The following is a 144,179-nucleotide window of genomic DNA, read 5'->3' on the forward strand; positions in this document are numbered from 1 at the left end:
GGAAATACTCTTAGTCCATGCTGTGCATTTATTGTGCATGAAGATACTTTTGAGAATCAAAGTAGATCTAATGGGATCTTGTTCACTCACTGTCCCTGTGGGATAAGTACCTTTGTTTTTGTTACCCCCTTCTGTTTTCTTCCTTTACCCCTCCTCTCCCAAAGTCAGTGCTGGGTACACTTCCACAGGTACTAGCAAGCCTCTGGCACCTCACCCCAGTGACCGTTCTTCATGTATGAACTTGGACTGTGAGCATTGGCGGGCAATTCATCCATGGGGGGGAATTATAGCTAACTCAGTCCTGTACTCATTTCATTTCTACATATGCACTGTCTCCATTAAACAAGCTCCTTGTTGAGTTGCTGGTGTTTGGATTCAATATATTCAATATATAGTGTTTGCTGTGCCAAGCGGAGTTGGCACAGGCGCTATACAGACAGTGCAGCACATAAAGATATTGATCAGAACAGAATGCTGTTGGTCAGTAATAATAATTAATATTGACATATTATTAACTGGTTGGTCTCCCATGGTAATGTTCATCGACGAGATCTTTAAAATGTTATTGGTTTTTCTTCTATTCTTTCTACTGTCATCTTTTTCTCTCTCTCTCTCTCTATGGTGCTCACAATTTCACTTCTTGTCATCTACTTGTCTCTGACACTTCTTCTCATTCTTCCTCTTTCCCTCTTTTTGTCAGAAAAACAGCTGAAGTTTCCCATTTAGATGAATGACTCTTGCTATGTTATAGTTAGTGTTGCCATAACAATTATTCTGAGGGTTTTTTTTCTGGCAAATATGCACACATATCCAAAAAGGTTACTTTACCTGATCGTTTTCCTGGAGGCTTGTCCTACTAGTTGTGCCATGGAGTTTGCTATCAATTGAGTCATCTGGAGAACTCATAATTTTCTTTTTTTTTTGCTTTTCTGTGTGGGAAACAAAAGTCCTGGGGTTGGGCTACGGCCTGCACTCAATTATGTTGATGAATGAGATAGACTGTCCAATCCATCACTGTCTTCTCTCGTCACTTGTCAGGACGCTGACATTCCCCAAAGGTTAACTGATATTTTTTCTCTGATTGTCATTACTATTTGCCACTTGGCACAAAAATACTTTAAAGAATTTGAAATGACCACAACCTCTAATCACCACCTCTCTATTCCTTTCACCAAACTCCTGCTCAGCTTTTTAATATGCTGCAGCAATGTCATAAAGGAAGAGGGATATCAGACAGTGAGAGGGTAACTATTCCCAATAACAAAGCTTTTAAAAATCTGGTAGAAGGTTCATGGATTTTTCTTGATCTCCTCACCATAATTTCAGGGGAAATCTTCCAGAAATGGCATAAAAGGCCGGTTCCCTGAGGGTTTCCACTGAAGAAAGAAAGGAACTTGCATTTATATAGTGCCTTTCACAACACAAAGTGCTTCTCAATCAATGAAGTACTTTTTGAAATGTAGTCACTGTTGTAATGTGGGAAACGCAGCAGCCAATTTGCACACAGCAAGATCCCATAAACAGCAATGTGATGATGACCAAATAATCTGTTTTAGTGATTATGGTTGAGGGATAAATGTTGGCCAGGACACCGGGGAGAACTCCATTGCTTTTCTTTGAAATAATGCCATGGGATCTTTTACATCTACCCTGAGAGGGCAGACAGGGCCTCGGTTTAACGTCTCATCTGAAAGGTGGCACCTCGGCCTGTGCAGCTCTCCCTCAGTATTGCACAGGAGTGTCAGCCTGGATTATATGCTCAAGTCTTTGAAGTGGGACTTGAACCCACAACCTACTGAACAGACCTTTGTGTGTCCCTTTGATTATTGAAGGACAACCAGTCTTTGGTTTGCCCTGAAAATTGTTATGCTTCACTGGGACAAAACCGTTGGCATCTCCGAACAGTCTGTTGTAAACATTGCCGTTACTGTTATCTTACATTTCACACTACTCAATTCAGTGTGAAGCGTTTTTTTTAAGAATCGAACACATGAACCTAGAGTCAACTCACAAGTGAGAAAGTAACAATACAACACAGGCATAGAAATCAATGGATAGTATTCAGCCAATATTATCTGAAATGAGATTGAGTGAAAACAATATTTGGAAGCTGCATGAAATAGAAAAAGTTATTGCAGATAGTTATAGAAAAGAATGAATGTATTTCAGTGTATATCAGCATGCAGTGCCAAGATGTGTATTACAAATGGACTGACATTCCATTCTACCACAGTATGACAATGCAGAGGGAGACTGGGTGGTACAGTTGGCTTTTCACCTTAGAAACCTGGGTTTAAGTCCAACCCAGACAGATGGGATGAAAGATTTCTCTATCTGTTGGCTTTATGGGTGTGAAATAAGTTGGAGCAGTCTTAGTATTGTTCCTTGTGAGTAATGGTCTGTACCTCAAAACTGCCCCATAAATTAGGGCAATCTGAGTTGAATCCGGCCCAGACTGCTGGGATGAAAGTCTCCTCTGTACTGGTTGTATGGTTCCGATGTGAAATGCAGTGAGTTGTCAAAGCACAGTTCTTCATGGGCGCTGACCCACAACATAAAACGGCCCCTGATTCAGAGCTAATTGGTGCTAAATGGGCCATCTCACTCGGAGCGGGCAGGTGACTAGTGTGGGAAATGGATCACGTCATGCTAGTGCTTTTCTAATGAGAAAGTTACGACGTGTTATTAGTGTAGAAGGAGTTGAACTGTCACTGTCTGATGTGAGTGCATTTGTAGTTGACAATGGTTGCCTCAGATTGGAAAATCCCCAGCACTGATATCCCTAACCTGGATGAGGTATCTCTAAAAATATTTAGGAGTGCTACAACTGTACTCAGTAGATGAAGAAAATACAAACAATGCTCAAATTTTAAAACCTTCCCAATCTTCATAGATATCAATGTACGAAATAACAAACCGAAAACACTGATAAAACCAGATCCCCGGCGGGTTATTGGCCCAGAAATTACTGGAAAAATAACAGCGAATTCACGGCGCCCACCATTATTAATGCTTAAAAACCGCAGCAATTTGTGGTGAGGCAGAGGTAAGCCATGAGTTGCGAATCGTTAGCCTCGCAAAAAAGGGCGCTCACCGTCAACTTCCCCCCATGAGTGTCAAGCAATGCTGGATTTGCACCGTAAATACGAATGAATCTCACCAGACATTTAAGGCCGAAATTTGATAAGGGAAGGACACTGTTAATGGGATAATTTATGGTCCTGACATGAAACTCAAACTTGGAGGCTCAGAAAGGGAATAATTGAAACTGGAATCTCACTCCTGCAGGTAGTAAATTATTCCTAAAGGTTTTTTAAATTATAAATGAAACATGTTTTCTTACTTTTCCTTTGTCTTTGCTGTCTCAATCCAATCTTTCTTTCCCTCTTTCTGTATCTAATTTAACTCTTCTACACTCTATTTCCTTCTCTGTTGTTCGCTCTGTTTCTTTATCCTTACATTTCATTGCTTAGGGAGATAGGCAATTCATTGGACCCGAATTTCATGTCCCAAATGCCTTGCTGCCCTCGCATTTCCAGCGCAAAAATAATACGATCTAAAGGCTGAGAAAAATATTCAATTCACAGCGTCTGGGCCATTGTTTTTCCGGCGTTTGTAATCTGGATTTAGTTGCTCACAGAGGGGAGTCTCACGGCAGAAAAGTCGGCTTTGGCAAGGCTAATGGAGGAGCTGCGCAAACCGTCCAGCAATTTGCAGAGAATCGGAACTCACAGCTTATCTCTTTTACGCCGCAAATTGCTGGAATCTTTTTTTTTTACGAATTAACAATGGCGAGCGCCGTTTATGTGTCATTACCATCCCAGCAATTTCTGGCTGAGCGTACTAGTTGAGCATGATGGATGGTGAATAGTGAGATAGGCGAGTCAGCAGCGGATTACCATTCAAATCGAACGCACTTTGTCACTTTCATTGCTGGGAGCTGCTCTCCATTCATCCATCAGAGGCAGCATCTCCCCTCCCCTCCCCTCCCTCCTCCTCCCGTCAGGGCTGCAGTGTGTGTGAGGTGGGGAGGATTAATAACCTGAGCTCAGTACCGCCCGTCTTCCTTCCTTCTTTAATTCCAAGGTCTGTTGCTTTGGGAAGATGCAATCGAATGCACTGGGATCGTCTGTTCGCAGCCTGGGTTAATAATAGCGAGCGTGGGCTGGGGTTGTCAGCCAGTGCGATCAGCTGCTATCTTTCTTTCTCTCTCTCTCTCTCTCTCTCTTCAGCCTGGCTTGGATCAGCGACTCCGCTGCTTCCACCAGCCGGGTTTTACTCCCCTCAGCCTGCATTTGGGATCCCCCACAGCCATTGGAGAGAAGATAAGGAGCACAATGGAAGGCGTTTCAACCTAACACACCTCTACTGTGTGTGTGTGTGTTTATTTATTTTTTGGAACACGCTCTTGTAACGACTGACGTGTAAGTTGGACGATTTTATTTCTGAGCAAAGAAAGTAGCCCAGATCTGAAAGCACTTTGTCCAGACATGCGTTTCGCTGTCATTTTTTTTGCAGATATATTTAGTGTAATTGCCGCTGTTTGTGCCCATATTAGGGGAAATTCTGTGGCAGATGGGATCGCGGCCACAAACAGGAGTGTCAAAATCGACCGAGTGAGAGTTGGCACCAGCCCTCGAGTGTGTGTGTATGTGTGAAACGAGAGAAATCGGGCACTTGCTTATTGTGGGAGCCAGTCCCGTTCTGCGCTGTACAGACTGGTATTGTCTAACAATTTGTTAATTTAACAATCGGCAGAGAGGCCATTGTGAGGGAAGTGGGTTTTCTACAAAGTTTTTATTCACTTGTGAGTCTGTAATTCTTAGTAATATTTTACCATAGGGGATCGCTGTGATCATTTTTATACCGACGTGTATTTGCAAAGTAAGAGTTCAAATGCTGAAATGATCTGAAAAATTAAGCAGTGGGAGTTTTTTGTTTTACACGTATTTGTATTTGTTTTGTGCACTCTTTACCTGCCTCTTCTCCCCCCAGATTAGATGCCATCCCCCTGTGACTATCCTATTGTGTCTGATACTGACCCACCCACTGCCGGGAATCAGATCAGGTGGTTTAGGTGGCTGGACTGTGTAGACTGCAGGCAAAGAGAGAGATGCTGGCGGTGGATAGTCAGGGTTCCCAGAAACTAAAATATGTTTATGGTCCAAAGTCAATCAAATACTGGCCCCAAACCAGCCCAATATTATGTCGCCTACTCAGCTCCAAAAGAGCCCACTAAACACGGTATTTCCAAGTTTCTTGGTATATTTTTTATGTTAAGATCTCAGCAATACATATACACAAACTACGGGGAGCAGACTGGCCAGTTCGTGGGTTTGAAACTGAGAAAAGGTCTTCAAAGGAACAACGTGTTTTGCAGGTTTAGGCCACTATTAAAGCTACATAGATATTTTAATTCAAGACACAATCCCTGTTATAGTTTATACTATAAATCAATAAACCTCTGCATTAAAACATTAAATATTTAACGTATCTCAATTCTGACGACAGTTCCGTAAGGACAATATACAGCCAAAGAACTTGTGTACAAAAAATGAAAAGAAAATGTCCTTTTTATATTAAATGAAGTATTCGGCATCTCTGGAGAAACAGGTCCTCAGACTCTCACTGTTCCTCAGGAGTCCTACCACCGGAAGATATTACAGATAAGCAGCATTTAAAAAGGAACAGAACAAAGGGGAAGGGGGAAGACAACACAAGCACACATAGAGAAGAAGAAATAGAAATGATGTGGAGATGCCGGTGATGGACTGGGGTTGACAATTGTAAACAATTTTACAACACCAAGTTATAGTCCAGCAATTTTATTTTAAATTCACAAGCTTTCGGAGGCTACCTCCTTCCTCAGGTGAACGATGTGGAAATGAAATCCTCGAAATGAAATCGCATTTATAATGTGATATTGGCAGGAGACAAAAAGATGCATATTGAACAACATCGAATTAATCATTACTTTGCTTTTATATAGCGTCTTTCATGATCTCAGGACATCCCAAAGTGCTTTACAGCCAGTTAAATACTTTTGAAGTGTAGTCACTGTTGTAATGCAGGAAACATGGCAGCCAATCTGCACACAGCAAGATCCCACAAACAGCAATGTGATGATGACCAGATAATCTGTTTTAGTGATGTTGGTTGAGGGATAAATATTGCCCAGGACACTGGGGAGAACTCCCCTGCTCTTCTTTGAAATGGTGCCATGGGATCTTTCATGCCCACCTGAGAGGGCAGATAGGGCTTTGGTTTAATGTCACATCTGAAAATTGGCACCTCCGACAGTGCAGCACTCCTTCAGTACTGCACTGGAGCATCAGCCTAGACTTTGAACTTGAACCCATCTTGGCAGAGAATGGTGCACGGTTACAGGGGAGCGCAAGGAAAATTACTTGTTTTAAAGAAGTTGGGACTGTTTTAAAATGTCTTATTTGTGCTTTTAGAAATGTCTCTCCCCAGCAGCATTTCGTCTCCTTCCCCTTCATACTTAATGTGCCAAATTGAAACTGTTTGGATGCACTTGGGGTCAAGGCTCCTCTAAGCATCTTCACTGGTAAAAGATTTGCAAATGATTTTTCATTGTGACTTAATCTGTAGGTGTGATTGATAGTTTTGCTGTTCTTAATTACTTTATAATCACACTGTGCTGAATTACAATAGCAACACCACTGGATTTGGGTGGGAGGGGGGAAGGGAGGGAAGAGACAAAGAAGTATAGAGAGAGAGAGAGAGATATGGGGACACACAGTGGTGGCTTAGGTAGGATTCTTTTTCAGTTGTCGGGGGGGGGGGTGGGGGGAGATGGGAGGATGTTTGGATATGAGCTTGCTAGACAGAATGTGGGGAACTTACTAGAATCTGTCATTGGGGATAGAATGGCTGAGCACTTGAGCAAATATAAGGTGATCAGAGAGAGAGGATTTGTTAAAGGTAAGTCATGTCTGACTAATCTAGTTGAATTTTTTGAGGAGGTCACCATAAGACAGACAAGGGAGTGTCTATGGATGTTAACTATATGGACTTCCAGAAGGCATCCGGCAAAGTTCTGCACAAAAGATTATTGGCAAAAATGAGAGTGCACAGAGTTGGAGTTAACTTTTTGAATTGGGCTGGAAATTGGTTGGATGGTAGGAGACAGAGAGTGGGGATAAAGGGTAGGTACTCAGATTGGCAGGATGTGACAAGTGGTGTTCCCAGGGATCTGTTCTGGGGCCTCAACTTTTCACCATATTTATTAATGACTTGGATGAAGGAATAGAGAGTTGTATATCCAAGTTTGCTCATAACACTCAATTTTACAAGGACAGTAAGTGGTGCAGATGGGAGCAGGAAGCTGCAAAGGGACATGGACAGATTAAGTGAGTGGGTAAAACTATGGCAGATGGAGTTTAATATGGGCAAGTGTGAAGTCATCCACTTTGGAACTAAAAAAGATAATTTGGAGTATTTTCTAAATGGTGAGAAACTAGGAACTGTGGAGGAGCCAAGGGATTTGGGAACCCAAGTACACAAATCAGGTACAAAAAGCAATCAAAAAGGCTATCGGAATGTTAGCCTTTATCTCAACGGGGCTGGATTACAAAGGGGGGGAAGTTACGCTTCTGTTGTATAGAGCCTTGGTCAGACCCGATCTGGAGTACTGCATTCAGTTTTGGGCAATGTATCTCGGGAAGGATATATTGGCCTAAGAGGGGGTGCAGTGCAGATTCACCAGAATGTAATTAGCTGGTTAAATTATGAGGACAGGTTGCATAAACTTGGGTTGTATTCCGTTGAATATAGAAGATTGAGGAGTTTAAAATGTTAAGAGGATTCCATAGGGTAGGTGAGGCGAAACTATTTCCTCTGATGGAGGAATCAAGAACGAGGGACGTAATCATAAAATTAGAGGGAAGAAGGGAAATCAGGAAACCCTTTTTCACACAAAGGGTAGTAGAAATATGTAGTTCTTTCCCCCAAAAGGCTGTGGATGCTGGGACAATTGGAGCTTTCAAGACTGATATCGATAGATCTTTGTTAGGTAAGGGTATCAAAGGATATCGAGCTAAGGGAAGTAAATAGACTTGAGGTACAGATCAGCCATGGTATCATAGGATGGTTACAGCACAGAAGGAGGCCATTAGGCCCATCGCGCCTGTGCCGGTTCTTTGTAAGAGCAATCCAGCTAGTCCTATTCACCCATTCTTTCCCCATAGCTCTGAAAAATTTTTTCCTTCAAGTATTTATCCAATTCCTTTTTGAAAGCCACGATTGAATCTGCTTCCACCACCCTTTCAGGCAGTGTATTCCAGACCATAACTACTCGCTGTGTAAAATAAGTTTTTCCTCATGTCTCCCTTTATCCTTTTGCCAATCACTTTAAATTTGTGTCCTCTGGTTTTCGACCCTTCCGCTAATGGGAACAGTTTCTCTTTATTTACTTTATCTAAACCCTTCATGATTTTGAACACTTCTATCAAATCTCCTCTTAACCTTCTCTGCTCCAAGGAGAACAACCCCACCCGCTCCAGTCTATCCACGTAACTGAAACATCCCTGGAACCATTCTAGTAAATCTTTTATGCACCCTCTCTAAGGCCCTCACATCCTTCCTAAAGTGCGGTGCTCAGAATTGGACACAATACTCCAGTTGTGGCCAAACCAGTGTTTTATAAAGGGTCAACATAACTTCCTTGCTTTTGTACTCTATACCTCTATTTATAAAGCCCAGGATCCCGTATGCTTTTTTAACCCCTTTCTCAACCTGTCCTACCACCTTCAAAGATTTGTGCACATAGAATCATAGAATGGTTACAGCATGGAAGGAGGCCTTTCGACCTGTCGAGCTCATGCCGGCAATATACCCCCAGGTCTCTCTGTTCCTGCACCCCCTTTAGAATTGTACCATTTAGTTTATATTGCCTCTCCTCATTCTTCCTGCCAAAATGTATCACTGATATTCAATGCTGAATACCGGTTTGAGAGCACACCTAGAAGATTCCTCTTCCTACCCTTTCAGATGGCCACCCACTTGCTATCCTGAACTCTCTGTGACTGCGGGGTGACCACCTCCTGGAACGTACGGTCCAGGAAACCTTCAGCCTCCCTTATGCTCTGCAGTGATTCCAGCCGCCCCTCAAGCTCAGAAACCCTCAGCTTGAGCTCGAGCGATTGGAGGCATTTCCTGCACATTTGGCCCTCCAGGACACATGAAGCGTCCTGAAGTTCCCACATGGCACAGGAATTCCAGGCAATTGGTCTCAGCTGCCCGTCCATTATATTTAGAAACCTTTTCTAAATTCCCTTTTAGATACTCTTATTAATTTACTTACTGTTTAATTAACCCCGATTAACCTGTTGGCCAGGGGTTGCAGTAACCTGAGACATCAGCTGCTGACACACAGGCAAGAACAACTTTTTATTCCGGGTCTCTCAGAGCTCCTCCTCTCTGTTCACTGTGACGTCACTCTGATATCACTCTCTCTGTTCTTAGTAAATGGGGAAAGGGTCTCCTCCCCCGGTGCTCAGCACCACTTCCCTCCACTCCACTCCACTCCTGTACTGATACCCGGGGCTCCTCCCCCGGTGCTCAGCACCACTTCCCTCCTCTCCACTCCACTCCACTGTAGTACTGATACCCGGGGCTCCTCCCCCAGTGCTCAGCACCACTTCCCTCCTCTCCACTCCGCTCCCACTTTTGTACTGATACCCGGGGCTCCTCCCCCAGTGCTCAGCACCACTTCCCTCCTCTCCACTCCGCTCCCACTTTTGTACTGATACCCGGGGCTCCTCCCCCAGTGCTCAGCACCACTTCTCTCGACTAAATTATCTATTTATTTATTTATAGATAATTACCTTTTAAACTTTTTTTTCGCTTTAAAAAATTCCTTCTCCCTCTACATCTAATTCCCACTCTCACCAAATTCTCCCGTTTTCACTCGGTTCATGATTCGCGATGCCCGCTCTGTGTTTCAGCCCTCTTTGAGCTTCAGTCATGATCTAATCACACTTCACCTGACGAAGGAGAAAGCCTCCGAAAGCTTGTGATTTTCAAATAAAACTGTTGGACTATAACCTGGTGTTGTAAGATACCTTACATTTGTCCACCCCAATCCATCACCGGCATCTCCACATAATTGAATGGCGGAACAGGCTCGAGGGGTTGAATGGCCTTCTCCTGTTCCTATGTTCAAACAAAACTACTTCAAAAGGTTTATTTTTCAAATAGAATTTCACAATAAGGTTCAAATAGAAACATTCTTACTTCCATTAATCTAACATTTCAAATAAAGCAAATGAAAAGAAATGACAATCTTGTCGGACAAAAACTCTAAAGTATGAAGTCCGGGCGCTGGTCACATGCTGCTGGTCTATCAATAACTTTTCTACTATTCACTTGCTACATTTAAAATCGCAAGCCCAACTAACCAGTTTATTGCAGGTCGGATTGCAGAACTGAGTACTTCTGAAAGACCGTCCATTGTTTCTGTGTTTCTATCAAGACACGTTCTTTCAAAAGATAAAAAAAATCATAGGAATTCCGGTGGCTGTTTGAACACTCTGAACGTTCCCCCCTCCTCTCCACCCATGCCATTGAGACACAGAGATGGAAATGGTCTGTGCAGAATAACACTGTTGCCATACTTGCCGAATTTGGGGCAGGGCAAGGGGGAGAACAAGAAAGAGATCCACGCACTGCATGAAAAGGAGAGAGAGACCAAAATAAAATTAGTTTGCAGAACAGCAGCTTCACCTTGGGAAGATGGGGGGAGAAACCGAGAGATAGAGATAGAATGCAAGGGCAGAGATGAAAATGACAGTGGATTGAAATGGCTGGACAAGCCTAACACCAAGTTTTCCACCAGAGTCAGGATGTGTCTCAGACCAATTTTCCTCTAATTAATCCAAGAATTTTACAGAAAATATATCTTATGACTGAAACGATAGAGCAAAATGATACTTTGTGCATTGTAGTAAAGCAGCATGTCCTCCAAATTACTACGAGCAATTCTACAGGAGATCTTCTAGTAAGTTTTTCAAATGTCTCTAATTACAGTCATCATTCTTTATTGTGGTGGGTGAGATTCATTTATCTTTCTTCCTTCCCTCTCTAAATGGGTGCCATTTAGTATCCCTGGCTAAACAGGTAGTTAACCAGCTCCCTGGCCCCGCTCTGAAACGAAGAGATCAGTGAGGACTCTCTCCTCCAGTCTTCCTCTTTTTCCCATTAGGGAAGCTCCATTTCTATTTGGTGCCTTTCCACAGGGACACAGTTGAGAACAGTAACTCACTGCATGGGTAGGCATCAATTGATGTCGTAGCATTGTGGTGTCTGTTGGAGCTTAAATGGGATGCACCATCAAACTGTGCCAGATCGTGGATATATAAAATAAATGGGTCCCTTGACCAATCTCTTTGGCTAATAGTGAGCAGTTGACCATTCTATTTGTCACTTTCTGTCAATGTTATTGGCTGCAGCTAATCATGTGATTGTTTTGCATTTGACTGACCGGGCTCTGGACAAATGATAGTAAGGGCAGGTCAGGTGGGGGCAAGGGTTTAACAAATGATAGTAAGGGCAGGTCAGGTGGGGGCAATGGTTTCACAATTGATAGTAAGGGCAGGTCAGGTGGGGGCAAGGGTTTAACAAATGATAGTAAGGGCAGGTCAGGTGGGGGCAAGGGTTTAACAAATGATAGTAAGGGCAGGTCAGGTGGGGGCAAGGGTTTAACAAATGATAGTAAGAGCAGGTCAGGTGGGGGCAAGGGTTTAACAAATGATAGTAAGGGCAGGTCAGGTGGGGGCAATGGTTTCACAATTGATAGTAAGGGCAGGTCAGGTGGGGGCAAGGGTTTAACAAATGATAGTAAGGGCAGGTCAGGTGGGGGCAAGGGTTTAACAAATGATAGTAAGGGCAGGTCAGGTGGGGGCAAGGGTTTAACAAATGATAGTAAGGGCAGGTCAGGTGGGGGCAAGGGTTTAACAAATGATAGTAAGGGCAGGTCAGGTGGGGGCAATGGTTTCACAATTGATAGTAAAGGCAGGTCAGGTGGGGGCAATGGTTTGGCAGGTTTCTTTCTATACAGTAATCGTTCACTGGCTTTTGGCAACCAGGTGACTGTTTCTCTTGGAACTGCTGCTCGTTGGTTCTCACTGCTATGATTGATCCTTGGACACAATGGGGTAAATTTTTAACCCCATGAATGGGTGGATTGGGAGCAGGGGGGCAGTAAAAATTTTAAAAATCTAAAACCCAATCCCTACCCGCCTCTAACCCACCCACTTCCGGTTTTACCAGAGGCAGGTCGTGGGGTGGGTGACCAACCCGCTCTTAGGAGGCAGGTTGGTCAGTGAAAGCTTTTAAGGAGGCAGCAGGCCTCCATTTTGACAGCTTTTTTATTTTTAACTCCTGGGGGCTGGGTTTCCCTTCAGGAATTCCCCCCACTCAGCCTCCCCCTCCCCCCTTCCCGGCTCCTGGTTAAAATTTACCCCAATATATCTGCCATTGGCCCTTGGTAACCATGTGATTGTCATTTCTTGTTACAAAGTGACATCTTGGAGCAGGTTGTATTACCAGAGATATCATACATATTGAGAGGGATGGGCTTAACACTTTCCTCCCAATTATTATAAAAATATATGCAGTACTGGCAGGTGAGCAATAAAATGGCAGGAAATTATATACAGCATATATGTATCTAACAATATACAGTGTCCAAGTGGAACACCATGAAAGATCAACCATTAATTAAAAAAACCCCTGTTTTTAATAATCAATATTTGTTCCCTTCTTGTCAGGCTGTTGCCCTAACCCTGGCTCCATGCCACGTTCTCCAACCTGACAAAGTGGGTAAGTGATTCCCCCACCCCCCCCCCGACATCAAACCACTGCGGTTTCCATTCTTAAAGTGGACCTGGAATAGGCAGACTGGCCCATTTCCCCCTCCCCTGCTCTCCGACTCCCCTTAATGATATTGACTGTTTATTATGAACTTGTTACCTAAGCGGTGATAGTGTTTATGAGGGGAGGTTGATGAAAGAAAGAAAGAAAGACTTCCAAATGCAAACTCCTCAGTTGGGCAAACACGCTGTTTTTTTAAAAAATAGTGAAAATAAATGTAAAAACAAATGAGAGAAGTTAATAAAGGCCGCAGTGAGTTTATTTGTTGCATTACAGATGTTGATGTGTTGTAGAGGAATGAGAGGCTTAGGGCAATGGGTAGCATGACTAGAAATAGAGACTTTCTACAGTCAGATCAAGGATGTGGGGATCTCAGCAAAACAGCGGAAACAAGAACAAACATAATGGAACCAAAGAGATAACAGAACCCTTCTTATGACTGTTAAAGATAGACGTATTGTGATTGAGACGATCACGAGGCATTGGAAAAGCAGAAAATTATTCACGGCAGCAGCCGCAAGCAAGGCTGCCCAGCTCCATCTTCTTCAATTGTACAAGAGTGGGACAAGTATGAGGCAGAGAGGCTGTGACTAAGTGTAATATCAGACCGATCAGCTGAGCAACCATATAAGGAGAAGGAAGGGAACCTGTAAAAAGGAATAAAAAACAACATTGGGCCTGATCTTGCTGGAGCGGAGCATCTCGCGGTGTACACCGTTAATTAGACTTTTTCCTGCAATAATAATGACGTGTCATTAACACCCCGTTATTTTTCCAGTAAGATCCGTCCCATTAAATTTTTTTTTTTAAAAAAGAGCAGGAATTTTTAAATAGTTGTAGGAACTTCTGACGACAATTTGGGGGCAGAGTGATGGTATGGTGATAAGTACCAAGTCCAATGGAGTGTGCCATGGACAAGGTTAAGGCCCAGAATCGTCTACATGGGGAGTTACTGCTCTCAACTATATCACTGAGTGAGCATTGCCAGCTTTCCCCTACAGAAATAACTGCTCATTCTCCCGCCCCTATTATTCACACCTGGCCAGTTACTTTCTACCGATGATCCCGACAGCCTTGTGTTCTATTGACTATTTCCTCAGATCTGTGTTATCTCTGTAACCTTCAATCACATTCCTAATCCGGAAATGTTTATATTTCTTGAAGCAAAAGCGTTCAATGAATTCCTAAGAGTCTGTTGCCCAGAACCACTACTTTGTGGGTGAGAAGAAATTCTGCCAATGTGTGCAACCCGAGGAAAAATTAAAACTCTCAGCTCACCCAATGTTTACTTAACAGCAATTAGACTTGATGGTCTTAAAGGGATGCCACTTCAACTTAGCAGTTCAATAATACATTGTGCATTAAACAGTATAACCCTCCTACCTTTTATAAAACAGCCTGTCATCCAATTTACTGTGAGCAACACTGCAGGAATCTGTTATTGAATATATCTGTCTATTACACGTTAAATATCTTGGGTATTTCTGCATCATCTACAATTGTCACACCTACTTACATCATGTGTTTCTGCCACACTAGAACTTAATTACTTATTTTACATACCTTCTAACAGTCCTTCTCACTCTCAGCTCCAAGATGGGTGACACTGTGGTACCACAGCATATACAAGTCCTTCTAATTTGAGTCTCCAAGATAGGTGGCGCCATGGTGCTGTATACGAGTCCTCCTAACCGGCATCTCCAAGGCAAGTGGCATATGCAACTATTTCTAATGTGTGCCTCCAAGGTAGGTGGCGCTGTGGTGGTATGACCCATTGCCACCGCATCTGAGGTTGACTCCATTTCACTGGGGCCAGGAACAGGTTTCAAGTTTCTCATGCACTTTTAAAAATGTTAAATGTCTTTTATATTTTTAGAGAGCTGAAAGCACCTAAGAAACTTAAAGCCTGTTCAACTGTTTTTTTGAGACTGTGGGACCGGAGTTCTCTATAAGGGTTTCCTGTTCCTGCTCTATATGGGAAGCCCCAATGCCACCTGAATCGGCCTCTCTGCTGGAACCCCGAACCCTCTCAGTCCCTGGGGCTCCTGCTCCCGCACTCAATATCCTGAGCCTCCAATGGTCGCTGCATCCCTTCCCTCCTCCAGGGACTCCAAGCACTGGCATCGTTCCTCATTTCTCGCTCCTGCCACATTTTACTGTTACTTTACTCCACTTCATTCCACAGCACATACCCAGACTTATCCAACAAAAAACCCTATCTCAGTGCCGCTCCCACACTCCAGGATTCCCTCCCTTTCCATCATATCCCCATCTGCAGTGCGGCTAGATCCCACAACCTTTCTCCCAGACCCTCACACCTAGCCCAGTGCTCCCACACTTCATGACCCAGGCTCCCAATACTCCTAGACCCGATCTTTCCGGTGCTACCACACCCCACAAGCCCCTGCCCCCCCCCCCCCCCCCCCCAGTACTCTCAGATCGGAACATTACATTCCAACGCCACTGTCACAGCACTCCCACTGCTGCACTCAGACTTGCCGTCCCCAGATGGCCTTTTGCCTGAAATTTAGAAACGGTTACAATTGCTCTTTGACTAACCTTGTGTATTTTACATGCAACTTCGAATGCCTGGAGTTGGCTGTTCAAACCACTGTCCCACAGGGAGTACTCAAGTTGTCTTAAAGAGACAAGCCGAGTATTCAGCTAAACATCACAACCACGCTCCCGACCACTACGGGAGCTCTGCACGTTTCTTTTGGGGGAAATAAAGCATGCAGTAATAGGAATAACAAAGAGAGAAGTGGTCATTATGATCGAACCTGCCCAGCAGGAAGACAGATGGGATCGGATGGGCTGCCCGATTTTTACTTTCCGTTGAAGCTGATGGCGGAAGATCCCATCCCATCAGGTTTTGTTTTAGCCATTGTAGTACCAGGTGTTTCGTTCATACTTAAACTCCAGATGGACTTAGGTCTTGGCCTTCATTACTTCCTCACTGAATTGTCGGTAGGCCTGCCAGAAGGCCGAACTGTGGAGACCCAGACAGTCCCATGGTTTCACCTGGGCCTCGGAGCTCTGATTGTATTTCCATCAAAGCGGCAGCAGTCCAGTTGAGAGAATGCCAAGAAACGATAGGAAAAAAAGGTTGGAACAGATGCTGCAGTGCTAAAGCCAGCGACGCCCACCCTCCCTCACACACAGACGCATGAGAAAAGAAGCAGATTTTAAATCGAGACCATTTGGACAGGAGTCAGATTCAATCTCCACACCTGGTATTGGAACATGTGTTCTGGCGCCCCAGTGATGGCCTCTTAATTGGTTTAGTGACGTTATACTGTGTCTGCCTCTCCACCTCTCTCTCCTCCTTTAAGTCGCTCCTTAAAACCTACCTCTTTGACCAAGTTTTTGTTCACCTGTTCTAATATCTCCTTACCTGGCTCAGTGTCAAATTTTGTTTAACGCTCCTGTGAAGCACCTGGGGGGGGGGGGGGCAGGGGCTTGTGGGGTGTGGTAGCACCGGAAAGATCGGGTCTAGGAGTATTGGGAGCCTGGGTCATGAAGTGTGGGAGCACTGGGCTAGGTGTGAGGGTCTGGGAGAAAGGTTGTGGGATCTAGCCGCACTGCAGATGGGGATATGATGGAAAGGGAGGGAATCCTAGAGTGTGGGAGCGGCACTGAGATAGGGTTTTTTGTTGGATAAGTCTGGGTATGTGCTGTGGAATGAAGTGGAGTAAAGTAACAGTAAAATGTGGCAGGAGCGAGAAATGAGGAACGATGCCAGTGCTTGTATAAATGCAAGTTGTTGTTGTAAAATAGAACAGGCAAGACACATGCATCCTGCATCAGGGAGTAAAACCGAGGACCTTACATCAGTGATCTACAAAATGTGGGGCCTATTGCTGAAGTGATGCTTGTAGAGAAATTAGCAGTCTCGACCAGGTGAAAGAATGACCGTTCGATAATTCTGTAAATATATATTATGAGGAGTTGACCTCCTGATATTTTAACGAGTTGATCTCTCATACTATTGGAGAATATGCTGTTCTGAATAAGGACAGGAGCGTTAAACCAAGTACTGTCAATAACCAATATATTATTCTGTTGCTAAGACGGAGCAGGCCATGAAATTCCACGGGTGGTGGGGTGGGGTGGTGTCCGTTCTCCCACTGTAACGTCCATGGAACCCCCGGGAAAGAGCCGTTTTGAGCCATTCACGTCGTTTCCGTGGGGCTGCTGCCAGTCTCCGGCCGAAGTTATGTAGTCCCGGCCGAATTTCAGGGCCGGCTGTGTTCACACTGACCTGTCCCTTTAAGACCCAAAAGGTTTAATTATTGTAAAAACCTCACCTTGAGATAATTTATAGAATGATTGCTGTTATACACGTCTTCAGGCCGATTAAGAGCCAATAACTGGCTTTCTGTCTCTCTTTGTAAGAATGTTCAGTTTTGATTGGTGAGTCATCCTGTCAAATGGTCGGTTTTCGCATCTAATTCATTGGCACTGATGCCAATTGTGTAGCACTCCTACTGTCACCATGTCACCAGAGATTGAACCTGCGGCCTTCCTGATCTCTGTGGCTCAATGACTCCTTGGGGATAAATTTAACTGTCGGAGGTGCCGTCTTTCGGATGAGATGTTAACCCAGGCCCCGTCTGCCCTCTCAGATGGAGGTAAAAGATCCCATGGCACTATTTTGAAGGAGAGCAGAGGAGTTCTCCCCAGTGTCTTGGCCAATATTTATTCCTCAACCAACATCACTGAAACAGATTATCTGGTCATTTATCTCATTGCTGTTTGTGGGACCTTGCTGTGTGCAAATTGGCTGCCATATTTCCTACATTACAATAGTGACTACACTTCAAAAGTACTTCATTGTGTAAGGTATTTGTTTTAACTCTCTTAACTCTTTACGGTAATCAGAGGTGAGACCAACCAAGAGTTTAAACTTTTCCAAAATAATGGTTTTATTAATATTAAAATACAACAGGTTTACAGATAGAGATGCATACAACCTTTAAGTCAGGGGTACAACTCAAAACTTAGAATGGCCGATTCTTCTGCATCGTGAACACTGAAAGGTTAATAATCCATCAACATCCTGAGTCATGCACTGCCTCTCTGCTTCACTTTAGAATTGTTATAAGCTGGATAGCCTTGTCTTCAGTTGCTTCCAAGCCTTTATTCACAGAGACTAACATTACACACACCACACCCTAGATAAGCCCTCTCATGTATGGATACAAGAGAGTCTGAATTGATACACACCACCTGAATACAATTAACACTAATTGATATAAATCACATGGATACAATTAACACGAACGGCTGCTCCTTGCTGACATGAACAAGTTTTGCAGTAACTTTCCTCGCCCTCTCTCCCATGGTTACACTGACTGATGTTTATGACGGTTTCCCACAGTCTCTTGAGACCTCCCTCATCTGCAGCCTTCCAGACAGTCTACATAACACTTTTTGAATATGGGCAACCTTCCCAGTATGCCTTTTTAAACAGTCAGTTTAACAGTTCTATTAACCAAACTCAGCTCCTTTAGCAGGTAATTAAACCAGGTAAAATCCAAAGATCCTCCAATTGGCTGTGAAGTGCTTTGGGACACCCTGAGGTCATGAAAGGTGCTGTATAAATACAAGTTCTTTGTTTGCATACACCACCTTGTCTGAGATTGAACCCGGGACCTTTCTGGCCTGTGTGGCCCAGTGACTCGCTGGGGATAATTTTAGCCTAACCCGCCCAGCGGGAATGAGTCGGACGCCTGTTTTATACCTTGCCCCCCACTCTTTTTTTCCCTCCCCCCACCACCATTTTACTCTCCTGTGACTTCAATGGATCGTAAAATCTGATGAAGTGTAAATTGGTCTTTAAAATGACCTCCTGCTCTGCGGGCCGTCGGGGGAAGCCCTTGTGTGTTATTTAAAAATTTAAATCTTGAATTCAGGCCTTGTGTCTAACTCCTTAAGAATGGCAAATCCCCTTCCTTGGACAGGAAGTGAGGTGTCAAATCCAAGTGGGAAGCTGACCTCAATCCCACAGAGGACCTGACGTCATTTCTTTTTTCTATTGTGCAGTACGGTAACTTGAGGCTAAAGTTCAGCTTCCCACGGCGCTGCTTCCGGGCTTCAGAGATGGTACTTGATCCAGGAGCACAGGCTTTGGCTGGGCCTCAGAAGAGCAAGAGGCCCGGCTCGACCAAAGCACTCAAGAAAGAGGCCGAGAAAAAGAGCGGTGAGAGGAACGGGATTCGTCCGCACAACAGCCTCGCTGCCACGCAGCCGGAGGCGCCTTTGAGAACTATATCGCAGGCCCCGGGGGCGCCCGGTTGTGGCTTGAAGGTCAGCAAGCCTCTCGGAGCTGGGCCGAGCTCCATCAGTAACGGACACTGCAGCTGGATGAGACGGAGCGAAAGCTCGTACAGCGTGAATAGCGCGGGTTCCACTCGGTCCCGGGGCCAGATCAGGAACGCCACCTCTCTCCCTCACATAGCCAGGTACAGCGCACGGGAGATGCCGCCCGTTAAAAGCCCGTGCCTCTTGGTGGCGCTGAGACCAATGAACGTCGACAAGGAGAAAGAGACATTTTTCCAGTCCAATTATGCCTACAATCCTCAGTTTGAGTATTCGGAGCCCCTCAGCAGCAGCATAATGAGCAAGTACAGCGTGGCCTCCGACCGTTTCATCGAGCAGGTGAGCACTTCCTCTTAAGTCGTTAGATTCTGCTACCTCCATGCGTTTGTTACCTCCAGACTCGACTATTCCAATGCCCTCCTGGCCGGCCTCCCACCTACCACCCCTCCATATACATCAGCTCATCCGAAACACTGCTGCCCATATCGTAACTCGCACCAAGTCCCGTTCTCCCATCACCTCTCTGCTCGCCGACCTACATTGGCTCCCGGTCCAGCAGCGACTCTGATTTAAAATTCTCATCCTTGTGTTCAAATCCCTCTGCGGCCTCGCCCCTCCCTATCTCTGTAACCTCCTCCAGCCCTACAACCCTCTGAGAACTCTGCGCTCCCCCAATTCTGGCCTCTTTCACATCTCCGATTTGCATCACACCACAAATGGCGGCCGTGCCTTCAGCTGCCTAGGTACCGAGTTCTGGAATTCCCTCTCTAAACCTCTCCGCCTCTCTACCTGTCTCTTCCCCCTTTTAAGATGCTCCTTAAAACGTACCTCTTTGACCAAGCTTTTGGTCACCTGTCCTAATATCTCCTTACGTGGCTCGGTGTCAAATTTTGTTTGGTCACTCCTGTGAAGCGCCTTGGGACGTTTTACTACGTTAAAGGCTCTATATAAATGCAAGTCGTGTTGTTGTTGTAATGGTGCACTAATCGTTACCTGTGTGGTGAACTGGACGGATGTCACAGTAAAATAAGCTCAGTGTAAATAATTCTGATGGCTCAGTGGGTAATTTGCACCATGTGGTGTGGTACTGGGTCATGCAGGCCAGGAAGGTGCCAGGTTTGATCCCTGTTCAGTGCTGAGTTAGCTGGTCTCAGCCTTGGGTGTTGGGGGCGGGGTGGAGGGGAGGTGGTGTGGAAGGAGGTTGAGGTTACAATTGGACTGTTAGTTTAGTGCAGCGACTGGCTGCGTGTTAGTTTAGTGCAGCGACTGGCTGCGTGTTAGTTTAGTGCAGCGACTGGCTGCGTGTTAGTTTAGTGCAGCGACTGGCTGCGTGTTAGTTTAGTGCAGCTACTGGCTGCGTGTTAGTTTAGTGCAGCGACTGGCTGCGTGTTGGTTTAGTGCAGCGACTGGCTGCGTGTTAGTTTAGTGCAGCGACTGGCTGCGTGTTAGTTTAGTGCAGCGACTGGCTGCGTGTTAGTTTAGTGCAGCTACTGGCTGCGTGTTAGTTTAGTGCAGCGACTGGCTGCGTGTTAGTTTAGTGCAGCGACTGGCTGCGTGTTAGTTTAGTGCAGCGACTGGCTGCGTGTTAGTTTAGTGCAGTGTCACATTTCTCCAATGTCTTACGACTCAGCTGCTGCTGTCGACTTTCTAACCTGTCTGAGTTGATCCACAGTTTCACATCTAATTCAATTTGAGGATTAATGCCAAATTGCACAAGGCAGAAAACTTTGTACTGACAGGAAAATTGGATTAACGACTTAAAGCTTATTGATAGTAGGTCGTGTTTAATGGAGTTTAGTTTTATGGCTTTAATTCTCTTTGAGCTGCCCTGATGGCTCAGTGGGTTTGATCAATGGGTAGCCGAGCCTGACAGTGCAGGAAAGTGCCACATTTGGCCTTTGGTCTGTGCCGAGTTTATTGAACTTGGCTGGGGTGCCAGTGGAGGGACTGCAAATGGTAGCAGTGCCCTTGGGTTGCCACCTTCAATTCTGTGTTTGTGTGTACATGTGCGTGCGTGTTTCTGACTGTCTATATATTTGTCTCTTACTGCATCTGTCCCTTACTGCATCTGTCCATCTCGCTCTCTCTGTCTCCGTCTCTATCTCTGTCTATCTGTTTCTCTCTCTCCATCTCTGCCCCTTGTCTCTCTCTCTCTCTTCCCCCATCTGTCTGTCTCGGTCTCTGTCTCCCTCTCTCTCTGCTTCAGATTTCCTGTCTGTCTATTTGCCTTTTTTTTTCTAAATACTGCAGATTTAGATGCAGTATATCTAGCTCTTTATTAGTGATCTGTGTTTATTCCTATCAAATGTTGTCCCATTTTTTGTATTAGTTTCTTGTATATTTGAAGACATTGAATTGCTTTCTAGTTGTAGCAAAAGTGTTTATTTGGACTCTTCGGGGGGAACTCTAACCTCCCAGGACGGGCAAGGGGTGAGGTGGGGAGAAGGGGGTTAAAATTTCAAAAATCGGAAACCCGACCCCAACCCTCCCACTTCCGGTTTTAACGGAGGCAGGTTGGGGGGTGCGCGACAAACCTGCTCTCCAGAGGCAGGTCAGTAATTTAAATATGTTAATGAGTTGCGGCCTCAAATTTTACCAGAGTTTTAGATTTAACGGCCATGGGTCGTGTTTCACAGGGATCAGGAAACCCGGCAGCTGAAGGAAGGCCAGAATTGCTGGATTCAGCAGGTAAGTGCCTTTCCAGCACTGCTTGTGGGCCAGGAGGAGCAGGAGTGCTTCCCCCGGCCCCCCCCCAGCAAACTTGCTGTGATTGCCCCCATCTCTCTCTCTCTCTCCGCTCCCCGGCTGCAGCCTGATGCCGCAGGCCTTCCTGCTCGACAGACAGCCAGCCTCTCAATCTGACCTGCTGCCAAGTGGGAAACGGAGAAAAAAAGTTTAAATGAGGTCCTGCCGTTAAATTCGGCCGACCCTCCACGTTACCCGCATTTCTGGGTTTGCAGGCCGCTATGACCCTCCTCGCTCCCTCCCCACCTCCCCATAAATATCTGGGCCTTCCTCTCTCTGTTTATGAACGATGAAATAACTTACATTTATATAGTGCCTTCTGTGACCTCAGGAGTTCCAAAGCGCTTTGGAAGTGTAGTCATTGTTGTAATGTAGAAAATATAGCAGCCAATTTGCTCACAGCAAGACCCCACAATCAGCTGAGATAGTGATCAGATAATCTGTTTTTAGTGATGTTGGTTAAACATTGGCCAGGACACTGGGGAGAACTCCCATGCTCTTCTTCAAAATAGTGCCATGGGACCTTTCACATCCACTTGAGAATGCAGACTGGACCTTGGTTTAACGTCTCATCCGAAAGTCGGCACCTCTGACAGTGCAGCACTCCCTCAGTACTGCACTGGAGTGTCAGCTTAGACTATTGCTGAAGTCTCTGGATGTGGAGATGCCGGTGATGGACTGGGGTTGACAATTGTAAACAATTTTACAACACCAAGTTATAGTCCAGCAATTTTATTTTAAATTCACAAGCTTTCGGAGGCTACCTCCTTCCTCAGGTGAACGATGTCCACATCGTTCACCTGAGGAAGGAGGTAGCCTCCGAAAGCTTATGAATTTAAAATAAAATTGCTGGACTATAACTTGGTGTTGTAAAATTGTTTACAGAAGTCTCTGGAGTGGGACTTGAACCATTGACTCAGAGGCAAGAGTGCTACTTGTTTATATGCATAATGAATGTGTTTAGGATTTTAATAGTGAACATCTTCCCACACCCCCAATGTTTGCACATGCGTATTTTGTCCAGCAGTGGTCGTTGAGCAAGAATCAGGAATAAAAACCTGGGCTGATTCTGTTCTCTTTCCCCTCCTGAGATTGTGGACACTGAGGCCATTATAGCACTCTCCGCTCAGCCCATGTTGATATCATCTACCTCTGCAAGGGACTGGGACCTTCTGGTCTTCATGGCTGTATGCCACAGCTTGGTTTGTACTTATTCATTGAGCTGGAGATAACCAAGGAGAAATGTTTAACAGCTTACTGATTCCTTGATGGACCCTATTCCCAGAAGAGTTCAGTAAGAATTTAGGGATCCGGCATCAGATAGCTAGAGACCCATACAAGTTCAGAGGAGAGACCAATAACCTTGGAAGATTCTGAACGAGACGCAGTGGAGTAACCACAATCCCATTCCCTTGTCTCTCTTCCAGGCTGTTCGGATCATGAAGAGTGTGGTGGAGATGTACGGCAACTATGAGAACTTTGAGGTGGCAACGGGTGGCGCTATGCTGTCAAAGAGTAAAATCTGGACCTGCATCAGGAGCTACATGCGGAAGGAGGGATGTTCTGGAGAGGTGAGGACAATGAAAAAGGGTGTGTGTGTGTGTGTGTGTGGCTTCGTCTAGAACCCCACAGCTGCTTTGCCTCTGCAAAGCAAAAAAGAGGAAGTTCCTTGTGAAGAGGGCTTCAAACTCTGCAGGGTACCTGTAGCACTTGTCTACAGCTTCCAGCAGCCATTACAGAGTCAGCATGGCAGAGGGAGTCTTGCCAGTCTCTTGGGCAAGAAGTGATTGGCAATGGAAGAGGGCGCGATGGAAATTGAGAGGGGAATCTAAAAAGTGAATGGACAGGCCTAAATTCCCACAACCCCATGAATTAGCAACGGAGTAAACAGAAAGACGCAGAGGCAACAACAAGAGTGTCCGAGAGCCATGCAGGCAGGGAGAGGGAGAGGGAACAGGAACAAGTGGAAGTTAAAGAGAAGGATGGAGAGAAGGACACAGAAAGAGGCTGTGCGGGAGGCCTGCAGAGAGACATAATGGCCGGGAAATTCTGCAGGGAGTTCTCCCGATCTCCTGCTGGAAATGTGCCGGGAGACCAGCAGAATTCCTGGAGAAATGGGCACAGACGGCTACTTTCAGCTCTTTCCGCAGTTACGGCAGGAGAACAGGCGAATAATTTATTACTTTAGTCTGAGAGTTGGCGCAGGGGATCAGCTGGTTACAGATCATGAGAGCTGTCTGTAGGGAAGCCTTGATTCGGGTACAGTGGCTGTCAGGATCAGCTTCACGAATGGGTCACTGAGGGGGATTTTTGTAGAGTGCATGAAATTTAATGGCTCAGTTATATTGTACCAGTATCGGCAGCACATTTAACAGCACTGCGAGCAATGAGCCATTGGTGATATTTATATCACTATGACTGAGTGAAATTACTCCATGAGTAAGTAACACTCGCTCCGAGCTCTCGTCACTCGTCTCAGGCCAGACACACTTCAGGTGAATGTCCCAGCAAATCATTCCAATCTGAGCCCCCAAAAATCCGGGGGCTATCCTGCTGTATCATAGAATCATACAGCACAGAAGGAGGCGATTCGGCCCATCGTGCCTTTGCTGATTCTTTGAAAGCACTATCTAATTAGTGTCTCTCTCCTGCTCTTTCCCCAAAGCCCTGCAAATGTCTCTTTTTCAAGTATTTATCCAATACCCCTTTGAAGAATGTAGAAGCTCCCACGGCCTGGAGCCTTAAAGGGACCAGGGATGTGGTTAATAAAGATGTATCTGGTCAGACCAGCTGTGTCTCCCTGATGACCAGATGCTGAGGGTCGGGGGGGTGGGGGGCAGAGTTCATGCCAGGATTGTGACTTGGACCCCCGATTAAAGATCAATTTTTTTTTTAATGACTTTTTAAAAAGCATTTTGGGGGAGACCCCAACCCCACCTACCCCTCCCCACCTACCCCGCCCCCCCCCCCCCCCCCCGGTTTTCCTAGCCTGCCACCTCTGCCGGACTTTCTGGCATATGAACATGTGGAAATGACAGGCAGATAAAGTCCAGTTAGTCCATCAAGCCTGCCCCACACTCATGATGGCTGGACCATCACGACTAGACCCTCCCCCACCCCGCCCCCCTGCTGCAGCCATGTAATTTCCTGGGAGAGGCAAAAACCAAGGGGATAAACCCACTGCCAGCAAGGGGGAAAGAAAATCTGTAAAATTCCTCTCCGACCACCTCAGGTGATTGAAACCAGTCCAGGAGATCATGCTGACGTTAACTGTTAAATCACTTACCTTCTGTATGATGCGATCTCTGCCCAGTCAAGAACTGGTCCAGCTCTCTCCTGTAGGCATGCAGAGAGTCAACACCCACCACACCAGCCGGCAACATGCTCACTGCTCTTTGGGGGAAAAGAAGGTCCGCCTAACATCCAGTCTATACCTACCCTTACATAGTTTAAACTCATGTCCCCGGTCCTCCCTAATTTGTCAAACTGGAGTCATCTATCAACAGGCACGCTATCCTTCCCTTTTATTGTGTTTACAATGGCGAGTGCTCCAGATGGAATTCTGGTACCGCGTGTGGCAGACAAATCAAAGGGAGCCCCCCTCTCCCCTCGGTGCCAGAGGTCCTGGGCGGGCCCACCTTGGCACTTACGCCCCTCCCCCACCACCCGCAGATTTTCGGGGCCCAGATCTTTTCATTGATTGGAAATGGGGAGGTTCGATAGGCTGCCTGAGGTTTCATTTGAACAGCTGCAGTTCTTCCCTTATTAGGTCACATGCCAGTCTGTAGTTTGTCTCGGGGAGAGAGTACAAGCTTGTTTTCTCATATCATTGGCCCCAAGCTAAATAGAAACTGAAAAAGTATCTCATGACTTCCTCGTGTCTTTTGTTGAATCACTTTTCTAAAATAAAACAATTCTGTCACAGGCTATTGAGGAAGCTCATACACCCACTGTTGCAATGTTAGGGGGCATCGTTATTCACTGGAGTTCATTATTCACTGGCACTTCCAGCTGCCCAGTACTTGATCCAAATGGGTGACTGAGTTCTGGGGTAACAGGGCAAGCAAACAAGGAAAATCCCTGGTTCAATCCCTGGCCTGTTCCCTGGGTCAGGGAGGAGTCTGGTGCTACAATTGAAGAAGAAGAAGGAAAGACCTAGAGTCATACAGTGCCTTTCACGGCCTCAGGAAACCCCAAATTGCTTTACAGGCAATGAAATACTCATGAAGTGTAGTTACTGTTGTAATGTAGGGAAATGTGGCAGTCAATTTGCGCTCAGCAAACTCCCTCAAACAGCAATATGTTAATGACCAGATAATCTTTCTTTTAAAGTGATGTTGGTTGAGGGATAAATATTGGCCAGGGCACTGTGGAGAACGCCCCTGCTCTTCAAAATAGTGCCATGCGATCTTTTACGTCCACCCGAGAGGGCAGACGGGGCCTCGGTTTATCGTCTCGTCCAAAAGACAGCTCCCTCAGTACTGCACTGGAGTGTCAGCCTGGATTACGTGCTCGGGTCTCTGGAGCGGGGCTTGAGCCCACAACCTTCTGACTCAGAGATGAGAGTGCGGCCACTGAGCCACAGCTGACACCAGAATTGTATCCAAACTGTTCTCCTTCGTGGTTCAGAACTCTTAGGCATGCAATAGAAGGACTTCCTCTGGCCCATGTGCAAGATCCAGATCAAACTGTGAGGTGGATTTATGGCAAAAAAAAAGGGAACCTATTGCAGGGATGGAAGGCTCTAGCCTACAATGACTATCGCACTGAGCACCCTGGAGAGGGAGTAATTAGTTCGTACGGGAGAGTCTCCTGGCCTATTAGTACATGAGGCAACCCATTTCTTCCACTGCTGTCTGTCCAGAACAAGATGTCTGACTCTGATCAGATTATCATCTCGCCTTAACATCCATCAGATTGTGGTTCTCTACAATTCATGTTTCTATTAGCAGGTCTGTAACGGAATCGATTCTGTTTTGAAAGACATTTTTACCTGGTGGACAGGTCATTAGTCTGACTTACAACCCCCGACCAGGAGGACCTGTAGACTGCCTTTGAGTCTGACTCCTACCCTTTGACCTGTCTGGCTATGGTGGTACCTACTGGAAGTTATGCTCCTGCCACCATAGCTCTTCAGGGTCATAGGAGGTCACAAGCCTTCCCACCACATCAAGGTGCAGTCCCTAGGGAAGGACAGGGAGTAAGCCTCATGGTGGGCACACCTCTTCCCCAAAAAAAACCCCTGATGTGAGGACCTGAATTAAGCAGTTGTAATGAGTCAAACCGCTACATGGCACTGGACTAGAATGGCAAGGTGGCTTACATGTCATATTCTGTGTAGTACTCTGTGCCACATTGAAGGCCCCTGTCTATTGTATAGTTGATGAGGGAATGGGAACATATACTCATTGATTCTGGGCTTGGTGCCTACCATGATGGACTGTGATGTAGGGAGACATGTAGTTGCTTCAGAAGCTCAGCACCTCCAGCTGGTGGAGCCAGCTTTCAGTGGGATATGGCATGTGTCCATGTTGTAGTCAGGATGATGGTAGCAATATTCACACACATCTTATGGTGAGTTGTGCTACTCAACATGCTGCTTGTGAGGAGATCCTGGTACTTTGTGTCCGCCTCTTGAGAGCTCAAACCTGCTCCTGCCAGTTGTCTAATGACCAGCTAGTGATTATCCTGCGTGTGGGGAGGGAGGTAAGTGGATTCTCTTTGGGGTTGGGGTGGTTCTAAGATCACTCTCCTGTTGATGGAAGATCAGAACCAAGTAAACCCTTGGTGGAAGACTTGGTAATACAATACCTGGAGTGTGCAGGTCTGAAACACTCCAAGGCACTGTTCACCGACCAGCTACTCTGGCTCGCTAATTGAACCTGAAGGGGGCTGGAATATTTCCTACTCAGCCCCAGATAACCTTGAATGGTAATGTCCTAACAGATAGGAGGGGTACCAATGCTCTGTGCTGCCAAGGCTGTGCAATTGTAGCTTCGCATTGTTCATTGTTTCTTCCAGTATGCTCTTGTCAGCATTAAATTACTTGCAGATATAACTCATCTCGCAAAAGCTTAACTGTAGCCTCTGTCCCCATGGCACCTCCAACAACTAATGTCTGCAGATGTAATACACTTACACATGTTTCCTGCATCCAGGCCATTTATGTAGATAAGAAACAACAAAACCACTGACTGCTGTAATATCCACTGCAGAACCTTTCCAGTCGGCAGTGAGTCTTTCATTAACGAGCACCTCACAGACTCCCTCCCTCCTTCAGACACGGGAATATATGACATCTGGCACAGGAGATTCGTTTAGATAGTAGTTTATTTATTTAAGGAAGAAATCTCACTACCGTACAAGTTTACAGCTGATTCTCTTTCTTATTCTATGTTTTTTACTCTCTATTTATATTTCTCTGTGTTCATTCCCTCTTGCTCGATCTCTTTCTCTTATTCTCTCTCCATTCTATTTCTCTTTTTCACTCAGCTGTTCATTTTCTCTTTCTCTGTGTTTTCTGTCTCTCTATTCTCTTTTTTTAGAGCTCTTCTCTTTTTTTGATTTCTCTTGAGTTTCCTTTACGTTCAGATCTTCCTTTTCCTCTGGATTCTTCTACATCTCTTGCTGTTTTTCTATCCCACTCTGTTCTCTTTACTCTTTGAGTTCTCTATTATCTCTCTCCGCTCTGAGCTTAGCTTTCCTTTCTCTTTAAGCTTGTCACTCTCTATTTTTCTCTTTCACTCTGTTCCAAGTTTTTTTCCCTTTCTCTTTCCTTACACACTCTATCTCTGTCTCTTCTTTTCTTCTATCTTCCTCTATCTCTTTCAATTTCGCCCTCCTTTCCTCCTTTTCTGTCTCCTCGCACTCGTTCTGAACCATTGCTTTCCTGCGTGGTATTTTTCAATATACCCTCGCTAAGATATTGCCAACGTGGATTTGAATTCAGGAGCTACAGACAAAGCTGCCTTGAGGGCTGATAAGATCCTTTGCTGTATAAATTACTGCCTCCTTTTGTGGAGGTACTGAACCACTGGGGAGTACAGCAGATGTCACTGGCCCGTCTAGCATCACAAGTAAACGTCAATGTGCATGTCGCTGCACTTCCAGCAGTAAAGCTGGAAATCTGACATCGAGCCAAGATCCTGCAGCTTTCCATCGTTCTGGTGAAAAGAGCCACTCAATCCCCTTGGATCCTCTCGAGATCGATTAGCCGTGAGCACCTCAGGAGTGAAAGAACTCGCCCGTCTGAGGCCAGTCATTCTGTGGTGGTTTTCTTTTGTTGTCGTTAACCATTAACCATTTCCTGACCCCACGGTTTTCTGTCAGCGCCGCTCCTCTGCTGACATCACCGTGGGCCGATTGCCAGGAAGCATCCGGAAAGGATCAGATGGAAGGAGACAGTCCTATTCAACCTTGATTTCCCTCGCCCCCCTCCCTCTCCCCTCCCCAAGAAGAGATTCAGTGTTGCAGATGTAATGATGTGGCACTGTAAAGAGTGCGTGCCCTGTCGGAAGGGTTAACTGTCTGAGGCAATCGAACCTATTTGATGCAAGTCCCTGGAAACGTTCATACATCTGAATCTCCCGGCTGAGCCTGATTTAAATTGTTTTGACTGATTTGAAGCCATGATCTGCTGCTGTCTGCAGAGATGCAGAGTGGAGCTGCCCTGTGTATTAGTAAGCTGCTATTGTGTCACTGAACTCCATCTGAACCTAGGAACCAAAGCGAGAGAAATTTCCCCCTCGCCGTTATTTCTAGTGAAACCTTTCTAGCCTTGAGAGGAAATCTTTTCATTATCTTAATCGCGTATAGCGACTGACAGACAGAAAGGCCTCAAATCTCCAATACATATATACAGAATGATCTGTATTTTTTTTTCCCTTGTTATCTTTGTAACTCTGTAAGGCATTACCAGCCTACTCCGTAGTGTTGGGACCCTAGTCAGAGAATCCTGATTCCAGTTCCTACTTTGACTGTAAACGGAACCATTTTCTTTACTGTTACCACAACCTGCATTTATATAGCACCTTTAACATAGTAAAACGTCCCAAGGCGTTTCACAGGAGCGTTATCAAACAAAATTTGACACCGAGCCACATAAGCAGGCATTAGGACAGGTGACCAAAAGCTTGGCCGAAGAAATAGATTTTTAAGGCGTGTCTTAAAGGAGGAGAGAGAGGTTTAGGGAGGCAATTCCAGAGCTTAGGGCCAGGCAGCTGAAGACACGGCTGTCAATGCTGGAGCGATTTAAAATCATGGATGCACAAGAGTCCAGGATTGGGGGAGCGCAGAGATCTGAGGGTTGTAGGGCTGGAGGAGGTTACAGAGATAGTGAGGGGTGAGGCCATGGAGGGATTTGAAAACAAGAATGAGAATTTTAAAACTGAGGCGACACTGGACCAGGAGCCAATGTAGGTTGGCGAGCAGAGGGGTGATGGGTTTATGCAGTTTTTTTGGTTGCAACTTGTTGACCTATATTCACAGTGTACGGTATACCTTGGACCTCATGGCATAGGCAGTGTACATGGTGCATTGTGATAATATGATATCTATGATGTATTGTGGGAAATACAGCATGGTATATTGTGGTAATATACAGTATACATAGTTATCATAGAAAGTTACGGCACAGAAGGAGGCCATTCGACCCACCGTGTCCGTGCCGGCTGATAAAGAGCTATCCAGCTTAATCCCACTTTCCAGTACTTGGTCCGTAGCCTTGTAGGTTACAGCACTTCAAGTGCACTTCCAAGTATTTTTTAATGAGTTGAGGGTTTCTGCCTCTACCACCCTTTCAGGCATTGAGTTCCAGACCCCCAGCAACCCCTAGGTGAAAAATTTCTCCTCAGCTCCCTTCTACCAATTACTTTAAATCTAGGCCCCCTGGTCACTGACTCCTCTGCTAAGGGAAATAGGTCCTCCCTATCTACTCTATCTAATCCCGTCATAATTTTGTATACCTCAATTAAATCTCCCCTCAATCTCCTTTGTTCCAAAGAAAACAACCCCAGCCTATCCAATCTTTTCTCATAGCTAAAATTCTCCAGCCCTGGCAACATCCTCATAAATCTCCTCTGTACCTTCTCTAGTGCAATCACATCTTTCCTGTAATGTGGTGACCAGAATTGTACACAGTACTCAAATTGTGGCCTAACCAATGTTTTATACAATTCTAGTATAACCTCCCTGCTCTTATATTCTGTGCCTAGGCTAATAAAGGAAAGTATCCCGTCTGCCTTTTTAACCACCTTATCTACCTGTCCTGCTACCTTCGGGGATCTGTGGACATGCACTCCAAGGTCCCTCACTTCCTCTACACCTCTCAGTATCCTCCCATTTATTGTGTATTCCCTTGCCTTGTTTGCCCTCCCCAAATGCATTACCTCACACTTCTCCGGATTGAATTCCATTTGCCACTTTTCTGCCCACCTGACCAGTCCATTGATATCTTCCTGCAGACTACAGCTTTCCTCCTCACTATCAACCACACGGCCAATTTTTGTATCGTCTGCAAGCTTCTTGATCAAGCCCCCCACATTCAAGTCCAAATCAGTAATATATATCCCAAAAAGCAAGGGTCCTAGTACTGAGCCTTGCGGGACCTCACTGACAACAGCCTTCCAGTCGCAAAAACACCCATCAACCATCACCCTTTGCTTCCTGCCACTGAGCCAATTTTGGATCCAACTTGCCACTTTCCCTTGGATCCCATGGGCTTTTACTTTTTTGACCAGTCTGCCATGTGGGAGCTTGTCAAAAGCCTTGCTAAAATCCATGTACACTACATCAAGTGGACTACCCTCATCGATCCTCCTTGTTAACTCCTCAAAAAATTTAATCATTAGTCAGATACAACCTTCCCGTAACATATCCATGCTGACTGTCCTTGATTAACCCGTGCCTTTTAAATGACGATTTATGCTGTCCCTCAAAATCGGTTCCAATAATTTACCCACCACCGAGGTTAGACGAACTGGCTTATAATTACTCGGTCTATCTCTTTCTCCCTTTTTAAGCAACTGTAAAATGTTAGCATTCCTCCAGCACCACGCCTGCAACCAGGGACGATTGGAAAATGATGGTCAGAGCCTCCGTTATTTCTTCCCTTGGTTCTCTTAGCAGCCTGGGATACATTTCATCCAGGCCTGGCAATTTATCTACTTTCAAAGATGCTAAATTCCTTAATGCTTCCCCTTTCACTATGTTTATCCTATCCAATATTTCACACTCTTCGTCCTTAACTACAATCTCTGCATTGTCCCCTCTCTTGTGAAGACAGACGCAAAGTATTCATTAAGAACCATACCCACATCTTCCGCCTCCACACATAGGTTACCTTTTTTGGTCTCTAATAGGCCCTACTCTTTCCTTAGTTATCCTCTTGGTCTTTATGTATTTATAAAACATTTTTGGTTTTTCCTTAATTTTACTTGCCAGTATTTTTTCATGCCCTCTCTTTGCTTTCCTCATTTCCTTTTTTAATTTCACCCCGTACTTTCTGTTCTCCTCTAGGCTTTCCGCAGCATTGAGCTCTTGGTGTCTGACATAAGCTTCCCTTTTTTGCCTTATCTTACCTTGTATGCTCCTTGTCATCCAGGAGGCTCTAGATTTGGAAGTCCCACCCTTTTTCTTTGTGGGAATATGTTTACTCTGAACCCTTTGAATCTCCCACTTGAATGCCTCCCACTGCTCTGACACTGATTTACCTTAGGGAAGAGCGACCAAAACATGATAGAATTCCTCATTAAGATGGAGAGTGAAGTAGTTAAATCCGAAACTAGGAACCTGAATCTAAATAAATGAACATACGAAAGTATGAGATGCGAGTTGGCTATGATAGATTGGGGAACTTTACGAAAAGGGATGACAGTGGATAGGAAATGGCTAATATTTAAAGAAAGTTTTCAGGAATTACAACAATTATTCATTCCTGTCTGGCGCAAAAATAAAACAGGAAAGGTAGCTCAACTGTGGCTTACAAAAGAAATTAGGGATAGTATTAGATCCAAAGAGGAGACATATAAAATTGCCAGAAAAAGTGGCAAGCCTGAGGATTGGGAGAAGTTCAGAATTCAGCAAAGGAGGACAAAGAGATTGATTAAGAGGGGAAAAATAGAGTATGAGAGTAAACTAGCAGGGAACATAAAAACTGACTGTAAAAGCTTCTATAAATATGTCAAGAGAAAAAGATTAGTGAAGACAATTGTAGGTCCCTTACAGTCAGAAATGGGGGAAATTATAATGGGGAACAAAGAAATGGCAGAACAATTAAACACATACTTTGGTTCTGTCTTCACAAAGGAGGACACAAATAACCTGCCAGAAATGTTAGGGAACCAAGGGTCTAGTGAGAGGGAGGAACTGAAGGAAACCAGTATTAGTAAAAAAAATAGTGCTAGGGAAATTAATGGGGCTAAAGGCTGACAAATCCCCAGGACCTGATAATCTACATCCCAGAGTACTAAAGGAAGTGGCCCTGGAAATAGTGGATGCATTGGTGATCATCTTCCAAAATTCTATAGACTCTGGAACAGTTCCTACTGATTGGAGGGTGGCAAATGTAACCCCACTATTTAAAAAAGGAGGGAGAGAAAAAACAGGGAATTACAGACCAGTTAGCCTAACATCAGTAGTGGGGAAAATGCTGGAGTCTATTGTAAAAGATGTGATAACAGAACACTTGGAAGGCATTAACAGGATTGGACAAAGTCAGCATGGGTTTATGAAAGGGAAATCATGCTTAACAAATCTACTGGAGTTTTTTGAGGATGTAACTAGTAGAATAGATAGGGGAGAACCAGTGGATGTGGTGTGTTTGGATTTTCAGAAGGCTTTTGATAAGGTCCCACACAAGAGGTTAGTGTGCAAAATTAAAGCACATGGGATTGGGGGGAATATACTGGCATGGATTGAGAATTGGTTGACAGACAGGAAACAGAGAGTAGGAATAAATGGATCTTTTTCCGGGTGGCAGGCAGTGACTAGTGGGGTACCGCAGGGATCAGTGCTTGGGCCCCAGCTATTCACTATATATCAATGATTTGGATGAGGGAACTGAATGTAACATTTCCAAGTTTGCAGACCACACAAAGCTGGGGTGGAATGTGAGCTGTGAGAAGGATGCAAAGAGGCTCCAATGTGAATTAGACAAGTTGGGTGAGTGGGCAAGAACATGGCAGATGCAGTATATCCACTTTGGTTGTAAAAACAGAAAGGCAGATTATTATCTGAATGATCAGATTGGGAATAGTGATAGATTGGGAAAAGTGGAGGTGCAACGAGACCTGGGTGTCCTTGTATACCAGTCGCTGAAAGCGAGCATTCAGGTTCAGCAAGCAGTTAGGAAGGCGAACGGTATGTTGGCCTTCATTGCAAGAGGATTTGAGTACAGGAACAGGGATGTCTTACTGCAGTTATTTGGGGCCTTGGTGAGACCACATCTGGAGTATTGGGCTCGATATTGCCAGGGCTGCAGATTCGCGGCGGGGGGTCTATTGGGCGCGTGGGTAACGCGCCCGGCGAAATCAGTCTGCCCCCCGTGCGATCGCGGCCTAATTGGATCCACTTACCTGGTCTTCCGGGTTCCCCACTGCTGATCTGTGCGTCGGGCGACTGCGCATGCGCAGTAAGATCTGTCAGCTGGAGGAGCTCTATTTAAAGGGGCAGTCCTCCACTGACAGATGCTGCAACAAACAGGAAAAAATACAGCATGGAGCAGCCCAGGGGGAAGGCTGCTCCCAGTTTAATGATGCCTCACTCCAGGTATCATTAGATGGGGTGAGGAGGAGGGGGAGGACAGAGATCTTCCCCCCGGCGGGCGGGAGGACGCGGCCCGCCTCTGCCACCAGGAAGGCCTGGCTCGAGGTGGCAGAGGAGGTCACCTGCACCACCAACATATCGCCCACCTGCATACAGTGCAGGAGGCGCTGCAATGACCTAAGTAGGTCAGCCAAAGTGAGTACACTTACTCATTCCCCTACACTCCATCTGCCACATCACCGCCCCCACCCCACATCTCCTTCTGCACTGCCAACACTACTCTGTCACATCACCCCTCACATAGTATCTATGATATATTGTGGTAGTTTTGGTACATTGACAAAAATCGGGCAGGTTGTAAAATGAGTGGCCGATTCACTACATCCTGTTTCCCATTCAGCGTTAGTGAAAATTCATCCCTAATAGCAGCAGCATTGATCTATAGGCTTTAATTTTTTAACTTTATATACATACAAGTGAAATTATATTTGAGACAGCATGCAGCAAAATTAATAGGGCATGAATTGCTGAGTCCCCAGAGTGGACAGAGTGGAATGCTGTCTCCTGATCACTGAACAAATGGTTCGAGGTTTCTTCAAAGCACAGCAGGTGATTACTGATTTACAGAGCAGCAATATATATAGCACAGCACTTAAACACCGAGCTCTGTGCCACGTCTGGGAGGAGACATCGAGGAGGGGGAGGGAATGGGAGTGCAAAGTTTACTGGGTGACCTTTCACCATTCAGGCCAATGGAAGTGACAATGAGAGGAGAGGAGAGGAGGGGAAGGGGAGGGGAAGGGGAGGGGAGGGGTGGAGGGAGCAAGCAGGAGAGGGAATGAGGAGGGGGAGGAGGAATGGAATGAGAAAGGAGGTGGGGGGGAAGAGAGAGAGAGAGAGAGAAAATGGGCCAAGAGGGGAATGGGGGAGGGGAGGGGGAGAGGAAGTGGGGAGAGGAGGAGGAGGAGGAGGAGGGAGAAGGTAGAAGAGGAAAGAGTGGAGAGGGAGAGAGAGGAAATAGGGGAGAGAGGAAGTGGGAGGGGGAGAGAGGGAGAAGGTCAGGGAACAGCAACTGTCCAACCGACCTTTGCTTTAAGAACATAGAACATATATAAGAACATAAGAAATAGTAGCAGGAGTAGGCAATCCGGCCTCTCAAGCCTGCTCCACCATTCAGTAAGATCATGGCTGATCATCTACCTCAACGCCATTTTCCTGCACTATCCCCATATCCCTTGATGCCTTTAATATCTGGAAATCTATCGATCCCTGTTTTGAATGTACTCAATGACTGAGCTCCTACAGCCCTCTGGGGTAGAGAATTCCAAAGATTCACCACCCTCTGAGTGAAGAAATCTCTCCTCAACTCAGTCCTAAATGGCCTACCCCTTATTCTGAGACAATGACCCCTGGTTCTAGACTCCCCAGCCAGTGGAAACATCCTCCCTGCATCTACCCTGTCGAGCCCTGTAAGAATTTTGTATGTTTCAATGAGAACAGGCTACATGTCACGGCACGGTCAAAGACAAACCTGAACAAATAAATACTAGTTTATCCCAGCCTGCACTGAATTAGCTGCTCTCAGAGATGGCAGCAATTGGGGGTGTAATGGTAAGCCTCAGGGCCCCTATACAAGGGGAAGGGGAAAAAATTAACCAGGGATCCCACTCGTCTTTTGCTATCTCGTGACCCTTGCTGGAAATGAGCGTGTTGTGGCTATCTGGTGGAGACAGGATCGAGTTCAGTGGTGACGCTACCCTTGGTCGAATGGCCGCCTTATTTTATCCCTGGGCTGATAATATAAAGAATGGCCACTTGGACAAGAGCCACTGGTATCCACGTACATGTATCCTAGCGTGTGTCTGCTCCACTGGGAGAAGAGGAGAGAAAAGCCAAAAAATGTTAGCTGAGCAGAGCTATTGCTAAATAATAAATGAACCAGGTTGAGTGGAGTGAATTTCATTTAATTTCTGATCGATTGGTGTTTGTAGTGAAGTAGGCGCCTGTCTCTGACTTTACACGTGATTGAATGGTGATATGTCGCCTTAGAATAAACCCGCAGTGTTTGATTCCCAGGAGTGGCAGTACAGCATGAACTCAGACACTGTCTGCTCGGTAACTGCACATCTAAAGCATTCTGCTCCAATTACAGTTCACCCAGAGGTCATCGTCCGGAGCAACATCTTTCCAGTTTTTTTTTGATAGACGTGTGACATTCAATACAAAGAAATGCGAGAAGTTTACCAAACCTCTGTTGGCTAATGAGGAAACTCTGCGGAGAACAAATCTAATTGAGTTGGAGATTCAGTAAATACTGTCACATTCGAAGGGACCCCTGTAAATACTGACGCACTCCCAGAGACCCTCTATAAATACTGACACACTCCCAGAGACCCTCTATAAATACTGACACACTCCCAGAGACCCTCTATAAATACTGACGCACTCCCAGAGACCCTCTATAAATACTGACGCACTCCCAGAGACCCTCGATAAATACTGACGCACTCCCAGAGACCCTCTATAAATACTGACACACTCCCAGAGACCCTCTATAAATACTGACACACTCCCAGAGACCCTCTATAAATACTGACGCACTCCCAGAGACCCTCTATAAATACTGACACACTCCCAGAGACCCTTTATAAATACTGACGCACTCCCAGAGACCCTCTATAAATACTGACGCACTCCCAGAGACCCTCTATAAATACTGACACACTCCCAGAGACCCTCTATAAATACTGACACACTCCCAGAGACCCTCTATAAATACTGACACACTCCCAGAGACCCTCTATAAATACTGACGCACTCCCAGAGACCCTCTATAAATACTGACACACTCCCAGAGACCCTTTATAAATACTGACGCACTCCCAGAGACCCTCTATAAATACTGACACACTCCCAGAGACCCTTTATAAATACTGACGCACTCCCAGAGACCCTCTATAAATACTGACGCACTCCCAGAGACCCTCTATAAATACTGACACACTCCCAGAGACCCTCTATAAATACTGACACACTCCCAGAGACCCTCTATAAATACTGACACACTCCCAGAGACCCTCGATAAATACTGACGCACTCCCAGAGACCCTCTATAAATACTGACACACTCCCAGAGACCCTCTATAAATACTGACACACTCCCAGAGACCCTCTATAAATACTGACGCACTCCCAGAGACCCTCTATAAATACTGACACACTCCCAGAGACCCTTTATAAATACTGACGCACTCCCAGAGACCCTCTATAAATACTGACGCACTCCCAGAGACCCTCTATAAATACTGACGCACTCCCAGAGACCCTCTATAAATACTGACGCACTCCCAGAGACCCTCTATAAATACTGACACACTCCCAGAGACCCTCTATAAATACTGATGCACTCCCAGAGACCCTCTATAAATACTGACGCACTCCCAGAGACCCTCTATAAATACTGATGCATTCCCAGGGACCCCCCTGTAAATACTGACACACTGGGCCCGATTTTAGCACCCGCTATCGGGTGCGTTCTCGGCAGGGGGGCCTCGAAAATCGTGAAATGCAGGATCCCGACCGGATCCCGCCTCGATCCCGCCCACTTCCGGGTTCCCCGCTGACGCGCCGGCGTGCGCAATTAAAGCCAGCGGGATGCCACTTGAGAGTATTTATGTCGCTATTTCAGGTCATTAACTGACCTGATTAAGGGACTGTGTGTGATTTTGGATCAACATGGGACTGTTTCACACACTGGGGGAAACACTCCCAGATTGAATGGACGTGTTGCAGCTGTCAGCCTGTGGCAGCTGCAAGGTCCATTTGACAGGTGGTGGGGGGAGACCCTCACTCATTGCAGGAGGCCACTCTGTCACTTGGGACAAAGTTTGGCCTCCACCACCCTCCTCCTGACGGTCAAAGTCACCAACCTGCACACTTACCCCGGGGTCCGGAGACATGTACCTACCTTGCGGACCCCCTCAGATGTACACCTTGCGGATGGGGGCCGCCGTAGCTGCAGTCATGACCTCCTCGGAGGGCGAACAGCATCACCAGCCTCGCCATCCACGCCGTCCACCTCTGACACGTGGAGTTCCACAACAGAGTGCTGTGACACATCCACCTGTACAGCAGGAGGGAGGGCTACCGCAGAGAGAGATGCGTCGCAGAGGGCACTACCCTCGCCACAGGTTCCACAGACCGAGGCTCAGCTTCCTGGACCTCTCTGAGCAGCAGTGCACACGGAGGCTCAGAGTCACTCGACATGTAGCCGTGGACATCTGCAGCCTCTTTCATGCCGAGCTGTTCCCGGCTGGCCCGTGCAGCATCTTCCGACCTGTCGCTGTCAAAGTCACCACTGCCCTCCCGAACTTCTCCTCCGCAGCCTTCCAGGGTGCCACCGGAGACATCGCCGATGTCTCTCAGTCGTCTGCGCAGAAGAGCCCTGCAAATACACCTACACCCACTCTGCAGTGACACAATGTGTGGCATCAGTGGTGGGTCGTCATAGTGATACCCAGGAGCGGGCATTATTGCACAAACCGGACAGGATTCGCGGAGACATGGCAGTAGTGGTGCCAATATAATGTGTGATGTGAGTTGTTCTGAAATTCAATATAAGTAACAACCATGACAAACCCTCAAACACCCTTGTGCATCCCCTTCATGCTCACGACACGTTTGCCTCACGCTGCCTACTGCACATTTGTGATGCATGCCCTGTGGCTGCAGCACAGGTAGTGGCAGGTTGAGTGAGGCTGGCCGTGAGAGAGATGCACGAGAGGGTGAGTATGGGATAGAGCCATGAGATTGTATGAGGATTGGGTTGCGTGGTAGTGGCGGGGTGAGTACTGGCGAGGTGAGTAGGTGCAGGTAAGATGAGGATGGGGTTTGAGTGGGTATGAGGGGTGATGTGACAGAGTAGTGTTGGCCGTGCAGAAGGAGATGTGGGGTGGGGGCAGTGCTGTGGCAGATGGAGTGTAGGGGAAAGACTACGTGTACTCACTGTGGCTGACCTACTGAGGTCATTGGACCGCCTCCTGCACTGTGTGCAGGTGGGCGATATGTTGGTGACGCGGGTGACCCCCTCTGCCACCTCGAGCCAGGCCTTCCTGGTGGCGGAGGCGGGCCGCTTCCTCCCGCACGCCGGGTGGACGATCTCTGTCCTCCCCCTCCTCCTCACCCCATGTATTGATACCTGGGGTGAGGCATCATTAAACTGGGAGCAGCCTTCCCCCTGGGCTGCTCCATGCAGTCATCTTTGCTATTGGTTGCAGCATCTGTCAGTGGAGGACTGCCCCTTTAAATAGAGCGCCTCCAGCTGACAGATCTTACTGCGCATGTGCAGCCCGCCCGACGCGCAGATCAGCAGTGGGGAACCCGGAGGAGCAGGTAAGTGGCTCCAATTAGTGGTTTGCCTGCTACGATCGCGCGGGAAACCCACTAATTTCACCGGGCGCGTTACCCACGCGCCCGCTTGCCCATCCGCCAAGAACTCGCACCCCTGGTAAAATCGGGCCCACTCTCTCTGGGACCCCCTGTAAATACTGACACACACTCCCAGCGACCCCATGGAAATACTGACACACTCCCAGGGACCCCCTGTAAAGACTGGTACTCCCTCATGGACCCCTGTAAATACTGACATGCTCCCAGGGACCCCCTGTAAATACTGACACGCTCCCAGGGACCCCCTGTAAATACTGACACACTCTCAGGGACCCCCTGTAAATACTGACACACTCCCAGGGACCCCCTGTAAATACTGACACTCCCAGGGACCCCCTGTAAATACTGACACACTCCCAGGGACCCCCTGTAAATACTGACACACTCCCAGGGACCTCCTGTAAATACTGACACACTCCCAGGGACCCCCTGTAAATACTGGTACTCTCTCATGGACCCCTGGAAATACTGACACACTCCCAGGGACCCCCTGTAAATACTGACACACTCCCAGGGACCCCCTGTAAATACTGACATGCTCCCAGGGACCCCCTGTAAATACTGACACACTCCCAGGGACCCCCTGTAAATACTGACACACTCCCAGGGACCCCCTGTAAATACTGACACGCTCCCAGGGAACCCCTGTAAATACTGACACACTCCCAGGGACCCCCCCTGTAAATACTGACACACTCCCAGGGACCCCCTGTAAATACTGACACGCTCCCAGGGACCCCCTGTAAATACTGACACACTCCCAGGGACCCCTCCCTGTAAATACTGACACACTCCCAGGGACCCCCCCTGTAAATACTGACACACATCCAGGTCCACCTATGAATACTGACTCACTCTTTCAGGGTCCCCCTGTACATATTGTCACACTTTCTCAGTGTGTGTGCATGTGAGCATGTGTGCGTGTGTAAGTGAGTGTGTTAGTATTTACATGGGGTCCCTGGAAGTGTGCCAGTATTTACAGGGGGTTCCTGACAGAGTGTGAGTGAGTGTGTGCATGGGTGTGTGTATGTGTGTGAGTGAGTGTGTGCATATGTGTGTGAGTGCAGGAGGCAATAGCAGGCTGGAGTTGAACTGTGGAGATGATAGCACAGGGATGGATGTTGTGGTTTTAAGCAATGTTTATGCACCGTTTTCCATGGGGTAATTTAATGGGAGCAGTTGCACACGACCCACAGAAACAGTTGGGCTTGGTTGTTGAATGGTTTTCCTCGCTCTTTAATAGGAACTCCGCTGAGCACAGTTAGTGGGCGTCAGCAAAGGACTGGCGCATTGCTGCCTTCACCTGCTGTGTTACAGACTGGTAGGGGATGGGTTCACTGTGTCACAGACCGGTAGGGGATGGGTTCACTGTGTTACAGACCGGTACGGGATGGGTTCACTGTGTCACAGACCGGTAGGGGATGGGTTCACTGTGTTACAGACCGGTACGGGATGGGTTCACTGTGTCACAGACCGGTAGGGGGTGGGTTCACTGTGTTACAGGCCGGAGGAGATGGGTTCACTGTGTTACAGGCTGGTATAGGATGGGCTCGCTGTGTTACAGGCTGGTACAGGATGGGTTCACTCTGTTACAGACCAGTAGGGGATGGATTCACTGTGTTACAGGCTGTTACAGGGTGGGTTTACTATGTTACAGATCGGTATGGGATGGGTTCACAGTGTCACAGACCGGTAGGGGATGGGTTCACTGTGTTACAATCCGGTACGGGATTGGTTCACTGTGTTACAGACCGGTAGGGGATGGGTTCACTGTGTTACAGACCGGTACGGGATGGGGTCACTGTGTTACAGGCTGGTACAGGAATGGTTCACTCTCTTACAGACCAGTAGGGGATGGGTTCACTGTGTTACAGGCTGTTACAGGATGGGTTCACTGTGTTACAGACCGGTAGGGGATGGATTCACTGTGTTACAGACCGGTACGGGATGGGTTCACTGTGTTACAGACCGGTACGGGATGGGGTCACTGTGTTACAGGCTGGTACAGGAATGGTTCACTCTCTTACAGACCAGTAGGGGATGGGTTCACTGTGTTACAGGCTGTTACAGGATGGGTTCACTGTGTTACAGACCGGTAGGGGATGGGTTCACTGTGTTACAGACCGGTACGGGATGGGTTCACTGTGTTACAGACCGGTAGGGGATGGGTTCACTGTGTTACAGACCGGTACGGGATGGGTTCACTGTGTTACAGACCGGTAGGGGATGGGTTCACTGTGTCACAGACCGGTACGGGATGGGTTCAATGTGTTACAGACCGGTACGGGATGGGTTCACTGAGTTACAGACCGGTACGGATGGGTTCACTGTGTTACAGAACGGTAGGGGATGGGTTCACTGTGTCACAGACCGGTACAGAATGGGTTCACTGTGTTACAGATTGGTACGGGATGGTTTCACTGTGTTACAGACCAGTAGGGGATGGGTTCACTGTGTTACAGGCTGCGACAGGATGGGCTCGCTGTGTTACAGGCTGGTACGGGATGGGTTCACTCTGTTACAGACCAGTAGGGGATGGCTTCACTGTGTTACAGGCTGTTACAGGATGGGTTCACTGTGTTACTGATCGGTATGGGATGGGTTCACTGTGTTACAGACCGGTACGGGATGGGCTCACGATGTTACGGACCGGTACAGGATGGGTTCACTGTGTTACAGGCCGGGAGGGGATGGGTTCACTGTGTTACAGACCGGTATGGGATGGGTTCACTGTGTTACAGACTGGTAGGGGATGGGTTCACTGTGTTACAGGCTGGTATAGGATGGGCTCGCTGTGTTACAGGCTGGTACAGGATGGGTTCACTCTGTTACAGACCAGTAGGGGATGGATTCACTGTGTTACAGGCTGTTACAGGATGGGTTCACTATGTTACAGATCGGTATGGGATGGGTTCACTGTGTTACAAACCGGTAGGGGATGGGTTCACTGTGTTACAGATTGGTTGGGGATGGGTTCACTGTGTTACAGACCGGTAGTGGGTGGGTTCACTGTGTTACAGACTGGTACAGGAATGGTTCACTCTGTTACAGACAAGTAGGGGATGGGTTCACTGTGTTACAGGCTGTTACAGGATGGGTTCACTGTGTTACTGATCGGTATGGGATGGGTTCACTGTGTTACAGACCGGAATGGGATGGGTTCACTGTGTTACAGACCGGTACGGGATGGGTTCACTGTGTTACAGACCGGTACGGGATGGGTTCACTGTGTTACAGACCGGTACGGGATGGGTTCACTGTGTTACAGACCGGTACGGGATGGGTTCACTGTGTTATTGATCGGTATGGGATGGGTTCACTGTGGTACAGACCGGTACGGGATGGGTTCACTGTGTTACAGACCGGTACGGGATGGGTTCACTGTGTCACAGACCGGTACGGGATGGGTTCACTGTGTTACAGACCGGTACGGGATGGGTTCACTGTGTCACAGATCGGTAGGGGATGGGTTCACTGTGTTACAGACCGGTACGGGATGGGTTCACTGTGTTACAGACCGGTACGGGATGGGTTCACTGTGTTACAGACCGGTACGGGATGGGTTCACTGTGTTACAGACCGGTACGGGATGGGTTCACTGTGTTACAGACCGGTACGGGATGGGTTCACTGTGTTACAGACCGGTACGGGATGGGTTCACTCTGTTACAGACCGGTACGGGATGGGTTCACTGTGTTACAGACCGGTATGGGATGGGTTCACTGTGTTACAGACCGGTAGTGGGTGGGTTCAATGTGTTACAGACCGGTAGGGGATGGCTTCACTGTGTTACAGGCTGTTACAGGATGGGTTCACTGTGTTACTGATTGGTATGTGATAGGTTCACTGTGTTACAGGCCGGTAGGGGATGGGTTCACTGTGTTACAGGCCGGAGGAGATGGGTTCACTGTATTACAGGCTGGTACAGGATGGGCTCGCTGTGTTACAGGCTGGTTCGGGATGGGTTCACTCTGTTACAGACCAGTAGGGGATGGCTTCACTGTGTTACAGGCTGTTACAGGATGGGTTCACTGTGTTACTGATCGGTATGTGATAGGTTCACTGTGTTACAGGCCGGTAGGGGATGGGTTCACTGTGTTACAGGCCGGAGGAGATGGGTTCACTGTGTTACAGGCTGGTATAGGATGGGCTCGTTGTGTTACAGGCTGTTACAGGATGGGTTTACTATGTTACAGATCGGTAGGGGATGGGTTCACTGTGTTGCAGACCGGTACGGGATTGGTTCACTGTGTTACAGACCGGTAGGAGATGGGTTCACTGTGTTACAGACTGGTACGGGATGGGTTCACTGTGTTACAGGCTGGTACAGGAATGGTTCACTCTCTTACAGACCAGTAGGGGATGGGTTCACTGTGTTACAGGCTGTTACAGGATGGGTTCACTGTGTTACTGATTGGTATGGGTTGGGCTCACTGTGTTACAGACCGGTACGGGATGGGTTCACTGTGTTGCAGACCGGGAGGGGATGGGTTCACTGTGTTACAGACCGGTACGGGATGGGTTCACTGTGTTACAGACCGGTACGGGATGGGTTCACTGTGTTACAGACCGGTACGGGATGGGTTCACTGTGTTACAGACCGGTACGGGATGGGTTCACTGTGTGACAGACCGGTACGGGATGGGTTCACTGTGTTACAGACCGGTAAGGGATGGGTTCACTGTGTTACAGACCGGTACGGGATGGGTTCACTGTGTTACAGACCGGTACGGGATGGGTTCACTGTGTTACAGACCGGTACGGGATGGGTTCACTGTGTTACAGACCGGTACGGGATGGGTTCACTGTGTCACAGACCGGTACGGGATGGGTTCACTGTGTTACAGACCGGTAGGGGATGGGTTCACTGTATAACAGGCTGGTATAGGATGGGCTTGCTGTGTTACAGGCTGGTACAGGATGGGTTCACTCTGTTACAGACCAGTAGGGGATGGATTCACTGTGTTACAGGCTGTTACAGGATGGGTTCACTATGTTACAGATCGGTATGGGATGGGTTCACTGTCTTACAAACGGGTCGGGGATGGGTTCACTGTGTTACACGCTGTTACAGGAATGGTTCACTCTGTTACAGAGAAGTAGGGGATGGGTTCACTGTGTTACAGGCTGTTACAGGATGGGTTCACTGTGTTACTGATCGGTATGGGATGGGTTCACTGTGTTACAGACCGGAACGGGATGGTTTCACTGTGTTACAGACCGGTACGGGATGGGTTCACTGTGTTGCAGACCGGTACGGGATGGGTTCACTGTGTTACAGACCGGTACGGGATGGGTTCACTCTGTTACAGACCAGTACGGGATGGGTTCACTGTGTTACAGACTGGTACGGGATGGGTTCACTGTGTCACAGACCGGTAGGGGATGGGTTCACTGTGTTACAGACCGGTACGGGATTGGTTCACTGTGTTACAGACCGGTAGGGGATGGGTTCACTGTGTTACAGACTAGTACGGGATGGGTTCACTGTGTTACAGTCTGGTAGGGGATTGGTTCACTGTGTTACAGACCGGTAGGGGATGGGTTCACTGTGTTACAGACTGGTACGGGATGGGTTCACTGTGTCACAGACCGGTAGGGGATGGGTTCACTGTGTTACAGACCGGTACGGGATTGGTTCACTGTGTTACAGACCGGTACGGGATGCGTTCACTGTGTTACAGGCTGGTATAGGATGGGCTCGTTGTGTTACATGCTGGTACAGGATGGGTTCACAGTGTTACAGGCTGGTACAGGAATGGTTCACTCTCTTACAGACCAGTAGGGGATGGGTTCACTGTGTTACAGGCTGTTACAGGATGGGTTCACTGTGTTACTGATCGGTATGGGTTGGGCTCACTGTGTTACAGACCGGTACGGGATGGGTTCACTGTGTTGCAGACCGGGAGGGGATGGGTTCACTGTGTTACAGACCGGTACGGGATGGGTTCACTGTGTTACAGACCGGTATGGGATGGGTTCACTGTGTTACAGACCGGTAGGGGATGGGTTCACTGTGTTACAGACCGGTACGGGATGGGTTCACTGTGTTACAGACCGGTACGGGATGGGATCACTGTGTTACAGACCGGTACGGGATGGGTTCACTGTGTTACAGACCGGTAGGGGATGGGTTCACTGTGTTACAGACCGGTACGGGATGGGTTCACTGTGTTACAGACCGGTAGGGGATGGGTTCACTGTGTCACAGACCGGTACGGGATGGGTTCACTGTGTTACAGGCCGGGAGGGGATGGGTTCACTGTGTTACAGACCGGTATGGGATGGGTTCACTGTGTTACAGACTGGAAGGGGATGGGTTCACTGTGTTACAGGCTGGTATAGGATGGGCTCGCTGTGTTACAGGCTGGTACAGGATGGGTTCACTCTGTTACAGACCAGTAGGGGATGGATTCACTATTACAGGCTGTTACAGGATGGGTTCACTATGTTACAGATCGGTATGGGATGGGTTCACTTTGTTACAAACCGGTAGGGGATGGGTTCACTGTGTTACAGGCTGTTACAGGATGGGTTCACTGTGTTACTGATCGGTATGGGATGGGTTCACTTTGTTACAGACCGGAACGGGATGGGTTCACTGTGTTACAGACCGGTATGGGATGGGTTCACTGTGTTACAGACCAGTAGGGGATGGTTTCACTGTGTTACAGACCGGTACGGGATGGGTTCACTCTGTTACAGACCGGTACGGGATGGGTTCACTGTGTTACAGACTGGTATGGGATGGGTTCACTGTGTTGCAGAACGGTTACGGGATGCGTTCACTGTGTTACAGGCTGGTACGGGATGGTTTCACTGTGTTACAGACCGGTAGGGGATGGGTTCACTGTGTTACAGACCGGTACGGGATGGGTTCACTGTGTTACAGACCGGTACGGGATGGGTTCACTGTGTTACAGACCGGTACGGGATGGGTTCACTGTGTTACAGACCGGTAGGGGATGGGTTCACTGTGTCACAGACCGGTACGGGATGGGTTCACTGTGTTACAGACCGGTACGGGATGGGTTCACTGTGTTACAGACCGGTACGGGATGGGTTCACTGTGTTACAGACCGGTACGGGATGGGTTCACTGTGTTACAGACCGGAAGGGGATGGGTTCACAGTGTTACAGGCTGGTACAGGAATGGTTCACTCTCTTACAGACCAGTAGGGGATGGGTTCACTGTGTTACAGGCTGTTACAGGATGGGTTCACTGTGTTACTGATCGGTATGGGTTGGGCTCACTGTGTTACAGACCGGTACGGGATGGGTTCACTGTGTTGCAGACCGGGAGGAGATGGGTTCACTGTGTTACAGACCGGTACGGGATGGGTTCACTGTGTTGCAGACCGGTACGGGATGGGTTCACTGTGTTACAGACCGGTAGGGGATGGGTTCACTGTGTTAAAGACCGGTATGGGATGGGTTCACTGTGTTACAGACCGGTAGGGGATGGGTTCACTGTGTTACAGACCGGTACGGGATGGGTTCACTGTGTTACAGACCGGTAGGGGATGGGTTCACTGTGTTACAGACCGGTACGGGATAGGTTCACTGTGTTACAGACCGGTAGGGGATGGGTTCACTGTGTTACAGACTGGAAGGGGATGGGTTCACTGTGTTACAGGCTGGTATAGGATGGGCTCGCTGTGTTACAGGCTGGTACAGGATGGGTTCACTCTGTTACAGACCAGTAGGGGATGGATTCACTGTATTACAGGCTGTTACAGGATGGGTTCACTATGTTACAGATCGGTATGGCATGGGTTCACTTTGTTACAAACTGTTCGGGGATGGGTTCACTGTGTTACAGGCTGGTACAGGAATGGTTCACTCTGTTACAGACAAGTAGGGGATGGGTTCACTGTGTTACAGGCTGTTACAGGATGGGTTCACTGTGTTACTGATCAGTATGGGATGGGTTCACTGTGTTACAGACCGGAACGGGATGGGTTCACTGTGTTATAGACCGGTACGGGATGGGTTCACTGTGTTACAGACCGGTACGGGATGGGTTCACTGTGTTACAGACCGGTACGGGATGGGTTCACTCTGTTACAGACCGGTACGGGATGGGTTCACTGTGTTACAGACCGGTATGGAATGGGTTCACTGTGTTACAGTCTGTACGGGATGGGCTCACTCTGTTACAGACCGGTACAGGATGGGTTCACTGTGTTGCAGAACGGTACGGGATGCGTTCACTGTGTTACAGGCTGGTACGGGATGGTTTCACTGTGTTACAGACCGGTAGGGGATGGGTTCACTGTATTACAGGCTGGTACAGGATGGGCTCGCTGTGTTACAGGCTGGTTCGGGATGGGTTCACTCTGTTACAGACCAGTAGGGGATGGCTTCACTGTGTTACAGGCTGTTACAGGATGGGTTCACTGTGTTACTGATCGGTATGTGATAGGTTCACTGTGTTACAGGCCGGTAGGGGATGGGTTCACTGTGTTACAGGCCGGAGGAGATGGGTTCACTCTGTTACAGGCTGGAATAGGATGGGCTCATTGTGTTACAGGCTGGTACAGGATGGGTTCACTCTGTTACAGACCAGTTGGGGATGGATTCACTGTGTTACAGGCTGTTACAGGATGGGTTCACTGTGTTACTGATTGGTATGGGTTGGGCTCACTGTGTTACAGACCGGTACGGGATGGGTTCACTGTGTTGCAGACCGGGAGGGGATGGGTTCACTGTGTTACAGACCGGTACGGGATGGGTTCACTGTGTTACAGACCGGTACGGGATGGGTTCACTGTGTGACAGACCGGTACGGGATGGGTTCACTGTGTTACAGACCGGTAAGGGATGGGTTCACTGTGTTACAGACCGGTACGGGATGGGTTCACTGTGTTACAGACCGGTACGGGATGGGTTCACTGTGTTACAGACCGGTACGGGATGGGTTCACTGTGTTACAGACCGGTACGGGATGGGTTCACTGTGTCACAGACCGGTACGGGATGGGTTCACTGTGTTACAGACCGGTAGGGGATGGGTTCACTGTATAACAGGCTGGTATAGGATGGGCTTGCTGTGTTACAGGCTGGTACAGGATGGGTTCACTCTGTTACAGACCAGTAGGGGATGGATTCACTGTGTTACAGGCTGTTACAGGATGGGTTCACTATGTTACAGATCGGTATGGGATGGGTTCACTGTCTTACAAACGGGTCGGGGATGGGTTCACTGTGTTACACGCTGTTACAGGAATGGTTCACTCTGTTACAGAGAAGTAGGGGATGGGTTCACTGTGTTACAGGCTGTTACAGGATGGGTTCACTGTGTTACTGATCGGTATGGGATGGGTTCACTGTGTTACAGACCGGAACGGGATGGTTTCACTGTGTTACAGACCGGTACGGGATGGGTTCACTGTGTTGCAGACCGGTACGGGATGGGTTCACTGTGTTACAGACCGGTACGGGATGGGTTCACTCTGTTACAGACCAGTACGGGATGGGTTCACTGTGTTACAGACTGGTACGGGATGGGTTCACTGTGTCACAGACCGGTAGGGGATGGGTTCACTGTGTTACAGACCGGTACGGGATTGGTTCACTGTGTTACAGACCGGTAGGGGATGGGTTCACTGTGTTACAGACTAGTACGGGATGGGTTCACTGTGTTACAGTCTGGTAGGGGATTGGTTCACTGTGTTACAGACCGGTAGGGGATGGGTTCACTGTGTTACAGACTGGTACGGGATGGGTTCACTGTGTCACAGACCGGTAGGGGATGGGTTCACTGTGTTACAGACCGGTACGGGATTGCTTCACTGTGTTACAGACCGGTACGGGATGCGTTCACTGTGTTACAGGCTGGTATAGGATGGGCTCGTTGTGTTACATGCTGGTACAGGATGGGTTCACAGTGTTACAGGCTGGTACAGGAATGGTTCACTCTCTTACAGACCAGTAGGGGATGGGTTCACTGTGTTACAGGCTGTTACAGGATGGGTTCACTGTGTTACTGATCGGTATGGGTTGGGCTCACTGTGTTACAGACCGGTACGGGATGGGTTCAATGTGTTACAGACCGGTACGGGATGGGTTCACTGTGTTACAGACCGGTAGGGGATGGGTCCACTGTGTTAAAGACCGGTATGGGATGGGTTCACTGTGTTACAGACCGGTAGGGGATGGGTTCACTGTGTTACAGACCGGTACGGGATGGGTTCACTGTGTTACAGACCGGTAGGGGATGGGTTCACTGTGTTACAGACCGGTACGGGATAGGTTCACTGTGTTACAGACCGGTAGGGGATGGGTTCACTGTGTTACAGACTGGAAGGGGATGGGTTCACTGTGTTACAGGCTGGTATAGGATGGGCTCGCTGTGTTACAGGCTGGTACAGGATGGGTTCACTCTGTTACAGACCAGTAGGGGATGGATTCACTGTATTACAGGCTGTTACAGGATGGGTTCACTATGTTACAGATCGGTATGGCATGGGTTCACTTTGTTACAAACTGGTCGGGGATGGGTTCACTGTGTTACAGGCTGGTACAGGAATGGTTCACTCTGTTACAGACAAGTAGGGGATGGGTTCACTGTGTTACAGGCTGTTACAGGATGGGTTCACTGTGTTACTGATCAGTATGGGATGGGTTCACTGTGTTACAGACCGGAACGGGATGGGTTCACTGTGTTATAGACCGGTACGGGATGGGTTCACTGTGTTACAGACCGGTACGGGATGGGTTCACTGTGTTACAGACCGGTACGGGATGGGTTCACTCTGTTACAGACCGGTACGGGATGGGTTCACTGTGTTACAGACCGGTATGGAATGGGTTCACTGTGTTACAGTCTGTACGGGATGGGCTCACTCTGTTACAGACCGGTACAGGATGGGTTCACTGTGTTGCAGAACGGTACGGGATGCGTTCACTGTGTTACAGGCTGGTACGGGATGGTTTCACTGTGTTACAGACCGGTAGGGGATGGGTTCACTGTATTACAGGCTGGTACAGGATGGGCTCGCTGTGTTACAGGCTGGTTCGGGATGGGTTCACTCTGTTACAGACCAGTAGGGGATGGCTTCACTGTGTTACAGGCTGTTACAGGATGGGTTCACTGTGTTACTGATCGGTATGTGATAGGTTCACTGTGTTACAGGCCGGTAGGGGATGGGTTCACTGTGTTACAGGCCGGACGAGATGGGTTCACTCTGTTACAGGCTGGAATAGGATGGGCTCGTTGTGTTACAGGCTGGTACAGGATGGGTTCACTCTGTTACAGACCAGTTGGGGATGGATTCACTGTGTTACAGGCTGTTACAGGATGGGTTTACTATGTTACAGATCGGTATGGGATGGGTTCACAGTGTCACAGACTGGTAGGGGATGGGTTCACTGTGTTACAGACCGGTACGTGATTGGTTCACTGTGTTACAGGCTGGTACAGGAATGGTTCACTCTCTTACAGACTAGTAGGGGATGGGTTCACTGTGTTACAGGCTGTTACAGGATGGGTTCACTGTGTTACTGATCGGTATGGGTTGGGCTCACTGTGTTACAGACCGGTACGGGATGGGTTCACTGTGTTACAGACCGGGAGGGGATGGGTTCACTGTGTTACAGACCGGTACGGGATGGGTTCACTGTGTTACAGACCGGTACGGGATGGGTTCACTGTGTTACAGACCGGTACGGGATGGGTTCACTGTGTTACAGACCGGTACGGGATGGGTTCACTGTGTTACAGACCGGTAGGGGATGGGTTCACTGTGTCACAGACCGGTACGGAATGAGTTCACTGTGTTACAGATTGGTACGGGATGGTTTCACTGTGTTACAGACCAGTAGGGGATGGGTTCACTGTGTTGCAGGCTGCTACAGGATGGGCTCGCTGTGTTACAGGCTGGTACGGGATGGGTTCACTCTGTTACAGACCAGTAGGGGATGGCTTCACTGTGTTACAGACCGGTACGGGATAGGTTCACTGTGTTACAGACCGGTAGGGGATGGGTTCACTGTGTCACAGACCGGTACGGGATGGGTTCACTGTGTTACAGACCGGTACGGGATGGGTTCACTGTGTTACAGAACGGTACGGGATGGGTTCACTCTGTTACAGACCGGTACGGGATGGGTTCACTGTGTTACAGACCGGTATGGAATGGGTTCACTGTGTTACAGTCTGTACGGGATGGGCTCACTCTGTTACAGACCGGTACAGGATGGGTTCACTGTGTTGCAGAACGGTACGGGATGCGTTCACTGTGTTACAGGCTGGTACGGGATGGTTTCACTGTGTTACAGACCGGTAGGGGATGGGTTCACTGTATTACAGGCTGGTACAGGATGGGCTCGCTGTGTTACAGGCTGGTTCGGGATGGGTTCACTCTGTTACAGACCAGTAGGGGATGGCTTCACTGTGTTACAGGCTGTTACAGGATGGGTTCACTGTGTTACTGATCGGTATGTGATAGGTTCACTGTGTTACAGGCCGGTAGGGGATGTTTTCACTGTGTTACAGGCCGGAGGAGATGGGTTCACTGTGTTACAGGCTGGTATAGGATGGGCTCGTTGTGTTACAGGCTGGTACAGGATGGGTTCACTCTGTTACAGACCAGTTGGGGATGGATTCACTGTGTTACAGGCTGTTACAGGATGGGTTTACTATGTTACAGATCGTATGGGATGGGTTCACAGTGTCACAGACTGGTAGGGGAAGTGTTCACTGTGTTACAGACCGGTACGGGATTGGTTCACTGTGTTACAGGCTGGTACAGGAATGGTTCACTCTCTTACAGACTAGTAGGGGATGGGTTCACTGTGTTACAGGCTGTTACAGGATGGGTTCACTGTGTTACTGATCGGTATGGGTTGGGCTCACTGTGTTACAGACCGGTACGGGATGGGTTCACTGTGTTACAGACCGGGAGGGGATGGGTTCACTGTGTTACAGACCGGTACGGGATGGGTTCACTGTGTTACAGACCGGTACGGGATGGGTTCACTGTGTTACAGACCGGTACGGGATGGGTTCACTGTGTTACAGACCGGTACGGGATGGGTTCACTGTTTTACAGACCGGTAGGGGATGGGTTCACTATGTCACAGACCGGTACGGAATGAGTTCACTGTGTTACAGATTGGTACGGGATGGGTTCACTGTGTTACAGACCGGTACGGGATGGGTTCACTGTTTTACAGACTGGTAGGGGATGGGTCCACTGTGTTACAGGCCGGAGGAGATGGGTTCACTGTGTTACAGGCTGTTACAGGATGGATTCACTATGTTACAGATCGGTATGGGATGGGTTCACTGTGTTACAAACCGGTAGGGGATGGGCTCACTGTGTTACAGATTGGTAGGGGATGGGTTCACTGTGTTACAGACCGGTAGTGGGTGGGTTCACTGTGTTACAGGCTGGTACAGGAATGGTTCACTCTGTTACAGACAAGTAGGGGATGGGTTCACTGTGTTACAGACTGGTAGGGGATGGGTTCACTGTGTTACAGGCCGGAGGAGATGGGTTCACTGTGTTACAGGCCGGGAGGGGATGGGTTCACTGTGTTACAGACCGGTACGGGATGGGTTCACTGTGTTACAGACCGGTATGGAATGGGTTCACTGCCTTACAGTCTGTACGGGATGGGCTCACTCTGTTACAGACCGGTACAGGATGGGTTCACTGTGTTGCAGAACGGTTACGGGATGCGTTCACTGTGTTACAGGCTGGTACGGGATGGTTTCACTGTGTTACAGACCGGTAGGGGATGGGTTCACTGTATTACAGGCTGGTACAGGATGGGCTCGCTGTGTTACAGGCTGGTTCGGGATGGGTTCACTCTGTTACAGACCAGTAGGGGATGGCTTCACTGTGTTACAGGCTGTTACAGGATGGGTTCACTGTGTTACTGATCGGTATGTGATAGGTTCACTGTGTTACAGGCCGGTAGGGGATGGGTTCACTGTGTTACAGGCCGGAGGAGATGGGTTCACTGTGTTACAGGCTGGTATAGGATGGGCTTGTTGTGTTACAGGCTGGTACAGGATGGGTTCACTCTGTTACAGACCAGTTGGGGATGGGTTCACTGTGTTACAGACCGGGAGGGGATGGGTTCACTGTGTTACAGACCGGTACGGGATGGGTTCACTGTGTTACAGACCGGTACGGGATGGGTTCACTGTGTTACAGACCGGTACGGGATGGGTTCACTGTGTTACAGACCGGTACGGGATGCGTTCACTGTGTTACAGGCTGGTACGGGATGGTTTCACTGTGTTACAGACCGGTAGGGGATGGGTTCACTGTATTACAGGCTGGTACAGGATGGGCTCGCTGTGTTACAGGCTGGTTCGGGATGGGTTCACTCTGTTACAGACCAGTAGGGGATGGCTTCACTGTGTTACAGGCTGTTACAGGATGGGTTCACTGTGTTACTGATCGGTATGTGATAGGTTCACTGTGTTACAGGCCGGTAGGGGATGGGTTCACTGTGTTACAGGCCGGAGGAGATGGGTTCACTCTGTTACAGGCTGGAATAGGATGGGCTCGTTGTGTTACAGGCTGGTACAGGATGGGTTCACTCTGTTACAGACCAGTTGGGGATGGATTCACTGTGTTACAGGCTGTTACAGGATGGGTTTACTATGTTACAGATCGGTATGGGATGGGTTCACAGTGTCACAGACTGGTAGGGGATGGGTTCACTGTGTTACAGACCGGTACGTGATTGGTTCACTGTGTTACAGGCTGGTACAGGAATGGTTCACTCTCTTACAGACTAGTAGGGGATGGGTTCACTGTGTTACAGGCTGTTACAGGATGGGTTCACTGTGTTACTGATCGGTATGGGTTGGGCTCACTGTGTTACAGACCGGTACGCGATGGGTTCACTGTGTTACAGACCGGGAGGGGATGGGTTCACTGTGTTACAGACCGGTACGGGATGGGTTCACTGTGTTACAGACCGGTACGGGATGGGTTCACTGCGTTACAGACCGGTACGGGATGGGTTCACTGTGTTACAGACCGGTACGGGATGGGTTCACTGTGTTACAGACCGGTAGGGGATGGGTTCACTGTGTCACAGACCGGTACGGAATGAGTTCACTGTGTTACAGATTGGTACGGGATGGTTTCACTGTGTTACAGACCAGTAGGGGATGGGTTCACTGTGTTGCAGGCTGCTACAGGATGGGCTCGCTGTGTTACAGGCTGGTACGGGATGGGTTCACTCTGTTACAGACCAGTAGGGGATGGCTTCACTGTGTTACAGACCGGTACGGGATAGGTTCACTGTGTTACAGACCGGTAGGGGATGGGTTCACTGTGTCACAGACCGGTACGGGATGGGTTCACTGTGTTACAGACCGGTACGGGATGGGTTCACTGTGTTACAGAACGGTACGGGATGGGTTCACTCTGTTACAGACCGGTGCGGGATGGGTTCACTGTGTTACAGACCGGTATGGAATGGGTTCACTGTGTTACAGTCTGTACGGGATGGGCTCACTCTGTTACAGACCGGTACAGGATGGGTTCACTGTGTTGCAGAACGGTACGGGATGCGTTCACTGTGTTACAGGCTGGTACGGGATGGTTTCACTGTGTTACAGACCGGTAGGGGATGGGTTCACTGTATTACAGGCTGGTACAGGATGGGCTCGCTGTGTTACAGGCTGGTTCGGGATGGGTTCACTCTGTTACAGACCAGTAGGGGATGGCTTCACTGTGTTACAGGCTGTTACAGGATGGGTTCACTGTGTTACTGATCGGTATGTGATAGGTTCACTGTGTTACAGGCCGGTAGGGGATGTTTTCACTGTGTTACAGGCCGGAGGAGATGGGTTCACTGTGTTACAGGCTGGTATAGGATGGGCTCGTTGTGTTACAGGCTGGTACAGGATGGGTTCACTCTGTTACAGACCAGTTGGGGATGGATTCACTGTGTTACAGGCTGTTACAGGATGGGTTTACTATGTTACAGATCGTATGGGATGGGTTCACAGTGTCACAGACTGGTAGGGGAAGTGTTCACTGTGTTACAGACCGGTACGGGATTGGTTCACTGTGTTACAGGCTGGTACAGGAATGGTTCACTCTCTTACAGACTAGTAGGGGATGGGTTCACTGTGTTACAGGCTGTTACAGGATGGGTTCACTGTGTTACTGATCGGTATGGGTTGGGCTCACTGTGTTACAGACCGGTACGGGATGGGTTCACTGTGTTACAGACCGGGAGGGGATGGGTTCACTGTGTTACAGACCGGTACGGGATGGGTTCACTGTGTTACAGACCGGTACGGGATGGGTTCACTGTGTTACAGACCGGTACGGGATGGGTTCACTGTGTTACAGACCGGTACGGGATGGGTTCACTGTTTTACAGACCGGTAGGGGATGGGTTCACTATGTCACAGACCGGTACGGAATGAGTTCACTGTGTTACAGATTGGTACGGGATGGGTTCACTGTGTTACAGACCGGTACGGGATGGGTTCACTGTTTTACAGACTGGTAGGGGATGGGTCCACTGTGTTACAGGCCGGAGGAGATGGGTTCACTGTGTTACAGGCTGTTACAGGATGGATTCACTATGTTACAGATCGGTATGGGATGGGTTCACTGTGTTACAAACCGGTAGGGGATGGGCTCACTGTGTTACAGATTGGTAGGGGATGGGTTCACTGTGTTACAGACCGGTAGTGGGTGGGTTCACTGTGTTACAGGCTGGTACAGGAATGGTTCACTCTGTTACAGACAAGTAGGGGATGGGTTCACTGTGTTACAGACTGGTAGGGGATGGGTTCACTGTGTTACAGGCCGGAGGAGATGGGTTCACTGTGTTACAGGCCGGGAGGGGATGGGTTCACTGTGTTACAGACCGGTACGGGATGGGTTCACTGTGTTACAGACCGGTATGGAATGGGTTCACTGCCTTACAGTCTGTACGGGATGGGCTCACTCTGTTACAGACCGGTACAGGATGGGTTCACTGTGTTGCAGAACGGTTACGGGATGCGTTCACTGTGTTACAGGCTGGTACGGGATGGTTTCACTGTGTTACAGACCGGTAGGGGATGGGTTCACTGTATTACAGGCTGGTACAGGATGGGCTCGCTGTGTTACAGGCTGGTTCGGGATGGGTTCACTCTGTTACAGACCAGTAGGGGATGGCTTCACTGTGTTACAGGCTGTTACAGGATGGGTTCACTGTGTTACTGATCGGTATGTGATAGGTTCACTGTGTTACAGGCCGGTAGGGGATGGGTTCACTGTGTTACAGGCCGGAGGAGATGGGTTCACTGTGTTACAGGCTGGTATAGGATGGGCTTGTTGTGTTACAGGCTGGTACAGGATGGGTTCACTCTGTTACAGACCAGTTGGGGATGGGTTCACTGTGTTACAGACCGGGAGGGGATGGGTTCACTGTGTTACAGACCGGTACGGGATGGGTTCACTGTGTTACAGACCGGTACGGGATGGGTTCACTGTGTTACAGACCGGTACGGGATGGGTTCACTGTGTTACAGACCGGTACGGGATGGGTTCACTGTTTTACAGACTGGTAGGGGATGGGTCCACTGTGTTACAGGCCGGAGGAGATGGGTTCACTGTGTTACAGGCTGTTACAGGATGGATTCACTATGTTACAGATCGGTATGGGATGGGTTCACTGTGTTACAAACCGGTAGGGGATGGGCTCACTGTGTTACAGATTGGTAGGGGATGGGTTCACTGTGTTACAGACCGGTAGTGGGTGGGTTCACTGTGTTACAGGCTGGTACAGGAATGGTTCACTCTGTTACAGACAAGTAGGGGATGGTTTCACTGTGTTACAGACTGGTAGGGGATGGGTTCACTGTGTTACAGGCCGGAGGAGATGGGTTCACTGTGTTACAGGCCGGGAGGGGATGGGTTCACTGTGTTACAGACCGGTACGGGATGGGTTGACTGTGTTACAGACTGGTAGGGGATGGGTTCACTGTGTTACAGGCTGGTATCGGATGGGCTCGCTGTGTTGCAGGCTGTTACAGGATGGGTTCACTTTGTTACAGACCAGTTGGGGATGGATTCACTGTGTTACAGGCTGTTACAGGATGGATTCACTATGTTACAGATCGGTATGGGATGGGTTCACTGTGTTACAAACCGGTAGGGGATGGGCTCACTGTGTTGCAGATTGGTAGGGGATGGGTTCACTGTGTTACAGACCGGTAGTGGGTGGGTTCACTGTGTTACAGGCTGGTACAGGAATGGTTCACTCTGTTACAGACAAGTAGGGGATGGGTCCACTGTGTTACAGGCCGGAGGAGATGGGTTCACTGTGTTACAGATTGGTAGGGGATGGGTTCACTGTGTTACAGACCGGTAGGGGATGGGTTCACTGTGTCACAGACCGGTACGGGATGGGTTCACTGTGTTACAGGCTGGTATCGGATGGGCTCGCTGTGTTACAGACCTGTATGGGATGGTTTCACTGTGTTACAGACCGGTACGGGATGGGTTCACTGTGTTTCAGACCGGTATGGGATGGGTTCACTGTGTTACAGACCGGTACGGGATGGGTTCACTGTGTTACAGACCGGTATGGGATGGGTTCACTGTGTCACAGACCGGTACGGGATGGGTTCACTGTGTCACAGACCGGTACGGGATGGGTTCACTGTGTCACAGACCGGTAGGGGATGGGTTCAATGTGTTACAGATCGATAGGGAATGGGTTCACTGTGTTACAGACCGGTACGGGATGGGTTCACTGTGTTACAGATCGGTATGGGATGGGTTCAATGTGTTGCAGATCGATAGGGAATGGGTTCACTCTCCCAATTGCTGCTGGGATGTTGGGTGCTGCCCGGAGCCCAGCCTCTACCCCTCCCTTATGGAGAGGGGGAGAAAAATATTATTGGGTGTGTAATGTTGGTGGGTAGGTGGTGAAAGTAGGAGAGGGTTTTAGACGAGTTGCAGCACTGACACAAGTCTGTGAATTGGTCAGTTAACCCTCCACTTAAGGGCGAGGAATGGACTCTTGAGGGAAGGCAAGTTGTGAGAGGGAAATGTTTTCGGTGAGAATGTCTGGTGGGATGGAATGGAATAGATATTAAAAAAGAGGGAGCAAGTTAAGGGGCTAAAGCCGGGAAGCACAGAATCTGCATCCAGCATTCCTGCGTTTTATTTTACAACAGCAGAAATTTATGAAACAGGCCAGCTGAGGATTCAGAAGCAAAAGACCCCACACAGCAAGAGTTAAAGAAAATGTATGGGTGGACTTGGCCAACGTTGGGATAAAGCTCATAGAATAATATAGTTAAAATACTTCCCCGCAGAGTTCCTCTCAGGAGATTTGTCATTTTTGAGCAGTAACTCTGTACGAGCAATGACATCAGCGGTACCAAGATGGCGGTCACGTGACATCATTATTCCAGAGTCCTTTATGATTATTGATGCTTTGATTACACATTGAAGCATCGCAGGGTCTGAAATCTTGGGGACCGATACCCTGAACGTTAATGGCCCCCCGCGCCCCGGCCTATGTGTCTTTAGAAGTCCAACCAACAGAACAGTGTAACTCATCTGTTTGTCTGCACTTGTCCAACCCCCACAAGCTCTCCTATGTGGTTTGGGTAGCCCACACCAATCGATTAATTGTCTCCATACCTTAATTGATCTGAACCTGATCTTTCCGGAAGAACTGAGTATTGAACGCTGACTGTCAACCTCTTTGTAGCTATCAGGAGTTAACCCCTTGAATACCGACTTACTAGGCACCAGAAAAAGGAGTTGAAAGGCAGACCTGTTGTAAATGAATACAAATAAGTTAATACCAAGTTCACGTATATATTCCTTCATATCATTCCTTCATAAAAGATCCTGCGGCACTATTCGAAGAACAGGTGAGTTCTCCTTGTATTCTGGCCAACATTTATCCCTCAACCAACACCTAAAACAGATGATCTGGTCATTATCACATTGCTGTTTGTGGGATCTTGCTGTGCGCAAATTGGCTGCCCTTGTTTCCTACATTACAACAGTGACTACACTTCAAAAGTCCTTCATTGGTTGTGAAACGCTTTGGGACGTCCTGAGGTCGTGAAAGGATGTATTTAAATGCAAGTCCTTTCACTGAAGCAGAAGGTTCAAGGATCAACTCGGTGTCTTTCTGGAGAATGAGAAGGGATTGAGAGATGTGATGAGAAGGCAGGCAGGTGGGGTTAAAATCAGTCAGAAAGGTTTGTGAGGCCGAATGACTGTTTCCGTTTCCTAATGCCCATGTGTAGGGTAAGGATGTCTGACTCTCTCACGCTCTCTCTGCAGGTGGTGGTACGGCTCAGTGAAGATCTGTTGTCTCAGGCAGTGATGATGGTCGAGAACTGTCGGCCCACACTCACCATTAACCTCGCGGGGGCTCGCCAGTACTGGCTGGAGGGAATGTTACGCCATGAGATAGGTCAGTTTTACAAAGGAGAATTTTATGTTTTATTATCTTTGCTCCCTCCCCAAAATTTCCTTCTGCCCTTTCTCCTGAAGACTTTTGAATCCCAGCTGGGTTGGGTTCTACGGGGACCGTCTGCCCTCTACTACCATGCCCGATCCTCCATGTGTGAGCCTGGACAATCAGTGTCAGCAAGCTATTCGACCGTGGGGGTCATCACAACCAAGCATGAGCCGGCCCTCGCCGGACATTCACAGGCACCAGCAACAGGGCCGCTGGAACTGGGTAAGGAGCAGGAGCCTTGGCTGCTGTTTATACCATTTCTCCTCCACAGTGCAAGGGCACCCACTGCTGCCCAGCACAGCTTATATAGCACAGACCGAGACTCAAACCTGGCACCGTCCTGATCTGAACGTCTTAGTTCCATGCTGTACTGAGCCGTCCTATGAAACGTATCTTTACAGGCTTTACAGTGTCAAAATCCGCAGTAGTTTACAAAGACAGTAACTCCCTGGCTATCAGATCACTCTGTAGGGGCCCTGCCTTCACGAATATTGAACAAACTTTAAGGGCGCCCTGTTGTCACGAGTGTTGAACAAACTTTTCTTTGTTTAAAGCACCATGATGTAAATTGTGTTAAACTATATCATCACTTTCGCGAACATGTAACTTTGCCCTGCTGACAATTTATAGTGAGGCGAAACGTGCATCTCCCTTTAAGTTGTCCTCTGACCCTGTGGGCAGTCCAAGGCCTCCTCTCGGTACCTGCCCGAGATGGAGAAGGCTCCAATCAGCAATAGGGTGTGCTGAGAATCTCGGGCCTACCACTCTGTACCACACAGGGCTCTGTGCCACCCCGGTATCTGTAAAGTTCTGCCAGTTTTGACTGAAATTGTGTCCACTATTGTGTTCCTGAGGATGATGTTGATGAGGGAGCTGTCCCTATGATGTGGTGACATTTTTATTCCCCCTTGGTTTTTTTTTGTTGCGTTACTTTAATATCAGGAACGCACTACATTCGAGGCGTCAACAACAGCCACCAGCCCTGGCACAGTGCGGCGGGCAGGAAACAGTACGGCCTGAAGCCAGCCAACCCGACCGAGGAAGGCCTCGCCAGCCTGAACAGCGTTCTGTACCGCAAGTATCCGTTCCTGTGGCGGGCAGCCCTGCTCTACTACACCGTCTTCCAGGCCAGTCGGATGCCCTTCTCCCAGCTCTTTGAAGACATTGCCACGTTTGTTAAGGACCCAAACACTCGATGGGAATACTGCGTGCGAGCCAAGAGAGGCCAGGCTGACACTTCTCAACCAGGTCACATACTCTAATGTATTTACAGCCAGTTTTTAAATGAAATGGTTATTATTTTTAACATTTTAAGGAACTTTTGCACTGTTGGAGTGAGGGACATTACTGCTGATGAATATTTCCCTATTTCAGACATTCCCATCCCAACCAATGTGTCTCTGCCCCAACCCCAGAAGAGTGCCCCTTAATGCAGCATTGCAGCATTTCCAGCCAAGTGTGACACACACAATGTTTACTGCCTTTCACATGCATACTGCTGACCCCCACCTCTAGTCTGCCTCCACCATTGATCTGAAGGCTGTCATGAATCTATTTGACTGTCTGTCTGATATTGAGGCCTGAATAAGTTGAAAACTTTTCCAGCTCAAGTGATCTAATACCTCAGCATCTAGTTTGACCCAAGCTGACCTTCACAGCCTGTTTCCAATCAATTGGTAAATCTGCATTCTTTCACCTCGGGAACATTGCACGTTTTTTGCCTCGATCTCTGCTGCTGCTAAAACCCAAATCCGTTCCCTCATCACATCGAGGCTCGATTTTGCTGTGCCCTTCAAACCAGCCTCTCCTCTTTCCCTTTACAATTACACCAAACCTCTGCTATCCATGCCCGTTCACACTCGACATCAGGCACTCCCATTACGTCTCTCCTTTCCAAGCTCTAATGGCTCCCTGGAGCCCAACATATTGATTTGAAAATCCTTGCCCTTGTCCCTGTTTGAGTGAAATCCTTCAAATCGCATGATCCACCAGCGCCCTCCATGGCTCCCATTCTGGGGAGCTGTGTGCTCCCTGCGACCCTTTGCTTTAATCAGTGGCTGAGATTTCAACCACTGTACCCTTGCCCTTCGGAACTCTCTTCAGTCACTGCATCTCGTCACTTCTCTCACTTCATTCAAAAGCCTCTTAAAGACTTTGATCATTCTTTCAACCCCTCCCTTAATCTCTTTGATCCCTGTTCCATTTCATGTCTTGCTCCTCACTGTTAAATGCCCTGAGATGTTTTAAGTATGGGCTCTACATAAATTGAAGTAGTTGCTGAATTAGGAGCAGTTCCGTTCTGTGGCCCTGGTTCATTTTCCTTTCCTCTCCCTCCTCCCATTCCAGAACACCCAAGGCCAATGATACGTACCGACTTACGAAATTGAGGGGCAGGAAAAGACCAGCTGGTACCATCAAGCCTGCCCCGCTCTATGATGACCGGAGTATCGTGACTAAACTCTTCACCCCTCCCTCCCTCCCTCCAACCCCCTTCCCCGATCCCCAGCTGTGTAATTTCCTGGGAGAGGCAAAAAAACAGAGAGCCCAGGGCCAATAAAGGAAAAAAATACTCCGGAAAATTCTTCTCCGACCCCCTCAGGCGATCGAATAACAGTTGTCCAGTTGCTATCAGCTACTTCAGCAAAGACTAGGATTTACTCTTGGGGACCTCCCTGGACTGTGTGACTCAGCACCACACTGTTTAGTGCATTTACCTACTGAAAGAACTTGCATTTATATAGCGCCTTTCACGACCTCAGGACGTCCCAAAACGCTTCACAGCCAATGAAGTACTTTTGAAAAGTAGTCACTGTTGTAATATGGGAAACAAGGCAGCCAATCTGTGCACAGCAAGCTCCCACAAACAGCAATGAGATAAATGACCAGAGAATTTGTTTTGATGGTATTGATTGAGGGATAAATATTGGCCAGGACACTGGAAGATCCCATTTGCCCTTCGAATATTGCCACTGAAGCTTTTAAGTCCACCTGAGTGGGCAGCCAGGACCTCGGTTTAACGTCTCATTTGAAAGACGGCATCTCCGGCAGTGCAGCACTCGCTCAATATTGCACTGGAGTGTCAGCCTAGATTAAGTGTTAAAATCTTTGGAATGGGGTTGGAACCCACAACCTTCTGCCTCAGAGGGGAGAGTGCTACCACTGAGCCAAGGCTGATATTTGTTCGGGGTGGGGGGAGGTGTAAAGACAGGGAAAAGGACAGTGTATTGCTGTTTTGTTTGATGTCAGTTTGGCTCAGTTGGTAGCCCTCTCACCTCTGGGTCAGAAGATTTGGGTTTGAGCCCCACTCCAGAATGTGAGTTGATAGCCTAGGCTGAAACTCCAGTGCCACACTGAGGTACTGTCAGAGGTGCTGTCCTTTGGATGAGACTTTATGCTGAGCCCTTGTGCAGGTGGACATGGCACTATTTGAGGAAGAGAAGGGAGTTCTCTGAGTCTGAGCCCATATTTCTCCCTTAACTAACAGCACCAAAAATCAGATTAACTGGTTCTTCATCTCATTACTGTTCTGGGGCATTGCTTAATGGTCACAGAGCTTGAAAAGTATTTCATTGCACTCAGTGTGATCCGAGAAGTTTCAGTGAAGCGAGAAAGTGTTAGATAAATGCAAATTGTTTCTTTGATTCCTGATGGGTTTCTATGGTAAACTGAGTGAGGACAGCAAAGTGTGACACCTACAGACAGATAATAAAAGTGTTTATGCCATTCTCACTGCAGGTTATGGAGCAAGTCGGCACTGGATTACAGGGAGGCTGTACCTCCAGAATTTTTTTCGCAATTAGGAACATAAAAAGACGAAGGTCCATCTTGTTGGCCTTCTACCATCCTGCTAGTTGCATGATACAATGATAATGGAGTTGTAAATTAATTATAGCAATTGATCTCTATCAATTAGTCTACAACAGACTCAGACACGAGATGAGGAAAACCTCAGTGGTGGAGAGCTTTGGGAAACATAGATCCAAAGTCATCGGCTCCTCCCAAGCACGCTATACATACCACATGTTATGTCTCACATTATTCATATACTGTATCCCAAAATGTTATTTTCTGAAAGAAATCTATCTAATTTGCATTTGAATGAATCAATATTAATTGCTTCCACCATCTGCCTAGAGAGTCCTTCATTGGAAGGGCAGCAAAGTCAATAATTCTTTAAGATGCTTCTGGTGTCAGCGGTTGTTGTTTGGGATGTGCTGGTCTTTGCCTCACTCATGCCCTGACTCCTTCTGGTGTCAGTTGTTCCTGTTTGAGACGTGCTCTGGGCTTTGCCTCACTCATGCCCTGACTCCTTCTGGTGTCAGTTGTTCCTGTTTGAGACGTGCTCTGGGCTTTGCCTCACTCATGCCCTGACTCCTTCTGGTGTCAGTTGTTCCTGTTTGAGACGTGCTCTGGGCTTTGCCTCACTCATGCCCTGACTCCTTCTGGTGTCAGTTGTTCCTGTTTGAGACATGCTCTGGGTTTTGCCTCACTCATGCCCTGACTCCTTCTGGTGTCAGTTGTTCCTGTTTGAGACATGCTCTGGGCTTTGCCTCACACATGCCCTGACTCCTTCTGGTGTCAGTTGTTCCTGTTTGAGATGTGCTCTGGGCTTTGCCTCACTCATGCCCTGACTCCTTCTGGTGTCAGTTGTTCCTGTTTGGGATGTGCTCTGGGCTTTGCCTCACTCATGCCCTGACTCCTTCTGGTGTCAGTTGTTCCTGTTTGGGACATGCTCTGGGCTTTGCCTCACACATGCCCTGACTCCTTCTGGTGTCAGTTGTTCCTGTTTGAGATGTGCTCTGGGCTTTGCCTCACTCATGCCCTGACTCCTTCTGGTGTCAGTTGTTCCTGTTTGAGATGTGCTCTGGGCTTTGCCTCACTCATGCCCTGACTCCTTCTGGTGTCAGTTGTTCCTGTTTGAGATGTGCTCTGGGCTTTGCCTCACTCATGCCCTGACTCCTTTTGTTTGCAGGCTGTTTCAGTAAGGACCAGGTGTATTTGGACGGTGTGCTGATGCTGCTTCGATATAGGAAGAGCATTGACTTCAAGATGCTAGCGGCGCTTGGAAAGGTAACTGCATCTACCCTGCTGGCACGCTTTTATCCGCTAAAAGAAGTATCTCGCCATGGTAACTCTAATGGTTCTAGATGGGGGGGGCGGTGATGTTGGGGGAGCACATATAAAAAAATAGAGGAATTGTGTTCTGTACAACAGCAACCAACAGTGGGGACCACTAGGATCACCAGAATCTGTCTGAGGTCCAAAAGTATTCTTTACATAATATTGCATCTAAATTTATTGGGCTGTTTTCCTCTTTAAATACCCTCCAATGTGGGGTGGCCCATTAACCTCTGTCATAAACACAAACCATCAGCACTGCCCCTTTCTTGGCTGGCTTCAATGAGGCACATGACAGGAGGTCTTCTGTAAGGACCTCTCCCCGTTCGATATTGCCTCCCTTCTGTACCAGGACCCCTGGTCTGCAGCCAGCCCTCCCTCGTACAATGCAGTTCAGATCAGGAAGTGAGGGGGAGTGGGTAAATCGATCGTGAGGCTTCTCATTCCACGGTGCTTCAGCCCACAGCGACTCCTCGCCGCTCATTTGATGAGTTCTGCAAACACAGGAACTGGGAGACGAGAAAAGACCAAGGTCCATTCAGCTCACCTTTCACTATATCATGATACAATGATAATGGAGTTGTTGACTAATCATGGCAATCGATCTCTATCAATTAGTCCACAATAGACCCAGTACATCACAGCACAGCACATCAGTGACGGCACTGTATAGCCTATGTGCAGTAAGCTGAAAGTCATCTAGTGGGAGCTTTGTACGTGACTGACCCATCCAAAGGCCAGACGATTAAAAACAAGTGTTCGGAGGTCTGCATTTGAATGTTGGGTTCTTGTGAGTGCCCCTTCGAGCCCCGGCACTGCCTGTTTTATGATTGACAGCCATTAGGCTGGCATGGTGCCTCATTTTTAGTCTAACTTTTCTCTTGAAGCATTCCGCCCTTGGCGATTGCCCAATATTCACTCTGGTTAACAACGTTGCACAGTGTGTAGGATCACTATGGAATGAAAACACTCCCCCCCACCACCCCCCCCCATCTCACACTGCACCTGTCGGGTGGAGCCAGATGATTCCCACAGGTTAGGAGGGATATCAGAGGGAGAGCTATCACTGGGATTCTATTGGGCCTCTCCTGGCGGATGAATGAAAGGCAGAACTTACAGGAACCAATCAGCTTATTTGCCACCTCGAGAACGAGGGGTGAGTGATCCAATGAGTAAAGTTCCCTCTACCCCACCCCACATATGAGAGCGAACTTCACTCATTGGATCACTCACCTCAGGAGACCAGCCCCTCCTGCACCAGTGTGATATCCATCCTATGGCCTCTCTGAATGAGCGATTGCCAATTAGTGCTAAATTAGGGGCACTTTTCTTATTAATTTAGTTGTATTCATTTTTACCTTGAGACACATATTCTAGACTCTGTCACACTTAATGGGCCGACTGGGTGGTACAGTAGTTAGACTTTACTAGCTTTTACATCTGGGAACCTGATTCAGATCTCGCCCAGATGAATGGCAGAATAGTCTTGTCTGATTGTTAACTATTTTCCTGTTGACACTTTTTGCTCCATCATTGGTGGCCGTGCCTTCAGCTGTCTAGGCCCTAAGCTCTGGAATTCCCTCCCTAAACCTCTCCACCTCTCCTCCTTTAAGATGCTCCTTAAAACCTACCTCTGCATCTAAGCTTTTGGTCACCTGTCCTAATATCTCCTAATGCAGTTTGGTGTCAAATTTTATCTGATAACACTCCTGTGAAGTGCCTTGGGATGTTTTACTATGTTAAAGGCACTGTATAAATGCCAGTTATTATCTTGCTATCTTTAGCTGTCTCTCTGGTGATTCAATAATATTATTTCCCCCCTCGTCCCCACCATGCTCCAGGTCTCATTTGAAGATGTGGAGCAGCTGAAGAAATGTGCCATTCTGGATAACGCACGCATCCCGCACTTCATGCGAGACCAGGCCCGCTACCTGGAGCAGCTGCACCACATCACTGCGGTCAATGGGCTGACGGACGAGGAGTTGCTGAGGCTGATCCCCGAGTAGACTGCGGCAGAAGTGGAGGTGTCTGGGGCGGAGGAGAGGGAGGGGGCCTCTCGATGTCTTTCCGTCCAGTTTCTTTTTAAAACGCACTATTTCACGACAGCACACACATACACACACAGACACACCACTAATCCAAAGGCACAGTGGCCTTAATTTTTTTGTGACGATGCATTTGAGCATCGACGGACGTTTGTATAAAAAAAAAATTGGGGAATTGTTTCTATTGAAGCTAAAGCCTGGAGCTTGAGCCTCGCACTCTGACCTCTCTCCCGTGTACCACACGGCTTTCTCACATTTCCTATTTAAACTTGTATTTATTGTTTGCAAAGATGCTGCTTTTTAAAAAATATTTTAACTTCTTGATGGAAAGGGGAGAAAAAAAGAAAAAATGAAAAGAAAACAAAAGACACATTTCCGTTGCCATTGTCGATGTGCATTATATCTGTGACCGTGACAGTTTAACACACTCAGGGCACCCCTGAGGCTGGGAAGATGCACGGTGCCAGTACAGACCCCGATTTCTGCTAGAGACGCTGCACCTTTAAATCGGTTCCGTATTTGTGTTTCGAAAACATTTGAGGCTCAAATGAAAGTTAAAAATAAAAACAGAAAATGCTGGAAAACACTCAACAGGTCAGGCAGCTTCATTGGAGAGAGAAAGAGGGTTAACATTTCAGGTCAATGACCTTTCATCAGAACTGGAAGATGTTACAGATGAACAGTTTTTAAGCAAAGACAGAGCCAGGGAAAAGGGGGGCAGGGAAAGAACGAAAGGGAGAGGTGTGAGAAAGGATGGAGGGCAGGAGTGATGAAATGACAAAAGGGATGATGGTGCAAGGCAAAAGGAGGCGGTAATCAGACAAGTAAAGAAACAAAAGATGGGTCTTCAACAGAATGGCAGAGGAGGAGGGAAGCATGGAAAATCTGGCCCGGGAATGTGGCAGAGAAAGGTGGATAGACCCCAGGGGTGCGGACCCTCCCCCACGCTGGCCGTGCACCGACGCGTGGGCATCCAACGAGTTAACTCGGGTTGCTGGAAATTTGGCACTTCCAAAAACCAGGATAGGGCAGAGTTAGGGTCATAGTCGGACTTCTGATCATTGTTGATGAAAATTAACTGAGGACGTGAGTAAACTTGTAACGAAGGTCTCCACATCATAACACACAGGATTTAAAAAAGTGACCCGCTGTTTTAAAGTTCAGACTTCTGACGTCCAGTTCCCATTTTAGACATTTCAGAACCTGAGGGTTGAGTCTAGAACTGGATGGGGGACAACTCCAAAAGTCAGGATGCTCATCAGCATTGTGATGAAACCTCCTGAGCTCTCTTTTACCAGATGTGATCATGGTAGAGGTTTAGGATGGGGACTATTATGGGTCTGTAAGAACGTTCATGCGAAGACTCCCGCCATTTGTTCCAGACCTCCTGGTTTTTCTCACTAAAATCCGGGGGGGGTGGGGATGGTGGTGTTTGCCTCACAGAGGCCCCCACCATGTGACAGGTTCGGTTTGGGGACCAGATCCACTCAGGGGCCTCTGACTGTGGAACTAGGGGGGTTGCATGGCCCTAACACGGACCCTGACCTCGCCGATGACGGGGAGGATCCACACAGACCAATTGCGTGTTAGGCCGAGAGCTCAACCTGCCCGGACTGACCAGTGACCGCCAGCGGGTTACATGGGACTGGATATGCTCAGGACCTCAGACTAATTGCAGGGGCCCTAATGCTGCCTCCTGCTCACAATGGATGTTGGATGTCATGCCAGCGCCTTGCGTTTGATTCTGACACCTCCTTAAGGGGGAGGGTAACGTGACTCCCCTCTAAAGACTGTGGTTCACAGAGGGTTGTCAACCCACCAAGATTAGTCCTGGAGTCTCTGGGAATTGAAGATTAATCTCCAGGACACTGCTGGGAGAAACCTGGAAGAAAAATCACAGGGGCATAAAAAGAATTGTGTGTTTTTCTTCATTTCGTTGAACACTTTCATTTATTAGGTTATAAAAATATTGGAGATTGGGGAAAAAAAAGGCTGTTTGCTTGAGTGTGGAGGTCATGTGATGTAACCTCCAGGAATTCATCTAACCAGAGTTGGCAACCCTGGATTCACAGCTGGCAACGAAAGCCCACACGCTCGTGAGGCATTTACGGAGGGCTGGATAGGAAGGAAGTGTTGATTACAGGGGGAGAGCAGATTTTTATGTCACAATAAAAGAATATTCTCGAAGTTTTGATGTCAACTGTAACCATGACATTGAAATGAACGGAAATTACTGAAAATTTTTAGATCAAGTGTGGGGTCCTGTATTGTGTAATGCTCAATAAAATTGATTCGACCCTGAGAGGCCCAATGATATATCACTTTATTCATGATATCATAACAAAAGACCAAATACAGCCCCAAAGGTCAAAGGTTGAATATTGATTGTACTTAAAAATATAATTAAATGTGCAGTTATTTTTAAAAAAACACAATTATAAATTTTTAATTAGAAAGTATACAAATTGTATTAAATACAGGAAAATTTTAGGATTGAGAACTCCAGTAAAATGGTACGCTGCCCTTTCACCTCAAGGGCCTGGGCTTGGATCCAGCCCACATTGGTGAGATAAAGGTTTCCTTTCTCTGAAATGAGTCTGGAGCAGCCCCCGCCAGTGAACGTGAGCCAGTGCGCTAAACTGCCCATAAATTGCCAGCCACTCTCAGAACGGACCACAAGGATGATCAGTGTGGCAAATATCACACTGCTGCAGTAGGGAGTGCTATTCTGGGGTTAGGGTTCAGGCTTGTAGCTGGGGGAGATGGAGATTTATTTGGCATCTAAGTCCTGTGACCTGAACCTCACCTGGGCATGCTTCAGGCCGATACCTTGATGAGCACAAAAGAAAAAAAACAGAAAATAAAATACAGATGCTTTTTATTTTTAATTCCCATTCGAAAAGAGTAAAATCAAAATCCTGGTCACTGCTGTGATTCTTCAGGTTTTGCCTTGCAAACATGGCAGCTGTCACCTATCCCCAACAGAACAGAGAAGGCGCAGAGTACAGTCAGTGATCTCGAATATTGTCCAAGATTCGTAACACAACGGAACTTCCTTTCAACTTCGACTCTCAGCGGCTGGGCTTCCTGTTATGATTTCAGTTCCCGGAGAGGAAAAATGTGTGAAATGCAAGGTTTCCAACATGTGTGATTCTCAAAGGGAATCCTGACGCAGCAGCCGAGCGGGAGGCTGGAGGTGGCAAGAGATGGTTCTACTTTGGTGCTACCTCAAGATTCCCAGGTGGCCGTAACAGATCCCATGGCATCATTTGAAGAAGAGCAGGGTTCGCCCTGTGTCCTGGCCAACATTAAGCCCTCAACGAGCTTCACTGAAAATAGATGATCTGGTCATTTATCTAATTGCTGTTTGTGGGACCTTGCTGTATGCAAATTGGCTGCCGCATTTCCTACATTACAAAGCGACTACACTTTAAAAAGACTTTATTGGCTATGAAGTGTTTTGCATGTCTCGAGGACATGAAAGACACTATATAAATGCAAGTTCTTTCTTTAAATTATTTCTCCTATTCTTCCATGTCCATTTGACCATTATTCTAGGTGCTTACTTAGTGCTTACCTCATACAAGAAACACAAGAAGTTAACAGTCATGTACAGCAAGCAATTAGGAAAGCAAATGGAATGTTGGCCTTTATTGCAAGGGGGTTGGAGTACAAGAGTAAGGAAGTCTTACTACAATTGTACAGGACTTTGGTGAGACCTCACCTGGAGTACTGTGTACAGTTTTGGTCTCCTTATCTAAGGAAGAATATACTTGCCTTAGAGGCGGTGCAGCGAAGGTTCACTCGATTAATTCCTGGGATGAGAGGGTTGTCCTGTGAGGTGAAGTTGAGTAGAATGGGCCTATACTCTCTGGAGTTTAGAAGAATGAGAGGTGATCCAATTAAAACATATAAGATTATAAAGGGGCTTGACAGGGTAAATGCTGAGAGGTTGTTTCCCATGGCTGGAGAGTCTAGAACTAGGGGGCATTGTCGCAGGATAAGGGGTCGGCCATTCAAGACTGAGATGAGGAGGAATTTCTTCGCTCAGAGGGTTATGAATCTTTGGAATTCTCTACCCCAGAGGGCTGTGGATACTGAGTCGTTGAGTATATTAAAGGCTGAGACAGACAGATTTCTGGACTCTAAGGGAATCAAGGCATATGGGGATCGGGCAGGAAAGTGGAGTTGAGGTCGAAGATCAGCCATGATCTGATTGAATGGTGGAGCAGGCTCGAGGGGCCATGTGGCCTACTCCTGCTCCTATTGCTTATGTTCTTACTGCATCATGAATCCCTTTGAGAACTGCGAGTGTTGGAAAGCTGAGTTTGAGGTAATCATGAATTGTTTTGGACTAACCGATGAGGATAAAGATACAAGTTTGGTAGAGGTGATGTTGAGAAAGCAGAAACAAGAGGAAGGTGAACCAATTATTCACACCTGATGAAATATTTGTTCCGAAGATAAATTACCGGTGAGTTATGATAGTTATTTTGACATATCAGAGTTGACAGTGCGTGAAAGGCTGTTAGATGATGCTTCCCACATTGGCTCACAAGAGGTAGAGTTCAGTGTAATGTTGCCACTACAGCACCTTGCTCCTTCCCAGATCCTGGGAAGCCCTGACACATATCATTTCTTACATGTTTCTCGGTGCTTGAAGTCACAAAAATTAAACATGAGTTCTGGAAAATGCTCTCTGTGTATCATTATTCAATTAAAACATTTAGTTACTCCTGTGATATTTATGCAATAATGATCTTTTTGAGTCTCTGTTTAAGAGTCTTCTCTTAATTATTTTGCCTTAGTTAGGTCAGAAGGTCATGGGTTCAAGCCCCACTTCACATAATCTCGGCTGACACTTCAGTGCAGTAGGCAGGCAGTGCTGCACTGCTGGAAGTGTCGTCTTTCGGATGAGGCATTAAAATGAGGCCCAATCTGTCCCCTCATGTGGATGTAAAAGATCGCATGGCACTATTGGATGAAAAGCAGGGGAGTTCTGAGAGGTCTTTAAAAAGATGAGAGGCTGAGATGAAGTCAATATAAGCAGGCTGTTTATCGACTTGGACTGTGAGTGGAGAACTAGAGATTTCTTCACCCAAAGAGTGGTGGAAATCTGGAATTCTCTCCCCCAACAAGCTGGTGAGACGAGTTCAATTGAAAATTTCAAAACTGAGATTCACAGATTTTTGATAGGTAAGTGTATCAAGGGTTACGACACCAAGGCAGGTTGATGGAGTTAAGATACAGATCAGCCATGATCTAATTGAATGGAGGAACAGGCTCGAGGGGCTGAATGGCTTATTCCTGTTCCTATGTTCCTATGACTGAACTTCAACACTGACTAGCCTCAAGGTTGACTAGAGATAAGATGAAACTTCTTTCTCCCTCCAAGAGTAGTGAATATGTGGGGCTGACTCCCAGCAGAAGAGGATGGGGCTCAATAGGGAGTTGGATAAATAGCTGGGTGGAATGGAGCTGTTGGTTATAGGAATGGGTATGGACAGGGATATGTGAAATACTCCATCAGAGACACAATATTGTGCTGCAGTGCTGTCCGTGGAGGATAGCAGTCCAAAGTTGGACATTGGAGATATGAAGATGATTAAATATTCTGGAACTTTGCTGTTTGCTCTATTTATATCAATTTTTCCCTTAGGATGGCAGTGTGAGGCACGCAGCCCATGGGCCGAGTCCAGCCCACGAGCCCTTTTAACACGGCCCTGCTTCCTTCTGCGTTTAGTATTGTCATTAAGAATTATGCACAAGGATGATTTGGCTGATTGGTTCAAACTTACTGGACCTGGAGGATGAGAAAAGGCTGCTCCCTTATTGGCCCATTTAGACCAATGAAGAAATGGCACTTTTGAGCCAATCAGGAAGTTTAAAAGGGCGGAAGCTATGGGCGGCCTTTGGATGGTCACGTTTAGGAGCAATGCAGAGGGTAGACTGGGCTGGGCTGGTGTAGAGCATCTAGAGACCAGCAAGAGCTGAAAAGGTAAGTGAGGCTCAATTTTTGTGAGAGGGAGGAGAGTTTGGGTTGTTCAGCGTAAGGAGACATTGGATTTTTAGCATGGGTGGGGCGGGCTGGATTTTTTTAGTCATGTGTGGCCCACTTAAGGTTGCCAACTCTGCATTCCTAGAGGTAACATCACATGACCTCCTGCCTCCAACCGCTCCACCCAGTCAAACAGTCTTTTTTGCCATCTGCAATATTTTTATAATTAATAAACAAAAATTTTCAAGGAAAATTTAAAAAAAAACACACCTTTTTTTTATACCACTGATTTTTCTCCTGGTTTGCTCGTAGCAGTGTCCAGGAGATTAATCCTCAATTCCTGGAGACTCCAGGACAATCCTGGAGGGGTTGTCAACCCTAGGCCCACTTAATGGTTGTGCCACGAAGATTTAGCCCCTTCGCCCAAGAGATTGGATAGTTACTACTTTGGGAGATTAAATAAGTGAGGTAGAGTCCCTGATAGGGTAGATTGCCTGTGGAAGGAGCTGGTTTAATTGGGCTTTATTTGTTCTAATAGAACAAAATTAGACATACAATGGGGAGCAGAGGTTTACGGGACTTAACCTCCTTTGAGTGCTGGTCTTATTTCTCTGTAAACCCCTGCAACTTGTTGGGGGGCCCTGGTCTTAAGATATACTAAGAAATCGGGGAGGGGAGAATTACATATTGCAGGCCAAATGTAAGGAATCTTACAACACCAGGTTATAGTCCAACAATTTTATTTTAAAATCACAAGCTTTCGGAGACTATCTCCTTCGTCAGGTGAGTAGTGAATGAGAGCTTCTCAAATCGCATATCTTATATTCGGCTGGGACACCATCACATCAATCAAAGGTGTCGTTTGTGTTCAGACAGGTTAGCCACGGAAAACAGTAGGTCCCAGTATGCTGAATACACATTGTGTCAAATTAAACAGACAGAGAGAAAGAGACCCGAAAGGCAGAGAGAGAGAGAATTTTCAGTTGTATTAAAAACAGATAACTTTTTTTTCCCTTGCTGGTGGGGTTACGTGTAGCGTGACATGAACCCAAGATCCCGGTTGAGGCCGTCCTCATGGGTGCGGAACTTGGCTATCAATTTCTGCTCGATGATTTTGCGTTGTCGTGTGTCTCGAAGGCCGCCTTGGAGAACGCTTGTACACTGTCTGTGTAACTTGACACAATGTGTATTCAGCATACTGGGACCTACTGTTTTCCGTGGCTAACCTGTCTGAACACCAACGACACCTTTGATTGGTGTGATGGTGTCCCAGCCTAATATAAGATATGCGATTTGAGAAGCTCTCATTCACTACTCACCTGACGAAGGAGATAGTCTCCAAAAGCTTGTGATTTTAAAATAAAATTGTTGGACTATAACCTGGTGTTGTAAGATTCCTTACATTTGTCCACCCCAGTCCATCACCGGCATCTCCACATCATATTGCAGGCTAGTAAGAGAGAGCTCAGCAACTCACTTGCACAAGAGAATTACACACAATAAACCCAGTGAGAGTAAGTACAAAGAATGACCAGTACATGCAACGGTTTAAAAATTCCTGACCCTTGTGGTGATTTTAATTCCAGCAGTCAGTAACAGTGAGACAAACTGTCACACAAGAAACACGATTCCAAAAAAAAGTGCACATCTTCGAATAACTTAAAAATATACTAGATACAAACAAGGTACACTATATTAGTATTTGGATAGACTTTTAAAATCTGTGGTATATTGGAATGCTCATTGTACAGTTTTGAAAGACTCTTGTGGAAAAGTTGAACTGTTTTCTGTTTTGCAACGACAAGTGACCATCTTGAGACTTTTATTTTTCTTTTCTCACCCCGTTTTCTCCCCCCCTCTCTCCCTCCCCTAAAGACGTTGAGTTCCTGCTAGGCACAGTTCGATGGGTGGCAGTCGGCCTTTGTTATCTCAGCCCAGTGGGCATTCTTCATTATTCAACTGAAGGGGGGTGGAAATCACAGTTGAGCCTTCAGCCGATGTCCGCACGTGTACTTCCAGCAGCAGTCGCGGGTTTGCGATCAACAGTAGGAACCCTGACCAATTCCCACCCCCCGCCCCTTCCTCTTCCTCTAGCCAAATAAGGCCAACATTTTAAGCAGCCAGTCAACCTCTTTGAGGGTGCGGTGACATTGCTGCACCCGTGTCAAAAATATTAAGTGTTGAGACTAAACCCCGATGGCTCAGTCCGCGAATGCACTGCTCATGTAAACCAGGAAGGTCCCATGGTTTATCTCCAGGCTGTGTTGAATTAGCTGATCTCAGTCAAGGCAGCAGTTGGACTCTACAGTTAGTCACAGTAACCTTGCGTTATTAGCCAGAGTTCCCGATCCTAATCACTTTACAGCAACCTCTACTGGGAAACACAGATGCGAGGATGTCAAGTGAGGCTTTGATGCCACCAACCACCCCGCCATGGTAAAATAGCCTGCCAACACTCATATTCAAGCTGGTGGAAATGACCACTTGAGTGAGGTACCAGAGGGTTGCCTGTGCCTGTGGTACTGTACCCCAGCATGAATCAGTGCTTTCAGGGGAGAAGGGGAAAAAAAATCCCGAGAAAAATAAATGTTCTATTTATACCAAGAATCTGAAGCATTAAAGGTGCATGGTCTTCAAGAAAAAGTGCCTGGCTAATCATTTTTTTGGGCAGGGGGAGGAAGCAAAGCCAAAAGATTGAGTCATGCATGAGTGATAAGTTGAAGATCTTCAATCCAATTCAAGTAATCGCATTGCACGTTCGTAAATTTTTTAAAAATTGCGTTTGCCAAATACTTTTTGATGAAAGCTGTGCCCCTTTAAGACATGTCCTCTGTGAAACCTGTGTCTTCAGATTTGTACAGAGCATCTCGTGAGACGGATGAGGCACGAATTCTGAGTACTCATACGTTCAAACTGTAAACTGGATCTGCCCAAGTCAGCATGATTCATCAGGAGTCAAGCCTGAGGCCTTCATGTTTAACGCAGCATAGTCTGATGTGGTGACAGTGGGAGTTGGATTAAATGTCAATCATATTAGTTGCACAGGGGCCAGAGGAGACTACATTACGGAGGAAATAAAATGAGGGAACAAGAAACATTTCTTCACCATCCTCAGTGATATCACAGTGTTCAGATCAGGACAACAGGGGATGTGAGCTTTGGGTGTTTTTTCCCATAGTGCTGGAAGGGAACACAGCCCTAGCCCCTCAATACTACAAACTATCGCTGATCGCAACAATCTCCTCATGGGGGGTGTTATGCTGTGACCAGTCTATTGTCAACTAGCCACAGGCAAGATTCTCAGAAAACTGGTTGTTGAAAGTGATATTTGAAGGTATTGTCCAAAAAACAAACTTCTCTTTCCAGGTTGTTGGTAGTCATGGCAACGATAACTGATTTCCCCATTTGAGCTGTCAACCAGGATTTGCACCAGGTCAACTCGTTTACCCCTGAAGTTGTCAATGTGACAGAGTTTTGGGTCTCCCCCGCCCCCACCCTTCCCCCCTCCCCACCCAACTCAATTGTGTCAAAACTGCCACCAGTGGTTTAAGAAGGCGGCCCACCACCCCGTTCTCAGGGCAACTAGAGATGGTCAATAAATGCTGGCCTTGCCAGCGACCCCCACATTCCGCAAATTAACTAAAAAAAACAAAAAAATTCAGGGCCGTAAACTGTAATATTCGTCTTCAGAGAAAGACATATTTCCCTGGGGAAAGACCAGTAACTGTCCAATTTCAATCAGGAAGAAGACATAGAAGATTTTTTTAGTGTTTTCTAAGAAGATTTGAATGTTGAAAGGAGAAAAGACTTTTTCAACTTATGAAACTCCTTTTATACGCTGTAGAATCATAGAATTTTACACTACAGAAGGAGGCCATTCAACCTGTTGTGCCTGAGCTGGGTCTTTGAAAGAGCTATCCAATTCAGTCTCTCACTCCAGCATTTTCCCCAAAACCCTGCATCTTAGTCCTCTTCAAGTACGTGTCCAATTGCCTTTTGATAGTTCCTGAGGAATCTGATTCCACCACCCTTTCAGGTAGTTGCATTCCAGAACTTAGCCATCTGAGTGAAAAAATTCTCCCAATTTCCCCTCTAGTTTTTTAGCCAATTATTTTAAATCTGTGACCTTTGGTTACCGACCCACTTGCCGGAGGAAATATTTTCTCTCTACTTGGTCTATCAAAACCACCCCCGCCCCACCACCCCATAATTTTGAATACCTCTATTAGGTCACCCTTTAAACGTCTCTGCTCTAAGGAGAACAATCCCAGCTTCTCCAATCTCTCCACATAACTGAAGTCCCCCATCCCTGGTATCCTGGTATCCTGGTAAACCTCCTCTGTACCCTCTCCAAGGCCTTGACATCCTTCCCAAAGTGTGATGCTCAGAATTATACATAATACTCCAGCTGAGGCCCAACTAGTGACTTGTAAAGGTTTAGCATGACTTCCTTGCTTTTGTATTTAATGCCCCTATTTAAAAGCCAAGTATCCCATATGCTTTCTTAACCACCTTATCAACTTGCCCTGCCACCTTCAAAGATTTGAGAATATGTACCCTCAGGTCCCACTGCTCTTGCAGCCCCCTCAAAATTGTACCATTTAGATTATACTGCCTCTCCATGTTGTTCCTCTCAAAGTACATCACTTCACATTTATCCGCATTAAATTGCATCTGCCATGTGTCTGCCCATTTCACCAGTCTGTCTATGACCTGAAGTCTGCTACTATCCTGCTCACTATTTACTACATTGCCAAGTTTTGTATCATCCGCAAACTTCAAAATTGCCTTCTTCTCTTCAATCAGAAAAATATCCGTTCATCACTACTCTCTGCCTCCTATCCCTTAGCCAATTATGTACCCAAGTTACCACTGTTCTTTTAATACCATGTGCTTCTATTTTCCGAATAAGTCTGTTATGTGGTACTTCATCAAATGCTTTTTGAAAGTCCATATATACAAGATCTACTGCACTACCTTCATTATCCCACTCTGATACTTCTTCAAAGAACTCAATCAGGTTAGTCAGACATGATTTGCATTTCACAAATCCATGCTGGCTGTCCCTGATTAATCCTTGCTTCACCAAGTGAGAATTAATTTTGTCCTTGACAATGAGCTCCAGTAGTTTTCCCACCACTGACTGGCTTGTCGTTAGCAGGTTTACCTCTCTCCCCTTTTTTGAACAGGGGTGTAACATTTGCAATCCTCCAGGACACATTCTAAAAAGGAGAAAGCTAATGTCTTGGGACATTATCCAGTCCTGTGATGATGTATGACAATAAAACCTCATTTTATATTTTATGCCAAATGCTTGAAGCTTCTGTTAATGTGTAAATAAATACAGTAGCGATTTTAGCCTGTATAAAGTTTGCTATTTCCACTTTCGGACTGTTAAAAGACAGTAGTGGGAATCCTACGTAAATTTCAATATTCAATTTACCGCAGTTAAGTTAGTTTTAGCCTCTGCATGGGTGCAGCTTATAAGAAAGGCACTTGCTGTTAATTAGGGGCAAAGTCTGCTCATGGGAAGGTACACAACAGTTAGAACAAAGAGCATTTTAAAAGCCTGAACTGCAACTAACTCGTGTTTCTGATCACAATCCAGGGGTGTGGATGTTGGCTCTGATGCCTTCATGGTTGAATAACTTATTGACACTCCCTTTCTAGGTTCACAATGACTACTTGGCTGAGGTGTGAGATACCTACTAACACCTCTGGAACTGTACCCCAGCACGAGCCACTCCTCAACGGTGGAGAGAGAAAACTGTGAATCAGCTGGGAGAAATGCAGAATTTTATCCAACATTTCTCTTGGGCAAGTGCTGCTAATGGCTGAGGCCAAAATGGCTTGAAATAGTCATTAATGCCCACTAACTGAAGAATATTGAAAATCTCCAAATTCTGCTTTGCACCAATTTCTAAGTAATGAAGGTAGAAGTAAAATATGCAGGCCCTGAAATTCAACGGGGATTTCCCCACCGGAGCCATGGCTGGAGATCGGGAGAACCCTCGTGGAATTTTAGGGCCATGACATTTTGTTTCTGTCTTTCTTTGACAAAGAACTGTTGAAAATAGGAATGGCCAACAAGACCAGATTAACCTGGAAGGTGCAGGTTGTGGATTGCTGAGCTGAATCTGAGAGTTTGTATTGACATCCATTAGGATTGGTAAGGTCCCCGTATGTTATGGTAAACTCCAAGATAAGACGAACCATCGTTTAGTTCCACTGGGCAGCAATGCAGAACTAAAATGGCCAGGAGCCTAAAGGCAATAAAGTAGAATCCAAGTCTGATCCAACTCGAGGCTCCATGATGTGTTCTAGTCACCCTCGAACTACATTTTAACCAGATCATCCCACATGCTTCAGATTCAATATCTTTCATGTCCAGGGGGAGATGTGAGGGTCCTGGGTTACAAATGACTCCAATTTTTTTCCAGAGTTTTGCAGTAATTCAAAGTTATCTCCTGGTAAGTGAATTAGAAGAGTCACTTGGCATAACCAGATTAAATTAGTTAATGAAGGGCCCTGCACCATTGTGGAATTATTTCATTGGATTGGAAAACATATAGACTAAACATCAAATAGCTTTGGGCAGTCATGGTGGCCCATTTTCTCTCAGTCATTCTTAAAGCAGATTTGTTATTCAGTGCAGAACAATCTTTCCAGGTTGTCACTAATCAACAAAGAACTCAATCCAAACTGGGCAGTGCTGAGATACGATTCCTCCCCATTTCCAACCATCTGGTATCCAGGGGCTGCTGAGACCCTCTCGAATCACTCCCCATCGCCCTGTGAAGAGCAGAAGCAAAGAAGTGAGATGTCCTCAACAGGTTGAGAAGATTGAGGAATGACACAGCTGCCACAACCGCCTACATTCAAGGACAGTACCAAGAAGTCTAAGGTCAAGTTCATGACAATAAGAAGTAATTTAATTCAAATAACCTCTGTGAATCAAAGGTTTCATGGCTTAACAACCCTCAATGCCTTGGTGCACTGAAGCATGCAGAGCAAGAAGGTCATAGGCTCAACCTTTAGGTCTCAAAACGAGTAACAGTTGCTGTTTTCATATCTTCACATTCTTCCCTTGGAGAAGAGTGTGAAGTAGCAGAAGAATTCACAGGCTGATTAACAGGACATGATGTGACTGCTCCTTCCATGGCCATCTTTACCATCTTTATACCAGCTGGTAGGGTGGTTAGTTCTAGACAGCGGGAGGGTTTTATGGCCTTCCACTACCCATACAATGAGGGGGGCCAACCACACTCCCTGGACATGAGTATCCCACTGGATGTCAACCCAGAATTCAGAGCTGGAGCTCCAGTCTCTGCTCACCAGGACTGGAGTGGGATTCTAACCCTGCAACTGCTGACTCAGAGGCCGGAATGTGACCACTGAGCCAAAGGCTCGCTCCGCAGCCACAGTGAGGACACACAATTGTTTTTTATGACTCTAGGCTGGGTGGGGGGAGTGGGGGGGGGGGAGAATTGATTGGAATTCTTGCACCTAATCACCAAAAATTGGAAGGGAGCATATATGTTCAGTGACACAATGACATAATCATCTCACTGATTGAGGTACCTTGAGGCATGCTCTTCACTGTCCATAGAATATCTCAGCAGACACGGATCCATTAAGAGGAAGCCTTTTGGTGGAAAATGTTATTTTCTTCTAATGAAGAAGGGGCAGTGAAATGATTCCTACCTGTGTAAGCAACCCGGGCCTGCTGGTTCCACCAGATGTTGTCCTGAGAGACTTCACCATTCTCGTTCCTGCTGCTGATGTTGGTGAATGTGTTGCTGGGAACACAGTGCTGGAAGTGGTTTTCTCTCAGTATATTGAACTCAATGGCGTCAGGCTGCAAACCAAAGTGCCCCAAAATGATGAGCTGCTTCTGGTCTGAAAGACAGGAGGAGAGAATATCGTTCAGCTCAGCAGTGTAATCCGATCGGGAGATTCTGTCACAGCTTCATTTTATAAATGTTCGATTTGAGTCTTCGAAACTCATAGAATCATAGATACAGAAGGAGGCCATTCGGCCCATTGTTCCTGTGCCGACTCTCCTGCTCTTTCCCTGTAGCCCTGCAAATTTTTCCTTTTGAAGTATTTATCCAATTCTCTTTTGGAAGTTACTATTGAATCTGCTTCCATCATCCTTTCATGCAGTGAATTCCAGATCATAATAACTTACTAGTAAAAAGAAACTCTCCTCATCTCCCCCTGGTTCCTTTGACATTTTTTTTTGGTAAGGTGTGCGACCTTGGCCTACTCATGCTCGACAGCAGTGGAATCAAGTTTGGTGTCCATGATTCAGTGCAATGGCGAGAGTCGGTTGTTTCTGAAACGGGTGGCTAATCCGCAACCAGTCGTTCTCCACCCCCACTGAAAGTTAAAATCCCCCCCTCCTCCCGAGCGTTGATGGGATAATTGACATCCACTACCCAGCAGAGATCACTTCATAACGGTCGAGAGGGGGAACCTTGGCTGATGTTTCTGCTCACCATCTGCCCTAGCCTCCTGAGGCCAGATCAGAGCAGGTGAGGGGCAGGATGTCTATGGCTTGAGGAGAAGTAAATACGAGTTTTAATTTGTTTGAGTGAGGGTTTTAGAACTTTCACTGGCAGATAACAGTGTTGCAGTGCGGACATTGTCTACAATCTCCTTGTCCACAAGGCCCTCCTCTGCCCCTCACCATCCAAACTTCGCAACCTCTTCCAACCTCTGTGCAATCCAATCCTCTGGCCTCCTGTGCATCTCCCTCTCCCTCCACTGATCAACAATCTGGCAGATTCTTCACATCTCATATGTATTCTCAAGAGCTCCCTCCCTCAACCCCTCCACCTCTCCACTACTGTGTGTATGTGTGTGTGTCTCTCTCTCTCTTTCACTCTTTTTCTCTCCGTCTTTTTCACTCTTTCCTTCTCTCTGCCTTTAAAATCTTCTCAACACCCATCTCTTCTGCAACCTCTCTTAACTCTCCCACTAAGGCTCAGCCCAGTGTCTGCTCCTTTCTTCCACTATAACACACCCCAGCACGTTTTTCTATGATAAGGGAGCTTTATATGTGCAAGTGGTTGTTGCATCACCAGTGTCTTCCACTGCACTCCTCCATTATCTGACCTGCTCCATTGACCACACTTGTCACGATGACACTATTTCCAAGTGACGTGGTGCGTTAGGCGTGACTTTTTTTTTCTGGCGTGTCCTGTATTTTGATGAAAGAAATACCCATTTTAACAGAACATAACGCAAATACCTGCGAGGTGTGGCCGGAGCACATCAATTTCCATGGGCTTGTGTGGGACACCTGACACGACTCCAGGATCCTGCTTTGCCTTGAGATGGACGTTGATGAGGTTGAGTGGCAGCGCTCCCATCTGCACAAGTCCGACACGGAAAGTTCCTGTTAATCTTTGAGAACCGCAGCCTTGACAAACACACAATGCAGCTTTATCCAAAAGATAAAAGCAAAAGCCCCGAAATTCCATGGGCAGCGATCTCGGTGGCTATGCTGGAATTGTGCTCACGGCTGCCCAGCCTAGCCGGAGTTTGCAGGGCAAGTGGGAAAGCACCTCCTTTGCATGGGGTAGGTGGGCACAAGCACCACTTTGGGAGCATCTTTGGGCACCCGCCTGCCCCATGCCAGCTGAAATTCGGTTGCCAGACTGTCCGTGGTGGTGAGGTGGGGTGGGGCGATGCATTGCCCGGGCCTCCCCCGACCCTGGCAATGCCCCAATCAGCCCCTGAGCAAGGGGGCTGATCCAGCAAAATATTTTCTACCTCTTTGGGGATCCAGACCGCTTGTCAAGACTTGGAGCTCACCAGTGGGGCCCACATGTGCCCTTCTGGAGGCCAGTATGCCTCATCTTTCTTGGCATAGCGATTAAGGCCCAGGAGTGGGAATTCAGGCTTAGAGAGTCCCCGCCCTGGCCTTATATGGAGCAGACGGAGGCTGCTCCTGTGACAAGGTCACCAGAAATTGGCAGAGTACCGGCGTAACCAGGTTAAACCATTCTGAGGGGGTTCCCTGAAGTTACAGTGGGAAAGCGGCAGAACCCCCAACAAATTTGAGGGCCACACGGTTTGCCTCCTGTTGTCGGCCAGATCCATTCTGTGCGAGGCTGGAGGAGGGGTACATGTGCTTTCTTGAAATTTGATATAAAGGACACTACATGACATTCAACATTGCGTTTGTAGATAGCAGGGAGTGATTACAAGGCAGTAATCTTACTCATAGATTGAAATGAGCAAAGTACAAGCAGTTTATATTGTCTGAACCCTCAGATTAGATTATGACCATCTAGCCCTCCTCGCCGCCCCCAGCCCTCCCTAAGATCCTTCCATGAGATGTACCTTCTATTCCCTTGGTCTCTTTCCCACCTAATCCCTCATCACTGTTACCCTTCCTGCCCCCATGATATTGTTAATAGCTCCCTTTGGTCAGGCACCACCTCTTTCTCTTTAAAAGCCCAGTCTTGATCTATCCATCCTCTCCTACTACTGTCCCATCTCTAATCTTCCTTTTTTCTTGAAGGTCCTTGAACATGTCATTGCTTCCCGGTTATCTGTTCGCCTCTTCCAAAATCTCTCTGTTCCAATCCCTTCAACACAGCTACTAAACCTGGCCAAAGTCACAATGATCACAGTGTAACTGTGATCGGGATGCATTATCCCTCGTTGTCTTCCTTGACATCTAGATATTCACCTTGACCTTGCCATCTTCCTCTATCAGGGAGCACTTTTTCACACACAGGGTAATGGAAATGTGGAATTCTCTTCCCCCCAAAAGACATTGGATTCTGTGTAAATTGAAATTTTCAAGACTGAGATTGATAGATTTTTTTGGGGAAGGGTATCAAGGGATATGAAGCAGTCATTTGGAGAAAATGGAGTTGAGGTATAGATCAGCCATGATCTAATTGAATAGCGGAACAGGCAAGAAGAACTTAATGGCCTAAACCTGTTCCTATCTTTCTATGGCTATAGGGGAAAGAGCAGGGCAGTGAGATCAGCTCTTGTGAAAAGACACAACGGACTAATAGGTTCATTCCGTGATACAAGATTCCTTGATACATACAAGATTCTGAGGGGACTCGATAGGGTGGATGCTGAGAGGATGTTACCCCTCATGGGGGAATCTAAAACTAGGGGGCATGGTCTCAGAATAAGGGGTCGCCCGTTTAAGATGGAAATGAGGAGGAATTTCTTCTCCCAAAGGGTTGTGAATCTTTGGAATTCTTTACCCCAAAAAGCTGTGGAGGCTGAGTCATTGAATACATTTAAGGCTGAGTTAGACAAATTTTTGATCAGCAAGGGAGTCAAAGGATATGGGGAAAGGGAGGGAAAGTGGAGTTGAGGTAAAAATCAGATCAGCCACGATCTCATTAAATGGCGGAGCAGGCTCGAGGGGCCGAATGGCCGACTCCTGCTCCTATCTCTTATGGTCTATTCCGTGCTGTAAGCTTCTATAGTTCTATACGTGCTGTATAAAAATGGCTGCTGTATCCGCCATCATAACAATTGCCACTGCACTTCATAACAATTAATTGTGTGTGAAGTGCTTTCAGATGTTTCTGAGAGACAAAATAAGGGACTATACAAATTGAAGTCTTTCATTTTTCTCCTACTCGGTTAATTTTTTTTTATTCGTTCGTGGGATGTGGGCGTCGCTGGCGAGGCCGGCATTTATTGCCCATCCCTAATTGCCCCTTGAGAAGGTATTGGTGAGCTGCCTTCTTGAACCGCTGCAGTCCGTGTGGTGAAGGTTCTCCCACAGTGCTGTTAGGAAGGGAGTTCCAGGATTTTGACCCAGCGACGATAAAGGAACGGCGATATATTTCCAAGTCGGGTTGGTGTGTGACTTGGAGGGGAACGTGCAGGTGGTGTTGTTCCCATGTGCCTGCTGCCCTTGTCCTTCTAGGTGTTAGAGGTTGCGGGTTTGGGAGGTGCTGTCGAAGAAGCCTTGGCGAGTTGCTGCAGTGCATCCTGTGGATGGTGCACACTGCAGCCACAGTGCGCCGGTGGTGAAGGGAGTGAATGTTTAGGGTGGTGGAAGGGGTGTCAATCAAGCGGGCTGCTTTGTCCTGGATGGTGTCGAGCTTCTTGAGTGTTGTTGGAGCTGCACTCATCCAGGAAAGTGGAGAGTATTCCATCACACTCCTGACTTGTGCCTTTTTGATGGTGGAAAGGCTTTGGGGAGTCAGGAGGGGAGTCACTCGCCGCAGAATACCCAGTATTTATATGGCTGATCCAGTTAAGTTTCTGGTCAGTGGTGACCCCCAGGATGTTGATGGTGGGGGATTCGGCGATGGTAATACCGTTGAATGTCAAGGGGAGATGATTAGACTCTCTCTTGTTGGAGATGGTCATTGCCTGGCACTTGTCTGGCACGTAAGTTACTTGCCACTTATCAGCCCAAGCCTGGATGTTGTCCAGGTCTTGCTGCATGCGGACACGGACTGCTTCATTATTTGAGGGGTTGCGAATGTGCAAACATCAGCGAACATCCCCATTTCTGACCTTATGATGGAGGGAAGGTCATTGATGAAGCAGCTGAAGATGGTTGGGCCTAGGACACTGCCCTGAGGAACTCCTGCAGCAATGTCCTGGAGCTGAGATGATTGGCCTCCAAAAACCACTACCATCTTCCTTTGTGGTAGGTATTACTCCAACCACTGGAGAGTTTTCCCCCTGATTCCCATTGACTTCAATTTTACTAGGGCTCCTTGGTGCCACACTTGGTTAAATGCTGCCTTGATGACAAGGGCAGTCACCCGCACCTCACCTCTGGAATTCAGCTCTTTTGTCCATGTTTGGACCAAGGCTGTAATGAGGTCTGGAGCCGAGTGGTCCTGGCAGAGCCCAAACTGAGCATCGGTGAGCAGGTTATTGGTGAGTAAGTGCCGCTTCATAGCACTGTCGACGACACCTTCCATCACTTTGCTGATGATTGAGAGTAGGCTGATGGGGCGGTAATTGGCCGGATTGAATTTGTCCTGCTTTTTGTGGACAGGACATACCTGGACAATTTTCCACATTGTCGGGTAGATGCCAGTGTTGTAGCTGTACTGGAATAGTTTGGCTAGTTCTGGAGCAGAAGTCTTCAGCACTACAGCTGGGATGCTGTCGGGGCCCATAGCCTTTGCTGTATCCAGTGCACTCAACCGTTTCTTGATATCACGTGGAGTGAATCGAATTGGCTGAAGACTGGCTTCAGTGATGGTGGGGATATCGGGAGGAGGCCGAGATGGAGCATCCACTCGGCACTTCTGGCTGAAGATGGTTGCAAACGCTTCAGCCTTGTCTTTTGCACTCACGTGCTGGATTCTGCCGTTATTGAGGATGGGGATGTTTACAGAGCCTCCTCCTCCCGTTAGTTGCTAAATTGTCCACCACCATTCTCGACTGGATCTGGCAGGACTGCAGAGCTTTGATCTGATCCGTTGGTTGTGGAATCACTTAGCTCTGTCTATAGCATGTTGCTTCCGCTGTTCAGCATGCATGTAGTCCTGAGCTGTAGCTTCACCAGGTTGGCACCTCATTTTTAGGTACGCCTGGTGCTGCTCCTGGCATGCTCTTCTACATTCCTCATTGAACCAGGGTTGATCCTCTGGCTTGTTGGTAATGGTAGAGTGAGGAATATGCCGGGCCATGAGGTTACAGATTGTGCTGGAATACAATTCTGCTTCTGCTGATGTCCCACAGCGCCTCATGGCTGCCCAGTTTTGAGCTGCTTGATCTGTTCTGAACCTATCCCATTTAACACTGTGATAGTGCCACACAACACATTGGATGGTGTCCTCAGTGCGAAGACGGAACTTCGTCTCCATAAGGACTGTGTGGTGGGCACTCCAACCAATACTGTCATGGACAGATGTATCTGCGACAGGTAGATTGGTGAGGATGAGGTCAAGTAGGTTTTTCCCTCATGTTGGTTCGCTCACCACCTGCTTCAGGGGCAGTCTGGCAGGTATGTTCTTCAGGACTTGGCCAGTAGTGGAGCTACCGAGCCACTCTTGGTGATGGACATTGAAGTCCCCCACCCAGAGTACATTCTGTGCCCTTGCTACCCTCAGTGCTTCCTCCAAGTAGTGCTCAACATGGAGGAGGACTGAAGGTGGTAATCAGCAGGAGGTTTCCTTGCCCATGTTTGACCTGATGCCATGAAATTTCATGGGGTCCGGAGTCAATGTTGAGGACTCCCAAGGCCACTCCCTCCTGACTGTATATCACTGTACCGCCACCTCTGGTGGGTCTGTCCTGCTGGTCGAACAGGATATACCCAGGGATCGTGATGGAAGAGTCTGGGATGTTAGCATGGCTATGTTACGCTGTTGCTTGGTTAGTCTGTGGGACAGCTCTTCCAATTTTGGCACAAGTCCCCAGATGTTCATGAGGAGGACTTTGCAGGGTCGACTGGGCTTGGTTTTCCGTTGTCATGTCCGATACATAAGAACATAAGAAATAGGAGCAGGAGTAGGCCAATCGGCCCCTCGAGCCTGCTCTGCCATTCAATAAGATCATGGCTGATCTGATCCTAACCTCAAATCTAAATTCATGTCCAATTTCCTGCCCGCTCCCCGTAACCCCTAATTCCCTTTACTTCTAGGGAGTGGTCCATCCAGTTGTATTCTTATTATGACTTTTTTAAGCAAGATTTTACAACTGAGTGGCTTGCTCGGCCATTTCAGAGGGCAATTAAGAATCAACCACATCGCTGTGGGTCTGGAATCATATATAGGCCAGACCGGGTAAGGGCAACAGGTTTCCTTCCCTAAAGGGCATTAGTGAACCAGATGGGTTTTTACGACAATCCGGTAGTTTCACGGCCATCATTACTGATACTAGTTTTTTTAATTCCAGTTTTTATTTCAATTAATTGAATTTAAATTCCCCAACTGCCATGGGGGGATTTGAACTCATGATGCCAGATTATTCGTCCAGGCCTCTGGATTGCTAGTTTAGTAACATAACCACTATGCTACTGTACCCCTAATTTGCTTTAGATTTCAGCAGGTGGCAGCTTCCACTGGCAGTCAATTGTATAGGAGTGAGTGGGTGTGGACTATTGTGTATTCGGGTTCTTGGTGGACAGCGTGTTGTTGATGTGTTATAATCTTTAATGTGCCAGACTATTATGTCAAAATGTTTATTCCTCCAGTGTTGGCATCAATCGATGTCAAAGATCTTCATGGCATCTATTGTAAAAACTAACAGATGTCGTGGATGAATTTCAACAATAACTTGCATTTTTATGGAGTGTTCAACATGAAAAAAGTCCCAAGATGATTTAAAGAGGGAAAAAATAAAAACGGACACATATCAAGCCATGGTTCGAGAGTTAGGAAAGGCGACTGGTTGAAAAGCTAGGTTTTGATTAAATTTTTAAAACAATGACTTACATTTATGTAACATCTTTAATGTAGTAAAACATCCCAAGGCACAGGGCCACGTGAGATATTAGGACAGGTGACCAAAAACGTAGTCAAAGAGGTAGGTTTTAATAAGTCTTAAAGGAGGAGAGATAGAGGTGGAGAGGTTTCGGGAGGGAATTTCAGAGCTTAGGGCCTAGGCAGCTGAAGGCACAGCCGCCAATGGTGGAGCGAGGAAAATCAGGGATTTGCAAGAGGCCAGATTTTATAGGTGGAGAAAGAAGTGGAGAAGTGGATGGGGTTTAGGGAAGGACTTCCAGAGAATGGGCCCAAGGTGACTGAAGTCCCTATCCAAGGAGGGGGAGATGCATACTAGGCTGAGCCAGAGGATTGAAGGGTGTGAGATGTAATGCAAGGTTTTAGCACGTTGCAGAGGTAAGATCCTGCAAGGCCATGGAAGGGTAGGAAGATAAAAACGATGATTTTAAACTCAATGTGCTGGGAGACAGGAAGCCAGTTTTGGTCAGTAAGGACTGGGTGGTGGGGGGGAGGTGCAGGATGATGGGTGATTGGGACATGGTGCAGGACAGCATACAGGCGGCTGAGATTAAAGTAGAAGTTTATGGAGGGTGGAGCCCAGGAGGTCGGCAAGGAGAGCACTGGAGAAATCAGGTCTCGAGGTGACAAACCCTTGGACAAGGGTTTTTGCAGCAGTGAGGCTAAGGCAGCAGCTTGAGGTGGGTGAGGTTGTGGGAGGTGGAAGTAAGCAGCCTTGGCAATGAATAGGATGTGGGGTTTGAAGCTTAGTTCAGAATCAGAACAGAAAGCTAAGATATAAAATGGCCTAATTCAGCCAGAGTAAAGGACAGAATTAAGAGCAAAGGAGCAAAAATAGGATATAGGAAACATAGGAAAAGAAGTATCTTTCTCTGCTTCAAATGCTTATCTCATCTTCCCTTAAAATTTGCAACGGTGCCACAAACACCAACAGACTAAATGACCAATTAATCTGTTTCTGATGGTGCTATTTGTTGGAGGAATATTTGGCCTGGACACAGGGAGAACTACCTGCTCTTCTTCAATTAGTAAATCCACCTGCATCACTGGAACAGGGACCTCAGTTTCTTGGACCAACCAAAGGACAGCACCTCTGACAGTGCAGCACTCTGTCAATGCAGCACCGCGTCAGTACTGCACTGAAGCGTGTCGGCCTAGATTGTGTGCTCTGGAGTGGGGCTTGAACTGACAACCAACTGAGCTAAGCTGACACTGTCAGGAGCGAGGGAAGAAGGAAGAGCAGTGAGGAATGAAAAAAGACAAATATGGAAATGCATACAGTGGTCAAAATACAGTGTTATGTTTTCTGGCCCCCCTCCCACTGGTGCCCTGATGATCTGGGGTGGACAAGGCCGGAAAGTTGCTCAGGGCACCACTGCCTCCCCCATCCCCATTTCCTGATGTAAAGTTTAATATAGGTGGCCTCCAGTAGCAGCAAGGCCTTTTCGACTGTACCTTACCTTAAAACGTCCTAGCAAAGGCTGACTGTACGGCTGATGTCCATTGTCCTGCTCCAGCAGTTTTTCTAGGCTGACGGCCCTGTCCAGTTCGAGGCCTGAGCTACTGTCCCAAAGAAAGGCCACGCGTTCTACCTCCTGTGGGAAAGTTGAGAGCAAAAAATGAAACGGCCAAGCTTTCTCATAGAAGGAAAATACCAAAGTAAATTGTGTTCAGGTGGTTTGCGCAGAGTGGGGCTGAGAGATCTGTGGGGTGGGGATGTGGTTAGAAATTCACACTAAATAATTGCAGTGCACACTATTTTGGAAATATTTTAGGGACTTGTGGAACTGGATTTGCCTACATTCTGATTTTACAGAGTAAAATCCATGTCCCCTTTATATGGAAGGAAAAGGGCGAGCCAGTTTGCAGCCCAGAAAGAGGCCAGTTATGAGGGGCATCATTCCAAGTATATTAAATAATAAATGAAAATAGATAAGATAAACCTACTACTTAAAATTAAGCCAGGAAAATAGGGTCAGAGCACATAAATGGAGATTAGAACCATGGAAGTTCACAGCTCACAAGAAGGCTATATATATGTTTTATCTTTCATTCAGCCCATCCTGTCTGTGCCAGTTTTTTGCTAGAGCAATCCAAATTTATTTTCACTGCCCTGCTCGCCCTCTATAGTCCTATATCTTCCTTTATTTCAAATGCGTATCTACTCTGTCCTTAAATGATGCAATGGTCTCTGCCTTAATGATCATGGTGACAAAGCATTCCATGCTCCATCAATCCTCAAACCAACTAAGCTAAGCTGATGCTGTGAAGACCAGAGGAAGGAGGGAAGAAAGGAAGTAAAAGCACGGCAATCAAAGAGGCAAATATGGACATTTCTCCTCTCCTCTCTCTTCACTCTCTCAGTGACCATTTTAAATCAATGACCCCTCGTCTCTGACTCCCCCACCAGAGGAAATAGTCTTCCCTATCCACTCTATCAAAACCCTTCATAATTTTAAAAACCTCTCTTAAATTTTTTTGAGGATATAATTAACAGGGGAACCGGTGGATGTAGTAAATTTGGATTTTCAAAAGGCATTCGATAAGGTGCCACATAAAAGGTTCTTATGCAAGATAAGGGCTCATGGGGTTGGGGGAAACATATTGGCATGGGGAGAGGATTGGTTAACGGACAGGAAACAGAGAGTAGGGATAAACTAGTCATTTTCAGGATGGCAGGTTGTAACTAGCGGGATGCTGCAAGGATCGGTGCTGGGGACTCAGCTATTCACAATCTATGTTAATGACTTAGATGAAGGGACCGAGTGTAATGTATCCAAGTTTGCTGACCATACAAAGCTAGGTGGGAAAGTAAGCTGTGAGGAGGACACAAAGAGTCTGCAAAGGCATACTGACAGGTTAAGTGAGTGGGCAAGAAGGTGGCAGATGGAGTATAATGTGGGGAAATGTGAGGTTATTCACTTTGGTAGGAAGAATAGAAAAACAGAATATTTTTTAAATGGTGAGAAACTAGTAAATGTTGGTGTTCAGGGAGACTTGGGTGTCCTCGTACAAGAAACACAAAAAGTTAGCATGCAGGTACAGCAAGTAATTAGGAAAGCAAATGGAATGTTGGCCTTTATTGCAAGGGGGTTGGAGTACAAGAGTAAGGATTACTACAGTTGTACAGGGCTTTGGTGAGACCACGCCTGGAGTACTGGGTATAGTTTTGGTCTCCTTGTCTAAGGAAGGATATACTTGACTTAGAGGTGGTGCAACAAAGGTTCACTAGATTAATTCCTGGGATGAGAGGGTTGTCCTATGAAGAGAGGTTGAGTAGAATGGGCCTATACTCTCTGGAGTTTAGAAGAATGAGAGGTGATCTAATTGAAACATAGAAGACTCTGAGGGGGCTTGACAGGTTACATGCTGAGAGGTTGTTTCCCCTGGCTGGATAGTCTAGAACTAGAGAGCGTAGTCGCAGGATAAGGGGTTGGCCATTTAAGACTGAGATGAGGAGAAATTTCTTCACTCAGAGGATTGTGAATCGTTGGAATTCTTTACCCCAGAGAGCTGTGGATGCTGAGTCATTGAATATATTCAAGGCTGAGATAAATAGATTTTTGGACTCTGGGGGAATCAAGGGATCTGGGGATTGGATGGGAAAATAGAGTTGAGATCGAAGATCATGATCTGATTGAATGGCAGAGCAGGCTCGAGGGGCCGTATGGCCTACTCCTGCTCCGCTCGCCCTCTATAGTCCTATACCTTCCTCTATTTCAAATGCGTATCTACTCTGTCCTTAAATGATGCAATGGTCTCTGCCTTAATGATCACGGTGACAAAGCATTCCATGCTCCATCAATCCTCAAACCAACTGAGCTAAGCTGATGCTGTGAGGACCATTGGATTGCTCTAGCAAAAAACTGGCACAGACAGGATGAGCTGAATGAAAGATAAAACATATATATAGCCTTCTTGTGAGCTGTGAACTTCCATGGTTCTAATCTCCATTTATGTGCTCTGACCCTATTTTCCTGGCTTAATTTTAAGTAGTAGGTTTATCTTATCTATTTCTTATGTTCTTAAGTTGTGAAATCTTCTCAGCCTTCTCTTGGATGAATTTGTAAACAGATCAAGCATTGTGCCTGTGGCTTAGTATCTGATTTGCACTTCTGGAGTAAACAGTCATGGAGTGAGATGTTTCCACAAAGTACCTGGAAGTATTGGATTGCTAATACTGAGTCATAGAATTTTACTGCACAGAAAGCCACCATTTAGCTCGTCATACCTGTGCCAGCTTTCTGAAAGAGAAATCCACGTGGCCCCATTGTCCTGCTATTTCCTCATACTCTTTTACATTTCTATTTTTCAAATATTTATCCACTTCCTTTAAAAAAAACGATGATGGATTCTGCTTCCACCCTGTTTCTGGACGGCATTCCATGTCTTAACAACACTCCGTGTAAAAAAGAATGTCTCCCATCTTCTTTCTTTTGGTGATCTTAAATTTCTTTTGGTGTGACCTCCCGTTATGCCCTCTAGATACTGACTCACTGACCATTCATCTTATCAAAACCGCTTCATTATTTTGATCACCTCTGTCAGGACTCCTCTTAACCTTCTCTGTTCTATTGAAAAGAGCCCCAGCTTCTTTTGTGTCTCCTCATAACTAAAGCCTCTCATCCCTGATAATCATGTTAGGCCCTGCAACCCTTCCATGGCCTTGATATCTTTCCTAAATTAGTGTGCCCAAAAGTGGATGCCTTGGAGTAGAATTTCCACAGGGGTTCCCCCACTATCCAGTCGTAACATTGGTGGAAGATCAGTGGAGACTGGAAAAACGGCTGTTCCACCATTTCTGCAGGGTTTCTGCCGATCTACCACTGAAGTTATGGCAGGAGATCAAGAGAACCTCCATGGAAATTCTATCCCCATCTCCTAACTGCAGCCAAACCAATGATTTGCATAGGTTTAGCGTTATCTCTTTTGCTTTTGTTTTCTATGCTCCTATTTATAAAACCTCGAATTCCCATATGGCTTTTTAAAAAATATTTATTATCTACTCGTCCTCCCACTTTTAACCCATTTTTTTTGGACTTTATAATATTTAAAAATTATGTAATGTCAGGGTAAAACTACTTCTGTTATGATGTCGCAGATTGGTGCTGCACCAAACACTATGGGCTGTTTGATTAGGATGGGACTGATAATTTAGGCAAAGAATTTTGCTGGTGAGGTTACCTGTTTCTCTTGTCCTGGTGGGTTGTCCAACACAACGTACTTCCAGTTGCCCCGTTCCCCTTTCCATTCTTTAATTGCAGCGATGGTGGGTTTCTCGAGCTCCAGGCATATCTGGGGAAAACAAGCATTGGAGCAGATTAATAATGTGCTGGCGTTTACCTGCCATCCTCTACTGCTGGGCACAGTAACTCTATGGGTAAGTAAAGAAGAAGGATTTACATTTATGGGACTCTTTGTCAAGTCTCTGACAAACATCCCAAAATACTTTACATACAATTAATTTCAAGTGCAGTCACTGTTATGTAGGCAAACACAACTGTCATTTTACATGCACCAAGTTTCCATGAACAGCAGTGAAATGAATAACTTTTTGAATCTATTTTAAATGATGTTGGTTGAGGGATGAATGCTGGTTAGGACACCAAGAGAACTCCCTGCTCTTCATCGAATCAAGTCATCACTAATATCCACCTGAAAGAGCAGGTAGGTCCTTGGTTTAACTTCTCATCCAAGGATGGTATCTCCATCAACACAATGCTTGTCAGTACTGCTGTAGGGTGCCAGCCCAGGTTATGTATTCAAAACCTTCTGATATGGAGACAAGAGTGCTACCAACTGAGCCAAACTGACAGGTAGTGACTCACAGAATTCCTCCCTACCTTTGATAATTTTATTTGTTGTTGAGGGTGTGATTATGATTTGTTTTTTGTCCCTATCCAGCTCCCACAACTCATGACAACACTGTAGTAGGGTGACATGCTCCAAGGTCATTCCCAGTGACGTTTTGTAACCAGTCACAAGGGGCAAGGGGTGGCGTGGTGGGAGATGCAAGGAAATGACTTAACATCTAATAATTCCCCCTCCTTTGTGGGCGGATGTGCCTAGTCTCCACTCAGTGGTTCCCCATGGCAACAAAGCTAAGATCCAGCACACAACAAAGGTGGGGTGAGCAGGTTAAAAATGTGACTCCTGCACCCGTCACTCAGAGGCTTGATGGGTTCAGGCTCCAATATACTGCACCTTTGTGTGTAGATGTTTTAATAACCTTCATTAACAGGGTTCCTCCTTAGATCGGCAATGTCCTTCAACTTGTCTGCTCCACACAACAGGCACCTCAGCTCAGTAGCCTCATAGAGGCCTAGCATTCCAGTTTGTTTTAAATCTCCTTTGAAATGGACCAAAGCTGATTTTTGAAAAAAAGAGAACTGGGAAATAAAGGGGGAAACTCATCCCTCAAGGACCCTTAAGGAGTCCAGTGAAGAGCTGTCTGCCTGTGGGACAGGCTCACTGGAGTCCAGTGAAGAGATGTCTGACTGTGGGACAGGCTCACTGGAGTCCAGTGAAGAGATGTCTGACTGTGGGACAGGCTCACTGGAGTCCAGTGAAGAGCTGTCTGTCTGCGGGACAGACTCACTGGAGTCCAGTGGAGAAATGTCTGCGGGACAGACTCACTGGAGTCCAGTGAAGAGCTGTCTGCCTGTGGGACAGGCTCACTGGAGTCCAGTGAAGAGCTGTCTGTCTGTGGGACAGGCTCGCTGGAGTCCAGTGAAGAGCTGTCTGTCTGTGGGACAGGCTCACTGGAGTCCAGTGGAGAAATGTCTGTCTGTGGGACAGACTGTCACCTCCCTCCCCCAGTCTGGTATCACTCCAGGGCAGGCTGTTTGAGCTGGGTTGTGGAGACTAGCTTGTTAATGATGAGAAACTCAAAACAGGAACTGCATGAAAAATGTACCTGTGGCCAGGGAGAAATGATCTAGATCAATGGCTCCCAGTGACAGTGCAAGGAGAAGCTCCCTAGGTTTCTGTGCATCATTGATGGCATTCGCTGCTTAAATATTTTCAAACCCTGACCACTTATAGGTTAAAGACTGTACTGTAAGGCACTCCCTGTGCCTTGGTTTGTAATCGGACCAAGAAGTGTTGTGTGAGCTACCTGGGTTTGATTGCTGGGATGTGCTGAGTCAGCAGATCGCTGCTGGGTTGGCTGTAGGCTGCGAAAGACTGCCCTCAGCTTCCCTGAGGTAGGGAGTGTTTCCCCCTCTCCTGGTCACTAGTCAGAGACTCCTGCTGGACATGTGCGGATGTCAGGTGAGGGACAGTTATGAGCACGGCTTTGGTTCTCCCCATGGTGTAATAGCTTGCTGAGGCTCACTGGATAGACCACACGAAGAGTGGTCACTTGGGCAAGGTGACAGAGGGCAGCTGGTGTCCGAGGAACTGCGCCCCCCACCACCATCCCCTCTCCCAAAACAGGGAGTAGGTGCCACCAGTAAAGGAGAAAAATGGAGGGAAAAACATTTATGTAGCACCTTTAATGTAGTAAAATGTCCCACGGCATTACACAGGCGTGTAATCAGACAAAATTTGACACCAAGCCACATCAGGAGATATTAGGACAGGCGACCAAAAGTTTGATCAAAGAGGTAGGCTTTAAGGAGCATCTTAAAGGAGGAGAAAGAGGTAGAGAGGAGAGATTTAGGGAGGGAATTCCAGAGCTTAGAACCTAGGCAGATGGAGGCACGGCCAACAATGGTGGAGTGAAGAAAATCGGGGATGCGCAAGAGGCCAGAATTGGAGGAGCGCAGAGATCTCGGAGGGTTGTAGGGCTGGAGGAGGTTACAGAGATGGGGAGGAGCGAGGCCATAGAGCGATTAGAACACCAGGATGAGAATTTTATAACTGAGGCGTTGCTGGACCGGGAGCCAATCTAGGTCAGCGAGCACAGGGTGAACGGGACTTGGTGCGGGTTGGGACCCAAAAGTTACAGGCACGGATTTCCCACTTTAGTGCTTCTGCCACACACTGCGATTGCAGATCAGGAAGTTCTGCATTCCAGTTGGAAAATCACAGGCCGGGAGTGTGGAATTTCCTGATCTGCGCTCCCAGGGAGCGCTGAAGTGGAAGATTCAGGCCTTTCTCTCTCTCTTTAAAACCATGCTGATTGAAATATTTACAGAAACAGTGAGTGCTGCAGCTTCGGGTCCCACTGCAGCCAGGATTTACTGCAGAAGACAAAACGCACAGCATCGTGCACCTGCTACAGACGGCAGTGCAGTAAACACTGCTCAATTATTCTAAAGCGTGATAATATTACACATCTGCATTTAGCACCAGATTGAGTTTCAGTGGGTGCGACACATGCTTGGAATCCAATTAATAACAAGGAGAGAGCACATTCAGAGGCAGGGGTGATTGAACTGAATTCCAGCCAAACATTTGTACAATGAGGCCATCTTGGGTTAACTTGTGGATCGCAGATCTTAGGGAGCTAAATTTATTCCAACAAAAGTTTAGGGGGCAAGGAATGTGAAATGAAGGCAATTGATGAGGTGGTTGTGGAGAGTTGGTCACGTTGGGGGTGAAGTTGGAGGAGGAGGGGGTCTCGTTGCCCCCTCACAGCTGGCGCCGGGAGGCCCAGTCCATATAGGATTCAGACCTCATCCAAACAGAGGTTCCGCTGCAACTTGCCGATTGTGGGATGGCGGGAAATCAGCCGGCTCCCATACTGAGTCGGCGGGAGGTTATGACTCGGGGTGGGGGGGGGGGGGGGGGGGGCGGCGGAGAGAGGGAGGAGGGGGAGAGGGGGAGGAGAGGGGATGTAATCCCGGGGAGGGGGGTGGAGAGGGGGGAGGCAATGCGGGTAAGAGGGGAGGGTATGTAATCTGGGGGAGGGGGGTGAGGGGCGAAGGAGAGAGGGGGGAGGCAATGCAGAGGGCAACCGCCTCATCAATTGCCTTCACTTCACAAACCAGGAGGGCACATTAAACTAGAAATGATCACTCGGCCCATCAAACCCACTCCTTCTATTCTGTCACTCACTCGTTTACTTCATCTGCTGAGAGAAGGTTCTTTTAGAAACACTCACCAATCACTTAAGCAAGAAATGTCCAAGCTTCTTGCCTTTGAGGTCCACTGAAATGCATTCCCTGGAGTCCCAGGAGGATCCAGATATATCAAGTTTAAATCCATGTCCCCAGGAGTTTGCTGAAATCTCAAGTTTCTCACGTTAACAGGCCACTCAAGAAAGGCCCCCGGGAAATGTTGACATTTTAGTTTTGTGGGCCCAGGAGGAGCCGGAGTGAAACAAAGAAAGACCCAATCAAATGCTGGAGTGTTTGAGCCCCTCCCACCTCGGGATTGCCTCTTCCTCCTCCCCGGGATTACATCCCCTCCCCTCCCACCAGTATTGCCTCCCACTAACCCCCCTGACATGGGATTACACCCCGTCCCCTCCCCTCCCCCCAACATTGCCTCCCCCCTCCCTCCCCACCTGGGATTACTACTCCTTCCCCTCCCTCCTCTCCCCCCTCACCCCCTGGGATTACACCTCCTCCACTCCCCTACCCTGGGCATTGCCTCCCCCTCCCCCCACCTGGGATTACACCCCCTCCCCCCATCATTGCCTCCCCCCTCCCCCCCCCACCATTCCGTGATTACATCCCCTCCCCTTCCCCCGGCATTGCCACCTCCTCCCCCCCGGGATTACACCCCCTCCTCCCATCATTGCCTCCCCCCTCTCCCCCACCTGGGATTACACTCCTTCCCCTCCATCCTCTCCCCCCCCACCCCCTGGAATTACACCCCCTCCACTCCCCTCCCACGGGCATTGCCACCCCCTCCCCCCCCCCCGGGATTACACTCTCTCCCCCCATCATTGCCTCCCCCCTCTCGCCCTCACCCTTCCGTGATTACATCCCCTCCCCTTTCCCCGGCATTGCCACCCCCCTCCCCACCCTGGGATTACATACCCTCCGCTGCCCCCCTGCATTGCCTCTCCCTTCTACCTCCCCCCGATTACATACTCTCCCCTCCTCCCCACATTGCCTGCCCCCTCTCCACCCCCCACCCTGGGATTACATCCCCTTCCCTCCCCCTTCCCCCTCCTCCCTCTCCCCCCCCCCCCCCCCCCCCCCCACCCAGAGTCACAACCACCCGTTAACTCAGTATGGGAGCCAGCTGATTTCCCGCCATCCTAAATCGGCACGTTGCAGCGGAACCTCTGTTTGGATGAGGTCTGATCCTGAGTATGGTTTGGGCCAGCCAGCATTGCCTTTGAGGGGGCAGCGAGACCCCTCCTCCTCCAACTTCACCCCCAACATGGCCGGAAATTGGATCTCCTCCCTAATGTATATTTTAATTATTATGAATAAAGATCCTGATGGTTAATTTACTTCTTGGTGAATGAGGGGTCGGTGAGTTGAGTATCTCCTGACTGTGCCTTAGTCTCGCATGGTGTCTGTCACAGTTTATTCAGTAGCTGAACATTGAACACTTCAAATAGAGAATGCTGGAAACACTTAGGTCAAAGTTCATAGTGCGACATGTGAACTTTACTTGCTAACCCAAGAATAACAGGAATGCTCCGCTGCACATGACCTCCAGCCACTCCCCACTACCGCTAATCAGGTGCTTTGAATGAAAAATGTCCCACCGCAGCAGTGTTAGTCTGCGTGATGTGGCCAGAACCTTGGGGAAAACACCCAGAGGGAAAGAAACAATCCCAGGCTTGGCGGAATTTACCCTGAGGAAAATTCCCCTTTAAATGAGAAGGCTGTTGGGGTATTTCCACACGCGAGGCCTTCTCCGTGTTTACAGTGAAAACATTCAACGGGTAAAACTAAACAAAACAAACAGGTGAGGAGTTACCTCATCTAAAGCATCTTCATCCAGCACCTCTTGCATCGCCAATAACTTGATCCTGCAACAGACACAAGCTGACGTCAGTCTCTTCAACAATAAGTCCTTTGACAAGGAAATTATTTTGACTTTCTTTTCTTTTTGTTTTAATTTTCTTTTACCAGCTAACCATATCCGGGACTAGTTTGTGTAGTAAAACTAGACCTTATGTTGGAAAGTAATCAGAGGCAAAAGTCGTTAAACATGGGAGAAGGAACAAAGTGAAAAAGAAAGATCCTGGGATTGGGACAGTCGACAACACCACTGGGGGATGGAGGCACATCAATTGGGATCCCAACAATAGCAACTGCTGTAGAGGAACTATATGGAAACTATGTGAAGACTTCAGGAGAGTGGGGGGAGACATGTTTTAGATGGATTTTCAACCCAAGGAAACAGGGAGCAGGACAGTAATCCAAAAGTGGGCTGCAGATGTGAGGCAAATGGCTATCTGTTTGGGAAGTTTGCAGAAAGTACTAACTCATTCAAGTGCCTTTCATGGTCACGAGTGGCACATTCCTGGACAAAAGGAGACTTTTGCATTCCCCTCTAAACTGACCTGTAGAGTTATCACAATCTCTTGCCACTGATGGCGAATTCCAGGCTTCTTTCATTAATACTTCGATGCCTGTGTGTTGTAGCGTCTTTCACACCAGCACCGCAACACTAGTGCCTCATGGTCAGTGGAACTACTGTTCTTCCCCTCCACCACTGCTGCAAATCTGCTGTATTCATTCTCTTTGACTGTGATGCCTGGTATGGAATGGAGGCACTGAGGTGGCAATTTTGTTCTGCACATTAGCCAATAATTTGCAATGGAGCCCTAGGAGTTAAACACTGGAACCAATTCTCTACCTCAGTGCTGTAGGGAGCAATATTTTGGATGCACTGCAGCTCAGTGAATTTAAGCACCAGCTAGGAGTATTTCACGATGGTGGCTAGTCACCTTGGTTTTGGCTTCTATGGGTTGTGGGAGGGGAGTGATTGTGTATGGATCCTGCTGTGGGCTTGCTGTGATGGCCCACATAGCTGAATAGCCCAGTAACGGCCATTGTACACAAAGAATAACCATCGCCAAGCCATTGGATTACTGCAAGTGCCTGTGGGACTATATCTTGCATGACTTGCTACACTTAGGAAAAGGGATGGGTAAGGAGAACAGTCTATTTGGTATATTGGTGGGGTGGGGGAAGGGAAGATGGGAATGACACCTAGAAAGAAGTACCAGGAAGGAGTTAAGAACTATCTTCACTTGTACAAATCCCCATTAAAACTAACAATCTAATTTCTATGCCTATCGCGCACACTATGGGGGAACAGTATAACCTACTCCTTGCTTAGTATGGTTATAATATACACCTCAATCATTCTCAGATATCCCAGTCTTTATTCACTTCTGGAATCTGGGTATCCATTATTTCCCAGATTTTTGAGGGAAGTACAGCAGGTGTAAGAAAAGTAAATTCTTATTGAACTGTACCCCTTATACAGCTAATTGCATCTGCCACAGGTTCTGATGATGCAACACTCTTGTGTCATCATCAACCTAAATAGGAAACTGAGGCCACTGTTCTAAAATGTTTTGCATGAAGTATCAGGCGCAGCATGGGCGGGATGCAGAGAGTAGCTTACCCTCGCCTCTCTGATCAAGGTCAGGTATAGACACATGGTGAAGCTGCCTTTATGCTGTCTTAACAAGCGTGTTAGTTCCATTGCCCACAGTATGCCCTCCTCAAGTGAGTTGCCAATGCTGTGCCAGTTTGTACTGTATTAAGTGTAGTTCTGTCATGTAGTTGGTGCTCACCAAGAGCTGGGCTGAGCCCCATCCGAACCCATTTATTGGCAGCAGGTAGAAGAGATTTTCACTGTTCATTCAGGGCCGGATTCAAACCCTAGTCACAGAGGCGGACAACATCACACTGTTCCACCCACAACAATAACTTGCATTTATATTGCACCTTTAATTTATATAGCACCCAGGGCGCTTCACAGGAGCATTATCAGACAGAATTTGACACCGAGCCACATAAGGAGATATTAGAAAGAAAGACTTGTATTTATATAGCGCAGTTCACAGCCTCAGGATGTCCCAAAGCGCTTTACAGCCAATGGAGTATTTTTGAAGTGTAGTTACTGTTGTAATGTAGGAATCTTTTCCGTACAGTAAGATCCCACAAGCAGCAATTTGATAATGACCAGATAATCTGTTTTAGTGATGTTGGTTGAGGGATAAATATTGGCCAGGACACCGGGGAGAACTCCCCTGCTCTTCTTCGAATAGTGCCATGGGATCATTTACGTCCACCTGAGAGGGCAGATGGGGCCTTGGTTTAACGTCTCGTCCAAAACACAGCACCTCCGACAATGCAGCACTCCCGCAGTACTGCACTGGAGTGTCAGCCTAGATTTTGTGCTCAGCTCTCTGGAGTGGGACTTAAGCCCACGACCTTCAGACTCAAGAGGCGAGAGTGCTGCCCACTGAGTCACAGCTGACATTAGGACAGGTGACAAAAACTCTGTCAAAGAGATAGGTTTTAAGGAGCCTTTTAAAGGAGGAGAGAGAAGCAGAGAGGTTTAAGAAGGGAATTGCAGAGCTTAGGGCCTAGGCAGCTGAAGACACGGCCGCCAATGGTGGGGCGAGGGACATCGGGGCCGCACAAGGGGCCAGAATTGGAGAAGTGCAGAGTTTACACTCACTCTCTCTTAAATGATTTCAGTTTAGTTGCTGGTGGATGTAGCAATACCCCATAATGCATGACTGGCACTGGCATGGTTTCAGTGCAGAAATATAGACAGGAGATAAAGGGTAAATGCCAAACTCATTTTAAACAATCTGTGAGAGATAAGTGAGCAGCACTTGAAGAGTACCTCACCTCAGCACAAAGGGTCTATTGTATCATCTCAGCTGATGCCACAGGGAAGGGACATACAGATATCTCAGACATGTGATCCTGTTTTTATATGAAAACTTCAGGCAATTAAAGAGGCACCTTTAATTGTGGTTTAGCCCAAGTCTGAGTCGTTGGCCACACAGTAGACTGGCTCAGGAAAACACAGAGCCCATCAGTCAACAGCCAGATTGCCTGTGCTGTCAGCTCAAGGAGGCTGAATCTTTAAAGGGGAGGTGGAGGGGGGGGGGTGGAATTTTGGACAAAATGTACATGGACAGGGTGGACGAAGACCATCCAGGAAGTCAGTGTAGTTGCTGTTACCTCTGTTTAGATATTAGGATCCACCTGCATCCACCTGGAAGAAGGTGCACCTCATCTCTCTCAGCTTAACGACCTCCAGTAATACATCAGGTCCCCAGTGAGCTGGGGAAGTAGGAATTCCTGGTGTAGGGGGTCTCCGCCCTGGGTCCACCCTTTTGGGATCAATGGTCCTGTAAGGGGAGGGCGGAGGTTCTGCCCCTTACAGGGCCGAGCGGGAACTCCCAGGGTCGGTGGGCACCAGTTCCCTGCCTTGTTCTGCTGGAGTTACAGCAGGATTCTGGTGGGAACCTTGAGTAGATTTGGGGTCACAAACTTTAAAGAACTATGGCGGTGGGGGGGCGGGGTGGGGATTTAAACTTGAAAGGGCCGACGTTCCTACAGCAGTCGATCACAGAGCGATTGATTGCAGTAAGCAAGGTGGGAGATTTTTTTTAAAAATTAATTACTTTTCTTCCGCTGAGTCCACTGGCCACACTACACCCGTGGCAGGCACTGCGGCCAGTCCCCACCCTCCGACCTACCCGAGGTGGGCAAACTGTCACCAGCAGATATTTTGCCAGGAGCCTGCCAACGTTATGCTGACGACCCTGACCTTGGAATTCCGGCCGAAGTCGGGGGGGGAGAAGCTGCGGGAATAAGTTAGATTGCACGTGGGCCGATAAATAGTTTAGCGCCTTGTTGCACCATCCAAAAGGAACATTTGCCCCTGGGTGTCCCAAATGGAAAGTGTCTCATTCCTCCAACACCAACAACCAAAATTAAAATCAAGGCTTCAAAATAAATGGAATTATACCCCCACGTCAGAGGTGCTCCAGTGTCAGGTGGTCAGTGGAGGGGCAGTGCCGAGTTTATTTAGACTTATAAAGTTTTCACAACCTTGCTTTAGCAAACCACACGATCTGCTTTCATTGGTTTTGTACTTTTAATGTGATTTCTTTCCCCCCCTACATAACTTTCCTACTACAGCAACCTGATAAACAGTATAGAGGGACAGCAGTGGGACCTCAGCTGGCACTACCCAGCGGGCTTGTATACATCTGAGTAGACCTCAGGCACCATTGACCTGGATCCAAATTGGAGCACAAGTAGCTTGAGTTGTAAGGAAACTGAAGAATATTTATTTCTACCCATCCCTGCCCATTTGTAACCCCGCCCTGTACTTTAAAAAAAAATTAATCCTTGGGATCTGGGCATCGCTGGCAAGACCAGCATTTATTGCCCATCCCTAATTGCCCTTGCGAAGGTGGTGGTGGGCCTTCTTCTTGAACCGCTGCAGTCCGTACGGTGAAGGTTCTCCCACAGTGCTGTCAGGTAGGGAGCTGCAGGATTTTGACCCAGCGACGATGCAGGAACAGCGATTATATGTCCATACTTTAACAAAAATATGTACACTTCTTCACTAAAATTAGTGATAGCAGGAAAATTGAGCCCGTGGTGAGCTTTCCCCACCCTGCTGAGTAAATGGACACAGACCTTGACTATTGGAATGAACTTGAACTGCTTTATCGAAACATCCACTGGATAAATATTGACCGACAAACTGGCCTAACAAAGACTGTTCAGAGTCCGCAGTTACCCAGATAACACAGCTTAGTCATAAAAGCAGAATTGCTTTCAGTCACTCAGGTGTTAGGATGATTACCAAATGTGTTGTGTTAACTAAAGTTGTGAACTCTCGTTTTTGTAGTTGGAGAATTGAGAATGTTTGATGTCGGGTTGTTGACCTTGATCTAAACACGGACGCACCGTGGCTGCAGTGTGTACAATCTACAAGATGCACTGCAGCAACTCGCCAAGGCTTCTTCGACAGCACCTCCCAAACCTGCCATCTACAAGGACAAGGGCAGCAAATGCATGGGAACACCATCACTTCCATGTTTCCCTCCAAGTCACACACCAACCCGACTTGAACATATATCGCCGTTCCTTCAATGTCGTTGGGTCAAAATTGTGGAACTCTCTATCTGACAGCACTGTGGGAGTACATTCACCACATGACTACAGCGGTTGAAGAAGATGACTCACCGCCACCTTCTCAAGGGCAACTAGGGATGGGCAATAAATGCCGGCCTTGCCAGCCACACCCATATTCTGAGAATGAATTTTTAAAAATCCGAAGCCCTGAATGACTTTGTTGAGAGGGGACTGGGTGTACAGTGGGTTAGACAACCTAATTCAGCATAAATTGGCAGTCTCACTCAGACAGTATGGATAATGTAAAAATGTCACCCTAGTATAGTCAGGGGTGCTCCACTGAGGTTGTGGCTGAGGTGCATTGTTGGGGGTAAATTAGAGGAAACTTAATTCTGGATCTTTCTCTTCCCCTTGGAGTGTTAGACCCTAGTACTTGGTGCCTGAGATGGAACATGCTCCATTTCTCTGCACTAACTTTCCCTCAGTTTAATGTCTGGAAAATGAGTATATAACACACCTAGAACAAAAGAGAAATTAAACTGTTTGATATTCTTTTCTTCAGTGCTTTTTATGTTATAGCTTTTGCGATGAATGCTGTGTCCTTTATGAAGTCAGATCCCTCTACTGCTCTTTGTATAGCATGGCAAGCTATTTGAAGAAGAGTAGGGAGTTCTCCTGGTGTCTGGCCCAACATTCCTTGCTTAGCTAATCAGATTAACTGGTCATTTATCTTAATGCTGTTGGTAAAAGGTTACTGGTGCAGAATGCCTGTCGTATCTGCTTACATAACAACACTCACTGCACTCCAAGAAGTGAGTTAGTTTTAGATGTTTTGATATGATAAGGTGTCACATAAATGCAAATATTTCTTCACTGTCTTCTTTCTACAAACCAGCTACTCTTGGTGCTCAGTTTAGGTTGTGTTATAATCATATCCTACTGTTCTTCCATCCTGTTTTTTTCTCTCCAAAATGGCTCTCTCAATTCAACAACAACTTGCATTTGTAAATGGGCCTTTAATAAAATAATGCCCAAGGTGCTTCACAGAGAAGAGAGACTGACTGAGTGGTGATGGATTCAGGAGAGTTGTCCGAAGCCATTGTCAAAATGCTAGGTTTTGAGGCGGTTTTAAAGGTATGGGTGGAAATAATGGGGGGGAAATGCAACTTCCACAGATCTCTCACAGAGGTCAGGAGGACCCCAGCAGGTGTTCAGTTTTGTACATTGCGAACTTTGACATTAATAATATCTTACCTAATATGATGAAGAGTTTGGGGATAGTTCTGCCTTTTAGTTCCCTCCTCCACCAATCCTGGTAAGACCCTTAAAGCTCTTAGTTACGCGTTTGATTAACCTGCACATGTAAAATTCCTTTGTGCTCTATTTTAAACTTAGCCTCTAGTCAGTTTTTTTAAACTGGTTAATGATTATGTTAAACAGCATTTTGCCCAAACCCATTAGCCAGTGCGCTACCAGAGGAAATTAACCCCTTGTGTATTCTCACACCCATCATTGTCAGGGCATGTGATTTGGCACAAAGCCCAACTACAAATCATGCAGATTTCTTCTCTTATTACAGTTGTGGTCCTATTTCCTGCCCCCAGTACTGTAAATTTGCATAAGAAGTTTCGGATGCAGTGAAAACAGTAGTTTTTGAGCAGAGCGGAGCGATAACAAATGATTTGCCTCCAACAGCTCCCTTTCCCTAATCACTTTGCATAATTCTGAAAACTCTGGCTTGGCGTTTCCACAGAGTTCTCCTGATCCCCCACCGTACATGGCCGGTTACGCTGTTTCTCCAGATTTTATGGACGATATTTTAAAAATTAATTTGTTTGGGTTATGGGTGCCATTGGCAAGGCTGGCAGTTATTGCCCATCCCTAGTTGCCCTTAACTGAGTGACTCATTAGGCCACTTTAGAGGACAGTTACGAGTCAACCATGTTGGCGTGGGACTGGAGCCAGACCAGGTAAGGACGGCAGGCTTCCTTCCCTGAAGAACGTCAGTGATCCAGTTGGGTTTTTATGACAATCCGACCAATCTCATGGTCACTTTTACTGATTTTTACTTCCAGATTTTTAAAAACTGAATTCAAATTCTCAAACTCCATTGTGGGATTTGCCCAAGCTTTTGGATTACTAGTCCAGTAACATAACCAACTACATCATTTACACTCAAGCAGATCAGGAGAAGCCCCATGGGAATTCCATGTGTCCATTCTTAGGGAATTGATGCATTTCAGGGGAAGCTCGATAAGTACATGAGGGAGAAAGGAATAGAAGGTCATGCTGATAGGGTGAGAGGAAGAGGAGTGGGAGGAGGCTCGTGTGGAGCCCAAACACCAGCACAGACCAGTGTACATTCTATGTAATTCGATGAATGAGTGATGTTATTACAAACCCGTTTTCAAGCAGCGTCAAGCAGATGACTTCCCTTACTCCTCGATTGTTGATCTTGTCCACGGTGAGGCTCTGAAGGTTCCAACTGCCAATACGGACGACCTGCCTTCCATCAAACATCCCGGTGAATGCTTCAGCCGCAGGCCGAACTGAAGAGGCCCGATCCCGGACCCCGGGCTTCAGGCTGAGGTTCTGTAGGCTGTAGAAGGAGAAGATTGGATTGGGCTGGTCTCCTAACCGAACGCACGAACGGGAGGAGATGGGTTTCGGGTGGGTGACAGTGAGTTTGGATCTGATGGGACTCAACAACAACATGTCCATCCCGGTCACCTGAAGTAAATCGTCAATGTGCTTGAAAGGCCCGTACGCGGTACGGTGATGAACGATACGATGGGCGAGTTCCTCTGTCATTCCCTGTAAGGCCATGAGCTGTTTTTCTGAGGCGATGTTTATGTTCAGTTTGGTGGAAGACAGCAGGTCAAAACTCGACAGGTCTTCCATGGACTGGGAGGACTCCCTGCTGCTCACGCAGATCTCTGGCCTGATCTGTTGCAGCTTCGCGGCGCCCACTCCCGTCACCAAAGCCACGTCCTCGATTTTCCGGAACCCCCCGATCTTGTGGCGGTAAAGCACCATGTTGTGTGCCAGAGTCCGGTTGATCCCCTGCAGCGTCATCAGCTGCTCCTCGGCGGCCGTGTTGACGTTGACCCGGCTGCAGGCCACCCAGGTGTCGGCAAAGTTGCACGTGGCGCTGAGGTGTGGCCCTCTCTGCCGCTTTCTGGCCTTCGGGAGTTGGAGTCCCGGGTCACTCTGTGGCCGATGGCAGCTCAAGGGGTAGCCCATTTTACTTTGCCTTTCTGCCTGAGGAATCAAATACACTGTCGTTAGGGCCTCATAGAATCATAGAATGATACAGCACAGAAGGAGGCCATTCGGCCCATCGTGCCTGTGCCGGCTCTTTGAAAGATCTGTCAATTTAATTGACCAATGCAGGGCAGAACACTCACCAATCAGTCAGCCTTAATCTCATTAGAGCACTTGTTCTATTTTAGGCCGGGGACTAAGGCGGAGAAAAAGGCTTAGCAATGAATCTGTATACAGATCATAAACATTCTGCCTCCTACTGAGATCAGTGATATGGAGAGGATGCATAGGAAAAATCCCCACCTCAGTGTCACTAGGTAGATAAGGATAGGGAAGGCAATTGATCCCATCCTAGCTTATCCATCCAGAAAGATCCCAAAGGCTCTCTTCCATCTAATTACTTCTTCAATGATTCCAGGGTTTTTTGCCTACACTATCCTACCTGGAAGCCCATTCCAAGTACTGACCACTCTTTAGGATACATTCATTGATACCAAAACAGGGAATAAGAGCTCGAAGGGAGCGTGGGTCTGAGGTAGGGCTACAGCACGGCAGTTCCCACCCACTCTTCGAGTGAACTTACTCTTGATTGTGAACTCCTTGATATTGGTCCTAAATTTGTCTTTACCAAGTTTTAATCTTCACCCTTTGTCCTGCTGTCACCCAGTATATCCACTACTTTGCAGCAGATGATCACAGGTCTTCCACCAAGGGCCCCATAGCCATTATTCAAGAGCAATAAGAAGGAAATGTCTAGTTGTTTAGGAGTAAGCACACATTATTCCATCTAGGAACCCGACACTAAATCGTCACCTTCAAAGTATGCGGACATCAGAAGGTACAGAGTGAGTAGGGGACATTGATTCAGCCCATCAAGCCCACCCCTCCCAACACAATCACGGACATTTTATACAACCATAGACTTGCCCTGATTTATTCCATTTCTGTGGTGGGACGAGAGGGTGAGTAACAGCAGGAAAACCTTCAAAGAAAAAGTTGTGGTTTCTTTTTGACCCTTTAAAGCACTTGTAAGATCAAAAGATCGGCTCAGGAGGGGAAGGCCTTTCAGCCCATTTCAGCAACTAGTTGTTTGATAAATGAGTTCAGAGTTCTGACCTCAACAACCCTTCCTGGGAACTCGTTGAAAGAAAATTATCTGTGTCAGTCTGTATTATTTAGCTCACACCACTTTGATCGAATGGTGGTCACTTCCATGATCTTCACTGCAATGGAAGCACATTGATTTCCAAACTGGGATTCAATGACCCCAGGTAGTCCTTGAGGGAGAGTTTGTTGGGGGTGAGGGTCTGTGAGGGGTTGCCCGTGGGGGGGGGGGGGTCCGTGAGGGGGGAGTCTGTGAGAGGGGAGGGTCTGTGAGGGGTTGTCCGTGAGAGGGAGTCTGTGAGGGGGGGGGGGTCTGTGAGGGGTTGTCCGGGAGGGGTTGTCCGTGAGGGGCTGTCCGCCGGGGGGGGGGGGGATCCGTGAGGGGGAGTCTGTGAGGGGGGAGGGTCTGTGAGGGGTTGTCCGGGAGGGGTTGTCCGTGAGCGGTTGTCCGCGGAGGGGGGTGTCCCTGAAGGGGGGGTCTGTGAGGGGCCCCCAGGATGTGGTGCAGTCAGCAGCTTCCTGTCCATGTGGGTCAGGGATAGCATGTGATGTGAGAACACTGTGCTTAGAATTCCATATTGTATATCTTTCTGTATTTGTTTGCAACTTGCACACTCTGGGGTTGATTTTCAATTTGCCACCGGGGAATAAAATTGGAATTGTTGATCGGCCTCCCGTTATTAAAACCGTCTGGTTTTCATTTCCATTGATTTCCAGATAAGATAGTGGAATAAACCATGGCGGAGGAGGGATGGGGGAGCCGGGGAGGGGGTGGTGGAGGGGTGGTCCAAGCTGGTGGTAAACAGAGACTAACAATTGATGTTAAGTGCAAAAAAGAGAGCAGAACATGGACTAACAAAGCAACAGTAAAGAAGAAAGGCCTTTACTTACAATTAGAGACTGGAACCTCACCACAATAAACTCTGTACTTGCAGCTCTCCTGTTACGTTCCCCGTCCCCCACTCCCAGCTGAATGACTTGCAGGTATTTTTTTATTTGTTCATGGGATGTGGGCGTCGCTGGCAAGGCCAGCATTTATTGCCCATCCCTAATTGCCCTTGAGAAGGTGGTGGTGAGCTGCCTTCTTGAACCGCTGCAGTCCGTGTGGTGACGGTTCTCCCACAATGCTGTTAGGAAGGGAGTTCCAGGATTTTGACCCAGCGACGATGAAGGAACGGCGATATATTTCCAAGTCGGGTGTGTGACTTGGAGGGGAACGTGCAGGTGGTGTTGTTCCCATGTGACTGCTGCCCTTGTCCTTCTAGGTGGTAGAGGTTGCAGGTTTTGGAGGTGCTGTCAAAGAAGCCTTGGCGAGTTGCTGCAGTGCATCCTGTGGATGGTACACACTGCAGCCACGGTGCGCCGGTGGTGAAGGGAGTGAATGTTTCCGGTGGTGGATGGGGTGCCAATCAAGTGGGCTGCTTTGTCCTGGATGGTGTCGAGCTTCTTGAGTGTTGTTGGAGCTGCACTCATCCAGTCAAGTGGAGAGTATTCCATCACACTCCTGACTTGTGCGTTGTAGATGGTGGAAAGGCTTTGGGGAGTCAGGAGATGAGTCACTCGCCGCAAAATACCCAGCCTCTGACCTGCTCTTGTAGCCACAGTATTTATAGGGCTGGTCCAGTTAAGTTTCTGATCAATGGTGACCCCCAGGATATTGATGGTGGGGGATTCGACAATGGCAATGCCATTGAATGTCAAGGGGAGGTGGTTAAACCTCGATAAGCCAAACCCTTGACAACAGGTGTTTTGCGGGAGTGCAGCCTGCCTCAGATGTGCGGTTTTCCTTCTGTTCACTGTGCTCCCACATTCAGAGCCAGATTCACAATTCTTGGGCCCCTTGGTTTGTCCACACTCCCTCGCACAACCACACCCCCTCGCAACCACACCCCCTCGCACAACTACAGTCCCCCTCGCACAACCACCCCCCAACCACCCCCTCGCACAACCACACCCTCCTCGCACAACCACACTCCCCCTCGCACAACCACACTCCCCCTCGCACAACCACACCCCCCTCGCACAACCACACTCCCCCTCGCACAACCACACTCCCCCTCGCACAACCACCCCCTCCACACCGTGATCTATTAAAACACAAACGTGTAGTAAGAAAGAGGCATGTAGAATGTTTACACACTGCATTAATAATAATATTTTGATCCAGCGATTGTATGTAGTTTTTTCATCGACCCGAGTGTTAATCGGCACTTCCAATATTGACCCTAAGTTCAGGGAACAGATTGCATCAAGAGCCGTGAAATGTGGGCCGACAAATCTGCAGTTAGGTTAAGGCCGCCCGTTCCTGCAATAGATCCTTTTCTGCTTAATTAAAAAAATTGCTGTTCTTTTCAGAGGGTGACGTCAGTGCACTGCGCTCTCCCTGCCCCATATTCAGTGGAGCACTGGTCTCTGTAGCTGCCTTTATACTGAGGTTAGACCCCCAATCGTGGTGTCGGCTACTTATGCGTGGGCTCGGCATTGGCAGCTGTAACCCAAAAGTAAACTAGGCGGCTGAGGCGAAACCCTGGAACTCCCTCCCACTCATCATGGCAGGAACATTATCACCACACGGAGAAAGCCCACTCTCACCACCTCATGGGCAACTAGGGATGTACAATAAATGTGGCCTTGCCAGCGATGCCCACATCCCGAAAACAAATTTTTAAAAATTCGCTAAGGCCGGCCACCTGGAAGGTCCAATAAAAACCACTACCAAACCCAGGCCAGTTCTTTTCCGGGCTGTAGCCGGCTGTGCTCGAGCTCTGTGTTGGGGGCTGTCACTCTCACAGAGATTAGCATGACAGAAGAGCAGCTTGTAATGCTGATGGTTCTCTGTGTAATGCATATACCCAATTGCTTGACATCAGGGGACCGGTTCCTTTGAAAGAAAGAACTCGCATTTATATAGCGCCTTTCAGGATCTCAGGACGTCCCAAAGCACTTTACAGCCAATTAAGTTTTTTGAAGTGTAGTCACTGTTGCAATGTAGGAAATGCAACAGCCAATTTGTGCACAACAAGGTCCCACAAACAGCAATGAAATAAATGACCAGATAATCTGTTTTAGGTGTTGGTTGAGTGATAAACATTGAACAGGGCACAGGGAGATCACCCCTGCTCGTCTTCAAATAGTGCCATGGGATCTTTTGCATCCATCTGAGAGGTTAGACGGGGCCTTAGTTTAACGTCTCATCCAAAAGACAATGCAGCATTCATTACTACACTGGAGGGTCAACCTACTAAACTCTTAGGAGTGGGGTTTGAACCCACAACCTAGCGTTACTACTGAGCCACAGCTGATATTGTTTGCTCTGTAGGAGCAGGTGATGTTTAAAATGTATTTGCACATTAGTAAATGAACTCTAGAGGCCCCTATGATAGCAGTAAGCACATTGTAGCAATTACACTCCAGGGTCTCCTCATATATGGTTTGTTATACCTAAAATGAATGTTCAAGAGTCTGAAGTAAAAGCAGCCATTACATTACCACACCAACTTGAGTGTCTATTGGACATAACAGTGTTAACTTAGGTTAACAGATTCTTTGCACCTAAGGTTCCCTTCCGCTGTGGCTGTGAGGAAGCAATGCCAAAGCCCCCCCCCACCGCCACCTCGCTCTGCCATTTTTCCTATTTGAAATCCCCTGCCTGACTCCTGCAGGTTGGTTGGACCTTTGGAGGAGTTGGTTCAAAGGACAGATCCAGAGAGCCACGACAGTGGGTACCGATCACTGGTCAAACAAGGTAGATCGGGCCGTTTACACTGGGGAGTGTGGTCGACTGCACAAAGCTCGCACTCCAGCAGCCAGGAGCACCCATGGTGATACGAAAGCAAGAACGCAGCAACGGGGTGAAAGGCAGGCATCTGCCTTCGGGTCCAGTCGTTTTACCAATAGACAGGGAGACAGTCCCCTGTGTTTGCACTCTGTTAAACAGTCAGGTCTCCACAATACAAACAGGGCCCAGCTTTGCAGAGATGTGCCCCCGACCGAGCATGTCAAAGGGGAAGAGCAGAGAGAGCAGTTGATGTCCTGATACTGCAGCAATTGTTTATGTGAGTGTATTAAAACTTCCATGGTGACATGGTTATGTAACACCTTTCATCCCGAGTGAAGCTGGCTGCCTGATCCTGGTAACAGAAAAGGCTGGAAACACTCAGCAAGCCAAGCAGCATCCTTGGAGAAACAAAAGTCAAGTCAGTCGAAGTTTCAGGCCTGAAGACCCTTCCTCAGCACTGGAACTTTGCTGGATCCTGGTTCCTGTCGTGTTCTGCATGTCATGGGAGTGTCATTGTGTCAGGCTGTAATACATGGACAGGAAGGACCTATTTCCCTTAGCAGAGAGGTCAATAACCAGGGGCCATAGATTTAATGTGATTGGTGGAAGGTTTAGAGGGGAGCTGAGGAAAAATTTTTTCACCCAGATAGTGGTGGGGGTCTGGAACTCACTGCCTGAAAGGGTGGTAGAGGCAGAAACCCACAACTCATTTAAAAAGAACTTGGATGTGCACCTGAAGTGCCGTAACCTACAGGGATACAGACCAAGTGCTGGAAAGTGGGATTAGGCTGGGTGGCTCATTTTCGGCCGGTACAGATCCAATGGGCCGAATGGCCTCCTTCTGTGCTGTAAGTTTTCTATGATTCTCTGATTCTACTTCTGCTGAGCACCTTGATTAGCTTTTCAAGAATGAGCCCAACTTTGCCTCAGGTAAAAGGGAGCAACATTCATTCACACCCTTTCCTGTACGATTCAGAAAAACAGCACCAGTCACCTCTGCCAGTGCCATGTCAGAAGGCTGGGACTTGGCCAGTTTTAACTGAGTGAAACACGGGCTCTGACTGAGCTGTAAACCCCCTGCTTGCAGCCGGGTTTGGATTTCTCTTTTGAATTAACATCAGTATCTTCTTTTTTTAAAGGCAGATTTCTATATTCTTCAACAAACTCGAAAATGCACCTGATGGCTCCCAAGTTCCAAAGGCTCGGATCTGGTGTTGAGTACATTTTAGGGAAGGTGAGTGGTAGTTTGGGGGTGGGAGAGGGCAGTCAGCAAGGGGGTCTGGGTGAACAGGGTCCAGAAGTTTGAACTGAAGTGGAGCCCCCTGAAAAACTCGAAGAAAAATGAAAAGCTTGCGGTAGAAACAAACTGTTTCTCTGCCGTTTAAACTTAACTGCGCAAGGGTACTCTATAAAGTTTATCTGAAGTCAACAAGTGCTAAAGTTACCTGATCGGTGTTGGTAAAAGCTGCAGTTTCCAGGCTCCCTAAGCACAATGATCGAGTTGCAACCACTTGTAGGAAGGATCTGACGCGCTCACACACTGGCACACACTGACACACTTACACACACACACTCAGTTCCGAGGCTGACCGACCAGAGATCAAGGCTGAATCACGCATTGGATATCTCTGTTTGTTTGGGATAGTCTCACACACACTCTGCTCTTCAGGGAGGTCTCCCCTGGGGCCTATTGGCATCTGAGAGAAGGCGTGGCCTCGCAACCAACAATTTGACGTTTAATATTTTGAGGGCCGCCCCTTAAAGCCACAGTTCTCTTAAATCTCTCAGGTTGCATTTTGCGATCAGATCAGAATTGAAATTCAGTTTCCAATTTCTAATCGAATGAAGTGTTGAACCAGTTTAATTGCTAAGTGTTTAAATCTCCCCAGGCACTGTGGCGGCTTAAGGGCTGATTCAGACCTTGTCTGGAGTACTGTGTTCAGTTTTCGGGTGCCTCAGGATGGATATATTAGCCTTGGAGGGAATGCAGTGCAGATTCACCAGAATGATACTGGGACTTCAAGGGTTAAATCATAAGGCCAGGTTGCATTTAATTGTATTCCCTTGAGTTTAGAAGGTTAAGGTGTGATCTAATAGAGGTCTTTGAAATGATAAAGGGATTCAATAGGGTAGATACAGAGATACAGACTCAGGGGGAACTCATGTCTAACTGGACTGACTGGTTGTGAAGGTTTTCAGCTCACGCTGGAGTGTTACAGTGATCATGCACAAGTTTCATCTCTCGGTGAGGACGTCTAGGGGTCTTCTTTTCTCAAGCAGACTTTCGGAAATGTAAAACACTTTGCACTGTTGGCTTCTTACTGAGTAACTTTACAGATTATAGAACTAATCGAGCTCACAGAGGATGTTATAGAGAGGGTTAATGTGTATAATCAGCAGAGTAAACAGAGTGAAATGTGTAATCTGGGTAAATTTAAATAGGAGTCTCTGTTTACTTAAGGCATAGTTACCCACCTGTTGCTATGATGATTTCAAGGATGCCAATGTGATGATGGTCCTATACTGTCAACACTGACACCACCCATAGCAGAACAAGGTTAAAGCATTCCACTGGTTCTGTAGTAAGTGGCCTGTCCCTCCTTTAATTATCTCTCCGCCTTAACTGGAAGCCCTGATTCATGTTGGGATATGGGTGCTGCTTGCTTCACTCTGGTGCCTCCCTCAATTGGCCATTGTTCCTGTGTGTGTCGAGGCAGTGAGAAGGGAAATTAAACTCTTTCCACCCGCCGGCCCCCCCGCTGCAAACCCGGCAGTTCAAATGGAGCGGGTGAAATACCCACTCCCCGTTCCTGTGCCGCTCTGATTTTAAAATGCTTGATTTTCCAGGCGTTTGAGGCGCCCCCCTGAGTCAGGCAGGAGCCTCATACATTGATGTGGATCAGGGTCCTATTACGTTAATAAGCCAGTTTTAACCCGGAGGAGAGCGGGTTGTCCCTGCAGCTACAACCAAGTCTGATGACCGAAGAGGCCTTTCCAGGTAAGTTTAAAATTTTCCTTTGTGGGGCCAGGAGTGCTCACTTTAGGCCCCAGAAGGAAGCTGTAGGTCTCCTTTGCCCCGAACTCCTGCCCCCACTTCCGTCCCTCCTTCGTGAACCGCTAACTGCCCGGACCCCTGTCCCTGCATTTAGCTTGGGCCTGGAGGGTGGCCCGAATTTCCGTCATTTCCCAGCAACCTCCCACCCATTTTGAGCGGGAAGTTGCCCAGCAGCATGTTAATGAGGCTCGGTGGTTAAAATCAGCTGGGCCTCCTGCTACTGTTCCTGGACGGGATGGCTGCTCGCTAGGCCGCTTTCCTGCTTGGGAGTTAAAATTCCCACCTGAGTGTTGGCAAGTTTTTTGGCCTTGGGAGCCTGATTCTCTCCACAGCTTACCTTCGCATGGGCACTTTCTAATAAAGGGTGAATGGATAGCAATCAGAAATGGGAACCTTGGCTGATTCCCCCCGCCCCCGATCCTTGCCTAGTGACCAATTGTAATTCCAGACTCGACCATTCCCATGCTCTCCTGGCCGGCCTCCGATCTTCCGCCCTCGGTAAACTTGTGCTCATCCAAAACTGTGCAGCTTGTATCCTAACTCGCACTAAATCCCGTTCACCCATCATTCCTGTGCTTGCCGACCTACATTGGCTCCCGGTCAGGCAACGCCTCGATTTTAAAATTCTCATCCTTCTGTTCAAATCCCTCCATGGCCTTGACCACCATCTCTGTAACCTCGACCAACCCTTCAACGAGAACTCTGTGTTCCTCCGATTCTGACCTCTTGTGCATCCCTGAATTCCTTCGCCCCACCATTGGTGTCCGTGCCTTCAGCTGTCTAGACCCCAAGGTCTGGAATTCCCTCCCTAAACCTCTCTGCCTCTCCATCTCTCTCTCCTCCTTTAAGGTCCTCCTTAAATCCTACCTCTTTGACCAAGCTTTTGATTACCTGTCCTAATGTCTCCTTCTTTGGCTCGGTGTCAATTTTATTTCTGATTACACTCTTGTGAAGCACCTTGGGACGGTTTACAGTGTTAAAGGTCCTATATAAATACAAGTTGTTTTTGTTGTAGTGCCCATCCGCTGAGATTATCTAACCCGGAACAAACTAAAGTTCAGATTTGAGACCTCCCTAAGAGTGTATGGCTCAGTAACACACGATGTGGTATATTTATGCCAATGAGCTATTGGGAGCCAGTTTTTAACTCCATTGATTCAGTGAGAAAAATAAACTCTGCACCCCCCTGTTCAGCAATGGATCCCGTCTTACTCCTCAATCCTGCTGGTAATCTTCGAGGAAGTGAGTGAGCTGGCGAATGAAGGATATAACGTACTTCAACTTTCAAAAGTCACTTGGTGAAGTTCCTCATGTGAGACTTTTAAACAATCTTAAACAATAGACGAAAGGTAAATTGCTGAAGTGAATTAAAAATTGACAAGGTAATAGAGACGGCAGGTGATGATAACTGGATGAGGCTGTGTGGGGGGCAGTGAGAATTCTGCAAGAGTCTGTTTTGGGCACTTTTCCATTTACCTTATTGATATATTATATTCAGGACAGTATTTCTTGTAATATTATAAAATCTTCTGATTACCTCAAACTGTGCGGCCTAGTGATGATGGTATTTATTGGGGTCAGGACCAATTAGGTAGGTTGGGCTAAGGAATGGATGATGGGTTTTAATGTAGATCTTTACATCAGAACAGAAAATATGGACCATGACACCAGAAGGAAAGGTGTCCATTTGTGAGGGTGGGAATGCCTTGGGTGTGATCACTGAAAGTTTCCAGTCGACATGAAGCTGTTATCAGTGTTGGGATACACATCAAAGGCACCTGATTATCAATCAAACCAAATTATTTTAGCTTTAACTCATTACTGAGGCCACATTGGAATAACGTGTGTGATTTTCGACACCGTTCCTTCCTAAAGGACATTGGCATGTCGTAGAAAGTTCAGGGATTAGTAGCAAGGATGATTCTGGGACTCACTCACGAAATCAACGTATCTTCCATTGAGAAATGACATTTGAAAGAGGGCACCATTCAAGTTTTGAAATGCTGAGATCCATAGATAGTGTAAAGGCAAGCAGAAAACAGGACATATGACAACATAACCAGCAGGCCTCAACTGAGATAATGTGACAAATGTAGCATATTTATCCATGATGTATTATGTTATTGGCGTCTTTCTTTCTTGTCACAGTGCATACAGGGTTAAAAACCACATTCACTTATAGAAAATGTCCCAGCCTACTTGGTACACACTAGCCCCAGAAAAGATGATGGGCTCTATTTTAGCACCTGCTATCGGGTGCGTTCCTGGCGGGGGGGTCACTGAAAATCAGGGATTCCCGGGGCGGGTCGGGAGCCCGGCTCCAACCCGCCCACTTCCGGGTTCCCCACAGACGCACTGACATGCGCGCGCAGCCCCCGCTGGTGGGACTCCCGCAGGCAATTAAAGCCAGTGGGGTGCCACTTGAGAGTATTTACCGAGGTATTTCAGGTCATTAACAGTCCTGATTAAGGGAATATGTCAGGACGGGTGTGGGATTTTAGAAACAACTGGGACTGTTTCCCATACTGGGGGAAAACACTCCCAGTTGAAATGGACGTGTTGCAGCCATCAGCCTGTGGCAGCTGCAAAGGTCCATTTGACAGGTTGGGGGGGAGACCCTCACTCATTGCAGGAGACCACTCTGTCACTTGGGACAAAGTTTGGCCTCCACCATCCTCCTCCTGACAATCAAATTCACCAACTTGCACACTTACCCCGGGGTCCAGAGACATGTACCTACCATGCAGACCCCCTCAGATGTACATCTTCCAGATGGGGGCCGCTGTAGCTGCAGTCATGACCTCCTTCGGAGGGCGAACAGCATCACCAGCCTCGCTGGCCAAGCCGTCCACCTCTGACACGTGGAGCTCCACAACACAGTGCTGTGACACATCCACCTGCACAGCAGGAGGGAGGGCAACTGCAGAGAGAGATGCGTCGCAGGGAGCACCAGCCTCGCCACAGGGTCCACAGACCGAGGCTCAGCTTCCTGGACCTCTCTGAGCAGCAGTGCACACGGAGGCTCAGAGTCACTCGACATGTAGTCGTGGACATCTGCAGCCTCTTTCATGCTGCGCTGCTCCCGGCTGGCCCGAGCACCATCTTCTTACCTGTCGCTGTCAAAGACACCACTGCCCTCAACAACTTCTCCTCCGCATCCTTCCAGGGTGCCACCGGGGACATCGCCGACGTCTCTCAGTCGTCTGCACAAAAGAGCCCTGCAAATACACCTACAGCCACTTTGCAGTGACACAATGGGTGGCATCAGGTGTGGGTCTTCATTATGATCCTCAGGAAAGGGCATTATTGCACAAACCAGACAAGATTCGCAAAGATGTGGCAGTAGTGGTGCCAATATAAAATGTGATGTGAGTTGATCAGAAATTAAATATAAGTAAAAACCATGACAAACCCTCAAACACCCTTATGCATCCCCTTCATGCTCACAACACATTTGCCTTACGCTTCCTACTGCACATATGTGATGCATGCCCTATGGCTGCAGCACAGGTAGTGGCAGGTTGAGTGAGGTTGACTGTGAAAGAGATGCACGAGAGGGTGAGTATGAGATAGAGCCATGAGATTGTATGAGGATTGGGTTGAGTGGTAGTGGCGGGATGAGTACTGGCGAGGTGAGTAAGTGCAGGTAAGATGAGGATGAGGTTTGAGTGGGTGTGAGGGGTGATGTGACAGAGTAGTGTTGGCAGTGCAGAAGGAGATGTGGGGTGGGGGCGGTGATGTGGCAGATGGAGTGTAGGGGAATGAGTAAGTGTACTCACTTTGGCTGACCTACTTAGATCATTGCAGCGCCTCCTGCACTGTATGCAGGTGGGCGATATGTTGGTGGTGCAGGTGACCTCCTCTGCCACCTCGAGCCAGGCCTTCCTGGTGGCAGAGGCAGGCCGCTTCCTCCCGCCCGCCGGGGGGAAGATCTCTGTCCTCCTCCTCCTCCTCACCCCATCTAATGATACCTGGAGTGAGGCATCATTAAACTGGGAGCAGCCTTCCACCTGGGCTGCTCCGTGCTGTATTTTTTCCTATTTGTTGCAGCATCTGTCAGTGGAGGACTGCCCCTTTAAATAGAGCTCCTCCAGCTGACAGACCTTACTGCGCATGCGCAGCCCGCCCGACGCGCAGATCAGCAGTGGGGAACCCGGAGGAGCAGATAAGTGGATCCTATTAGGCCGCGATCACGCGCGGGGCAGACTGATTTCGCCGGGCGCGCTGCCCACACGCCCAATAGCCTCCCCCGCCGCGATCCCGCAGCCCTGGCAATATCGAGCCCGATATGTCTGTTACAGGTATCAGGCAGGCACACGTCAATTTCCTTAAATTGTAACCATGTTTACATGCTTGCTGTTGCTAATAGGCAATAATTGGATTGTTCCAGCAGCTTTAGGTGGGCGCTGTTCTTGGATAAGAGAATATCTCACAGTGTGTATTTTCTGTTTAATTTGTCCCCAGGAGGGGCCTGGCCATTCAATTCAAGTGAAAATGTCCTGTGGGTCCTTCTGAGTATATGTTTAATTGGCAGTTCTTTGGGTTTAAGAGATACATTTTTAATTTTCCTTATTCTGGCCAATCTTCAATGCATTTTGGAAGTACATCTTGGGCTGACTTGCTTCTGAAGGAAGGAAGGTAAGAAAGAAAGAAAGAGAGAAAAAAAATAATTAATTTAATTTGCATAACGTCCCACAAACAGCAATGTGTTAATGACCAGATAATCTATTTTAGTGATGTTGGTTGAGGGATAAATATTGGCCAGGACACCGGGAACAGGAGTAGTTCTGAGGAAATTCCTGGCCAAAGAGTAAAGGCCAACCTTCTGTGAAGGAAATACACGTCAACCAGGTAAGACTCAACGAGAATCTTAGTGACAATTTTGGCGTTGATTCTGCAAACTACCCAAATCTCAAGGACAGCTTCACAATAACTATAAATGTGTGCTGCTCGAGAGCTTCTGCATTGCAGCAGGTGGGCAGTGAAAGGGTTAAAAAGATTGCTGTTAGGGTATTGGAAACTGTACCTGGTACACCCTGAATTGCTGGCTGACCTTCGACCATGGGAGATACGGGTGCTTGCAGTTCTGAGTAACAAGTGAGCTTGCAACCTCACCAAACTCTGCTTTCTCCCAGGTCTAGATTTCCATAGTTATTTTTTTTTAAAATTCATTCTCTGGATGTGAGCGTCTCTGGCTGGCATTTATCACCCATCCCTAGTCAACCTGAAAAGTTGGTGGTGGGCCTCCTTCTTGAACTGCTGCTATCTTGTTATTCTTTGTAGCGGTTTTGATATAACTGAGTGGCTTGCTAGGCCACTTCAGAGGGAAGTTAAGAGTCAAACAAGTTGGTGTTGGATTGGAATCACATATAGGCCCGACCGGGTAAAGACGGCAGGTTTCCTTCCCTAAAGGACAACAGTGAACACAAACACATGCACACACACACACACACACACACCTACACACACATACCGACATACACCGACACACACACACACACACACACACTCTTATACATATGCACATACACAGATATCCCCACAGACACAGGCACACACACCTCTATAAATACACAGCAGGTCTGTCATCATCTGAAAAAAAAACAGGTTTTGCAGCTCTTAGTAAATCACCTGCTTAATGTGTTAAATATTGACCAAGTTTGTGGTTGCACTAGAGGGCAAAAGTCCATCCTGTATAGTCTTGAATTAACTCGATAAACTCCAAAGGAAATTTATCTGTGCTAACTTCATCAAAACCTTTCTCAAAGATGTGGCAGGCCTCTGTTATTTATTGCCTCATTGCATTCCAAGAAGTACTGAAATATTACCAGAATTCTTTTGTTCGTTTGTAAAGCTCAAATATTATCAGTTACAAAAAAAGTCCCACAGGAATTTTAGCACAGATTTCCCTCGGAATTTCATGATTCAGAAGTCTGCAAAGAGACTTCAGGCTGAGTCCATCCTGTACAATAGGAAGAAGAAACCACTCTCATATTGAGTTGATACTTCAATTCCAGATGTAATGTGAATTAAAGTGATGTTAATTATATTTTCTTCTCAGCCCATTCTGAACATTTTCTCTCACGCGCATTCTGTCTCCTGTCTGGTTTGTGTGAATGTTTGGTGTAACTCTCCTCTGATATGAGTTTCCCTCCTTTTTTTGCTGCTGTAGCAGCACATTGGTTTATACTTGCCGTTTCCCTACAACAGCAGGGCTGAGGTCACTAATTCGTGGTGTGGGGGTTCATGGGGCCACTAACCCGCTCCCCAACATTGTGCAGCAGAACCTTTGTGTTGCCCTCAGTTCTGATCCTTTGTATTGGAATTTGAAGTGAAAGGTTGGAAGAGCTCAAACTTTTATAGCGTGTGGCAGTGGCGGAGACGGGTTTGACCGACTTGGGGGCGAGGGGTCGAATTTGAGATTTGGCCTGCTCGGCAGGAAGGGGACTGAGCTGGGAACTGGCGAATGCCGACTTACCCAGTCTGAAGGCCGAGCCGGGAATGGCACAGACTCGCAGGCCAAAGCTGGAGGCAGAGGACGGGTGACCGGGTTCCTGGGAGCAAAATAGAGGCTGTCCTCCAATGCCGCATGGGCTGACCTTAAAATGTTTAATGGGGGGGGGGGGGGAATGGGACCTTATGACTCCTTCATGACTCCCCCCTCTCTTTACTGGCTCAATCACTAGTGTGTGGTTCTGTTGAGGAATTAAAGTAAGGGAGGTCAGTGAGCTCCCAACTCATACAGCCCAGAAAGGTCTACCAAAGTTACTCTCTATGTCATTGGTCTCCCCCAAGAATATTCTATGTTTCTGTATTATGGCTGCCTTATTTAAGTTTGAACTTTTCTTTAGAGTAGTAGCGATAGGAAGCAGGGATCAAGTACTAAGGGTTGCCTCATAACTGATGGCCAGTTGTCGAATGGGCCCTTACCAGCAGCTGGAGGGACAACACCTTCTGAAAGCACATAAGGGAGCATTGAATTTTTTTAAAAGGCCATTCGGCCCATCAAGCCCACTCCTTCCACCGACCATGTACAATCTACCCTATCGTGGGCTCTGCCCGACCCATCTGATCTCCTGAGGGGCAGGTTCAGCGTATATACTGCCTCGTATCCATAGCTAGCCTTCCACAGACAACAGTCCCAGGCCCCAGCAGCTCAGGAACCACACTGCAGTATTTGATCACCGTAGTCTACACCTATCGTTATAGCCGGCATTTCCATCCCCAAACCAGTCCCCTTTTCAAGGAGTTGATTGAACAACATCAACTGCTTTTACTGGGAGTCTGTTCCACATATGAGCTACCCGGGGAGGGGACTTCCTTTCATCTTTAGTCTCATTTAAGGCCTGCTAGTTGTGTTTGTGTATCATGTGCTCACATCCTGTTAAGGAGCCGTCTGTAAGGTGTCTCTGGGTGAGTCATTTCCTCGGAAGCTGGGCAGCGGTGATCAGGCTGCTTGTCATGTTTCCGAAGCTCCTCTCCGCTCTTATAAATCCCGGCAAGCCAATATGGTCATCGCGTATAATTCTCATCTTAGTAACGATTGGGTCTGAGGTGCAACTGCAGGAGACCAAAGACAAGGGTTTGGGAAGAAGCTAACAAATGGGCAGAACTAGAAGCAACAGCACCTCTAGTAGTGCCAGGCAGAGAGATGGCTGTATGTTGCTTACACAGAAGACTAGTATCGTACTTAGATATAGGGGCTGTGAACTGATTAAAACAGGACGTGACAGTTAGATACAAGGGTGGTGGCCTGCTCAAACAGGGGACTCAATATCACAGTTACATTCAAGGATCCCAGTCCAGTTAACCACGTGACCCAAAAACACAACTAGTTAAGGCGTGTGTAAGATATTAAACCAGAACACCTAATAACACAGTTAGATTCAAGGGCTGTGGGCTACTGTACCAGTAACAAGAGTTAAAAATCCAGAGGCTGCTTAAGTGTTAATATGGTGAGATTCAGCAGTCGACAAGAGAGCGAGAGCACCTGTGTGAGTGAGTGAGGGCAGTACTGACTGAACTGACTACAATCCAGTCTGCCACAGTGCTCCTATGTCCAAACAGTATGTTTCAAGACTTACTATATTCAAATGGTGACCCAATTATCGATGGTTTCTAGAAGTAAAGGGAATTAGGGGTTATGGGGAGCGGGCAGGAAATTGGACATGAAGCTGAGTTCGGATCGGTCAATGCCCTGTGGGTGGCGGAGAGGGCCCAGGGGCTATGTGGCCGGGTCCTGCTCCGACTTCTTGTGTTCTTTAGATTTGTGGTTGGGATCAGATCAGCCATGATCTTATTGAATAGCGGAGCAGGCTCGAGGGGCCGATTGGCCTACTCCTGCTCCAATTTCTTATGTTCTTATGTTCTTAAATTAAGACTTCTTCAGGCCCTGGGTACCAGGAATATTCAAGGACTCTCTGCACCCTCATTCCGCACACCCCCTCCCATGCCCCCCCACTCCGATCCATTAAAACCAACCCCAATGAAGAAGAATTTCAGGCTCTGGGCAAGTGTAGACAGGCGGCTTATTGTTCTAATGGGATAGGGGGTGAGAAGGCTGAGCTCCTCGGTTTGCAACAGGTGGGCTGACTGTTGGACACGGCTTGCTGCCTCTGGCAGGGACCCATATTTGCACATGGATTCGCGTTGGGCCCCTGGCCACAGGTCCCCCGTAGGCCCGTGCGTTGATGCGCCTCTGTAGGTAAAAGTACCATTCAAGGGAGGAATGATTCTTAGTGAATCATACTGATTGAATGTGAAGGAGGGGCCAATGTTGTGAGTCTGTGCCGGTGGTTAGGAGTCTCACCTGCCATCAGTGCAGATCAGAAATTCAGGACCGCACTGCCTATGATCTTCTGATAATTAATTTCAAACAGCTGCCAGTGCTGACTCCTAAATGAATCCCAGCAACTCTACATATACACAGCCAATTAAATACTTTTGAAGGGTGGTCACTGTTGTAATGTAGACAATGAGAGCACTTGTAGATCACCTCTCTGGGGTTCATTTTAGCAGAAGAAGAGCAGGGGAGTTCTCCCGGTGTCACCAACAAAACAGATTATCTGGTTAGTCATCTCCTTGCTGTTTGTGGGACCTTGCTGTGTGCAAATTGGCTGCTGCATTTCCCTACTTCATTGACTGTGAAGTGTTTTGTGGTGTCCTGAGGTGGTCAAAGGTGCTATATAAATGCAATTTTCTTTAGTAGTGCACAAAGTAAAATTCCTTAGTGTACTGCCTTAAAACAATCATCAAACTATTAATGACTGTATTAAAATTATGCAATGGAATTTTACATGATTGCGTTAAGCAGTACGCTCTCAAATAATGGCACAGAATTTGCTGAAAAAATATCGGCGTGTGAGCGATGCACGCCATTATTAATGTGCAAATCGGCCAGCGAGGAAGATACCCCATCAATTGCGAATCGCCACAAGTTGCTGGACGATTTGCGCCACTCTGCCGCTAGCTTCGCGCAAACAGCATCTCGCCCTTAAACTCCCTGTGATTGTCGTGAAGTTGCTGCATTTGCACATTAACTGGCCATTAAACTCACCACAGAAGTAAAGTCTAGTAGTCTAGTAGTTAATAATGCTCTTTTAACGGCGTGATAATTATTAATGACTGCCAATCAACCTCTCTTGCCCAGAAAGTGAACAATTAAACGTGTGGCGTCTCATTCCTTCAGGTAGTGAATTATTGTTGGAGATTTTAAAAATGTCATATTTTTAAATTTTTAAATGTTTTTCTTACTTTTCCTTTCTGTCTCTTTTTTTCTCTCTCTCTTAATCCAATCTTTTCTTCCCTCACTTTATTTCTCTTTCTGTACCTGATTTGACATTGAATTCACCCACTCTAATTCACCCTCCTTCTCAGTCCTGCCTCTGTTTATTCTGTAAATCTCATTAGTTAAGGAGATACACTGATGGTCCCGTCGTTCACCAAGGTCCCTGATGCCCTGTTTCCCTCGTTATCAGCTCGCATTTCCAGCAACGTACAGGGCAGGAAAACTTTGAGCTGAAGGTTGCACAATAAAGTCTATCTAACTGGGCATGTCGCGAGATGCTCTAGCAGATGCTCTGCTCCAGCAAATTCTGGGCCAATGTTTTTCTGGGCTCCTCTGTGGATCATACATAGCGTAGCTGCTCCCTCTGCTGACAAAAATTGGGTACTGCAGCAATATAGGCATTGCTACGGCAACTGAGAGATGCTGGTAAGGATGCAGATAATCTCTGCTGGTCACCTTCATTCGTAAAGTCAGCCCTTTAAATTGTGTGACCAACAAAGTAAATCTTTCAGAATGTATGTCTGATTTTAGTAGCAATAGAAAATGTAAAAATATCTTCCAATGTTTTTAGTGTGACTAACACAAGGGCCACGATATTACCAGGGAGGCAGGATGGCACCGGGAGAGGGGGGGGGACGATTGGGCATTTACCGTGGCTTCTGGGTGTCCCGTCGTCAACAGGCTGTCAGCTGGAGGAGCCCTATTTAAAGGGGCAGTCCTCCAATGCTGCACCTGGAGCAAACACCCAAAATTACACAATGAAGCAGACCAGGGGAAAGGCTGCTCCCAGATTTACCGATGCCTCACTCCAGGTCCTACTGGATGCAGTGAGGAGGAGGAGGGATATTTTCTACCCAGTGGACGGGAGGAAGTGGACTGTCTCGGCCACCAAGAAGGCCTTGCTCGAGGTGGCAGAGGAGGTCACCAGCAGCAGCAACGTCTCCCGCACCTGGATACAGTGCAGGAAATGCTTCAATGACCTAACTGGGTCAGTCAAAGTGAGTACACGTACTCATTCTCCTACACTCCGTCTTCCACATCACCGCCCCCACCCCACAACTCATTCTGCACTGCCAACACTACTCTATCACATCACTCCTCACACCCACTCAAAGCTCATCCTCAACTTACCTGCACTTACTCACCTCCCCATTACTCATCCCACCACTACCATTCAACCCAATCCTTATACAATGTCATGGCTCTGTCTCATACTCACCCTCTGATGCATCTCTTTCACAGTCAGCCTCACTCAAACCAATGCATTCAGTGGTTGGCCACGTCACCATCCCTCACTCACGCCTCTCTACTTTCTCCCCTTATAGAAGAGAGCCCAGAATGCATGGGAGATGGCAAAGACCAGAGGGGTGCTGCAACATCTGGCCGTCCTCACAGACACAGAGCAGGAGGCTCTGGAACTAAGCCGCACCCTCGAGTGCCTGTCCGTGGGGGACGCTGAGACTGGCAACTGACAAACGTCTGGTGACAGAACTTTAACATTCAGCTCTCACAATAAGAAATGATGTTAACATGCCTTGCCATCTTCAGCACCTCAACATCTGTCATCATGCTTAATATTGCCTTCTGTTCTCTTACAGGGCCTTCAGCGACTGCCGTGACGGCAGAGGGCGATTCCTCAGAGGACCTGCCGGCCTCTGATGGTGCACTGTCACATATGAGCGAGCCATCCACCTGCGCAGATACACACACCTCAGTGGGTCCCTGTCCTCACTTAGTTGGGGTCGCACACGGTGAGTCACCACACACATGTGAGCATGAGCAGACACTGGTGGCAGGGGCAGGTGTGGAGAGTCCGTGTCGGTAGGAGCAATCGTCTCAAGGCTCTGCTCAGCTGGACACAGATGCTGAACCCTGGGGGCCATCATTTAAAAGGAGAATGATTGAGGTGCAGCAGCACATTTGCGATGTGCTAGAACGAGTGCTACGTGCACTCTCCACAATTGCGCAGAGGATGGAGGAGTCCCAACTTCTGCATGAGTGGAATGGTGGCACAAGTACAGGAGGGAATCTCTGAGATACTGTCACAGGGGTGTGAGGGCATCTCTGAGATAGTGTCACGGATAAGTGCGGGAATGTCTGCGATGGAGGGAAGGCTAGCCTCCATGGAGCTTCAAGCACGGCTCACCAATGAGTCCATTGAGGCCCTGACAACGGCCCTTCAGACTCAGGTTGAGCAACTTTCTGCCGCCTTAGACAGGCAGGCACATACTCTGGCACTGGCCTTACAAGGCTTCACACATGTCCTCCAAACTGTCGTCCAGCAGGGTGGTAGGAGTGATGTTGGCCTGGCCTAGGACAGGGATGATGGCAAAAGGGGACATGGAAGTGGGGACACCTCTCAAAGCGCCCCCATGTCTCACCCGTTGCCCCCCTCTCAACTAGTACCCGCAATGCTGCCTCCTCTCCCGGTGGCCGAGTCTGCCCCTGCACAGGTGCAGGTGGAGCAGTCTTTGGAGGGGCCCTCACAGGCACCAAAACCCAGAGGGTGTAGGCCCAAAGCATCTAATCGGTCAGGGCATGAACAAGAGCAACCTGCCACTACCTCTCCTGCAGCCACAGGGGAGGCACCATGTAGGAGTACTCGTAAACGTAAGGCGAAGGTTTTGTGAGCACAAAGGGGATGCAGATGGGTGTTTGATGGTTTGTCATGTTTTTTTATTTATATTTGATTTTTGTTAATGGCACATTAAATATTATTATTGTCACCACTACTGCCACGTCTTGGCCATTCTTGACTGGCTTGTGTAATAAGTCCCTTTCATGAGGTTCACCATGAACATCCACACCTGATGCCACCCATTGGGTCACTCTACAGTGTGTGTATGTGTAGTTGCACAACTATTTTGTGCGGGTCCCTGTGGCGCAGCACTGTGTTGAGGAGCTCCATGTGGCGGAGGTGGACGGCATACCTGGTGAGGCTGGTAATGTTGCATGTCTTTGGATGAATTGATTAATGCAGTTATGGCGCTCCCCATCCTGATGGTGTGAGTTTGAGGGGGTCCGCAAAGTAGGTAAATGTGTTTGCACAGCAGTTTAGGGTATAAATTAAGAATTTTGAGTGAAAAGACAAAGGTGTTGCAGTCAAAACTTAGTCTGAAGTGACAGAGTGCCCTGCTGCAATAAATGACTTTTTCTCCCCACCTGTCAATTAATTCTTTGCATCTCCCACTGGCTGCTGACTGAAACACGTCTGTGACAACAGGGAGTGTTTCTCACAGCACGGGAAAAACGCTGAGGATCCTTCAAAATTGCACCCCTGCCAAAATCTCCACTCAATGAGGTCTGTCAAGTACCTCAACTATCTGACTAACTATCTAAAGCAGCATCCCACCGGCTTTAATTGCCGGTGGGAGTCCCGCATTCGGGAGTTGCGCGCGCACCCGAGCGCGTCACTGGGGAACCCGGAAGTCAGTGGGTTGGAGCCGGGCTCCAAACCTGCTCCGGGATTCCGCCATTTTAGGAGCCCACCCGCCTCCAACGCACCCGCTCGGCCATCTGAAAATTGTCCCCAAGGTGACCAGAAGCTACCTGGCTAACTAGAGAAGTTAAGGATAGTATTAGATTAAAAGATGGGGCTTACAATGTTGCCAAAAAGAGTAGTAAGCCTGAGGATTGGGAGGATTTTAGAAATCAGCAAAGGATGACCAAGAAATTGATAAAGAGGGAGAATATTGAATAGGAGAGTAAACTAGCAAGAAATATAAAAACAGATTGTAAGAGCTTCTACAACAATATAAAAAGGAAGAGAGTAGCGAAAGTAACCATGGGTCCTTTAGAGGCAGAGACAGGAGAAATTATAACGGGGAATAAGGAAATAGCAGAGACATTAAACAAATATTTTGTATCTGTCTTCACAGTAAAAGACACAAAAAACATGCTGGAAATAGTGGGGAACCAAGGGGCCAATGAGAGTGAGGAACTTAAAGTAATTAAGATTAGTAATGAAAAGGTACTGGAGGAAATAATGGGACTAAAAGCCAACAAATCCCCTGGACCTGATGGCCTAAATTCTAGGGTTTTAAAAGCGGTGGCTGCAGAGATAGTGGATGCATTGGTTTTGATCTTCCAGAATTCCCTAGATTCTAGAATGGACCCCATGGATTGGAAGGTAGCAAATGTAACCCCGCTATTCAAGAAAGGAGGGAGGGAGAAAACAGGGAACTAAAGGCAAGTTAGCATGATATCAGTAGTAGGGAAAATGCTAGAATCTATTATTAAGGATGTAGTAACAGGGCACTTAGAAAAATCATAATATGATTAGGCAGAGTCAATATGGTTTTATGAAAGGGAAATAGTGTTTGACAAATCTATTAGAGATTTTTGAGGGTGTAACTAGCAGGATAGATAAGGAGGAACCAGTGGATGTAGTATATTTGGATTTTCAAAAGGCATTCGATAAAGTGCCACATAAAAGGTTGTTACACAAGATTAGGGCTCATGGGATTCGGGGTAATATATTAGCATGGATTGAGGATTGGTTAAAGGACAGAAATTAGAGAGTAAGAATAAACGGATCATTTTCGGGTTGGCAGTTGTAACTAGTGAGTGGGGTGTCGCAAGGATCAGTGCTTGGGCCTCAACTGTTTACAATCTATATCAATGACTTTGATGAGGAGATCGAGTGTAATGTATCCAAGTTTGCTGATGATACATGTTAGGTGGGAAAGTAAGCTGTGAGGAGGATGCAAACAAGCTGCAAAGGGATATAGACAGATTAAGTGAATGGATGAGAAGGTGGCAGATGGAGTATAATGTAGGGAAATATGAAATTATCCACTTTGGTAGGAAGAATAGAAAAGCAGAATATTTTTTAAAAGGTGAGAGACTAAGAAATGTTGGTGGTCAGATGGATTTGGGTCTTGTACTCGAATCACGGAAAGTTAACATGCAGATACAGCAAGCAATTAGGAAGGCAAATAGTATGTTAGCCTTTATTGCAAGGGGGTTGGAGTATAAGAGTAAAGAGGTCTTGCTGCAATTATATAGGGCTCTGGTGAGACCACACCTGGAGTACTGTGTACAGTCTTGGTCTTCTTACCTATGGGAATCAGGCGGGAAAATGGAGTTGAGGTCAAAGATCAGCCCTGATCTTACTGAGTGACGGAGCAGGCTCGAGGGGCCGTATGGCCTACTCCGGCTCCTATTTCTTATGTTCTCATGTTCTTATGATATACTTGCCTTAGAGGGGGTGCAACAAAGGTTCACTAGATTGATTCTTGGGATGAGAGGGTTGTCCTATGAGGAGAGATTGAGTAGAATGGACCTATATTCTCTGGAGTTTAGAAGAATGAGAGGTGATCTCATTGAAATGTTTAAAATTCTTAGAGGGCTTGACAGGGTAGATGCTGAGAGGCTGTTTCCCCTGGCTGAAGAGTCTCGAACTAGGGGTCATGGTCTCAAGATAAGGGGTCGGCCATTTAGGACCGAGATAAGGAAAAATGTCTTCCCGCGGAGGGTGGTGAATCTTTGGAATTCTCTACCCCAGAGGGCTGTGGATGCTCAGTCATTGAGTATATTCAAGAATGAGATCACTAGATTTTTGGACTCTAAGGGAATCAAGGGATATGGGTATAGAGCAGGAAAGTGGAGTTGAGGAGGAAGATCAGCCATGATCTGATTGAATGGTGGAGCAGGCTCGAGGGGCCATACGGCCTACATCTGCTCCTATTTCTTATGTTCTTATAAAATCTTTCCTTATATTTATTTGGATCAACAACATTTTCCACACTGAGTTGAAATTCACAAGTTTATCCTGTGTTGGGGGGGTGGGGGTATGGAACTGAAGGCAGATTTAATTCATTTTGAATTGATGTAACATTTTAAGACTTTTATCTGTTTGATCTGGAAGGGATTTGTTTTAATTTTGTTATGATTTTTCTATAAAGTTAGATTCAGTGTACGAAGGGTTAACTCCCAGCGACACAGCCATCTAGACTGTTGATTCAAACGATTAATGGGAATACCAGATAAAACAGCCATCAAAATTGTGCACAATTGTCTAACGCATCAGACAACGGGAAGCCATTAAACACATACCAGAGCTGTTCATACCCTTAATACTGGAGCGGGTTTTCATTCAATAAGCCCGGCATGAGGGGCTTTGCTACACAGACAATATAATTACTATGGAGGGAGTGGTTTTCTCATTCAACTGGTAACTGTGGCAGCTTAGTGAGTCAATTTTCGACATTGAAAGCTAAGGGAGGGGTCAGATGTTGGCCTTTGTCCCTCTATCTCTCTGTGGAGAAGTCTGTCTTGAGCAGTCTGTGAGTGACACAGTCAGAGACAGAACATTTTAGCTTTCTCTCCAGCAGTAAGGGAGACTGCAGGCTGAGGTATGAATGCATGTTATCTGTTAGAGAGCTGGTTAATTCAGGTACTACTAACTTGTACAGAGGCGTAGAGTTACATATTTTATCATATTTTCATGATTTTTAAAATTATTTGTTCATGGGATGTGGGTGTCGCTGGCGAGGCCGGCATTTATTGCCCATCCCTAATTGCCCTTGAGAAGGTGGTGGTGAGCCGCCTTCTTGAACCGCTGCAGTCCGTGTGGTGAAGGTTCTCCCACAGTGCTGTTAGGAAGGGAGTTCCAGGATTTTGGCCCAGCGATATATTTCCAAGTCGGGATGGTGTCTGACTTGGAGGGGAACGTACAGGTGGTGTTGTTCCCATGCGCCTGCTGCCCTTGTCCTTCTAGGTGGTAGAGGTCGCGAGTTTGGGAGGTGCTGTTGAAGAAGCCTTGGCGAGTTGCTGCAGTGCATCCTGTGGATGGTACACACTGCAGCCATAGTGCGCCGGTGGTGAAGGGAGTGAATGTTTAGGGTGGTGGATGGGGTGCCAATCAAGCGGGCTGCTTTGTCCTGGATGGTGTCGAGCTTCTTGAGTGTTGTTGGAGCTTCACTCGTCCAGGCAAGTGGAGAATATTCCATCACGCTCCTTGCTTGTGCCTTGTAGATGGTGGAAAGGCTTTGGGGAGTCAGGAGGTGAATCACTCGCAGCAGAATACCCAGCCTCTGACCTGCTCTTGTAGCCACAGTATTTATGTGGCTGGTCCAGTTAAGTTTCTGGTCAATGGTGACCCTCAGGATGTTGATGGTGGGGGATTCGGCGATGGTAATGCCGTTGAATGTCAAGGGGAAGTGGTTGGATTCTCTCTTGTTGGAGATGGTCATTGCCTGGCACTTGTCTGGCGCAAATGTTACTTGCCACTTATCAGCCCAAGCCTGGATGTTGTCCAGGTCTTGCTGCATGCGGGCACGGACTGCTCCATTATCTGAGGGGTTGTGAATGGAGCTGAACACTGTGCAATCATCAGCGAACATCCCCATTTCTAACCTTATGATGGAGGGAAGGTCATTGATGAAGCAGCTGAAGATGGTTGGGCCTAGGACACTGCCCTGAGGAACTCCTGCAGCAATGTCCTGGGGCTGAGATGATTGGCCTCCAACAACCACTACCATCTTCCTTTGTGCTAGGTATGACTCCAGCCACTGGAGAGTTTTCCCCCTGATTCCCATTGACTTCAATTTTACCAGGGCTCCTTGGTGCCACACTCGGTCAAATGCTGCCTTGATATCAAGGGCAGTCACTCTCACCTCACCTCTGGAATTCAGCTCTTTTGTCCATGTTTGGACCAAGGCTGTAATGAGGTCTGGAGCCGAGTGGTCCTGGCGGAACCCAAGTTGAGCATTGGTGAGCAGGTTATTGGTGAGTAAGTGCCTCTTGATAGCACTGTCGACGACACCTTCCATCACTTTGCTGATGATTGAGAGTAGACTGATGGGGCGGTAATTGGCTGGATTGGATTTGTCCTGCTTTTTGTGGACAGGACATACCTGGGCAATTTTCCACATTGTCGGGTAAATGCCAATGTTGTAGCTGTACTGGAACAGCTTGGCTAGAGGCGCGGCTAGTTCTGGAGCACAAGACTTCAGCACTTCAACTGGGATGTTGTCGGGGCCCATAGCCTTTGCTGTATCCAGTGCACTCAGCTGTTTCTTGATATCACATGGAGTGAATCAAATTGGCTGAAGACTGGCTTCTGTGATGGTGGGGATATCGGAAGGAGGCCAAGATGAATCATCTTCTTGGCACTTCTGGCTGAAGATGACTGCAAACGCTTCAGCCTTGTCTTTTGCACTCACGTGCTGGGCTCTGCCATCATTAAAGATGGAGATGTTTACAGAACCTCCTCCTCCCGTTAGTTGTTTAATTGTCCACCACCATTCATGACTGGATGTGGCAGGACTGCAGAGCTTTGTTCTGATCCGTTGGTTGTGGAATCGCTTAGCTCTGCTATAGCATGTTGCTTCCGCTGTTTAGCATGCATGTAGTCCTGTGTTGTAGCTTCACCAGGTTGGCACCTCATCTTTAGGTACACCTGTGCTGCTCCTGGCATGCTCTTCTACACTCCTCATTGGTACGAGGGAGTGATAAGAAATAAATGTATCTCACTGGAAAGCCGTATTCTGGTCATTCATAGATTTCATGTAGAATAAGTCAACTTTTGGTTCACAATTGGCCTCACCTTACTAGAGTGCTTTTTATCCCACCTTCCAAATAACAGGAGAACAAACGTGAGGGATGTATGAGAGATCACAAGACCCAGTATATTAGGAAGCACTTCTTCACACAAAGCGTAATGGAAATCTGGAATTCTCTGCCCGAAAAGACTATGGATGCTGGGTCAATCGAAACTTTCCAGATGGAGATCAATAGATTTTTATTAGTTAAGGATATCAAGGGATACAAAGCAAAAGCGGGAAAATGGTGGAATAGGCTTGAGGGGCTGAATGGCCTAATCGTGTTTCTATGTACCTTTTTCTCATTACAAATATTTATAGTGGTAAACCTATAACTCTTGTGTGTGTTGCTGAATGTTAATAGGTGATATTGTAAATCTCATCAGTACGGTCACATCATTGCACTATGTGGAGAGAACATCTTTGTAGGAATGATATGGTAAATGCACTATGTTAAGATGTAAATGAGTGCAGGATCTATGGTGTAAAGTGAGGGCCACATGGCAGCAATGGTCCTGGCACTTTTCAATAATCAGATAGGAGGCTGCACTGTCACCCTGGGGCTCATGTGTGAAACATCAATGATGATGTGATGATCAGGAAAAATAGACACAGGAAACAGAAGTGATTAAAACATTTTCTTTTTCTTTTTATATTTCAAACAACATAGTAAATGTTCACGATAAATACATTTTAAAAAGGCTAAATTATAAATGAATTTAATTAGCTCGTAGCCTGCTCAGCAGCTAAAGAAATTCCAAACTTCCTGGGATGTAACAGTATTATCTGTGAAACTATAAGGACAAGAGTTTTGACACATAGAGGAAAGAACAACATCGCAATGGAGCATATTTGCAGATTGGCATTTTTGTTCTACTTTTGATTGATTAACACTTTGTGTTAAAGAAGCACAGAGAAATATAGAATGAACATATTGAGCATTCCTATAGAACAGCGCTAGTTGCAAAATATACCCCATTGACACTCTGCAGGAATTTCAAGCATTACAGCTGACGGCATTTCACTTGTGAAAAATGATTGTGGATCAAGAATGTCTGCTTTCAAGGACTTTCATGTGTATATTGTTGCAATGCATGTTATACAATGTGTAGCAATGAGAGTTGAGGCTGTTGTATCTCAAGTACGACAACATAGCTTTGATAAAATAGTGTAACACTCCCCAGAATCACTGGAGTTCAAGGAGGTGCCAGGTCAGTGGCAAGTGGAATATTTGGGCCAGTCTTTGTTCTATCCACATGAGAATTTAATCTTTGGCACACTGGCATCTTGCATTGCAGCTCTTTCTCTTTTGAAAGCAGCCCTTTGTCTGACAATGGATCTTACACGGTCTATTTTTAACAGTTTCAAAAGATTGAAAACTTTGCACAATTTTTCATCCATATCAATGGCCCTCGAAGATGGCTATTTTATGTTTATAAATAAGGGTAATTTTATAGGTCCTTTTAGGAGAGCCTTGGTTTTAACTCCATTCTTTGCCTGTCCACTACCGATGGCAGTGATTCATACGGGGGTGAGGTTCCACAGGCACAAGCAGAAAACCAGTACCTTGGCCAAGTGGTTATTCTTCATTTGTGAGTGAGTGCCGGTAGGCTATTCAACCACATGGGCACCACGGCCAAGCCTAATCCTGTCCTTGTCCAAAATTTATACAGGTCTACCTTCCAATAGGGATCACTGGATAGAGATCAGAAGTGAGAAACTTGGCTGATTCACCCCCTGCCCCCCACTCCCCCCAACCTCCAGCTCATTCAATGCTGAGGCCATTGCCCCAGCTAAGATTGGCTAACTGAGTCAAGATCAGGAAGTGAACCTGGGATTGGCTTGGTCTGCATGGCTTACCACCAGACTGAGCAGTGCCCTTATACATCAGCAGCACTGCAGAGAATGTGCACTAATGTAGTGTGGAGAATTTGGATGCTATTTTCTAAAGGCCAAGAGGCTGATTTTTAATAGTTAAGGTGGTAGTTTGCAATTGCTGCTCCATATACTTCATAATTTGGAAGAAAGAGCCTGTCATACAATATCATAAAGTTTGCTGATGACACCAGTGGTCAGTGACAAACAATATTGGAGGTGCCGTCTTTCGGATGAAACTTTAAACCGAGGCTCGAGATGAGCAGGGGAGTTCTCCCCGGTGTTTTGGCCAATATTTATCCCTCAACTAATATCACTAAAACAGATTGTCTGGTCATTATCACATTGCTGTTTGTGGGACCTTGCTGTGCACAACTGGCTGCCGTGTTTTCTACATTACAACAGTGACTACACTTCAAAAGTACTTCATTGGCTGTAAAGTGTTTTGGGACGTCCTGAGGTAGCTATATAAATGCAAGTCTTTCTTTCTTTTAGATAGGTCAGATTGCATCAGATGTGAGTTATGCAATTGCCCTTACTGACAAAGCTGTACCTAGAGGCAGAGGCACACTTACCTTGGAATATCGGTGATAAACTGCCTTTACAGCCCTCTCATCACTAGGGAGGCAGCAACAGAATTGTGTTGCTTTGTAGAATCTGATCTCCAGCGAACTTCCACTACAAAAATAGAATTGCTTAGTGGCTATCAAACTTACCACACCCCTGAATGTTTATGCATCTGCCTCGTTGCAAACAGCCACAGCAGTATCAGTCAATCTGCAATTCACAGATGTATTAAGAAGGTGACTGATGCTTTGCTTGCCAGTGAAAAATAATTTCATTATTTTCCTTATGGGCAACCAGCTGCAGAATGTGAAGGCTGAGCAAATTTTTTTGGGTGGCAAGATTCCCCAAGGTCCCAGGGGTCATGTGGCCTTATGAGTCCCTGCACTCAATACTATGGCCTTTAGAAACCAGAAGGGCTTCTGCTGAATCAACATGCAGGTCACCTGTGATCATCAAAATAGTCTTGTGGATGAATGCCTACTTCCCAGGCAGCAGTCATGAAGTCTTCACTTTAAGGCAATCCAATGATGGAGAAAGAAATGGTGACCTAGGCTATCTTCTTCAACAGCTACAAACAGCCTCAGAGCGTAGGTACAAGGGGACCAATGCAGATCCAGGAGCATTATAAAAACATTTCGAAGCAGTGCACCAGATGCCTGGAAGAGATTAGAGGAATCTTACAAGGAGGATTTCCAAGATCACTGTAGTCTGTTGCATGCTTCACAACTTTGCTATCCAAAGAAGCATCAGCATGGAGCAAGGGGAAAAAAGGAATGCCCACCTGTAGGTAAGAGCAGAGCAAGGTGAAGATGAGGAGTTGGAAGATATTCTGGCTGATGATATTCCAGAACCAGAAGAAATTCCAGATGAAACCAGCCTTGCAGGTGGTAAGAGTCATGTGGAGGATCTGACTGACAAGACTTTCAATTTAGTACTCCATCTGCTCAGTGTATGAACAGTCCTCTCCGTATATGCATGATGCAGTGGCCAAGCACAACCTCATTAACACTGGCCTCCACATTAATTCAACTACTGTATGTCCCATTCCTTTCAGCTGTTGGAACCTTATTGTACACAATCCCAAGAAAACTCTCTCGACACAGTTGAAATAAAGTGCAACCAAATTTAATACCCTGTAAGTTATTTATGTACATGCTTCGTATTTTTGCTCTGGTGCTTCACCTTGGTGATAGTATATGATTTCTTTGTGCTCTAGGACCTAAACCTCCATCTCAGTGTTCCACCAGTGGCAGGAATGAGTGAGGTCACTGACTGCTAGATGCCAGTGGGAGCCTGTTGGGATTAATTTGGTCTTCTGTCTTTATGTGTTGAGTCATAATATGGCTCCCCAACTACTTGCACCATGTCCAGTGTTGTAATGGTTTCCTGCTCCTGTCTACTTTCTGACATCTTTTACCATTTGAGAGAAGGTGGGCTGGAGGGGCTGGATGAGGCATTTCGAAGCAGTGCACTAGATGCCTGGAAAAGATCAGAGGAATCTTAGTAAGAGCCTTATCCGTGCCTACTCCAGCCATGTCTTTGCTGCTGGGCTTTCCCTCACCATATCCCCTGATCTGCTTGGGAGTGGACATCTGGGCAGCAATGAGGGCAGTGAAACTCTGCATAATGTCCATCAGTCTCCCAGCATGTATAAAACTGGACAAAGGAGCCTCTTAGAGATTGAAACCCGAGGCCCCAAAGCAACAGGCGAAGCACATTGTGGACGTGGGACCTTTGACCTGCTGCAGACCTTATCCTTGTTGTTTGTTCCAGAACTGCCACTCACTCCATGGTGGACGACTGGTCTGATAAATAGCCATTCAGGGTGGATGATGCATTATCTAATGACTGCAGAAAATCATGGTGCTCAGATAACAGACTTCTTTTAAATGTAGGCACCATGAGGTCCAGATCCCAGGGCTCTGTAGATGAGGAAGGACGACAGCTGGCTCTTTGACCGGGGGTCGGGGGATGGGGAGGGGGGCATGTTCTGTGCACTTTCATCACATGTCGCACATCAAATTTCAGTGTCACCATTAAAAAAGTACAAAGAAATAAAGGCAGTCATTTGGAATGTACAATGTCCCCCAACAATTGTAATACTTTAACTGACACAAGAGCCAGAGTGTTTATAATCTCTGATTGATCGTACCAATTGCACTTGAAAAAAGACAAAGAAAGCTAGGGTAATTAAAGAGTAATTAAAGTCTGACTTCACTAAGTGTTTACTTAGCAGCAATTAGAATTTCTGGTCTTAAAGGGGCACAGCTTCATCTTAGCAGCAGACTACTACATTAGGGCAAATCCTCTGTTTCCACCGTTGAAGGGTCTGCAGGTCATAGAATCAGCATTATTGTGTTGGAGCCTTATTTTGAACTGTCTTTGAGTGCAACTCCGCGCTGGAAACATGAGATTGTGGAATTTACCCTATCGTGCATTACACAGTATAATGGTCCTATTCTTACAAAACAGCATATCATCCAACATACCATGAGCAATAGACATGTGATTCACTAATATATATAAAAGTATTGTAGCTGAGCATGCAGTCGTCACATTTCAAAGTGTCATGCTTTGCTAGAAATGCAGAACAATCTTTAAAAGAGAAAGCCTGAAATTTACAGACAGTTACACAAGCTTATAAATTGCTACAATGACCTGGAGTAGCCTATTAAAATGCGTGGACTTAAAGGGACAGGCCAGGTTAGCAGCTGAGCATCACAACTGTGCTGTTGACCCCAGGCTACCTGTGAGTGACAGGAGAGCTGTTCAACATCCAATTCTTATTTTTTTTAAAAAGCTATTCATTGCTTTTACTGGAAGTCTGTTCCACGCTCAACCACCATCTCCGTGAAAATAAACATTTTCGGGACGGTTTTCCGAGTACCTGCTCCCGGCTTGGAGCTTTGCTCGCCGGAAGCACATATCAGGAAATCACAGGCATACTTCTGGAAACTTTTTCGTCCATTAGCCAGGAGCACATAGTCCGAAAACTGGCCCTTTTATCTAATTACTTTTCTTGGAGGCTTCTGTTATGTATTGCACAGGGCAGCATTCAGAAAATACACCAGTGTGTGTTTAGAACTAGATATTGTAATCCATATATCTGTATTATGTTTGCACATCTCAATAAAACTGCTTGCATATTAATTTACAAACTGTTATGTTACATAGTTTAAAAGCTTTGTTGGAGATATTTTCCAGTCTCGTGTCTGTATGACTCCCACCCCATGTCACTTCTGGCCAGCTGCCATTTTCAGAAAATCTCCAGATCCCCAGTTTTGAAACATTTATCTCTTGTATTTCAATCATGTAGCAACCTTCAAACGTGGTGGCCTTGCCTTAATCAGGACTATTTGATTCCGTTGGAAGGAGGATTGGTGGGGGAACTGGGTGTTGCAGTGCGTTCCATCAAGGGCTTTCACCTCTACAATCTGGCTTTGAATTAGACCCATGCTGCTAGGATGAAAATCTCCTCTGCCTCTTGGCTGCAAGGGTCCTATGAGTTAAGGCAGGCTCAAGCCAGGTCCCAGTGGGTTCAGGCCTACAACACAAGCATTGATAATGTTCAAAATTTGCTTGAGTCCCTGACTTTTGGACTTCGTTTTATTGTTCATGATTCAGGTGAGATGTTAAAACATAGATTTCTACATGTTTAAATCTCCCACGTCAGTAGCAAGTATTCAAAGAAAAACATGAACGAAAATACCTGGACTCTCAAGTGTTGGCCTTGTTGCAACACAAAAGTGACACTAATATGGTAACTCGCCAAGGCTTCTTCAACAGCACCTACCAAACCCGTGACCTCTACCACCTAGGAGGACAAGGGCAGCAGGTACATGGGAACAACACCACTTGCACGTTCCCCTCCAAGTCACACACCATCCCGACTTGGAAATATATCGCGTTCCTTCATCGTCGCTAGGTCAAAATCCTGGAACTCCCTACCGAACAGCACTGTGGGAGAACCTTCACCACACGGACTGCAGCGGTTCAAGGAGGCAGCTCCCCACCACCTTCTCAAGGGCAATTAGGGATGGGCAATAAATGCTGGCCTTGCCAGTGACGCCCACATCCCATGAACGAACAAAAAAAATGGTACTGACTGACTTTTGCACTCAGGTGCCACACAATTGCTTGTGTAGGTAATGGAAGTTGTCAGGAGAGTAGAAGGGAATGCTCTTTGAAGGTTGGTGTTAAAGCATGTCGGAGATATCGACCAGGATTTAGGGTTCATGTCTATTCATTCTATCTAATTTTGCTCTGAAGTCAGCCAACACAAACGAAAGCTTGTGGGATTAAAAATAAAATCGTTGGACTATAACTTGGTGTTGTAAAATTGTTTACAAAACACAAACTAACTCAGTTAAGACTGGCTATCACCATTGCTGGTTAGAATACCATTGAAATCTTAGTTCACCTCAGAGCTGTCAAGGACTGAACAATGAACAGTTTAGTATACTTGTATCAAGTACTTTATTTCAAGACTAATACAATTGCCAACATAATCGCCACAAATTTGAAAAGAAACTTGCATTCAGAATTAATAGCAAAGCATTAGCTGCGTTCAATGTAACACCGCATAACCCAATTTCAGCATTACAGCAGCACAGCACTATCCCTCATGTTCCTATGTGTCTATGACCCAGATTCAGCTAACTATAATGTAACAACATTTAATTTTCAGGATTTCAATGTGTACTTCACAAAATTAGTCTTTCTGATTTGTATTGCAGGGTAGCAGGTGGCAATTATATGTTTGTAGCCCTGAGGACCATATTTACCTCTGTGTTGCTCTTGTTTACCAAAGAACGTTGGTAGCTTGCTCTCTGTAGAAGATGCTGGGGGAAAAATCCGATGGGGCCTATTACATGGTCCTGCCTCAGTATTCACCGCAAGCTGCGTTCAAATCCAGGCCTTGCACGTAGAATCAATGCAATTCGCACTTTCCACCAGCAGGGGGAGCCCCAATCTCTTAAAGGGAGGATGTCTCTTAAAATCTCTTAAAGGTAGACGGTACCTGTTATTTGCTAAAAATAACAGTCTGCTATCTGCACGAAGTCTGAACAGAGATCAGACATCACACACGTTAAAACACAGTTGCAGGTCCCATCCCTATGTTTACACACTGATGAGTTATGTTAAAACATTGAATAAAGGTTGCGCACTACTAAATCTCACATCCTCCAATCTGCATGCCAGACCTCACCAATCTGCTGAACTGAGTTTGTACCAGGCCTGCGAGAATATGTGCACCAAAGTTCTCTGCTGATGCGCTAGACGCCTCGGTGCAAGAGGTGGACAGATGAAGGGATATTTATATCCAAGGGGGTGGGTGGGGGGGGGGTGCAAGAGGCCCTCCAGATAAATGCCCAAAAGGCAGTGAGGGGCCAGTAGAGGATGAAGTCAATGCCAGGCGCACAGCACCACGAACATGGATCCAGTGCAGGAAGAAGTTCAATGCTTTGACACGAGTGGTCAAGGTGAGTGAGGTCAACTGTCAAGTGGCGTCTCCTACCGCCTGCACCACACACTACACCCCCATCCTCCACATACCAACAAACTCTTTCCATCAGTGCTCAACTCTTCCAATCAGATGCTTCCTCTCACCCTCACACATTATCACTATTGCAAGCCGCCCACCCACAACTCACAGGCCACACACACTGACAGCTACTCAACCGTGACATGCACATCACCCAGACACAAGTCACACTTTCTTGCAGGAGAAGGTGGCGCATAAAAGGAGGCAGCAAGTGGCAGTGGCATTTAGCCCCTCGTGCCTGTTCCACCATTCAATGAGATCATGGTGGACCTGTGACCTAACTCCATATACCCGCCTTCGCCTCATATCCCTTAATACCCTTGGTTCACAGAAATCTATCAATCTCAGATTCAACATTCACAAGTGAGCTAACATCAACTGCCGTCTGTAGAAGAGCGTTCCAAACGTCTCCCACCCTTTGCGTGTAGAAGCATTTCCTAACTTCACTCCTGCACGTCCGAAGTCTAAATGTTAGTCTATGTCCCCGCATCCTAGTATTGAAGTCTAGGAGACCTCCAAAAACAATTACAAATGTCTCGGCAGCCAGAAGCAATAATCCAGCCACTAACCTGTAAATCCTGCATGGTCCCTTTAAATAGCGCTGGGTGGGGGGTCCTCCAGGCACTCTAAGACACGTTCAGATGGTCGGGGTTAAGACTGTGCGTTGAGTTGAGCGTTAAATCCCAAAATGGTGTCTATCACTTTAAATCAGCGTTGTACACTGATTGAAGCCATTTTCTCCCTACTTTACATGATTCCAGCGTTCATTATCTGCGCCTGCACAAACTCCTATACCAAGCTAGCGTCTGGCGCACGTCACTCAGGAAACTTGCATGCGCATCCAAGACGCCATCTTGGATGTCGGAGAGGCCGTGTAGCGCCGAAACAACAGGCGCTACACGGCCCAATTTAGCGCTCAGCATGTCTGACAGTACAGTGCTCCCTCAGTATTGTACTGGAGTATCGGCCTAGATTTTGTGCTCAAGTCTGTGGTGTTAGGCTTAGAACCCACAACCTACTGACTCAGAGGCAAGTGTGCTACCACTGAGCCGAATGAGGTCGAATGGTAGCCTCTCTGCAATGTGATCCCAGTGCATGAAGATGATTAGTGTCCTGAGCTAACAAGGGGGAAACATGAACTATGGTTCCCACTCCTGGTTGTTATCCATTGACCCCTCCGTCTTACTGGAAAAGATTTGTATGTGGAAATCAGCTAAGGACAGGACTGGGCTTGGCTGAGATCCTGCCCTCTGGTTGAATAGCCTGACGGAACCCAATGTTTAGTCTCACACAGGTATAATGGGCACTTGGGTAAGTTAATAGGAACATTCGGAACAGGAGTAGACCTTCCATTCCCTCGGGCTTGCTCCACCATTCAATTAGATCATGGCTGATCTGTACCTCTACTCTACTTTCCTGCCTTTGCTCCATATCCCTTGATA

At 47.2% G+C, this 144,179-nt stretch overlaps 2 protein-coding genes across 4 annotated transcripts; one reads left to right on the forward strand and one right to left on the reverse strand.

Annotated features, from left to right (window-relative positions):
• The first annotated feature begins 4,006 nt into the window (after positions 1-4,006).
• Positions 4,007-72,497, forward strand: kiaa0895l. 3 transcript variants are annotated; one of them, XM_067997668.1, is made up of 7 exons: positions 4,007-4,086; positions 18,940-19,554; positions 23,388-23,531; positions 60,461-60,593; positions 61,584-61,889; positions 65,614-65,711; positions 67,601-72,497. In XM_067997668.1, the coding sequence occupies exons 2-7, from the start codon at positions 18,997-18,999 to the stop codon at positions 67,763-67,765; spliced, it is 1,404 nt and encodes a 467-aa protein (XP_067853769.1). In that variant the 5' UTR covers positions 4,007-4,086; positions 18,940-18,996; the 3' UTR covers positions 67,766-72,497. The 3 variants fall into 3 exon arrangements, with proteins under 3 accessions (XP_067853769.1, XP_067853768.1, XP_067853770.1); XM_067997667.1 differs by having other exon boundaries at positions 4,013-4,424; XM_067997669.1 differs by lacking the exon at positions 18,940-19,554 and having other exon boundaries at positions 4,017-4,424.
• A 4,862-nt stretch (positions 72,498-77,359) lies between these two features.
• LOC137333254 (endonuclease/exonuclease/phosphatase family domain-containing protein 1-like) lies at positions 77,360-115,005 on the reverse strand. The gene is made up of 8 exons (XM_067997415.1): positions 114,808-115,005; positions 107,618-108,477; positions 100,061-100,112; positions 94,415-94,525; positions 90,691-90,825; positions 83,059-83,179; positions 81,507-81,701; positions 77,360-80,594 (listed from the first exon to the last, which is right to left on the reverse strand). Exons 2-8 carry the CDS (start codon positions 108,457-108,459, stop codon positions 80,479-80,481), a joined length of 1,572 nt encoding a protein of 523 aa, XP_067853516.1. The 5' UTR covers positions 108,460-108,477; positions 114,808-115,005; the 3' UTR covers positions 77,360-80,478.
• Between the last annotated feature and the right edge of the window lie 29,174 nt (positions 115,006-144,179).

Source organism: Heptranchias perlo, chromosome 16 (assembly GCF_035084215.1).
Source record: "Heptranchias perlo isolate sHepPer1 chromosome 16, sHepPer1.hap1, whole genome shotgun sequence".
NCBI classification, from domain to species: domain Eukaryota; kingdom Metazoa; phylum Chordata; class Chondrichthyes; order Hexanchiformes; family Hexanchidae; genus Heptranchias; species Heptranchias perlo.

Coding starts and splice junctions, on each gene's coding strand:
- kiaa0895l (XM_067997668.1), top strand. CDS start 18,997: ATGGTACTTGATCCAGGAGCACAGGCTTTGGCTGGGCCTCAGAAGAGC. Junction 61,890..65,613: donor GGCTGACACTTCTCAACCAG/GTCACATACTCT, acceptor TTTTGTTTGCAG/GCTGTTTCAGTAAGGACCAG. Junction 65,712..67,600: donor TGCTAGCGGCGCTTGGAAAG/GTAACTGCATCT, acceptor ACCATGCTCCAG/GTCTCATTTGAAGATGTGGA.
- LOC137333254 (XM_067997415.1), bottom strand. CDS start 108,459: ATGGGCTACCCCTTGAGCTGCCATCGGCCACAGAGTGACCCGGGACTC. Junction 83,180..90,690: donor CTTTGCTAGGACGTTTTAAG/GTAAGGTACAGT, acceptor GGACTTGTGCAG/ATGGGAGCGCTGCCACTCAA. Junction 80,595..81,506: donor GGCCCGGGTTGCTTACACAG/GTAGGAATCATT, acceptor TGCTCTTCACAG/GGCGATGGGGAGTGATTCGA.